Genomic DNA, 144179 nt, shown 5'->3' on the forward strand with positions numbered 1-144179 from the left:
TGAACTTAGATCAGGTGGTCTGTTGGCATGGGAAATGGGGTATGACCTGAGTGTTGTGAATTGTGGCATGTACAGTACATAGCAAAGTGTTCTGAAATGTGTTCAAGTACATGAGGCATATTGTGTACTTACCACTTCCAACATCTTGGGAGGGCAATCCTGGATGCTGGCTGGTGGTTGGAGGGTAGGTGGGTGGTGGGAGAAGGGATTGGCTGGGGGGAGGGTAGTTGGGTTGTGAAAGGGTAGGGGATTGGTAGAGGGTAGGGTATTGGGTAGGGAAATGGCCTGCTCTCTTTGGCCGTCCTCCTCCTCTGCGGTCTCTACCTCCTCTGGCTCCCACCGCTGTTGCTACCTTGATCTTGCACGTGCTGTGTTTTGAATTTTTGATTATATGTTGTAGGTGTGATCAAGGGAGAATGGGAGAAAAAAAAAAACATACATGATGACTGCTGTTTTTTTTTTATAAAAACAATTAACACACATAATCACACTCACACACACACACAACAGTGATTATGTGTTGGATGCTAAAATGCTCACAGCGTCTTATTCGGCCCCTCAGCTCTTCTAGGAAGTCCAGCTTGTGCCTCGGCAAGTCGGACCATTGACGCTCCAATTGGGCAATGGTCCAACGTATGCCCTTGCGGGCGTAGATGCGGCACCGGGCCCTCAAGATATGCCCGTTGCTTATCTCTGTTGAAGATATAAGGGCCTGCACACCCCAGCCTCCGCTCCATGACTCCCACAAGGGCCAGAAGCTCCCTGTGGGTAAAGGGTGCTGCCCTGTAGGAAGACATATTGGCAATGGCGCAGTAAACAAATGCAGGTACATATATTAATAATGGTGTCCTCTGAGGGTGTGGATCGTTTTATTGACCATAGTTAGGTCGACAGTCATTAGGTCCACACCATTGGGTCGACATGTGGGAAGGTCGATAGGTGTCTAGGTTGACATGGGACAAGGTCGACATGGGTTTAGGTCAACATATGGGTTCGGTCGACATGGGTTAGGTCGACAGGTCATTGGGTCAACATGGTTTTTTTCAAGTTTTTTTTTACCCGAATGTCGACACAGTCGGAAGTCAACCGCAGCCCCTCTCTTCGCTCACCATGCTTCAGGCATAGTACCTCGCTACGCTTGGCACACTGTTTTATTCCCCCACCACGCCCTAGTGTAAGGTAGGGCATGAAATACCGCCTATCGGCACATGTCGGCTCAAAAAACAGTGGAAAAAACCTATGTCGACCAAATGACCTGTCGACCTAACCTATGTTGATCTAATGCAGGTCGACCTTGTCCTATGTCGACCTAGACACCTGTTGACATAGAACCCTGTCGACCTAGACACCTGTTGACCTAGAACCATGTCGACCTTCACACATGTCGACCCAACGGTGTCGACCCAATGACTGTCGACCTAAATGCAGTCCACAATACAACCGTATGCCGTTCTCTTATTGGTTGTTAACATTCTTATTTGGTATTAACTATTGCTAATAGTTCAATTAACAGTATGTATGCGAAAAATTGCTTGCAACGGCGATCGGATCGAATCGCAGAACTTACTCTATGCAACATTGCCCCCAGTTACACCAGTGCTTGCAAAGATGTTACCGAAGCAGCATTTATGAAAACAAATGTGTCTGGAATACTGTATCCTAGCCACCATTGAAGAGGCAAAAGTGTGCACAAGTAACATGCAGTATTTTCCCAAACAATATATGTAAAAATGATGTTGGAATTGTGAGAAAACCACTTTAAAATACATACAGAAGCATGCTGTAAGAATTAGTAACTTTGAGACAGACGTCATATCCAAACTTACCTTGCTAATGAAGACACTGGAACACCACTACATACCTCCCAACTTTTGAAGTTGGGAGGTCGGGACGTTCGCCCGGCGAAGCCGCGTGCGCTCCCGAAAAGGGGGCATGGCCTCAAGAAAAGGGGGCGTGGCCTCATGGGGTGACGCGAACTCCGACCACGCCCCATTTTCGACGCTCGTCGGCGCTGAATAGACGCTGTGCGCATGCGCACAGCGTCTATTCTCGGCAAGCTGGGGGGGCTCCCAACTGTCCCCCCCACCGCGGGACAATGGCGGCCCCGGGCGGGACGCGGGAACGTCCCTGAATATCGGGACGTTCCCGCGGAAAGCGTGACAGTTGGGAGGTATGCATATATAAGCCCCTTACATCACATCAGGTAATTAGAGGTGCTCTGATGTTGGTTGTGTAAAATCTGGCATGGATTTTTTTATTGCAGTGTAATATTGCACCAACACGCACAAATACATATACAGAAACACAAAGTAAGATCTGCCACTTCAACAAATAACTCCATTTAGTACATTTCAAATTGTCCTGTGTAATTATTTCATTGCACGCGTGCGTTATTTTCGCCGGGCTTTACGCCGGAATCCCGGCCAATTCCCGCCTAGATTTCCGGCATGTTTTTCACTACGTGAACTCTGAATGTTCTCCGTGTGATTATAAAATGTTGCGTGGGAGGGTGGGGGTGACAGTTGTTTCAGGGGTATTTATAGAGGGACAAGCACAAGGTCCCTTTGCTGCTAACATGTCTGGTTTAGAGGCTGCCATTTCAGACCCAGAGTTACTCCTTGCACAAATGGAGTCCATGACCTCCAATGTGCCCCAGCATAGGTGCAGATTTATTTATTTGCTGGTGGGTGCTCAAGCTAAAAAATATAGGGGAGTGACTTTATGGGAAAGGGGTGTGGCCACAAAATAATACTGCTTTATATTATGCAGCACAGTTGTCTCCAATATTCAAATTATGGCAACAGTGCCAAACACATAAATGCCCACGCAGTGCTGGTACAACCCCCCCCCCCCCCACAGTGCCAAATACATAAATGCCCACGCAGTGCTGGTACAAAAATCCCCCCCACAGTGCCAAATACATAAATGCCCACGCAGTGCTGGTACAAAAATCCCCCCCACAGTGCCAAATACATAAATGCCCACACAGTGCCAAATACATAAATGCCCCACAGTGCAGGTACATAAATGCCCCCACAGTACCAAATACATATATGCACCCACAGTGCCAAATACATAAATGCCTCCACAGTGCAGGTACATAAATGCCCCCACAGTACCAAATACATAAATGCCCCCACAGTGCCAAATACATAAATGCCCCCACAGTGCCAAATTAATAAATGCCCATACAGTGCAGGTACATAAATGCCCACACAGTACCTGTGCCAGCGACGAGGGAGGGGGAGTGCAGTGGGACACGGGTGGGCTGCTGCTGAGCGGGTGGGTGCTCATCTATTTCCTTGGGTGTTTGGGCCCTCATGCACCCACAGAATCGGCACCTTTGTGCACCGGTTGGTCAATCGGAGGAATGAGGACCAAGCCAGCACCTCACAGGCAGGACAACCTACGGCATCTGCAGAATCACCACTATCACAGCAGGTGCCTTCCAAAGAGAGAAGCCAGGCCAGCACTGCCAGTGTATCAGAAACTAATCCTGGCAGTCAGAGTTCAACAGAAGCAAAGAAGTAAAAAAATAAAGCATTTCAAGAGGAAGAACTTGCAATATTGGTACCCCGAGCACGGGAGTGGATAGAGGTGACAAACAAGAGGTTGACACCCACAATGAAGGTCAAAATCTGGGAACAAATAATGGAGGAGATCAATAAGGTGGCACCACAACGTTGTGATGTGGATTGTGTGAAGCGAAGGCAAGTGTGTGTTCGTACTCATGTATTTGTTTGTGTAAAAAGTCTAAACAGTTGTATGTCAAGTGTACCAGGCAAATGTGTATCTGGTGCTATAGACTAGGTAAACGTTGACTTGTGTGCAACACTGAAAATAGGGGTGTGATGGTGCACATTCACGCTGCTACAGTACTGAGCATTGTAGTGTCCATTGCAACATTCTGGATAAGGGATGTTTATTAAGCTATACAGGATAAATAAAGTAAAGTTTAATTTTACTTAACACCCACAAATAGGTTTGTCAATGATGGTTATATGTGTCTGACCTGTCACTGGGTGATATACAGTAGTATCTGGGTAATCTGCAATGCATCCATCACTTTAAACTGTCTTGCATAGTCATACCAATTATGTAAGCATCTCCATTGTAATCTCCATTGTTCATGTCTTCTAAATAGAAGACATGCACAATGGCATAATTTTCTTACTCAATACATCCAAACACAAATATCCCGGACGAGCCCCCAACTGTTGAATCCCTAATTTAGGTCATTGATGACCTTGATGCAAAGAAATGATCAGGAATCCAATTCTTAAAGAAGTTATATTTATTTAATAAAGCTTAACACATCACCCACATCAGAGAGCAACAAGATGTTATCTGAACCTATGTCAAAATACAATACACTGAGTCTGGTCCCCTCCATTTGATTATATAATGCACCCATTTTCATTATCACCCTCCCCATAAAATAAAACAATGCTTTCTTATTAATATTTCATCTTGCGGATAAGATTCAGTGGTCATTTAGCACAGTGTGGATGAGAAAAATAGCATGTACTCCTAATTGGCAATATCTTATTGCCACGTCCTTGCTGATTCTAAGAAACATAATAGAATGTGTAGGGGTGATAGCTTAATAGGAGCCAGTTCCTGGTCTGAAGACCCTTCTGGAAGGTCTGGGATTTATTCAGAGAATTGCCAGACAAAGGAATATCAGTAAACATGGTGTTGAACACTCTGCTTATGCAACTCAGGTCACATCTGTGCTAAAAGCACTTCCATTGTTAATATAGTTAGCTGATATAGATAGTTAGAGAATAGGGCCCTTATTCAGATCTGATCGCAGTACAAAGTACAAAGAGAGAGTTAGATTTGTGTGAGTTATTTTGTTTCTGTGCAGGGTAAATACTGGCTGCATTATTTTTAGACTTCAATTTAGATTTTAGTTTCAACACACTCTACCCAAATTTAACTCTCTCTGCACATGTTACATCTGCCCCACCTGCAATACACATTACAATACACACGTTTTGCCCATTTTGAGAACAAATTTGTACTGTGATCAGATCTGAATAAGGGCCTAAATGTATATAAGGTATTGAGTAAATCTTGGAACATATTTTAATATATCAAATACAAAACAACCAGTATTATACATTTGAAAATATATATATTTTTCTAATCTCTTAAATTTCTCTTTTCTTGGACATTTTCGCTATATATATGGTGTGTCTGACCGGAGTGCAGAGAAAAGAAAGCAGAGGTCAGGGACATAAGAGATCTGGCAATGTGTAATCAGATAAGCCGTGTACACACGGCAGCGATAGGGGCTGATATCGCTGGGAATATGGTCGCTGGCGGCCATATTGCAAGTGATGGGAGTGTGTTCCGGCTATAAATCACTGGGTGCCCGCTCCCGTTTTCCGCCCCATTCTAATCGCTGATTTACCACTGCAGCACCGCCGACAGACGTTTCTTTTCATCAGCGACAACCTCTGGTCGCCGATGAAAAGGGTGCATTGAGCGATATATCGCCCGGCAATATATTGCCGGGCAATATATCGCCCCGTGTGTACACACCTATAGACTAGCGACAGATGAAATTCTGAAAGTCATTGATTAGCTGCCCAGGTGTGGGGCTCAGGGAAACAGTGGCTGTGTAGCGGTAACAAAGGTGATGGCCCCTGGACATCATTGGAGCACATCAACTTCTCCCAAAACTAGCACATTATTATACAGTATGACTTAATATATCTAATATAGTTACTGCTTTTCTATGTGTGCACATTTTACTATAATTGTATTTTACATGTACATTCATTTTGATTATTTATATACTGGATTATAGTATGTTTGATATATTGGGGATCAGTCTACTTAGACATGATGATCTCAAGGATGCGAGTAATCATGGCAGTTGCTGCACTTTACAGTAGCCGAGAGCCATAGGGTTCTGAACACTTTTGTGCAAACACACACTGATTTCAGCTGCGAAGGGTGCGAGTGTGTGGGTTATTGCTGGTATTACGACGCCACTGCAATTGCACATTGCACCCTTTGCGCGCAATAGGACTGACCCCATTCTATGTTATGCATGAATACATATTGTAAAGTATACATACTTGATTGGGAACATAGGAAAAAAAAAACATTATTCTCTGTGTATGATACAGTATTAGCTGATATGATCACGTTCGTTTCTAATTCATGGCTAAAATGATTTAAGAGCCCATTCATCAAAAATGTTTTCACTAACAAAGACATTCATCATCGACACAGGACACAGCAGGAGATATCACTGATGCTTCTTGTGCACAGCGCAGTCTGGTTGCGATGCGCTGTCCCCATACACTAGTATGGGGATGTAAATTTAGTGAGGGTAGCAAGCAACGCCATCTGCAGGTGTCATTAGCACACTGTGCCCCTCTGCTGGATGGCCATCTGAAATGCAAGGAGTGATTCTATATAGACTTTGGTAGATTAGCGATGAAATAGTGCATGACAGGGATCACAAGCTTTACAGGCAAGCAAGCCATCATAACAACAGAGCAATATAGAATTCCTCCGCTTTGTTCTGTGTCACTGCATAATAGATATCTAAATATTATTAATGAATAGGCCTCTTACTCATCTCTATAGACGATGAAGAAGACAGCACCACCTAGAGGTTGTAGGTGGATGTTGCACACAAGAAAACTAATTCACAAGTCTGAAAGTTATGACTTTTAAATGTGATATTTAAAATAATTTGCAGATATTTCTGACCATTTATTGCTTATTGTCCAAACCCAACACCCTATAGATCTCTACGACCAAATGTAATGCAGCCCAAGTTTTCCGGCGGTGCGGGATGCCTTGGAAGTGATTGCTCCCAGCATCCTGCACTGCCCCTGCCGGCATCCCATTTGGCTCCTAGCGCCTAAACACAATATTTGTAGATATTTTAAGAGGAATAGCCATCAGCTTTCTCCAGCTTTTTGATGAGCGGCCCATTGGTTTTCTTTAGAATGTTGTAAAACTTGCTCTTATCACCATCACCCCAAGACTTAATACAGCTGTAGAGAGCTCTCATCTTCTCCTGGGGGGTGTCTCTGCTGCGCACGGAGTCATACTGCTCTTGTATTAGAAGTTTCTCACTTATGAGTCCATCCAGGACTGCACCTATCGAATGCACCTCACGGATCAGATCTTCTCGATGTTTATCCAGAAAGTGTGCCACAGCATCACCTGTAATCATATAAACACAAATACACACATTATATATAATGTGACAAACCACAAACCTCCACATTTCACACAATACCTACCCCCCCACACACACACTGAGACTGACCACAGACCCCAAACCTCCATCAAGCAGATAAATAACTTATTACCGTAATTCCACAAATATCCCCTCCCCTCTTCAGTGCAGCCTAGAATCACCCATGCGGTGGCGTAGCTACGTTTGGGCGCCCCCCCCCCCCCCGCCGTCGCCCCGCCGAGCACCCCTACCCCGCTGCCCCGCCGAGCACCCCTACCCCGCCGCCCCGCCGCCCATGAAAACCCCCCCTCAATCCCCCGCAGACTTACCAATAGCGCTGGTCCCGGCGGCTCCGTTCTTCTGCTGAGGACCACCAGAAAATGGCCGCCCCCATACAGCAGACAGTTTCATAGAACTGTGTGCTATATGGGGGCGGCCATTTTCTGGTGGTCCTCAGCAGACCAGCCGGGACCAGCGCTATAGGTAAGTCTGCGGGGGATTGAGGGGGGGTTTAACTATAGCACCGCAGCCCCCGGCACCCCCACATGCACAGCGCCCCCCCCCCGTGGTGGCGGGGGCTGCGGTGCTATAGTTACGCCGCTGCCCATGAGTTTGTTGCACCTCCAGATAGTCCCCCACTCCTTTCCCTGTAACAATGGATATAGATGGGCACCCAATCGGGGACTCTGCTCTGTGACCGGTCAAAGGCTGTTTGTGTGGGAGAAAGGAGGGGGGCTGGGACACTACTCTGGGCAGGGCAAGATCATAAAAGTAAGTGACTGGCTGATAAGTGGCCTCACGGGCTTGTCAGCCTAGCGGGAAACTTCCTAATAAGGTCTGTGGGCAATCCGCCCCTGGAAACCGGTACACAGTGTGATAGCGTAAACTATCACTCTACATTCACCTATTTGTTAAGAAGGGTTCAAAGTAGAGTTTATCTCCTGGCTAGAGATACATCAAAAATTTCACAACACATTTGTTGGCAAGCTGCTCAATCAGATTGTGATGTCACTCAGGTGCCAAAAGGGAGGGGTAATTCTGGTTAAGAAAAACATTTTGTATCCCAATTGCACACTGAGTGAGAAATATACATATAATAATCAGATAATACAGAGATCTTGGATGCATATATCTGCAGATATAGGGCTAAGCCCCCAGGCCTTATCAAGGCGTCTCTGTGTCACTGGGGGTCCCTAATACTGGGTATGGGTCTGGGGTGTGGTCCCCCAACATGCTGGCACAGGCCGACCACTCCAGGGCAGCACAAAAATGAAAATATTTAGGGGTTAATAAGAAGCACATAAGTGCTATGTAAGGAAGTGAAGGTGTGATTAAAATAATACCAAATTTATACAATGTAATAAGGAAAACTTAAGTGTTAATAGAGTGCTGACCTGGAGCAGCCCAGCCATACCAACACAGGGGGCACCACACTCCCAAACCCATCCCATAAACAGTAACATATGTCTGGGTCTAATAGCCCACTTATGGGGGGGGGGGGGATCTTAGAATGCACACCCGATTTACATGAGGTGCTATCATGCTGTGACTTGTTGTAGTTCTGCAAAGAAAAACACGTGGTGCAGACGCACACGCCATATTATTAATCAATAATAGAGGTTCTTGGTATATTCATTGGCCAAGAAATATTTGCCCACCAACCAGCTTCACGGCGACCTCATTTCTGGTGGGTCCCTAATACTAAGTTTGAATCTGGGGCGCGGAACCCCAAAAAGGTTGGCATAGGCCAGTCACCCCAGGGCAGCACACAAGTGAAAAACTAAGCTACAGTATAAAAGTGTATTAATAAGAAAGAAGCAGAAGCTAGAGGTTAAAAAGTGAAGTGCTAGAAAGTATAATATATTAGTGGAAATAAATAGTGCTAAATAAATGTTAGGGTGTGCCACCCAGAAAGCAACTCAGCCACACCAACCCAAGGGGAGCCACGCCCCAAATCCATCTCCATCTTGTCTTCAGAAAGTTTCCAGTTTCCGTGGTTACGAAACGCTTTGACAACTTCCGCATCTGACGTGACATCCGGAATCTCCGGCGACTATGCCCTAACCTCCCACCCACCTAACAGCCCTGTCTGCCGGAAATACTTTTGCCGCAAGTGAGTACCAGACCACCGGCTCTCTGGCGGACCGCCTCCACACAAAGTGGCTGAGTTCTCCATCCCCCGCCAGTATGTGGCTTTTACGCTTACCACAGCTGCACGACTTTCAGCAAGCCTTCTGACTGGGGCACTGCCTAGGTGACTATCCGGCTCTTTAATTTAGAAGGTCACTTGGCAATTATTGTGCTACCAGTAGCTATCTCAGGGTTGCCTACCCTCCCGGAATGGCCAGGAGGATCCCAAAAATCGAGTCCTCCTCCGGGCCTCCCGGAAAGGTGGGCAACCCTCCCGGATTTTGGGGGACCCCCACGCCACCCACCGATTGGCGTGTCTTCCCCCATACCTCTGGATTTAAATGCCGTAATCCACGGGTCTCAGAGGAGGGGGCAGAACTAAAATGTTTACAATCGCGTCATTATAGCCCTGCTGGGGTTTTTTACAACCTGGGGGCGGGGCTTAATGATGTAACGCTCAAGCCCCGCCCCCCGAACTGCAGCTGGAAGTCTCCTCTCCGGTTTTCTCCGGTAAAGGAGACAGACAAAGTCGACAACCCTAAGCTATCTGCACACACTGCTACACTATTTGGGGGACAGCTTCTACAACCCTTATTTACCTCTGGCACAACCAGTGCGTGGATAACAAGCATTGGGTGAGATAATACAACATCTGCTATTCTTGCATATTGACCCCTCATTTACTGCTGCTTGAACTGTGCTCTGCGTGTTTGCTTACATGCTAATTAAGCAGCAAATTGATCAGTGTGCCCGGACCGGTATCTTTCTGCACAGCATTTATCACTCTTTGATATTATTTATAAAAGCAGCGCAAGGAGTCCCCCCCCCCCCAATTTTTTTGTTTGCCTACCTTTCTTTAAGTAAGGGTTACTCACGATCATGTTGCTGCAGCTAATAGTTATTACCCCAATGAAAAAAAAATCTACATTTTTTCTTAATTTTTCTTTTTTTTCATTAAATAATTAAAGCGCCAGGTATTAGATTGAGGAGTTCTCTTGGCCTCCACCATAAGTTCCCCAAATCTTCAAATCCTTCCAGCCCACCTGTGCCTGAGCACTGTCTGTGACATGGCTCCACCCAGTCATGGTGTAGCACTGCCTACAGAATTCGGCCGGGGACACCACAGGAGACAGGACTGAATTATGAAGTATTCTGCCCTGTCTCCTGCAGTGTCCCCAGCTGTAATATTTGGAAATTGCTACACCCACGACTGCATGGAGCCATGTGCAACTTTCGGTCTCATGTTCGGCCAGCCTCCCGGGAAACTGTCCAGTAACTTTAATGGCATATCCACCACTGCACACACATATGTATATATTTCTAATCTGGTCATCACTGGAGCACCTGAGCTTCTCCCAAGTCTAGGGCATCTATAAAACATGTAGTGATCCCCTGGTTATCACTGGAGCACCTGAGCTTCTCCCAAGTCTAGGACTTCTATAAAACACGTAGCGATCCCCTGGTCATCACTGGAGCACCTGAGCGTCTCCCAAGTCTAGGACTTCTATAAAACATGTAGATATCCCCTGGTCATCACTGGAGCACCTGAGCGTCTCCCAAGTCTAGGACATCTATAAAACATGTACAGATCCCCTGGTCATCACTGGAGCACCTGAGCGTCTCCCAAGTCTAGGACATCTATAAAACATGTACAGATCCCCTGGTCATCACTGGAGCACCTGAGTGTCTCCCAAGTCTAGGACTTCTATAAAACATGTAGAGATCCCATGGTCATCACTGGAGCACCTGAGCTTCTCACAAGTCTAGGACATCTATAAAACATATACAGGTCCCATGGTCATCACTGAAGCATCTGAGCTTCTCACAAGTCTAGAACTTTTTTTAAAACAGGTAGAGATCACCTGGTTATCATTGGCGCACATGAGCTTTCCCAAGCCTAGAGCATCTATAAAATGTGTAATGATCCCCTGGTCATCACTGGAGCACCTGAGCTTCTCACAAGTCTAGGACTTCTATAAAACATGTAGAGATCCCCTGGTCATCACTGGAGCACCTGAGCTTCTCACAAGTCTAGGACTTCTATAAAACATGTAGAGATCCCCTGGTCATCACTGGAGCACCTGAGCTTCTCCCAAGTCTAGGACATCTATAAAACATGTACAAATCCCTTGGTCATCACTGGAGCACCTGAGCTTCTCACAAGTCTAGGACTTCTATAAAACATGTAGAGATCCCCTGGTCATCACTGGAGCACCTGAGCTTCTCACAAGTCTAGGACTTCTATAAAACATGTACAAATCCCTTGGTCATCACTGGAGCACCTGAGCTTCTCACAAGTCTAGGACTTTTATAAAACACGTAGAGATCCCCAGGTTATCATTGGCGCACATGAGCTTTCCCAAGCCTAGAGCATCTATAAAATGTGTAATGATCCCCTGGTCATCACTGGAGCACCTGAGCGTCTCACAGGTCTAGGACTTCTATAACACATGTAGAAATCCCATGGTCATCACTGGAGCACCTGAGCTTCTCACAAGTCTAGGACTTCTATAAAACATGCAGAGATCCCCTGGTCATCACTGGAGCACCTGAGGTTCTCACAAGCCAAGAGCAACTATAATATACATGGAACAACAGCACCTAAGGGAATGTGATACTGAAATAAATGGGAATCCAGTCTTTGAGGTGACGAACATGAAAAGCATCAAGCTCCTATCTAATAGGACACTGCATAAGGAGCAATGTTATAACACATAACTTACCTTTCATTTGGTTTAATCGCTGTTTTAATTCATGTAAATCTCCTAGAAAGTGAAATATTTGGTATTAGTGAATAATACAGGAGGAATCCTACAGAATATTTCCACAAATGATTATTGTGGCGATACGGTGTTGCAGATCACTCAGGAATGGTGGTAACTGAAAATCCATTGATCTAGAAAACACACAGTCTTAGTATCTCCTTGGTATAAGTAAACAATAGGAATCTCTAATGCCAATAGGAATAAAGCACAGTAACATAACACCAGTGGTGGGTATTACCAATGGGCTGCAGCCCCCCAGGTAAAATCTGCCACTGTCTCTGCCTAAAGTGGAGCCAAATGAGACTGCTCTGGCTTCAATGTGACTGGCAATGACTTCCTATTGGAACCAACCTGGAGTCCAACCTGCCAGTCACTCAAGGCAGTCCCATTGGGAGGTGTTCCCTTCCTCTCTGCACAAATGCGCGGCAGCCCTCAAAGCAGGTTCTGTGCAGTACCACAGATGATACTGCACACGCGCCATACCCGGGAACCAGATTAAGCCTTCGTGGGCTGCTGCAAATCTGTAACTGGCACTACTGGGGACATGATATGTAACTGGCACTACTGGGGACACGATATGTAACTGGCACTACTGGGGACATGATATGTACCTGCCACTACTTGGGACATGATATATAACTGGCATTACTGGGTACACAATATGTAACTGGCACTACAAGGGACATGATATATAACTGGCATTACTGGGTACACAATATGTAACTGGCACTACTGGGGACATGATATGTAACTGGCACTACTGGGGACATGATATGTAACTGGCACTACTGAGGACATGATATGTAACTGGCACTACTGAGGACACGATATGTAACTGGCACTACTGGGGACATGATATGTAACTGCCACTACTTGGGACATGATATATAACTGGCATTACTGGGTACACAATATGTAACTGGCACTACTGGGGACATGATATATAACTGTCACTACTGGGGACATGATATGTAACTGGCACTACTGAGGACATGATATGTAACTGGCACTACTGGGGACATGATATGTAGCTGGCACTACTGGGGACACGATATGTAGCTGGCACTACTGGGGACATGATATATAACTGGCACTACTGGGGACATGATATATAACTGGCATTACTCGGGACATGATATGTACAGTAACTGTTGCTACTGAGGACACGATATGTAACTGCCACTACTTTGGACATGATATATAACTGGCACTACTGGGGACATGATATGTAACTGTCACTACTGAGGACATGATATGTAACTGTCACTACTGGGGACATGATATGTAGCTGGCACTCCTGGGGACACGATATGTAACTGGCACTACTGGGGACATGATATATAACTGGCACTACTGGGGACATGATATATAACTGGCACTACTGGGGACACAATATGTAACTGGCACTACTGAGGACACGATATGTAACTGGCACTACTGGGGACACAATATGTAACTGGCACTACTAAGAACATAATATGTAACTGGCACTACTTGGGACATGATATATAACTGGCACTACTGGGTACACAATATGTAACTGGCACTACTGGGGACATGATATGTAACTGCCACTACTTGGGACATGATATATAACTGGCACTACTGGGTACACAATATGTAACTGGCACTACTGGGGACATGATATGTAACTGTCACTACTGAGGACATGATATGTAACTGGCACTACTGGGGACATGATATGTAGCTGGCACTCGTGGGGACACGATATGTAACTGGCACTACTGGGGACATGATATGTAACTGGCACTACAGGGGACACAATATGTAACTGGCACTACTGAGAACATAATATGTAACTGGCACTACTTGGGACATGATATATAACTGGCACTACTGGGTACACAATATGTAACTGGCACTACTGAGGACATGATATGTAACTGGCACTACTGGGGACATGATATATAACTGGCACTACTGGGGACACGATATGTAACTGGCACTACTGAGGACATGATATGTAACTGGCACTACTGGGGACATGATATATAACTGGCACTACTGGGGACACAATATGTAACTGGCACTACTGAGGACATGATATGTAACTGGCACTCCTGGGAACACGATATGTAACTGGCACTACTGAGGACATGAAATGTAACTGGCACTACTGGGTACACAATATGTAACTGGAACTACTGAGGACATGATATGTAACTGGCACTACTGGGGACATGATATATAACTGGCACTACTGGGGACACAATATGTAACTGGCACTACTGAGGACATGATATGTAACTGGCACTACTGGGGACACAATATGTAACTGGCACTACTGAGAACATAATATGTAACTGGCACTACTTGGGACATGATATATAACTGGCACTACTTGGGACATGATATATAACTGGCACTACTGGGTACACAATATGTAACTGGCACTACTGGGGACACAATATGTAACTGGCATTACTGGGGACATGATATGTAACTGGCACTACTTGGGACATGATATATAACTGGCACTACTGGGTACACAATATGTAACTGGCACTACTGGGGACATGATATGTAACTGGCACTCCTGGGGGCACGATATGTAACTGGCACTACTGAGGACATGATATGTAACTGGCACTACTGGGTACACAACATGTAACTGGAACTACTGAGGACATGATATGTAACTGGCACTCCTGGGGACACGATATGTAACTGGCACTACTGAGGACATGATATGTAACTGGCACTACTGGGGACATGATATATAACTGGCACTACTGGGGACACAATATGTAACTGGCACTACTGAGGACATGATATGTAACTGGCACTCCTGGGGACACGATATGTAACTGGCACTACTGAGGACATGAAATGTAACTGGAACTACTGAGGACATGATATGTAACTGGCACTCCTGGGGACACGATATGTAACTGGCACTACTGAGGACATGATATGTAACTGGCACTACTTGGGATATGATATATAACTGGCACTACTGGGGACACAATATGTAACTGGCACTACTGAGGACATGATATGTAACTGGCACTACTGGGTACACAATATGTAACTGGAACTACTGAGGACATGATATGTAACTGGCACTCCTGGGGACACGATATGTAACTGGCACTACTGAGGACATGATATGTAACTGGCACTACAGGGGACATGATATATAACTGGCACTACTGGGGACACAATATGTAACTGGCACTACTGAGGACATGATATGTAACTGGCACTCCTGGGGACACGATATGTAACTGGCACTACTGAGGACATGAAATGTAACTGGAACTACTGAGGACATGATATGTAACTGGCACTACTGGGGACATGATATATAACTGGCACTACTGGGGACACAATATGTAACTGGCACTACTGAGGACATGATATGTAACTGGCACTACTGGGGACACAATATGTAACTGGCACTACTGAGAACATAATATGTAACTGGCATTACTTGGGACATGATATATAACTGGCACTACTGGGTACACAATATGTAACTGGCACTACTGGGGACATGATATGTAACTGCCACTACTTGGGACATGATATATAACTGGCACTACTGGGTACACAATATGTAACTGGCACTACTGAGGACATGATATGTAACTGGCACTACTGGGGACATGATATGTAGCTGGCACTCCTGGGGACACGATATGTAACTGGCACTACTGGGGACACGATATGTAACTGGCACTACTGGGGACATAATATGTAACTGGCACTACAGGGGACACAATATGTAACTGGCACTACTGAGAACATAATATGTAACCGGCACTACTTGGGATATGATATATAACTGGCACTACTGGGTACACAATATGTAACTGGCACTACTGGGGACACAATATGTAACTGGCATTACTGGGGACATGATATATAACTGGCACTACTGGGTACACAATATGTAACTGGCACTACTGGGGACATGATATGTAACTGGCACTCCTGGGGACTCGATATGTAACTGGCACTACTGAGCACATGATATGTAACTGGCACTACTGGGTACACAATATGTAACTGGAACTACTGAGGACATGATATGTAACTGGCACTCCTGGGGACACGATATGTAACTGGCACTACTGGGGACATGATATGTAACTGGCACTACTGGGGACATGATATGTAACTGGAACTACTGGGGACATGATATGTAACTGGCACTACTGAGGACATGATATGTAACTGGCACTACTGGGGACATGATATGTAACTGGCACTACTGGGGACATGATATGTAACTGGAACTACTGGGGACATGATATGTAGCTGGCACTCTTGGGGACACGATATGTAGCTGGCACTCATGGGGACACGATATGTAACTGGCACTACTGGGGACATGATATGTAACTGGCACTCCTGGGGACATGATATGTAACTGGCACTACTGGGGACATTATATGTAACTGGCACTACTGGGGACATGATATGTAACTGGCACTACTGAGGACATGATATGTAACTGGCAGTACTGGGGACATGATATGTAACTGGCACTACTGAGGACATGATATGTAACTGGCACTACTGAGGACATGATATGTAACTGGCACTACTGGGTACATGATATGTAACTGGCACTACTGGGGACATGATATGTAACTGGCACTACTGGGGACATGATATGTAACTGGCACTACTGGGGACATTATATGTAACTGGCACTACTGGGGACATGATATGTAACTGGCACTACTGGGGACATGATAACTGGCAGTACTGGGGACTTGATATGTAACTGGCACTACTGGGTACATGATATGTAACTGGCACTACTGGGGACATGATATGTAACTGGCACTACTGGGGACATGATATGTAACTGGCACTACTGGGGACATTATATGTAACTGGCACTACTGGGGACATGATATGTAACTGGCACTACTGGGGACATGATAACTGGCAGTACTGGGGACATGATATGTAACTGGCACTACTGAGGACATGATATGTAACTGGCACTACTGGGGACTTGATATGTAACTGGCACTACTGGGTACATGATATGTAACTGGCACTACTGGGTACATGATATGTAACTGGCACTACTGGGGACATGATATGTAACTGGCACTACTGGGGACATGATAACTGGCAGTACTGGGGACATGATATGTAACTGGCACTACTGAGGACATGATATGTAACTAGCACTACTGGGGACTTGATATGTAACTGGCACTACTGGGTACATGATATGTAACTGGCACTACTGAGGACATGATATGTAACTGGCACTACTGGGGACATGATATGTAACTGGCACTACTGGGGACATGATAACTGGCAGTACTGGGACATGATATGTAACTGGCACTACTGAGGACATGATATGTAACTGGCACTACTGAGGACATGATATGTAACTGGCAATACTGGGGACATGATATGTAACTGGCACTACTGGGTACATGATATGTAACTGGCACTACTGGGGACATGATATGTAACTGGCACTACTGGGGACATGATATGTAACTGGCACTACTGGGGACATTATATGTAACTGGCACTACTGGGGACATGATATGTAACTGGCACTACTGGGGACATGATAACTGGCAGTACTGGGGACATGATATGTAACTGGCACTACTGAGGACATGATATGTAACTGGCAATACTGGGGACATGATATGTAACTGGCACTACTGGGTACATGATATGTAACTGGCACTACTGGGGACATGATATGTAACTGGCACTACTGGGGACTTGATATGTAACTGGCACTACTGGGGACATGATATGTAACTGGCACTACTGGGGACATTATATGTAACTGGCACTACTGGGGACATGATATGTAACTGGCACTACTGGGGACATGATATGTAACTGGCACTACTGGGGACTTGATATGTAACTGGCACTACTGGGGACTTGATATGTAACTGGCACTACTGGGTACATGATATGTAACTGGCACTACTGAGGACATGATATGTAACTGGCACTAAATATGATTGCTTGGCATTTAACGTCAGTACCTGAGATAGTACATACATTTTGTTTCATGTTTTGAAACCTTGTTTTATGCACAAATGAAATATATCTGTGTGTATTTCATGTGTTTGATGTGTTTGTACAACATAAATGAAAGGTACCTCAAGATACATCATTGAAATATAAAAATATTCTGAAATATGAAATAATCTGCTATACAAAAATCCTCAGGTCCCAAGCATTTTGGATAAGGGATACTCAACCTGTATTTGATATTTCTTTTGGCATACATATATATAATTTTTTATACTGATATATTAAAAGTTACGTTTCAATAACATGAATTTACACAATCTTTCTCAAGCGTGCCCCCACTAAGCACCCACTATTGCATACATGGTATGGGGGTGAGCGGGGACATGTTATGGGGAATACTGAATGCAGATAGTTATATAGGGGAAGATGGGGCTAAATGCAAGGGGACGTGTACAAGAACACATCTCGCATGCAGCCGAAAGGGAGAGGAATCATTCGATAATCGCTGACCATGGAATTATTTCTCTCCCCTTCGGAAAGATGTCTGTCTAAACTAACTTTTATTTCTGTCGGTGTCCACTGAAGATGGAGCGGGCGCTGACGTCATGTGACATTAGCCACCCGCCCCTGGCAGGCATCGGTCCATCCACCTTCCCAGGGGAATGCCCAGTGTTTTCACACAAAATGCTGGGCGTTCCCCTTATGCCCCCCCCCCTGCATGCCCCCTCCCTCCTCTACCCGCCCCCTCCCTCCCCTCCCTCCCCTACCCGCCCCCTCCCTCCCCTACCCGTCCCCTCCCTCCCCTAACAGGCGAGTGTGATACTCACCGAAGGAGGATACACACAGGGAGGCTGCACATGTGGGAGCCGGATGACTGACCAGCAGTTAGGATTCCGACAGTCATTACACCGACGTCAGAATCCTGACTGGTAAAACCCCGACAGATGGGCATCAGCTATTCTCCCTCATGAGGGTCCACGAGCCCCATAGAGGGAGAATAGAATAGGTGGTGAGCGCAGCGAGCCCTCAGGGGGCTTCTTTGCACTCGTCCCACTGTCTAAACCCCGGCAGTTGGGATTCCGATGTCAGGCTAATGACTGTCGGAGTCCACACCCGCACATGCGCATAGTAGCACACGCACAGTCTCCAAAACATCGGATTAGAGCCAAATTCGCTTCTTTGTGAATGAAGCTGAATCAGACAGACGCAGGTTCAAGATACATCACCCTACAGCATTTTTCTATACTGACCGACAACAGAATAAAAGTGTTTCTGCATCCTAAATGCAATCCCTAATCTACACTACTCTCACGTGGTTTTTATGTGTTACCAGTGATTAGAGTGGGTTATATGAGTTGCAAACTGTAAATTATCCTCATAGACTATACAGTAACCTTCTCATAGAGGGCATTATACAGATAGAGAGAGAGAGAGAGAGAGAGAGAGAGAGAGAGAGAGAGAGAGAGAGAGAGAGAGCTATGTTACCTTTAGTGAGTTTTCCTTTCCAAACCTCTTCCTTCCCCACCGGTAGCACAGCCAATGAAATCTCCGTGGCATTCCCTTTCACATTAATCTCTAGGAAGGGACAGTTCTCTAGTTCTTCGTGGATTTTCAGCTGTAGGATCTAGAAATAGAATGACAGAACACTATAGTGTCATCTGTATGCATTCCCTGGGTCGGCAACTGTCTAGATCGACAGTCATTAGGTCAACACGACATGCAATGGGTCGGCATTGACAGAATGTCGACACAAGCTTAAGGTTGACCTGTACATGGTCGACACCCACGAGTATGGGTTGTTAGATCAACAGTCAAAAGGTTGACCTGAGTTTTCACATTTTTTGACCCAAATGTAGATAAAGACGACATGGGCACCGTCTAAGTGCGCCGCGTCCCCCCCTGAAAAAAACATGAAAAAATCATGTCGACCTTTTGACTGTCAACCTTCCCATTGTCGACCTAATGCATGTGCTGACCTCCAGACCCTGACAACCTAAGCCATGTCTGAGTGGTCAACCTAATTTATGTTGACCTTCATTTGGTCGACCTAACGACTGTATCCAGACACCCACACGGTTGACACAAGTTCTTTAAAGTTTTTTTGGTGTCGACTGACTTGGTTGATACCAAGTGGATAGTAAGCGAGCGAGTAAGCCAAGTGCAGCGAGGCACCGTGTCTGAAGCATGGCAAGCCATGCAAGGGGACTCAGCACACAGATACGGTGTCCATGTCGACATATGTCGACACAGACAACAAAAACCTGTGGAAACTTACGTCGACATTGTGGGCATCGACCATGTCCATGTTGACCTTAAGCATGTGTCTGCATTATGGCAATGTTGACCCTTAGTATGTCGACCATTTGCAGGTGTCGACCTATAAATCATCGACACACTATATACAGTAACCAGTGTCATCATTCATGTGAGAGTACACCCACTACATAATTACCCACTATTGGGGCGATTACTGTCCGATTATCGGATATTGGAGAAGACATCAGAAATTCTGTTTTGTGAACAGACACTGACTTCTGACTCTGTAACACCAGGTACACTTATAAATGTTACTGCACATAATTGTTATCTACTAATTATATTTACTAATATATTTTCTCCTTTGCTCATCCCAAGCAACATATTGCTAGATTGCTCCATCTCGGACCCCCTCCCTGCTCCCATACTTACCCTGGTGGCTGATCCTCCTCTCAGAAAGCTGTCCCGTCTTCCTCACAGTGGGAGCTGTTGTGGCTCGTGCAGCGATGAGATAGGACAGCCTGACACAATTATTATGTAGATCAGGCATGTCCAAACTGTGGCCCTTCAGGTGCTGCGAAACTACACATCCGGGAATGCCTTGCCATAGTTTTCGCATTTCTTAATAGCACAACTGTGCAAGGCATGATGGGGCCATAGTTTGGACGTGCCTGATGTAGATAGTATAATAATAGTATCTGGCAGAAAAGACTCATGTGGTACAATTAGTGTGCCCATTGCAGTACCTATTTTTATATTCTGTTGTTTGTATGTTTGTTTCTTTTTTGTAATCTCTATGAGAGCCTTATACATCCCCTATACATTAACTGTCTCTTTCATTATATAAATCGCCACCAACTCTGCTTCTACAGCCATGGCCAAACATTTGGAGAATATATATTTTCACAAAGTTTGCTGCTTCAGTGTTTTTTTAGGCCTTTTTGTCAAATGCTACTATGGTGCTTAAGTAATATTACAGCATTTCATGGCTGTCAAATGCTTGTATGGACAATTACATTAAGTTTATAACATCTGAGATATACAGGAGATGCACAGGAGGACAAAGAACACTTCATCCTCCATCTGAAACCTTTGGACTTTCTCAATGGACCTCCACCCCCCCACTCATAATCTCGGACACTCCCTTGACCTAGTCTTCACCCACCATTGTAATCTCTCTGATTTCTCTAATTCTTCCTTCTCACTCTCTGACCACAATCTGCTCTCATTCACCCTCTCATCCTCCCCTCTCCCCTCATTGCCCAGACCCACAGTCACCAGACGTAACCTCAGGTCTCTTGACCCTACTGTCCTGTCTTCCCTGGAGACTTTCCTCTCTCTCCTCTTTCAACCAGGACTTGCCCCAACCAGGCTGCCTCTTTCCATTACTCTTCTCTCACCTCTGCTCTCGACTCCGACGCTCTAAACCCAAACCCTTGCACAACAAAATAACACGATTCTTGCAAAAATGTGCACGCTCTGCTGAACGCCTCTGGAGGAAATCTCACTCTCTGGCAGACTTCCTCCATTTCAAATTTATTCTCTCCTCCTACAGCGCTGCTCTCTCCTCTGCCAAACAATCTTTCTTCAAATCTCTCATCTCTTCTCATTCCTCCAATCCCCGCCGTCTCTTTGAAACTTTCAACACTCTACTTCGCCCTGCACCACCCCTCCTCCCTTCATCCCTCACTGCCACTGACTTTGCCTCCTTCTTCCTCTCTAAAATTGAGATAATCCGACATGATATCTCCTTCCATACCCCCTCTGCTGCCCACCCACCCCAATCATCCTCCCCTCCCAACTACCCCACTCTGTCATCCTTCTGCCCTACTGCAGCTGAGGAAGTCCGCTCCCTCATCTCATCCTCTCCCCCTCTACCTGTCCCTTGGACCCTCTCCCCTCCCGTCTCCTCAGTTCCCTCTCCCCCACTGGCTGCTCCCACCTTGCTCACCTCTTTAACCTATCTCTTTCTACTGGCATCTTTCCCTCACCCTTCAAACATGCTCTGGTCTCGCCTATTCTTAAAAAACCAAACCTGGACCCTTTGTCTCCCACAAGCTACCCCCCTATCTCTCTTCTCCCATTTGCCTCTAAAATACTAGAACGGCTGGTTTACAGGTGTCTCACCAGCTACCTGTCTGACCACGCCATCCTTGATCCCCTTCAATCTGGCTTTCGCCCACTTCATTCCACTGAGACTGCCCTGGTGAAAGTCACCAATGACCTGCTGTCAGCCAAATCCAAGGGTCACTTCTCCCTGCTTATCCTTTTGGACCTATCTGCTGCCTTTGACACTGTGTATCACCCTCTCCTCCTCCACACACTCCAAAACATTGGCCTCTCTGGCACGGTCATCAACTGGTTTTCCTCTCACTTCTTCAACCGTTCCTTCTCAGTCTCTGCCACTGGCTCCACCTCACCACCTTCCATCCTTCCTGTCGGTGTCCCTCAGGGTTCCGTCCTTGGCCCCCTTCTGTTCTCCCTGTACACCTCCTCTCTGGGTGCACTCATTAACTCCTTTGGCTTCCGATATCACCTCTATGCAGATGACACCCAAATCTACCTCTCCTCTCCTGATCTGTCCCCCACTGTTTTCTCTCAAGTTTCCAACTGCCTCTCTACCATCTCCACCTGGATGTCTGAGCAATTTCTGAAGCTGAATACGGACAAAACTGAACTTATTATCTTTCCCCCACCCAGAGCTATGCCCCCTACTAATATCTCTATCACTGTTAACAACACCATCATCTCCCCCGTTCCCAAACTCCGCTGCCTGAGTGTCACTCTTGACTCCTCCCTCTCCTTTGCACCCCACATCCAAGCCCTGGCCCATTCTTGCCGGTTCCAGTTACGCAACATTGCTCGCATCAGGCCCTTTCTCTCACAGAGTGCAACTAAGCTGATTATCCACTCATTGGTCATCTCACGGCTTGACTACTGTAATGCTCTCCTCACCGGCCTCGCTCGATCCCAACTGGCTCCTCTCCAATCTGTCCTCAATGCTGCAGCCAGGCTTATCTTCCTCTCCTGCAGCTCTAATTCTGCCACTCCCCTTCAACAAAATCTGCACTGGCTCCCATTCCCCTTCAGAATCCTCTTCAAACACCTCACATTCACATACAGGGCCATCTCTAATTCCATTGCTCCATATATCTCTAACCTCCTCTCCATTCATACACCCTCCCACCCTCTACGGTCGGCTGACGACTGTCGTCTCTCCTCCACCCTGATCACTGCTTCCCATGCTAGAGTACAGGACTTTGCCCGTGCTGCACCCCTTCAGTGGAACGCACTCCCTCGCTCCATTAGACTCTCCCCAACCTTGCAAAGCTTCAAACGGGCACTGAAAACTCACCTATTCATCAAAGCATACCCTTCCACTGCATAAACCAGCTGGTTCACCGACCCCTTGCCTGTTTACATCCTGCTATCTAACCACCACCCACTTGCTTGCACCTCTTGTAATCTGTCTGTCTCCCCTTCCTACTAGATTGTAAGCTCCTCCGAGCAGGGCCCTCTTCCCTCCTGTTGTCAAAGCCCACTTCTCTTCACATTTCACTCACAGCTCTCCTTTTCTCCAACATTCAGTGACCATCTTCGTCTGCATACTCATCTCCATCATTGGCCTCAAGCCTCTAGTTGTATGCTGATTGAGTCCTCACTACTTACATTTAAGCTGTAATGTGTATTGATCTGTGGCGCTCTTTATTTGTACTGTGTTTTTGTTATTTATTCAATGTTATGCCAAGTTTTGTCTCCCTGTATTGTTCCTTTGTACGGCGCTGCGAAACACTTGTGGCGCCTTATAAATAAAATTATTATAATAATAAGTTTATGCAAAGAGTCAATATTTGCAGTATTGACACTTCTTTTTCAAGACCTCAATTCGCTACATACTGACTGATGACCACCCATTCAATGCTTGGAGATTGTCAGAATTTGTGGGTTTTTGTTTGTCCACCTGCATCTTGAGGATTGACCACAAGTTCTCAATGGGCATATGTCCGTGGAGATTTCCTGCCCATGGCCGCAAAATTTTGATGTTTTAACGTCGAACCACTTAGTTATTACTTTTGGCAAGGTGCTCTATCATGCTGGAAAAGGCAAAAGGCAATGTTCCTTACCAAACTGTTCTTAGATGGTTGGGAGAAGTTGCTCTTGGAGGACATTTTGGTTCCATTCTGTATTCATGGTGGTATTCTTAGGCAAAAATGTGAGTGAGCCCACTGCCTTGCCTGAGAAGCAACATCAAACATGAATGGTCTCAGGATGCTTTACTGTTGGCATGACATAGGACATCTTTCCTAAATGTGGATTCATCAGAGAAAAATGTCTTTACCCCAGTCCTCAGCAGTCCAATCCATGTACCTTTTGCAGAATATCAGTCTGTCCCTGATGTTTTTCCTGGAGAGAAATGGCTTCTTTTCTGCTCTTCTTGACACCAGTCCATACTCCAAAAGTCTTCACCTCACTGTGTGTGCAGATGCACTCACAACTGTGTGCTGCCATTCCTGAGCAAGCTCTGTACTAGTCGTGCCACAATACTGCAGTTGATTCAACTTTAGGAGACAGGTCCTAGCACTTGCTGGACATTCTTGGGCATCCCGAAGCCTTCTTCTACTATACCCCTCTCCTTGACTTTCTGATAAATGGTTGATCGAGGTGCAATCTTACTAGCAGCATTGCTTGCCTGGGAAGCCCTTTTTGTGCAAAGCAATGATGACTACACGTGTTTCCTTACAGGTAACAATGAGGAAAAACAATAATTTCAAGCACCACCCTCCTTTTAAAGCTTACAGTCTGTTATTCGAACTGAATCAGCATGATAGAGTGATCGCTGGGCTGATATGCAGTTGAAATGTAGCATTTGAGATTAAGTTCAGTGTCATGGCAAAAAACTGAGGCAGCACCCTTTGTGAAAATTTATATTTGTGTATTTTTCAAAACTTTTGGCCATGGCTGTATACAGAAATGGTTCATTGTTTGTGCTCAAGGTAAGGCAATATAACATTTTCTTTCTATGGTATTAATACTCCTTATTATAAGAACAATTTTACTTAAACAAATAAATTAAACAAAATTCGATCTTGGAATATGTATTGATTGATCATAGCGGCGAATGTTACCATACAGTATATGTCATTTTACCTCATCGGACAATTCCAGCTCTGGTGTTCCTTGCACCGTATATTTTGTTTTAGTATTAATTGATTTCCTGGTGTGGTGAGGTTTATCAATCCAAGTAAAGTCTTTTTTCAGTTCAGCAAGTTTCTTCTGGGAGAGGTGGAAACAATAACAGGGATGATGTATAAAGCAACGATTACAACTTCTGCAATACACAAGGCTTAACTAGGGGGCAGAATGTAAGCGCCTGAAATGTTGTAAAATCTGGCGCCTAGCAAGCAGGTCAGCACTGCCTGCCGCCACAACAAATGTTCGCCCGCTCTGCCACCCGCTTCCCCTCGGTAACATGTGAGGGGATGTCTCTGAGAACACATCTCCTCGCATGCAGCTGAAGAGTAGAAAAATCGGTACTTATGTAGTATCTGGGCTGCCGACTTTGAAATCGGGTCCATCGCATGCGATGGACCCGATTTTTAAATCGGCAGCCCAGTTACTACATAAGTACCGAAAAATCATTCAATGGTCAGCGATCATCGAATGATTTCTCATTCGATGGTCGCTAACCATCTAATGGTCAATTTGTGTGCATCCAGCGCTGGACAAATTAGCAGCCTGTCTTTTGTAAAGGGTTAACGCCCTAACCCCAAATAGATACACAAAGTTTACAAAAGAATATAACAAAAGACTAGCGCTGAAATAAGTAACAAATGAATGTTATCTTCAATCTGGGATCTTAATTCTTGGTGATGAATCCCTCCTGTTATCATAAGGAATTGAACTTACAATATGGTTCAATCAGGTGTGCCCGTAGCAGGTTCTTTAAACACTTTGAAATAGCGGGGGATAACAGCATGGATTAGACTTATACCCCTTTTACACCGCCGAAAAATCCGGGTCAGCGGCGGGTCAGACCCGGATCTTCGGCGGTGTAAATCCCTAACGCCGTGTCCCTTTACACGGGACTTCTACCCAGGTCCTGACCTGGGTAGAACACGGCTAGGACCTGGGTAGAGGGCGGTGTAAATGGGAACGCCGGGTCGGATGACCCGGCTCCCATTTACATGAATGGGGAACGTCCAACCTGCCGGACCGCAGCGTCCACAGGTTGGACGGGTTGTCAGCCTGACACTGACAGCCGGCGCTGCTGTCTGCTATACTCTGCAGACAGCAGCGGCGGTGGGGGAGGGAGGTGAACGGATGCCTGTGTGCGGCATCCATTCACCTCCTGTGGGACGGCGGGGGGGGGGGGGGGTGCGCGCGGTGACTGGGGGCAGCCCAGCAGCTTACCTTAGTGCTGGGCTGCCCCAGCAGTGTTCCGGTCCAGCGGCGGCGGTGATTGGCGCTTGGAGATGACATCATCCTGTCATCTCCAAGCACCGGGAGGGGAGGGGGGGGGGGTGCGGGCCGGGCTGTCCGCCCGGTGTAAATTTCACTAAACGCCGGGTCGCACCCGGCTTGAACCTGGGTCTAAAAAAGCCGGGTGCGACCCAGCGTTTTGGTGTAAAAGGGGAATTACATGAGATTTCTGTCCCGAGTTCACATAAAAGATTTCTTTGCCGGAGGATAAATGTAGGCACCAGATGACAGGTACAACGAATTTATTACAGCAATCCAAGAATTCAAATGGTAAGTAAAATATAATTAAAAGAGTCCAAACGCAATCGGAGCAGAGGTGGATATTCAGCAGCTTGTTCCCCAATAGATTAAATGTGGACTATGAGTATAAGTGGCTCATATAACAATCAGGGGGGTAGTATGGTAACATATACGTACCACTAACTATGTTCTTTATATCTCCTTTTTCTCCCCATTCAAATGTCCGGCTTCTTATAAGTTATTACCAGTCAGCCATTATCCTATTGTTACATTGCCCTTTCACCTGAGTATTTTGTATTCTTGTATTTTTATATTCATTGTATTCTTAAATTGTTTTAAATTAATGTCAGTTTTTACTAATGCTGTACAGTTTTTAATAACTTCAGTACTGTATTACAATGTATTTGAATGTTTTAAAATATTTATAACATACATATGCACTTTAAATATATCAGCTAGATTTTTATAGTCGCAGTGTAGAAGCCGGACACAGGTCATTTATGATTGGTCAATTGAACACCATGTGATAGAACAACACGGCTTTAAAAGCACCGACTATAACTATGGCGGCACATCTTGAAAAAGGATAAACCCATTATCCGAAACGCGTTGACCGGGCCGCTTCCAGCACGCAGCTTCAGGACGCAGATTGGGACGGATTAGAACAGCGCTACACAGACTTCCTTCCCCCGGCGCTTGTCTGCAGCACGCCGCAGTGAGGAACAAGCTGCTGAATATCCACCTCTGCTCCGATTGCGTTTGGACTCTTTTAATTATATTTTACTTACCATTTGGATTCTTGGATTGCTGTAATAAATTTGTTGTACCTGTCATCTGGTGCCTGCATTTATCCTCCGGCAAAGAAACCTTTTATGTGAACTCGGGACAGAAATCTCATGTAAGTCTAATCCATGCTGTTATCCCCCGCTATTTCAAAGTGTTTAAAGAACCTGCTACGGGCACACCTGATTGAACCATATTGTAAGTTCAATTCCTTATGATAACAGGAGGGATTCATCACCAAGAATTAAGATCCCAGATTGAAGATAACATTCATTTGTTACTTATTTCAGCGCTAGTCTTTTGTTATATTCTTTTGTAAACTTTGGCTAACCATCTAATGATTTTTCTACTCTTCGGAAATAAAAGTCAGTGAAGATAGAGATGGTCAGCCGGAGATTCAGGGTAGTGCAGCGAGTATAGTACTACCAAGAAAGTCCCGGATTCCGGGAACGCCTGCGAGCATGTAAGCCCTTGTCATGAGCATGTAACCCTTGGCAGAGCCGGCCCTAGTCAATTTGATGCCCAAAATTTTGACTGGCGCCCCCTAGCATTGCCACTAGTTCCACATCTGATCCAGAACCACTCTCCCAGCAAAGCATCCATAACCCAGCAGCAAAGATCCCAGCAGCAGCCAGCAACACACACGTCCACTGGTGTATATATTATAGGTGCAAGGTATGCAATGCACAAAGGCCCTTGGGTCCTGGGTGCCTCCATGCACTGTACACCCTGCACCCATTTCATTTAACTCACCTCTCCGTCGGTCTAGCAACACAGCGGTAATGATGCCTGGAAAAATGGTCGCTGCTGCCATTTTCTGGTGATTCACGCATGCGCAATAGAGGTGTGCTCAGCACGGCATGGGTGCCAAGTTCCTGGAGCCAGGAACTCCAGGTACATGTAATGTAAATGCGACAGCACGTAGTGATCCATATTCACATTACACAGCCCACGGTGACCCATAGTCACATTACACAGCACACGGTGACCCATAGTCACATGACACAGCGCATAGTGACCCATAGTCACATTGCACAGCGCGTAGTGACCCATAGTCACATTACACAGCACGTAGTGACCCATAGTCACGGTACATAGCAGGTAGTGACCCATAGTCACATTACACAGCACGTAGTGACCCATAGTCACATTACACAGCAAGTAGTGACCCATATTCACATTACACAGCTCATAGTAACCCACAGTCACATTTCACAGCGCGTAGTGACCCATAGTCATATTACACAGCACGTAGTGACCCATAGTCACATTACACAGCATGTAGTGACCCATAGTCACATTACACAGCATGTAGTGACCCATAGTCACGGTACACAGCAGGTAGTGACCCATAGTCACATTAGACAGTGCGTAGTGACCCATAGTCACATTACACAGCGCATAGTGACCTATAGTCACATTACACAGCACGTAGTGACCCATATTCACATTACACAGCACATAATGACCCATAGTCACATTACACAGCACGTAGTGACCCATAGTCACATTACACAGCACATAGGCCCTTATTCTGATTGACGCGTACTTTACCGCATACTTTCGGATCGCGTCTTTACGGCGTCTGCGCATGCGTGGAGAACGCAACGCGCATGTGCCACGCCTTGACTCCGTACCTGTTCGGCCAAATCCCGTCCAAAACTGTTCCCCGCAATCAGTCGGGAAATATGGGCGTATTATGGGCGTCATGCGGAATGACACATGGGCGTAGTTTCAAAGTGGGCAAAACGGGGCGTAAACATGGGCGGACACGGGGGAGTACACTTATGTTGGGGGGCGTACATTCGGATACCACTCCGAATGCACGCGATCAAAAAGGGAAGAAATGTGCGGTGTCCACAAGTGTACTATTGCTTTGCGGACACCACTCGTTCATGCGGTAGGCGAACGTACGCCTAATGACTACAAGCATTAACACCTGAACCCAATAGAATCGACTCCTTTACTCATTACTCACTAATAGGACGCTTGTCAGTGCTTTAATTGAAACCATTGCTGCTTCAAGGAAACCGTACTAATCCCCCACATATGCTGTACTTGTCACACACTTTAAAACTGCTAACAATGGACATGACTGAATATTAATACTAGCAATACACATGTGTATTCGACATGTACTCATGAAACCACACATTTTTGGTAAAGTAAACAAATTTATTTCTATACATGTCACAGTCAATGCCACTGTGATGCAATGACCAAAAAATAAAAAATCCCAAACAAAAACAACATGGCAGGAATGTACAAAAATAAATAAGAATACAAAACAAATATAATTGCACACAGATGGACTCCAGCACCTCCTATGTGCCACTGCACATGCAGCCAGTGGGAAATGAGGAGGCTGCTGGCCCTTCGACAGCAGGCCAACCTGCACCTGACCATTCTACAGCAGGGCAACCTACACCTGGCCCTTCTGCAGCAGGCCAACCTGCAGCTGGCTCATATGCACCATCAGCAGAATCATTTGGAACACAACCGGGGACTTCACAAGATAGTACCATGGCCATCACTTCAAGTACAGCTGACAGTAATGGCAGGCAAAAGAGGGCAACAGGGGCACCAAAAAGGACATATGAAGCAAGGGCTCATCTGGTTACCCTCAGCACGTGATTGGACACAAGAAGCTGACACACACAGCACAATGGAAGATTTGGGACCACATAACGGTGGAGATTAATGCAGCCACAAGTTCATTTGCGACCACGTTTGGCCTTGGGAGGCTCCTTGGCCTGTGCAGCAGCTCTTCTGGCACGGGCAGATGCTGGGGCAGGTGGAGCAGATGATGTAGAGGGGTTGGCTGGTCTACCCCTCCTGCCAGCAGGGAGTGTTGCCGGTGGTAATGCACCAGAAACGGATGACATTAGGACCCTGTTGCTGGTAACCAGCTCCACCATAAGCTCATTATGGTGGAGGAGGAGATCATTTTGGCGGGTGGCTTGCTCGGCCAGCACCTGAGCACTTGCAGCCATGGCCTGATGTGACTCAGCCATGGCCTGCATGCTCGCAGCGATGGCCTGCTGGGTGCTGACCAAGCTCGCCAGGATCTCCTCGGTCCTATGCATCCGTTCTGATGCCAACTCTCCCTGCTGGTTGATGTCCCCAAGCATGTTGGCCAAGGCGGCCAAATCGGCTTGGTCCGATGGCTGCTGCTGCACAGGCCTACCCCTGGGGCCAGGTGGCACGGACTCCTCCACCTCCTGAGCAGAGTCGTCACCAAGCGGTGGGTTGTCTGTGGAAAAAGATAAACAAAATTAGGACACATTCTAAGATAATTACTTGCACAAGTTTATGGCATGACCAATATTTACCTTCAATAAAAGACGCAAACACTTCAGCTGGGGCCTCGCTATCCATCGTGCTCACCCCCCTGATCTCCTCAACTGATATACAGCTCTCGGCCATCAACTCCAGGGGGGTGAGCTCTAGCCCTGATGGCATGGGCCCGGCCCCAGATGTCTGGCTGTGTTCCCACCGCTTGGTCATCTTCCTCTTCAGGTTGGTTTTGAAGTCCTGCCACCTGCAATGTAAGTTGACATATTAATACATGTCACTCCAGATGTTAGCTGTTGCAGCCATTGCTCTGTGCTACATATTACGACATGTGATTAATGTCCAATAGATAATATTACATGCAACTATGATATCAACCGTTACAATACACATTCACAATCACCCTACTCTAACTCTCAACGAAATAACATGTCAATAATGTCTGTGTATCGTAACAACCTCACGGGCCATTTGCAAAATCCATCTAAGCATCAATTAAATCATTACTTGGCTATTACTGGGCACATGTATCACAAAACAACTTGCCTCTTCTTCACATGGTCCGTCTCACGAACTTGTGGTGCTACTTCATTAATCTCTGCCGTTATCTGTTCCCAAATCTTCCATCTGCGTGTGTGTGTCAGCTTCTCCGATGGACACTCAATCCAATCACGTGCTCGGGGAACCAGGATGGCAAGCTCCTGTGCTTCATATGCCTTATTTTTTTTTTGGTGCTTCCTCTGTTGCCCTGGCTCTCCCCTTGCCACGTCCATGGCCACGCCCCCTGTCACGTGTCGCTGCACTTGAAGTGCTGGCCATGGTACTACCTTGTGAAGTCCCCGGTTGTGTTCCAAACAATTCTGCTGATGGTGCATATGAGCCAGCTGCAGGTTGGCCTGCTGCAGAAGGGCCAGGTGCAGGTTGCCCTGCTGTAGAATGGTCAGGTGCAGGTTGCCCTGCTGTAGAAGGGCCAGCAGCCTCCTCATTACCCACTGGCCGCATGTGCAGTGGCACATAGGTGGTGCTGGAGTCCATCTGGTCAAATAGTTGCTGCAGGTCTGGGTCCACCTCTGGTTGTGATCCAGACATGTTAGCAACAACATTGTCACCTTCTAATACACCTTTATATACTGTTTGTGTATCCTGTTTGGCGGACATCAGCGGCAGCTGCGTTCCGTGCGTGAGCGTACGTCGCTGTTTTTTCGCGCCGCATACGGTGGCGGAAATTCCATTGTGTAAAACCTGGCGAAAGTTCGACATGAAATACTGGTCACCAATGCTAACATTGCATAGAATCTTCTGATACACCTGTGACTATTGCACAATACACATGCTATTTGCTAGCATGACATGACATTTGATTCATGACTACTGTGGTATTGTGGAGTTTGTTTGCAAGCTAAAAGTAGCCCAATCCCTTAGATAATCCAGGCCACAAGTCATGCAATACTCATCTCTACTGTTATAGACCACACATGTGAGAGGCCTATAAATAGTGACTGGCTGCTAGAATCATTTGTCTCCAGATCTGGACTTGTCAGGGTCTAAGGTAAGCTCTTCCATGCTCCTTGTAGATATGATATCCATTAACAATGTAAGTGTATGAATGTATGCACCATTGCCTCACTGACTACAGATTGTTGGGCCAGCAAAGTGCGTGTCGCATTATTGCAACATGTCACATGTTCACTATTTCACTCACAGGTCTTAAACCTGTGTGGGTTCATCTATTGCAGGACAACATGTCCCAGCAATAGATGAAATGTCTCATAGTACATGATGTCGGCAAAAAATGCTGACACCTTTATCTGTGTGTTTAGGACGGTGTGTATTGAGTTCATATTATTGTTACATCATTATAGAGTCAAATGGATCTGCGGGATTTCACGGGGCGGCCATCTATTGTACGTATTGAAGCATACAAATCTATTTGTAGTCGGATATGGCCATTATGTGCATAGGTGCATCAGTATTTATGTTCATTTCTTTATAGGTTGCTGAAGCAATGATGCGCTACATGGAGAGGAGGCTAAGGGCACTTGCGGCTCTCCCCACTCGTCGCCCAAGGAGGCCAGGACGTGCTAGAATCTATCGCACACGGGTGACTCTGTTTGCTATGCCCGATGATGAGGTACTTACTAGGTACCGGTTACCGCCACATGTAATTCTGGATCTGCTCTCGTTAATTGAGAGTGATCTGGAACCTCTACACGGGATCACGACAGCAATTCCGCCTCACACACAGCTGCTGGCGGTGTTGCATTTCTGCGCCTCAGGATCATTCCAACAAGTAGTGGCAGTACTTGCTGGAATATCTCAGCCGGCCTTCTGCCGAATCCTGAGGCGTGTGACGTCGGCCATGTTCAGGCGCAAGGGGCACTTCATGGCCATGACATTTGCCACCGAGACCCTGCGCAGAAGCCAGCAGGCCTTCCATCAAATTGCTGGCTTCCCTAATGTGATAGGGGCTGTGGATGGCACCCATGTACCATTTGTGCCTCCATCTCGAAGTGAGAAGATATATAGGAACCGCAAATTGTTCCACTCACTGAACGTGATGGTGGTATGTGGCCCATCCATGGAGATTCTCGCCTTCAACTCGAAGTTTCCCGGAAGTGCCCATGACTCTCATGTCATCCGACAAACCGGGATATGGCAAAGACTACAAGAGCTGGAAGGCCGTGATGCGTGGGTTCTGGGTGACTCCGGTTACCCATGTACGCCCTGGCTACTTACGCCGTACAGCTACCCAGCACCGGGCCCACAGGAGGCATTCAATCGGGCGCATGTTGCCACCAGGCAAGTGGTGGAGCGCTCAATTGGCCTTTTAAAGGGTCGATTTAGAGTGCTCCACCGCACTGGTGGTGACTTACAATATGCGCCTCAAATGGTGTCGAGGATCGTGGGCCTGTGTATATTTTTCCACAACATTGCTGTGCGGCGTGAGATACCCTTTGATGAGTGGGAGGTACCATCTGAGCCGCAAGATCCGCCCATGCGCCCATCCCGCGCCCCTGAATGCCGGAGGGGATACCAGCTGCGGGACTCTGTGGCGCAAAGATACTTCAGGTACATGTTATCGAGTTGACAGAACACACCAATTTTAGTAAAAATCACCCCTTCAAATAAGTACAGTGTGTTAGTTGTCAGTGTTACAAAACGAAAATTAGCCAGCCTGCCCTCCTAATGGCAAAGAAATAGGAGATATTTATCATATGTGCTTAGTTTTGGGGGAAGTTCAATATAGGTGCTCATTATTATACCTTGTACAAGGGATCTTATGTGTTTGTTATATCTTCATTATTGTAGTTGATACTATCCCTGATGACTGGTGAGTACATTGATTTATTCTCTAATGTGTTGGGGATTTTTTCCTGTGTTGATGTATGATTTGTTTGCAGATATATATATATATATATATATATATCTATATATATGATATTTGAATTTATTAACATGTTTCAACATTTCAAGGAGCAGGCAGCCAGGCAGCCAGGCAGCCAGGCACCCAGGCAGGCAGGCAGGCAGGCAGGCAGGCAGGGCTGGTGTATAATGCTGGTCTCAGGATACCTGCAAGTATGTGTATGTGTCTTTTAAACATAAATGTACGCATACACATAGATGCATAGAGTAAGTAATGCTAACTACAGCTATGCGTTGCTAAGCTATAGCACGCGTTGCTTGGCGGAGCGAGGCGTCATTGGATTTGCTAAGTGCATACACACTGTGTTTTATATATATCAGATTTGTTCATTGCCATACATCAGCACTACTGTTTTGAAGGCATGCGAATTTGTCACCATTTGTGTTGGCGCAGAGACGCTGTTCATGTAAAGATGAACAATAAAGTTATGAACACAAATAACTGTGATAAACCAATGCCACCACCTGATTGGTTGATAGATGCCATTGTTAACATGGCGGAGACACGAAGGGCAGACCCCTTTTCACCTGCGGAGCTGAGGGTTCTGGTCTCCGTCATGGAGACAAGGCTGGGCCGTGCGGGGCCCTTTATCAGTAACCGCCATAAGTGGAGGGCCTATGCTGCGGCAGGGCGCCGTATTTACGCCCGCACTCGGGTGCGGAGGTCCATCGGGCAGCTCGAGAGGCGGTGGTCGGACCTCCGCAGGCGCCAGCCCCAGCTGCTACAGCAAATCAGGGGCGAAATTGCTGATTGTGAGTATTTTAGCTATGAAATTTCGCACTTACAACATAGCATATATAAACAATAAAATGTGTCTCATGATAAGTGGGTGTCCATGGGTTTAAAAGTCCATAGACTGTTATGTGTGCTTCTTCCTGGTTAACATGCAGTCATGTGGCTTTTATATGTAATGACATAGCATTGAGGATTCTGATGCATACAATGTGCCAGATCTAATATGTGTTACACATTGATAAATGCCAGGGTTGTAATGTTTGAACAAATTACTAACAATCACATAATAATTTAAATGTCACATTTTGGAGCCCATTAACAGTAAGGAGCTACTTTCCTGCATCGTTTGCCATCATTATCACCCTTCCATGTATGTCTTGTTATGGATTAATACATGTGCCCCAATGACCCGACATTGACCATGATTTTTTTTTCTACCACACAGCACGAGCCCGAGCCCGACAGGCACGTGAAGAGGCCGAGGCAGCCCTGGCCCAGGAGGAGGCCCAAGACCCTGAGGAGGAGGTGGCGGCAAGGGTGGAGGAGGAGGAAGTGGAGGAGGAGGAAATGTTGGAGGAGCAAGTGGAGGAGATGGTGGAGGAGATGGTGGAGGAGGTGGTGGAGGAGGAGGAGGTGCCTGAGGAGGTGGTGGTGGAGGAGGTGGAAGAGGAGTTGGTGGCAGAGGAGGAGGTGTTGGTGGCGGAGGAGGAGGTGGAGGAGGAGGTGGTGGTGGTGGAGGAGGAGGTGGAGGAGGAGGTGGTGGTGGTGGAGGAGGTGGTTGTGGCGGAGGAGGTGGACGAGGTCATGGTGGCGGAGGAGCTGGCGGAGGAGGGGGCTTAAGAGGCCACGGTTGCCCCAGAGGATTCCGAATCCGAGGGGGAGGAGGCGTGCCAGGCCCCGGAGTCCCATCAGATCGGTATGTTTACATAATGCATCATTCATGAAGTAGTTGTACTGGTATTTGTTATGTAGCACTGTTGATTAAAAATTTTGTTCCAATACTATTCATATAGACCCCAAAGTGGGTAGCTACAGATACAGGTACGGGTTAGATGGGGTGTCCAAGGCATCCCTTTCATCCAGGACACCTCTCAATTACACAGGTTTGTGGGATGGGTTGGAGCTCCATTTTGACTGCCACATAACCGTTGTAGTTAAACAGGATCCTGGAGTAAAGGGATGAGTGGATCATTTGTGGATTAAATTCACCTGCTGCACGCGTAGATTATGACCCATCAAATAGTGGAATCTATATTGTTGGTGAATGTTATTTATAAACTCTAGGATGTATGCTATAAATGGAGTATGGCCCGGCCTACCTTGGAATGGAGTCACAAGTTGCCAGTGTCCCAGGAGCCTCCTCTACCTAAACACCCCCTGTAGTTCCGATTGTTTTTTTGCCGTCACAGAATTGTAGGTTGGTTTAGACAGAATTATGATTTTGAGGATGTGTACTGTGCATTCCTGACATTTGCATAACTCCCATGCCACGAACCATCACTGAACTTAGACTGAGCAGATTGTGACAAGTTCTTATTGACGGAGGCCATGACATGCTTGTCATTGGTTAGTCATGGGTGGGTTGTGACTGAGAAGAAACACTATGAGTGTTATGTCTTCTGCAGAGTAAAGGGTAGAGGGAAAAAAAGACAGTATGTAGTAAATAAGTTTGCATGTATGTATATATGTATGTGTCATATCTATTTATCTATGTGTGTCTCTATCTCTCTACATAGATATATATATATATATATATATATATATATATATATATATATACACACACATGTCACCTAGCATTTGTGCAATTTATGTCGCAGTATGTGAAATGTATGCATGAATAACATGACTAATTTTTGCCCCTTTGACATGCCCACAGATGACACCACACCGGCAGATGAGGGGGTTCGTGGGGCCCTCCTGCGGGAGGAGCACCATTTGAGGCTATTACTAGCCGATCTGCAGGACCTCAGAGATCTCCTGATCTAATTTATTATTTTATATTTTTTTATTTAAATGTTAATTTTGTATTATAATAAATGGTTTATGCAAGTTCACAGTTGTTGGTTTTGTTTGCACATTAAACAGTATATGTGTAGATTGTTTATAATCTTTTACACAGGGTCTAATACAAACCATTGCACTTAAATTGCTGTAAGGGTTAATGTGTGCAATGCATGTGTTAGGCATGCTTGTAAGGATATATTGGCATCTAATTGATTCCAATTCAAAATAAGCAGTTTTTTATGAGGATAGGTAATTGAATAAGTGGGTCATGTGATGTATTGCAGAAGATACATAATAGTGGGTTGTTTGGCGTAAATACTCCGCTTACGGGCGGTAGCACCGCTTGGCTCCCGTTCGGATGCGGTATTTCCGAGCATACTCTGTAATACTCTGTAATACCGTGCAGAATCGGAGTGTTTCTCCCGCACACGCATGGTTTGTATGTCGTCCGTAAACACGCCCTGTTCTTAAAGAGTGAGTCCGTCCGAATGCGGAGGACCCGTGGGCGTTTCTACGGACGATGGCCGCACGCGGCAAAACACCGTGGCGTGCGGACCGCTCCGTAAGAATGCGGGAATATCCGCACCATTCAGAATAAGGGCCATAGTGACCCATAGCCACATTACACAGCGCCTAGTGACCCATAGTCACATTACACAGCACGTAGTGACCCATAGTCACATTACACAGCACGTAGTGACCCATAGCCACATTACACAGCGCCCAGTGACCCATAGTCACATTACACAGCACGTAGTGACCCATAGTCACATTACACAGCACGTAGTGACCCATATTCACATTACACAGCACATAATGACCCATAGTCACATTACACAGCACGTAGTGACCCATAGTCACATTACACAGCACGTAGTGACCCATATTCACATTACACAGCACATAATGACCCATAGTCACATTACACAGCACGTAGTGACCCATAGTCACAAATAGAGTGCAACTGGAAAGAACAATCACAGGGTAATTGGATTATGTCCTGATCACCCCCTGTGGAGATTGCCTTTTGGTTAGATGCTAGTCTTTCCACCTGGATACTTCCTGTGTGACCATATAAGGGTCACAGCATATATTATACAGGGTAATGTTATATGAATAAAGTCCTTGGAATACACACACAGACACACACACACACACACACACACACACACACACACATGGGGAATAGTGACACGCATGATGGACACAGGGGTACAGACGGTCTAAAAAGTACATTAATCACTACACATAATAAGATACCATAATTACAGTATTACTATAAGCCTGATAACCTGACAATATGTACAGTATATTGTGACAGTGAATATATGTACAGTATATTGTTACAGTGAATATGTGTACAGTATATTGTGACAGTGAATATATGTACAGTATATGGTTACAGTGAATATGTGTACAGTACATTGTGACAGTGAATATATGTACAGTACATTGTGACAGTGAATATATGTACAGTATATTGTGACAGTGAATATATGTACAGTATATTGTTACAGTGAATATGTGTACAGTATATTGTGACAGTGAATATGTGTACAGTATATTGTTACAGTGAATATGTGTACAGTATATTGTGACAGTGAATATGTGTACAGTATATTGTGACAGTGAATATATGTACAGTATATTGTGAAAGTGAATATATGTACAGTATATTGTGACAGTGAATATTTGTACAGTATATTGTGACAGTGAATATATGTACAGTATATTGTGACAGTGAATATATTGTCAATGCCTAATTTTCCCCAGCATATAATTTCCATAATTAGGATTTTAACCATGCCCATAACATTAATATAGTCTGAGATAAATATTATTTTTATCTCATAAACCAGGAAAATATTGCATATCAAGTTACATATTTTAGCTCACATGCCATGTTTGGTCTCTAAATGATTGGAATCATTATAGCTATCAGATGACAGTTATTAGAATTTCATATCATGTTGCACTCACATCTTTTACAAGTTATAAGTTTGCACTATAGATTCAAAATTCAGTAACAAGGGGCGTGTCTGCAGGCTATTGATAGAATGTGATGAATGGTCCCTGGAAAGACAAAAGGACCCACCTGAACCATTCACAGGATACCGTAAACAAAGGGGTGTGCCAGTGATGAAGGGAGTCCCCCAAGAGAGTTTTCTTGGGAAGTAAAATATATAGATACTCTTACTTGCTATTGGAACGTTGACCAGATAAGATGGAATGCAGCACTCCTGGATAAGATGGGCACATGGCGTTGAGTAATGTATACTTGTAGGACTGATTGAATTGTGTACTAAGACCCACGGTTATGGAACATGGATTATGTTAGAAAGTTTAGGAGCAGTTAACTTCCAATCTTTGTTATCTTTGGATATTAACATGTGCTTAGGCCCAGAGTATATTTACATACAGTTACACAAAGAAAGCTTGTGTCTGTGTTTGAGAGTGACCTGTGTGAATAATGTTTAGCTAGGATCATAGAGATAAGGCATTGTAATAATATATCATACATTAGATCTGATGGTTGAAACGTGCTGTGTTATTAGCCTGTAATTATGAATCGTGAGTGGAGTATATGTGGATCAGCAGGATCTTGGTGTGATGTCTCTTGACCCTGGACATATGGAGGTTTATTGTGTTGGAAGTGTGGTGTTTTGATCTGTTAAGAGAGGATATGTTTGGCTTGTTAGATTGAGATACTATCCTGTATCATACCAGAGGGTTAGGCAGAATGAGGCCTGGAATTTCTTTGGTAAACATGTGCTCACGCTTCGGCCTACAGATTATCTGCTTTGTGTAGATAGACGATTCCAGCAATGGTTCCTGATAAGCACAGGAACAGTGTGCATTGCAATAAGTTAACATCCGTAGTTACGGCCCTGTGTGTTTGAACATTGATAATTGTGCTGTGAGTGTAGTCCACTATTGTCTGGATTCTTTGTATCAAGAGTGTGTGTCTATGTCCCAGAATGGATTAGCTCTGAACTGTTTCTACCTAAGTGTGTGAATGCTTTGTGTAATATCCAGTGAGAATATCTAGATAAACTGGCGGATAAAACCTATATGAATGTAATAAGTGTCGCTTGCATGTGTTCGGATGGTGAGTGTAATGCCATGTGATGTGATTATGGTATAGCTAGGCCTTGGATTATATAGTGCCATTTAGGTGCTCTGTTCAGAGAAGTACATTGTAGCTTAATGATATTCAAATTGTGTATGCTGCAGGTTTAGTGTGTTTGCTGAATGTGCAAGTTATATTCCGGATTGTGAGTGTTGTTTGATGCAGGGTGGTGTTCATCATTGTCTACCATAAAATGGCAGAATGCCATGCGGCATCTTGAGGCCCAGTGTTTTGTGTTACCTTTGTGGTACATAAGGCTTAGGATAAGATGTCCGACGCCATGCTGGATACCAACATGTGTCGGTCAAGATGGCCGACAATCAGGTTCTTTCATGCTACTGTATAGCCACGCCTCCCACACTGTATTCACATTCACATATATAACACTGAGGTTAACTGTATTTAAGGATGCTGGTGTAATAATCGTATTAATTATAATATCTGTATTATTATATTGTACAATCTGTACTACAGTTTCATCTGCTTACATTCATAAATAATATTCATTGATTATAATTCTGGACATTCGCTTATTGGTTGCGTGCGACATGAATAATTTAGATATACTTTGCATATATAAATAAATGGATATTCATAGATGGGGGCTCGTCCGGGATATTATATACTTAAAGATATGCAATATTATGCAGATTTGGGCCAATCAGCAAGGGAGGTATCACATATAGAATAGAAATAATTATTTTAAATTTTTCAGTTTTATTTTGGGTTTTTCTAAGGCTGATGGTCCGGGCCTGCATATGTATAATCTGTAAGATACTAATTTGAACTTTGGGACAACAGGAAAAACATTTATTTATATTTAAATACCAAGATGCGATTCTATAAGTATATATGTTATAATAATTTGTCTTCCCTCATGCGATTTTATCTCCTTTTGATGGTTATCTTTTGAATAACAGTCAGACATGATTGGCAAGGGCTGATTCAGGTTGAATTGTTTTAGTAAAATTTGAATTGTTTTGTAAGCAGTGCAAATTTTAAATAAAATGCACATTTTTATAATTGCAGCAGAAGCGGATTATAAAGTATATATGCATAGTCATAAACTGCAAGTATTTTGCAGCCAGTTATTCAACCTGAAGGAGCCATTGATAATTGTGTAAACTGTTTGTTTGTATTTCAAAGATTTCTGGGTTAAATGCTTGTTCTAGGAAAGGAATTTTTTTTAGGGTGTCTTTTCCAGCATACAATAATGGCATACTAAGCACAGTGGGAAGTACTGTGAATACTAAAGTGAGCAATGTATAGATTGTTTAATGGTAAACTATCTTTCCCATAATTGGTAGGATAGAACCAGAGGTATTTTAAATACAACATTTTTCTTTTTTTTATTCCAGGCTAAAAGACAGATTTCCCCTAAACATGTAACAACACAGCAAAGAAAGATTTCTTAACTTTAAAAGTGCCAGCCAGAGGGCATTTAGATGTAAATTAAGGTGTTGAGACAATAGATTTATGACCATAGCCAAAGGTAGAATTTGAATAGGATTGTTTACTCTCCCAGCAGAGACTGTAGTTTCAATAGTTCACAATAGAGACAAATTTTTTTTTTTCTGTTGTGATCTTTTATCCCAAATGCATAAGTGCATGAAAACTGGTAAGAGGTATTGTATTGTGTGGAGTTTGTACCTGTTAAGAGTAACATTGCATTTGTTTTTCCCCTGTGAATGTGAGATATTTACAGTATTGTAAGAGGTGTTAAATTCATAGTGCCATATCCTTGCTAAACCACAAATGTTATAGAAAGAGTGTACCGCTTGGATTTCTTGAATAGTTAAGTTACTGTGGGATAGAGACCATGCCAAATGGCATTGGGTGGGCCCATATAAGTAGAAGTGAAGTGCCTATATAAAGATAGAAAAAAAATGTTGCGAAGTATGCAAAAGAAGGCGGGATTCGGACACATGGGTGTCAACGTCTGCCACTCATTGAGACACTGTTGGCGTGATGGACACATGTTCTGGCGCGTGTGATTGCCTACGTACGCTGTACAGGTAAATGCCCAACGATGAGTAGTGATAATTAATTGTGTGGTATACAATTAAGATAAAATGAGTAAGACTCCTGTTGAGTTACAAACAGGATTCTTTTATTATTGTTCAAAATTCAAGAAATTCAAATAGTATTGATTAAATTCCCATTGATAGTCAAGGGAACACTCGTGTGACATCCAGTAGAAGAGCTACCAACCTGGGAAGATTTTTCTGTACAGAAATATTTCAAGTTTAAGCATAAGACCAAGGTGTAACCAGCACCCAGTGTGAAACAAAACTGAGGTGAACGGGTGTGTGACGACACGACTCAGCGCAGTCCAGGGTAGGACAGGAATCGCAGTCCAGTGTAGGACAGTCTCCGAGACGAGAGAAGTCAAATGTAAGGTGGAGTCAAACAGCCAGAGAGGATGCTGTTTTTCCCAAGTGGTAAGAGACGGTACGGTTGATGCCAAATTGACACAGCTGGAGAAGTAGGTATACTGGTTTCACACTGACTCAGGTAATAAGTATTCAGGTAACAAGATAAATTGAGAATGCCAAATTGTATTTGAAGTTAATTACATCCCCAGGTTAATAACTGCTGTAGGTATAGAGAAGCAGCGATATCACACAAATCACACAAATGAAGAACGATAGCTAACAAGACTCCTAAACTTTCTTTCTCCCCTCTTAACAAGTAGATTAAAGATTTAAGCGTAGAACATAAGATTACAGTGAACACATGAAGGTTTAGACTATGGTAGGAAATAAAGGTATAGTACACGAGGAAAGATAGAGAACAAGATAACATGTTCTATTCAAAGGAGTACTGCATACGATCCGCCCTCGGTACCAGGGACGACGTATTGGGAAATTTGTTTTTGAAACATGCTTGCTCATTACATGACATATAGTTCCCATGACACATATGTATGTAAACACATAGATATAGGGAAGTGGTTAAAAGTTAATAGCCACCTAGTGGTGACTTGTATGTAATTGTCAGTTCAGGTTCTTAGGAATCAAGTAAGGAGAAATGGAAGGTATTCTTTATGTTCTCTCTCTTTTGTTTGTTTGATTGTTATTGTTTGTTTTGATGGTTCTCAGAATCAGACATGTGTCATGTAAGGTGTCTAAAGATTTGTTTTTCCTTTTGTTGTTTAGTAAGCCGGAAAGAGCTGTGTTTGGACCCGGTCAAATGTGACGCATTGGATTTGGAAACCCCTGTTGCTCCTAATTGTATGGAGAGCGTATGGACCTAACATTGAAAAAGTTTCATCCCCTAGACAACGAGATATATTCCAGTGTTTTTAATGAGATTTAAAAGTCTCAAGATATTGATAGTGTTAGGTCCAGATGTCAAGTAACTGATAGTCCCTAGTGATTGGACAGAGAAGAGGAAAATGAGAAATTGAATATCGAAACGGAAGCTGAATATCTCAGACTTCCTCTAGTCACATTTTTCCTAAGAAGAACACAGATTATTTGGCTCAGACAACTGTATTTGTAATATATGGAGTGGTATAAAGGTTAAATTGAAAGAGGTTTGGTAGTACAGGGTAGAATATACCCTTAAATAAATTAGAGCGCCACCTAGTGTCAAGAGACAGTAAGGCGAGGGTTAAACTGTAGCACTCTAGAGTGTAGAAGCTTCACAGATGTGGGAGGCGGGATACTTTTAATGCTTGGGAGAGTCTTTCTGTTTATGTCTCTGCAGGAAAACAAGTCGACCACAGAACTATCGGAAGTCTACAAGTGGATCGGATGGAATACAAGATGCCAAGAATGGTAGGGAAAAAAGGTGGAAATCCAAAAATATTGATACTTCTTTTTCCTACAGATGCAATGGAGAAGGAGAGACAAGCCCAGCTGTAGACAGATGATGGTCCTCGAGATGACGACTTAGATACCGACAGATGACTGGACAGGAACCCAGCTAGAAAGCCCCAAGAGCCGACGAAAGACACAAGACGACCAAGAGAATGATGACCCCTAGACGACCCCACGTCGTGATGCGCAGAAGACCCACTAGAGACTCTTTAGACCTTAGTTTTAATGACAAGAGACATTAGGAATGACCCAAAAGTGCTTAGACGGTTTTTGTCCTGGGAATTCTATCCAGGTTTTTAATCCACTAACTGCACAAGGAGAAATGACTGTTCTCCACTCTTTCAGGAAATCTTTATAATACTCTGTTAAATTGTTTGTTATGTTGTTCATCAATGTTTTCCCAGCATCCTTTGTAGGACATATGAAGGTTGTTCACCCCTGTACATCCTGCGGTAGGTAACACAACACCTATGCAGGAACACTACACCCACATAGACATCTACACATACACTCCCCAAATGTATCATTCAGTCGTGTGTGTCTGGACTGTGGCCCTGCAACTATTGTGAGGTCATGGTCTGGACATGCCGGCGTTAAGTAAATGCACTCCCCCATTTATTATTAATCTAGGATTAGCCATTGCGCAAAAATGATACATCCCCTTCTTTTTACACATACACATATGTTCCACACTTCAAAAAGTTTTTTTTATCAATGAAAAATATTTTTATGAAAAAAAAATATTGAAATTTTATGAATTATGGAAATTAATGCGGAAATTATGCATTATTAATTTTAATGTGACAGTTTTATGGACTGTCAAAGGGACGACTGTCAATGCCTAATTTTCCCCAGAATATAATTTCCATAATTAGGATTTTAACCATGCCCATAACATTAATATAGTCTGAGATAAATATTATTTTTATCTCATAAACCAGGAAAATATTGCATATCAAGTTACATATTTTAGCTCACATGCCATGTTTGGTCTCTAAATGATTGGAATCATTATAGCTATCAGATGACAGTTATTAGAATTTCATATCATGTTGCACTCACATCTTTTACAAGTTATAAGTTTGCACTATAGATTCAAAATACAGTAACAAGGGGCGTGTCTGCAGGCTATTGATAGAATGTGATGACTGGTCCCTGGAAAGACAAAAGGACCCACCTGAACCATTCACAGGATACCGTAAACAAAGGGGTGTGCCAGTGATGAAGGGAGTCCCCCAAGAGAGTTTTCTTGGGAAGTAAAATATATAGATACTCTTACTTGCTATTGGAACGTTGACCAGATAAGATGGAGTGCAGCACTCCTGGATAAGATGGTCACATGGCATTGAGTAATGTATACTTGTAGGACTGATTGAGTTGTGTACTTAGACCCACGGTTATGGAACATGGATTATGTTAGAAAGTTTAGGAGCAGTTAACTTCCAATCTTTGTTATCTTTGGATATTAACATGTGCTTAGGCCCAGAATATATTTACATACAGTTACACAAAGAAAGCTTGTGTCTGTGTTTGAGAGTGACCTGTGTGAATAATGTTTAGCTAGGATCATAGAGATAAGGCATTGTAATAATATATCATACATTAGATCTGATGGTTGAAACGTGCTGTGTTATTAGCCTGTAATTATGAATCGTGAGTGGAGTATATGTGGATCAGCAGGATCTTGGTGTGATGTCTCTTGACCCTGGACATATGGAGGTTTATTGTGTTGGAAGTGTGGTGTTTTGATCTGTTAAGAGAGGATATGTTTGGCTTGTTAGATTGAGATACTATCCTGTATCATACCAGAGGGTTAGGCAGAATGAGGCCTGGAATTTCTTTGGTAAACATGTGCTCACGCTTCGGCCTACAGATTATCTGCTTTGTGTAGATAGACGATTCCAGCAACGGTTCCTGATAAGCACAGGAACAGTGTGCATTGCAATAAGTTAACATCCGTAGTTACGGCCCTGTGTGTTTGAACATTGATAATTGTGCTGTGAGTGTAGTCCACTATTGTCTGGATTCTTTGTATCAAGAGTGTGTGTCTATGTCCCAGAATGGATTAGCTCTGAACTGTTTCTACCTAAGTGTGTGAATGCTTTGTGTAATATCCAGTGAGAATATCTAGATAAACTGGCGGATAAAACCTATATGAATGTAATAAGTGTCGCTTGCATGTGTTCGGATGGTGAGTGTAATGCCATGTGATGTGATTATGGTATAGCTAGGCCTTGGATTGTATAGTGCCATTTAGGTGCTCTGTTCAGAGAAGTACATTGTAGCTTAATGATATTCAAATTGTGTATGCTGCAGGTTTAGTGTGTTTGCTGAATGTGCAAGTTATATTCCGGATTGTGAGTGTTGTTTGATGCAGGGTGGTGTTCATCATTGTCTACCATAAAATGGCGGAATGCCATGCGGCATCTTGAGGCCCAGTGTTTTGTGTTACCTTTGTGGTACATAAGGCTTAGGATAAGATGGCCGACGCCATGCTGGATACCAACATGTGTCGGCCAAGATGGCCGACAATCAGGTTCTTTCATGCTACTGTATAGCCACGCCTCCCGCACTGTATTCACATACACATATATAACACTGAGGTTAACTGTATTTAAGGATGCTGGTGTAATAATCGTATTAATTATAATATCTGTATTGTTATATTGTACAATCCGTACTACAGTTTCATCTGCTTACATTCATAAATAATATTCATTGATTATAATTCTGGACATTCGCTTATTGGTTGCGTGCGACATGAATAATTTAGATATACTTTGCATATATAAATAAATGGATATTCATAATATGTACAGTATATTGTTACAGTGAATATATGTACAGTATATTGTGACAGTGAATATATGTACAGTATATTGTTACAGTGAATATGTGTACAGTATATTGTGACAGTGAATATGTGTACAGTACAGTAGGAGCAAGTTTCATCTTTGCTCCTTTGGTCATGGCTAGCCATGGCTATTCTATTGTTCTCAGCTGCAATACAATACGTATTGCAGCTGAGAACAATAGAATAGCCATGGCTAGCCATGGCTAGCCATGGCCAAAGGAGCAAAGATGAAACTTGCTCCTACTGTATATTGTTACAGTGAATATGTGTACAGTATATTGTGACAGTGAATATGTGTACAGTATATTGTGACAGTGAATATATGTACAGTATATTGTGACAGTGAATATATGTACAGTATATTGTTACAGTGAATATGTGTACAGTACATTGTGACAGTGAATATATGTACAGTATATTGTGACAGTGAATATGTGTACAGTATATTGTGACAGTGAATATATGTACAGTATATTGTTACAGTGAATATATGTACAGTATATTGTGACAGTGAATATGTGTACAGTATATTGTGACAGTGAATATATGTACAGTATATTGTGACAGTGAATATATGTACAGTATATTGTTACAGTGAATATATGTACAGTATATTGTGACAGTGAATATATGTACAGTATATTGTTACAGTGAATATGTGTACAGTATATTGTGACAGTGAATATGTGTACAGTATATTGTGACAGTGAATATGTGTACAGTATATTGTGACAGTGAATATATGTACAGTATATTGTGACAGTGAATATATGTACAGTATATTGTGACAGTGAATATGTGTACAGTATATTGTGACAGTGAATATGTGTACAGTACATTGTGACAGTGAATATGTGTACAGTATATTGTGACAGTGAATATATGTACAGTATATTGTGACAGTGAATATATGTACAGTATATTGTTACAGTGAATATGTGTACAGTATATTGTGACAGTGAATATATGTACAGTACATTGTGACAGTGAATATGTGTACAGTATATTGTGACAGTGAATATATGTACAGTATATTGTGACAGTGAATATATGTACAGTATATTGTTACAGTGAATATGTGTACAGTATATTGTGACAGTGAATATGTGTACAGTACATTGTGACAGTGAATATATGTACAGTATATTGTGACAGTGAATATGTGTACAGTATATTGTGACAGTGAATATATGTACAGTATATTGTGACAGTGAATATATGTACAGTATATTGTTACAGTGAATATATGTACAGTATATTGTGACAGTGAATATATGTACAGTATATTGTTACAGTGAATATGTGTACAGTATATTGTGACAGTGAATATGTGTACAGTACATTGTGACAGTGAATATGTGTACAGTATATTGTGACAGTGAATATATGTACAGTATATTGTGATAGTGAATATATGTACAGTATATTGTGACAGTGAATATGTGTACAGTATATTGTGACAGTGAATATATGTACAGTACATTGTGACAGTGAATATATGTACAGTATATTGTTACAGTGAATATATGTACAGTATATTGTGACAGTGAATATGTGTACAGTATATTGTGACAGTGAATATATGTACAGTACATTGTGACAGTGAATATATGTACAGTATATTGTTACAGTGAATATATGTACAGTATATTGTGATAGTGAATATATGTACAGTATATTGTGACAGTGAATATGTGTACAGTATATTGTGACAGTGAATATATGTACAGTATATTGTGACAGTGAATATATGTACAGTACATTGTGACAGTGAATATATGTACAGTATATTGTGACAGTGAATATGTGTACAGTATATTGTGACAGTGAATATATGTACAGTATATTGTGACAGTGAATATATGTACAGTATATTGTGAGAGTGAATATATGTACAGTATATTGTGACAGTGAATATGTGTACAGTATATTGTGACAGTGAATATATGTACAGTATATTGTGACAGTGAATATATGTACAGTATATTGTGACAGTGAATATATGTACAGTATATTGTGACAGTGAATATATGTACAGTATATTGTGAATGTGAATATATGTACAGTACATTGTGACAGTGAATATATGTACAGTATATTGTGACAGTGAATATATGTACAGTATATTGTGACAGTGAATATATGTACAGTACATTGTGACTGTGAATATATGTACAGTATATTGTGACAGAAGCTACAGCGAAACAGTCCGTCTGCCTAGAGTGATCACACTCCAAACACTCCTGCCGATTATGGCAGCAATTTGCACAACTGAAGAGTGACTTCACTCTTATATCCCCGCCGATTACGGCAGATATCTATACAGGTTGAGTATCCCTTATGCAAAATGCTCGGTACCAGGAGAATTTTGGATAACGGATTATTCCGTATTTCGGAATATTTTGATATTTCAATGATGTATTTTGTAGTATCTTGCATTTATGCTGTATAAACACGTAAATAAACACAAATATATTTTATTACCATATAAAATACACACAAATATATTTTATTTGTTCAAAAAACAAGGTTTCAAAACATGAAACAAAGTTTGTGTACTATCTCAGGTATTGAATGTGAATACCAAACAATCATTGCCTTGCACATATATAGTGCCAGTTACATATCATGTCCCCAGTAGTGCCAGTTACATATCATGTCCTCAGTAGTGCCAGTTACATATCATGTCCTCAGTTGTGCTGTTACAGACGTCCCCAGTGAGTTTTTAGCAAAAAATATATATTTTTTTACTTTCTGGAATGGATGGTTTTCAGAATAATTCGGATAACGGATATTCGGATACGGGATACTCAACCTGTATCAGTCACCTTTCTGAACTATTTGTACCCCTATTATCCCCGAAGCAGCCAACATCGGGCAGAAGCACTTTGCTTACAGCCCCCCGTACAGGCACGTCCTGTGATTTACAGCGGCTTTCTCTAGAAGAGAAAAACTCAAAGCGGCAACAGCGGGATTCGGGCAATTATCTTTGTTACAACAACGCCGGGCAACAATTGTGCTGCATAGTGCACCAGACATTTACAAGGTGCACCCCTGCCGAAGCCGTGATCCTTCTCCCGGGACCTCCAAAGCTACAAGAGAGGTAACTGTGGTGACCCAATACTGCATGGGTCCTCAAACTGCGGCCCTCCAGATGTTGTGAAACTACAAATCCCAGCATGCCTTGCCACAGTTTTGCTATAAGGGAGTGTTAAAACTGTGGCAAGGCATGCTGGGATTTGTAGTTTCACAACATCTGGAGGGCCGCAGTTTGAGGACCCATGCCATACTGTATGTACACACTTTTTTCTATTCTGTTTTCTCACTAAGGGCCGCATTTATCAAGCAATATTTGCGGTTAAATCCCCAAAAACATCCGTTTTCGGGGGTTCACCGCAAATATTTAGTATCCCCAAATGTATTAAAGGGGAACCGCAGCAGGAATCTCCGATCCCTGCTGCGATCCTCCCTGCAGCGCCGCCGGCCGCATCCCCCATAGGTTTCTATGGGGGATGCGAAGCTGCCCGATGTATCAACATCGGGCAGCCCGGCATCGCACCCATGGGCTATCGCCATTGTAATGTGGTGATAGCCCATTGTAGCCTATGGCGGTAAGAGGGGTCGGCGGGGGTCAGCGCATTACCGCGCATGCGCTGATCACCCGGCTTCCGGGTTAGGGCTTCGCAGGGACGGGCTCCTGTCGGAGCCCTGTCCCTGCGCCCTTAAAAATGATACATCCCCCCGATATGATCGCATTTTACAATGCGATCCTAGGCGGTAATATTCCGCCCAGATCGCATTGTAAATGTGATCATGATAAATGCGCCCCTTTATCATTCAGGCCTTTCCATCACTCTTCCTTCTGGTATCTGACACCCACACAGGGGCCGCTCATTCCTCCACCTCTGCTCGTAGGCAAGTGGGGGAAAGCAGCGCCTACAGTTGTGGGGGCCATTATCACCTTATCTTATCTAATATAACTATTTTCGGGACAGTCATCCTGGCTTATTATTGACAGTTCCTTGCACTGGCCATATGTCCAACAGGGTCCTGTTATAAATGAACCAGGACAGCAGATAGCCCCTTACTCCGCATAGGCGACAATAACTGCGAACACTCGCTCACTTGCCCATAGGTAATCGGTGCTCGGCAAGAAGAAGCGACCTGGCTTGGTCCCTTTTACACCGCCTCCCCCCCCCCCCCGGTTCCTGATCCGCCGCTTGGAGATGACATCATCTCCAAGCGCCGATCGCCGCCGCCGGGACCCGGACCGCTGCGCTGGGGGCAAGGCCAGCACTAAAGTAATCTGCTGGGCTGCCCCCAGCCCCCGTGCACCCCCAGCCCTTGTCCGGGAGGTGAATGGATGCCGCACACAGGCATCCATTCACCTCCTCCGCTGCTGTCTGCAGTGTATAGCAGACAGCAGCGCAGGCTGTCTGTGCCACCCTGTCCAACCTGCAGACACTGCGGTCTGCAGGTTGTACTTCCCTCATTGATGTAAATGGGAGCCAGGTCGGATGACCCGGCGAACCCATTTACACCACCCTCTACCCAGGTCCTAGCCGTGTTCAACCCAGGTCAGGACCTGGGTAGAAGTCCCGTGTAAAGGGACACGACGTGTCCCATTTACGCCGCCTCTGACCCGGAGTTTTGCGGCGGTGTAAAATGGGTATAATATTTATTGATTCCATGTTTTCAAAGTACACCTCTGATTAAGATTGACTGACATACTGTAATAGAGATGACAAATTGATTAAACGTGATTAAACGTACTATTGCATATCAGGTCTCTCCTTAACAGTGAATTGTTGGCAATAATTATAACCAAGAGAATGTATTACATTCATTTTACTTTCATATTTACTGTATAACAGCAGTAACTGAATACTCCCCTCTGACTTCCCATGAAGAGGGAAGGAGTATGTATAATCACTTACATTGTTAGCCCAACTATACTTATCTGGTATCTTGTTATATTTCCGCGTGCTTACGGCATATTTCTATTTATGTGACCTATTATAAAATCACTGTCACAATATACATATATTTTTCTACTAAAATTTGTATGTTTATGTGTTCTGTGTTTTGGTTAACTATATGATATTAAATTAATATATAATAAAAGTTAAGTTTTAAAAAAAACTGAGAAAAGGGTGCCCCCAAAAAAGAGAGAGTACTTTCTTTCTCCTTGTGTTCGCTTGTAAATTTATACTCTCTGGGGAGCACCTCCAGCTATTTAATACATGCATATCAAGTACAGAATAAACAGTAAGGTGGACATTTATACAATACCGATATATACGTTACACAACGTTTGAGCTACCTGTTCAGCAGTACTACTCCACCTTCCATTTTTCCCTTTGTATTACCTATTAAAATTCACCCATACAGGGAAATTTAATAAGAAGACCAATGTGATTTTGCAGTGTAAATGATTGCCCCTTTAAAAAAACTGGAGATTACTTGTCAAATCTCTCACTTTCTGAATCTCTCACCCTATTACATTTCACCCTGTGCAGGGTAAATACTGGCTGCTTTATTTTTACACTGCACTACAGATATCCGTTTGAAGTACACACCCCACCCAAATCTAACTCTCTCTGTACATGTTACATCTGCAACACCTGCAGTGCAGCATGGTTTTGGCCATTAGAAATCACCCACTTAATCTGTACTAAAGCATTCCTGGTGCAAACCATTCAACTATGATACGCTAACGCAGAGTTTAAGAAATGGGCCAGGGACATAATGCACAGACCCTGCAATCAACCTACTGTAATTTGAGATTTATTAAATAGCGATGACAGATCACAAATGAATTACAATCATGAATTACGTTCCAAAGCTCGCTTACCTCTAATGGCACAATCTTACCTGTAGTGGCTGGTCTCTGGGGATCAGATAGAGATGAATTCTGTACTGCATACAGTCAATGTCATCTGGAGCCACAACACGGAAGAATAACAGAACCTTCCCGTTAAACGGGGTGTATGTCTTCCGTAACTTCCAGAAGGGGGAGCGGCTCACTACGGCGGCTACGCGGGAGAAGGTGGGGTCTTTCAGCATAATGTAAGAAGGCTCAATTTTATCTGGAACTTTTAAGTTCATTTTACCATCTTTGAAATGACCCCATTTTATAAGGGATTTGTCTCCACCCATATCTGCAAAATGAAAATAGCAATATATATATATATATATATCTATATCTATATATATATATATATATATATATATATATATATATAGATATAGATATATATATATATATATATATATATATATATACAGTATATTCTGTATGATGACAATGAAGCAGTCTTAGCAATATACAGTAGATCCCAACAATGATACCAGGATGATACATGTAACCTGTGCTTGCCTTACCAAACGTGACAATGTGACATAACACCCAGGAGATGCCGAGTGTCATGGTGTAGCCACTAAGCTGCACCCTGGCCCCTGCGCCCTGGTCCCTGCGCCCTGGCCCCTACTGTAGTTACATTCCTGAAGCCCACAATAGTACTCAGCATCAATATACCGCACAAAGAGAGAGATAGTGATAGACTGATTCCATTTCATCTGAGCAATTTATCAATGAGGGCCTGATTCAGAGATATACGCTGCCACCTCCACTGTAGCGCCCTTTGGCAGAAAAGTGAGTGTCAGAATATACAAATGCTATTATCAGCCTTTCCCATGTGCACTAGCATTCACCTGATTGTGCAAGCCCTGAGATGCGCATTTTCTGCACCCCCTCATGCAGTAGCAATGCCGGTGGTTCAAGACAGTCCTTCATGGGTGCACTAAAATATTCACCATTGCTGTACTAACACATCCACCATCAGTGCACCAACACATCCACCATCAGTATATCAACACATCTGCCATCAGTACACCGACACATCCACCATCAGTGCACCAACACATCCACCATCAGTACATCAACACATCCGCCATCAGTGCACCAACACATCCGCCATCAGTACATCAACACATCTGCCATCAGTACACCAACACATCCACCATCAGTACATCAACACATCTGCCATCAGTACACTAACGCTTCCACCATCAGTGAACTAACGCTTCCACCATCAGTACACTAACGCTTCCACCATCAGTGCACCAACACATCCACCATCAGTGCACCAACACATCTGCCATCATGACATCAACAAATCTGCCATCAGTACACCAACACATCTGCCATCAGTACATCAACACATCTGCCATCAGTGCACCAACACATCCGCCATCAGTACATCAACACATCTCCCATCAGTACACCAACACATCCACCATCAGTACATCAACACATCTGCCATCAGTATACCAACACATCCGCCATCAGTGCACTAACGCTTCCACCATCAGTGCACTAACGCTTCCACCATCAGTACACTAACGCTTCCACCATCAGTGCACCAACACATCCACCATCAGTGCACCAACACATCCCCCATCAGTACACCAACACATCTGCCATCAGTACACCAACACATCTGCCATCAGTACACCGACACATCTGCCATCAGTACACCAACACATCTGCCATCAGTACACCGACACATCCCCCATCAGTGCACCAACACATCCGCCATCAGTGCACCAACACATCCGCCATCAGTACACCAACACATACACCATCAGTGCACTAATGCTTCCACCATCAGTGCACCAACACATCCACCATCAGTACATCAACACATCCACCATCAGTACACCAACACATCCACCATCGGTGCACCAACACATCCACCATCAGTACACCAACACATCCACCATCAGTACACCAACACATCCGCCATCAGTACACCAACACATCCGCCATCAGTACACCAACACATCCACCATCAGTACACCAACCCATCCGCCATCAGTACACCAACACATCCGCCATCAGTACACCAACACATCCGCCATCAGTGCACCAACACATACACCATCAGTACATCAACACATCCGCCATCAGTACACCAACCCATCCGCCATCAGTACATCAACACATCTGCCATCAGTACACCAACACATCCGCCATCAGTGCACCAACACATCCGCCATCAGTACATCAACACATCTGCCATCAGTGCACTAACGCTTCCACCATCAGTACATCAACACATCTGCCATCAGTGCACCAACATATCTGCCATCAGTACACCAACACATACACCATCAGTGCACTGATGCTTCCACCATCAGTGCACCAACACATCCACCATCAGTACATCAACACATCCACCATCAGTACACCAACACATCCACCATCGGTGCACCAACACATCCACCATCAGTACACCAACACATCCACCATCAGTACACCAACACATCCGCCATCAGTACACCAACACATCCGCCATCAGTACACCAACACATCCGCCATCAGTAAACCAACCCATCCGCCATCAGTACACCAACACATCCACCATCAGTGCACCAACACATCCGCCATCAGTACATCAACACATCTGCCATCAGTACACCAACACATCCGCCATCAGTGCACCAACACATCCGCCATCAGTACATCAACACATCTGCCATCAGTACACCAACACATCTGCCATCAGTGCACTAACGCTTCCACCATCAGTACATCAACACATCCACCATCAGTACACCAACACATCCACCATCGGTGCACCAACACATCCACCATCAGTACACCAACACATCCACCATCAGTACACCAACACATCCACCATCAGTACACCAACACATCCGCCATCAGTACACCAACACATCTGCCATCAGTACACCAACCCATCCGCCATCAGTACACCAACACATCCGCCATCAGTGCACCAACACATCCGCCATCAGTACACCAACACATCTGCCATCAGTACACCAACACATCCGCCATCAGTGCACCAACACATCCGCCATCAGTACATCAACACATCTGCCATCAGTACACCAACACATCTGCCATCAGCACACCAACACATCCGCCATCAGTACATCAACACATCTGCCATCAGTACATCAACACATCTGCCATCAGTGCACTAACGCTTCCACCATCAGTACACTAACGCTTCCACCATCAGTGCACCAACACATCCACCATCAGTGCACCAACACATCTGCCATCAGTGCACCAACACATCTGCCATCAGTACACCAACACATCTGCCATCAGTACACCAACACATCTGCCATCAGTACACCAACACATCTGCCATCAGTGCACCAAAACATCCCCCATCAGTGCACCAACACATCCGCCATCAGTGCACCAACACATCCGCCATCAGTGCACCAACACATCCGCCATCAGTACACCAACACATCCGCCATCAGTACACCAACACATCCGCCATCAGTACACCAACACATCCGCCATCAGTACACCAACACATCCGCCATCAGTACACCAACCCATCCGCCATCAGTACATCAACACATCTGCCATCAGTGCACCAACACATCCGCCATCAGTACACCGACACATCCCCCATCAGTGCACCAACACATCCGCCATCAGTGCACCAACACATCCGCCATCAGTGCACCAACACATCCACCATCGGTACACCAACACATCCGCCATCGGTACACCAACACATTCACCATCGGTACACCAACACATCAGTAGCGCACGCAGGGGGGGTTTCCAAATACCCAGGAACCCCCCCAGGAGTCTAAGGGCCCTGGGCTGAAAGCTGAGGGTCCCCTCTTTCCATAGGTACAAGAATTTTAAAAATCGGCCCTTGGGAACCGGAGATATCTGACTTCAAAGCAGTGGTCCCCATCCAAGCCTGTTAATTGCTCTTCCCAGACAGATATTTCAGGTTCTGTCTGATGGCGGATGGGTTGGTTTACTGATGGCGGATGTGTTGGTGTACTGATGGCGGATGTGTTGGTGTACTGATGGCGGATGTGTTGGTGTACTGATGGTGGATGTGTTGGTGTACTGATGGTGGATGTGTTGGTGCACCGATGGTGGATGTGTTGGTGTACTGATGGTGGATGTGTTGATGTACTGATGGTGGATGTGTTGGTGCACTGATGGTGGAAGCATTAGTGCACTGATGGTGTATGTGTTGGTGTACTGATGGCAGACATGTCGGACATTTTTACAGCAATTTCTTTACCAGCAGCAATGTGTGGAGTCTGAGCACTAGAGCACTCCATTGCACATGCGCAGATCTCCAGAAAAAAGGTAAGGCAGCCATTTGTCCAGAGATTTCTGAAACAAGCAGCAGTGTGGAGTCTGAGCACGAGAGCTCTCAGACTCCATTGGGCATGCGCATATGGCGCCATAGCCAACGATTTCTGCTGCACTGCTGCCTCTATTGCTGGACTTCGGAGGTATCAGAGGCTGATTGGCCTGCCGGGAAACCGGGCCAATTCCCGCTGGGCCAACCCCAAAAATCCTTAAAAACGGGCCGGCCGCGCTCCGGGCTGGGCCGCAGAACTTTGCTCACAAGCAAAATGGCCGCGGGAGGGCTGCGCATGCGCGACAGCGCACAGCTCCTCCCATGGGCCTTTAAGTGCGGCGGCCTCCCTGCTCCCGATCGCCCATCTGGAGCCGAGCCAGCTGAGCAGACACAGCAGGAGGTGAGCCCCCCCTCCCCCCCACCACCGCCACACCCCTCCCGCATTACATACGCCGCCGGCAGCCACTGCCCCCCTCCCGCACCACATCCGCGGCCTAACCTCCCCCCGCCTCGGCTGTTGCACAATTTCCAGGCACAGCAGGAGGTGAGCCCCCCCCCCGCATTACATACGCTGCCGGCAGCCATCGCCATCCCCCCTCATTACATACGCCGACAAACCCGGCACCGCCCCCCCCCCCCCCGCTGCTGCACATCGGGCCGGATTGATTTCCCAATCTGCCCCTGGGAAGTATTTAAAAAATGGGTGCAGTTTGGGCCACCCATTATAGATATGCTAATGGTTGGGACTGTCAGATGCTGGGTGTCACCAGGGTTCAGCCCGAGCAGTTTTGATTGTAAATTAGGCCTTAATATAATTAAGCCCTAATTTATTCCATGCTTTGCTAGCTATCACTCGTCCCGATATACTGTGGGGGGTAAACCAAGCAGTTAGCGTAGTCAGTCAGCGTTACGCAGTTAGCGTAGTCAGTCAGCGTTACGCAGTTAGCATAGTCAGTCAGCATTATGTAGTCAGCGTAGTCAGCCAGCGTTACACAGTCAGCGTAGTCAGTCAGTGTTACGCAGTTAGTGTAGTCAGTCAGCGTTACGCAGTTAGCATAGTCAGTCAGCATTATGTAGTCAGCGTAGTCAGCCAGCGTTACACAGTCAGCGTAGTCAGTCAGTGTTACGCAGTTAGCGTAGTCAGTCAGCATTACGCAGTTAGCGTAGTCAGTCAGCATTATGTAGTCAGCGTAGTCAGCCAGCGTTACACAGTCAGCGTAGTCAGTCAGCGTTACTCAGTTAGTGTAGTCAGTCAGCGTTACGCAGTTAGCGTAGTCAGTCAGCATTATGTAGTCAGCGTAGTCAGCCAGCGTTACACAGTCAGCGTAGTCAGTCAGTGTTACGCAGTTAGCATGGTCAGTCAGCGTTACACAGTTAGCGTAGTCAGTCAGCGTTACGCAGTTAGCGTAGTCAGTCAGCATTACGCAGTTAGCGTAGTCAGTCAGCATTATGTAGTCAGCGTAGTCAGCCAGCGTTACACAGTCAGTGTAGTCAGTCAGCGTTACGCAGTTAGCGTAGTCAGTCAGCATTACGCAGTTAGCGTAGTCAGTCAGCATTATGTAGTCAGCGTAGTCAGCCAGCGTTACACAGTCAGCGTAGTCAGTCAGCGTTACTCAGTTAGTGTAGTCAGTCAGCGTTACGCAGTTAGCGTAGTCAGTCAGCATTATGTAGTCAGCGTAGTCAGCCAGCGTTACACAGTCAGCGTAGTCAGTCAGTGTTACGCAGTTAGCATGGTCAGTCAGCGTTACACAGTTAGCGTAGTCAGTCAGCGTTACGCAGTTAGCGTAGTCAGTCAGCATTACGCAGTTAGCGTAGTCAGTCAGCATTATGTAGTCAGCGTAGTCAGCCAGCGTTACACAGTCAGCGTAGTCAGTCAGTGTTACGCAGTTAGCGCAGTCAGCGTTACGCAGTTAGCGTAGTCAGTCATCGTTACGCAGTTAGCGTAGTCAGTCAGCGTTATGTAGTTAGCGTAGTCAGTCAGCGTTACGCAGTTAGCGTAGTCAGTCAGTGTTACGTAGTTAGCGTAGTCAGTCAGCGTTACGCAGTTAGCATAGTCAGTCAGCGTAGCAAAGCCGGGCGCCATGAAACTACACAAGTACCGAAAGTGTAGTTCGTATATATGAACCCACATCCACACCCTTATTGTTTCTCTTGAACCCACATCCAGATAAGATAAATCTGCAGCCAACAGATGGACAAAAGTGGCTATCGGGCAGGGCTTAAAGTGGTCCTGGAAAGGTGGTGGAACTCATTTCCCCTAACACTGCGCCCCCCCCCCCCCCCCCACAAAAAAAAAAGGGCAGAGCCCAGACCAGTGCCAGGGAAAAGGATAATGGTCCCACAACGAGGGGGTGCAATAGTAACTCCAATTAAAATGACAACACATGTGGTGCCCCTGATTCATATTACACCATAATGTCCACAGTAGTGCTGCTTATATACAGAGCCAAATTTCCCATTAGGCACGTGAGGCACCGGCCTAGGGGCAGCACATGTTTGGGGGCGGCACTTGGATGCCTGTGGTAGTACTGTCAGCCCAAAATATACCAATAACTGCAAAATATCCACTGTACTGTACTATATTCCATCTTAAATAGAGTGTAAATGGATAGGACATGCAGATACTGCCAATATAAACTGTCCTACTTAGTAAATATGTATTCATATCAAAAGAATGTCACAGTGACTTTTTTTTATAAATCCATTACAGTATATTGGCTATTATCAAATGAGGACTTATAAGTAATCAATAAAAATAATACAATTAGGCAGGGGAGGGGTGCAAACATCATTGTTGTGCCTAGGGGCGCCCTCATCCCTAAATCCGCCCCTGCTTATATACATATGTTGCTGTTACTCCAGCAGATCACTGTCCATTTCCCTCAGCAGTTACATGCCCAGTGTCTCTCCAGCAGCTTCCCTTCCTCTGAGTTCCTCCAGCTCCCTCTCATCCTGTTTTCAGCAAGCACAGAGGCTGCTCCTCTTAGTGGCTCTTCTTCACTTCAGTGGTGGTGATGACATGACATCACATACACTGTGTCCAGAAGAAGAAGCTGCTGGGACAGGCTTTTCTGTTGGAATTACTGTTCAGGCCTGTGGAAGAGGTGGAACCCAGTTCCCCCAACCATTAGATGTTGTGGAACTCAGTTCCACCCAGTTCCCCCTCACTTTAACCCCTGCTATCGGGGATAAAAGCTACATGATTTAGAAGATACTTTTGACTTGAGAGTGAGCAATTAGACCTTAATGTAGCTAATCCCCACTTTACACAGAGCAAATACACTGTATACTCATGCAAATAGTGATACCAAGAAAGGTGTAAAATGAAGAGATAGCGCAAAAAAGTAACAAATTGTGATATATAATACAATGGAATCAGTGGCAAACGCAGGATTTTCAGAAGGGGGTTTCCAGAGGGGCGGAGCAAAGTACGGAGATGGACACTTAGGTGACCCAGTATATGCCGAGTCAGTTAAAGTATTATAGATAGACCAAATGTATATAAATAATAATAATAATAAAATATATATAAATATATATATATATATATATATATATATATACATACATACATACAGGGGCGTCAACAGCAGTGTAGACCCTTGGGCATAGCAATGTATTGGGGCACCTACTGATCCTCCAGCGGTAGGGGTGGGGGAAGCTTTGATGTCCCCCGGGTGGTAGGGAGTATTATATCAACTGCTCAGCATGTAGGGCCTGGATGAGTAATTTCCACTTATTACACCTTTACTGCACAGATGGTGGGAGATGGGGTGGGAGAATGGGGCATTGGGCTGAATGAAGGGGCCCCTATACATAACTTCCAGGGTGGTAGAGGATGTTTAATATGCAGAGGAGGGGTGTATAGTAGAGTGGGCTTATAATTCATAATTTTCTGGTGAAAGGACCACTTGCTTGACTGCAGATATCTCCAGTTCCCAGAAATAGATTTCTTAGATTTTAATGGTATTGGGGACTAGGGGATCAGATTTCAGGGGGCAGAGCAATCTGCCAATGAGTATATAAAACTACATACCAGGTGTGTGGAGCTGGAGCAGTAACCAGCTGCTGGAAGGCTGATATCTCTGGTTCTGGGAACAGTAGAGACAAGCTACTAGTGTCCCTCAAAGGGAAGGGGGAGAATCCCAGCTTTTGGAATATACCCTCAGAAAAACTCTACGTCAGACAGAACCTGAAATATCTGACTGGGAAGAGCAATAAACAGGCTTGAATGGGGACCACTGCTTTGAAGTCAGATATCTCTGGTTCCCAAGGGCCGATTTTTAAAATTCTTGTACCCATGGAAAGAGGGGACCCTCAGCTTTCAAGGCCCTTAGACTCCTTGGGGGGGTTTCTGGGTACTCGGAAACCCCCCCTGCGTGCGCTACTGAATGGAATAAAATATGTTGTTTCCACAATTCCAGCAATCTGAAGACTTCAAAAATCCCACAAAATCCAGCAGGTGGCAGCGATTAGACCAGAGGTTCCCAAACTGTGTGCCGTGGCTCCCTGGGGTGCCTCGGGACACATGCAGGGGTGCCTTGGGTTGGGGGTCCAGGACTAACTCAAATTATTAATGGTTAGTTATTTATGAGCAAAACCAGTGCTGGTGCCTGCCAATCATAAAATGTGTACAAACAGAAGCAAATCCTGCTCTTTACCACATAAATCACCCTAAGAATCGAATATATATACCCAATCTAATTAAATTTTGTTTGGCCTAGGGGTGCTGTGATTCAAAAAAGATTGGGAACCCCTGGATTAGACAATAGCAGCAATCTTATGTCCAGCAAGTAGGTTACTTCTCCCCTAGTGTAGATAATAAGGGGAGAGAATAGACACACACATAGTGCAGGTCAAATGGATTACAATGAATTTTAATAATACATTGCACTTACAATTAAGTGACTTATAAAACAATGGGTTCCCAGGCAAACAGCAGGCGAAAGGATGTTATCAGAATCCGCAATCAGAAGTCCCCTGGTCCGGACAGAAGCTCCAGAGTGAAGGTCCCAGCCAAAGCAATGTCCCAACAGGCAGTCCCAGGGTCCAGTACATGCTTAACTTGTTTCGGTAAAAGTACCTTTGTCAGACACACGCTGATATAATCAGAGGCAACTGTAGCGCTATTGGAAAAACCTTGTCACGACCACCATCTCAGCTACCATGGCTCCCTGTGCTGTCCCGGTCCTACAGACCTCTGATATGCTTCCCTCTGCCCTGGCGCTCACCTCCGCTGCTGATATCCTTGCTGGCTGTCTGCGTTCCGTCACTCTGTCACCATCAGGTGGCAGCTGTGGTGTGCAGTCTCCTGCTGTGCAGGCTCTGGGTGGCATGAGGCATGGGCCGCCATGATGGTATCCGTGTCATGTTAGGCCTCTGGCTGGGAAGTGCCAGCTGCAGCGCCTCCGCGTAGATTCTCCGCCGGCTGGTTTCTGTCGCCGCATCTGGCGGCGGCCATCTTCTTGGTTGCTACAGCCTATGCTATGCGGCTCCAAAGGGTGAGGTCACACGCGCAGCCAATCACCGCTCAGCTCTACCCTTAAAGTCTGACTAGCCGAGGCCAGACCGGCAGTCAGTACAATGATGTCTACCCGCTAACATCATTGGTCACTCCTGGCTATCCCTGTAGTATCCACTACAGCTCTCCTTCGCATCCTGGTGAAAGTCTTCGCTGATCTCCCTGCTGATTGTCCACTGCTCCACCATATCATCACGGAACCCTCGCCGCCTATTAGGATAGGACAAGGTTAACCCCCCAAAGGGTGTCATCTTCTTCCTTTATTCCTGAAGGTAATTATCCGTGGTCGCATCCCTGGTTCTGCAGCTACGATCTCACTCAGCACAGATTCAACTGGACTTCATCTTCTTCTCTTTCATCCAATCATCCAATCCTTCATCCAATCATCCAATCCTTCATCTAATCATCCAATCCTTCATCCAATCATCCAACCATCCAATCCATCATCCAATCATCCAATCTGTCTTTCAATCATCCAATCCTGCAATCATCCAATCATTCAACTTCCCAATCATCTTCAAGCTTTCCAATAAGTATTGTTTATTATTGCCTTCTTTCAGTGTATCAATATCTACAGTTATTCTTTATGCCATCATTCATATCCTGTACCGCAGTATCTTTATTAAAAAAGGTTTAATTTTATCCAATTGCTTCACTCCAATCTGTCGTTCATGCAACAGCCCTACATTAAAGCACCCAGCCTCCGTTACACTCCAGCTGGTGCTTCACGAAACATGACAAACGTGACAAACGAGTCATGGGAGAACCTGAGATGATTGTGATTAGCGCTTTTGGAGGTAAAGTAATGTATTCATTTTAAGTCAACCCCCGCCTCCCTGGGGGAGGGGAGGCGTAAGTTGACTTGAGCTGAATACAGTACATTACTCCCTGGAAGATACTGTAATGCAAATGCATGAGGCTGATTCAGTTCATCTGGGCCACCATGTGCAAAATGCGTAAAAGACAGTAGGAATGGAACCAAAAAGGTTTTATGAAAACAGTATGTCTAGTTTTATTATATATCACTTTCCAATATTTTCGAATAAAAAAAAAAAGAAGAAAATTGGACACTGTAGTCGAAGCATGCAGCAAGCGTCCAGCACGCAGAGCGGCGCATCTATCCACTACACTATGCTAACCGGTGATGTATAGAGTCTGTAGAGTGCTCCTAATCAGTGGCAACCATAGCGCTGTTGGAGAAACCGGAGTCGCGGGAGCGTCTGAGATGATTGTGATTAGCGCTGTTGGAGGTAAAGTACTGTAATGTACAGTATTCAGCTCAAGTCAACCCCCGCCTCCCCGGTTGTTCTTTTCTTTACTACACTAATGTCCCAATGTTCTACTGTACACTGCTTTAATGCCCCAATGTTCTACTGTACACTGCTTTAATGCCCCAATGTTCTACTGTACACTGCTTTAATGCCCCAATGTTTAAAATATTCCGCATCGGCTACGTGAACGTGAAGGGAAATATCTGCCTATAGGATTGTGACACTACACAGCCCATTTGCTCGCAGCGATGTTCACGGGCGTCTCATTGCACACGAGCATCTCATACTACAGTACAGTATACTGTATTGTAAGCGCGCTCCGCTCGGCGAATGGCGGGGTTCCATCAGTACAGTATATCACTCCGATGCTAGATTGATGGAGCATTAGCCACCCAGCGGTGGCGGTTTGTATTGCATGCTGTGCACCCACACCCCTAGTGGATGGGAGCGCAAGAAGATAAGTGGAACGCCAAAACCTTTGCCACGGCGAGCTGGCGGCAATAATGAGAAGAGCTACATGTATATATATCACAAGGTGTTACTTTGTCCCTTTTTTGCGCTCTCTCTTTAGTTTACACCTTACTCGGTATCGATAGAAGATACTTGCAAAACAACATAGGGATACTAACTAATCTGCCATAAGATAGAAAGGCTTTGGGGGTTGCAGGACGCTTCCAGGTGTCACCATGTGGGTGACACCAAAATGCCCACTCCTCCGCAGTGACAGGAGTTAGATGCTGCAGTGTGACATTCACATGCAATATGTGTCTCTTGTCACTAAGAAGGAGCCGGCGGTAAAGTAAGAGTCTCTGGGGAAAGCACATTACATCATGAAAATCAACCCGACTTCGTATAAAATTGCTTTGAGCCCTAAAGGACAGTGAGCACCTTTGTGCAAATTCGGGTCACTGTATTGTGCGGCCGCTGCTGCGATGACTTGCACCTGTGGGATCATTGCGTATAGTAGAATTAACCCCATGTGTATAGCATGGGAAGCTGTACTGGAGGGACAGTAGGTGGCGCTGTGTCTTAAGCTGTCACCATGTAGTCTCTCTTGGTTGTTAGAGAATACTAACACATTGTTATATTATAAAATGTTACGTACAACGTTCTCAGTAAAGTGTATAAAATATTCGCTGCTTGTTGATGGCTGACCAAAGATGCATATTATTATTACCTTAGCACAGACGCTGGACTCCGCCTTTGCACCCTCCAGCTGAACACGGCTCATCTTGGCTGAAATGATGTCACTGCTTGTCTCTGTAAATGCGTCTCTCATATCTACAGAACATTGCAATACACAGAATTCAAACAAAAGGATTATAACTTAAATAGGTGCAGCATTTCCAGGTGCTCTGAGGTGAATAATGCCATGTGATCACTTAATTATCCCACAGTGGGGTCCCACTATATCAGACATTCCCAACCTCGGTCCCCAAGGCACACTAATACCCCTTTAAGAGAGAAAACTAAATTATCGAATGAAGAATTTCTACCCGGTAATTTCGGGTATAATACAGGTCCTTTTTCTGTGTGAAAGGGCACACCCGGGTCATAAATCCTGTGTCTCCGAAGCTGGAATTGACCAGGGTCGAGGACACGGGATTTAGGACCCGGGTTGACCCTTTCACACAGAAGAAATACCCGTGTAACTCAGTAAATTACCGGGTAGAAATTTTCAACCCGGTAATTTGTCTTCTGTGTGAAGGGGGTCAGGCTGCCCGGCATTTGACCCGGCATTTGAAATGCTGTGTATTTGCCGGGATTTTCAGACTTTTCTTTTAGTGATATCCAGGCTTGAGCACAGGTGTCTTAATTAGTACCTGAGTTATTTTGATACAACCATCTAAAAATGTATGAGATTTGATTATTTGTAACAGTGATGAAATCCTTGATCTGTATAATGTCTCTCTCTAATCCGAGAGCCCGTGTAATCTGTTAATACAGCGGTTCCCAACCTGTCGTTAGTACTTGAAAATAATATTGGTAATGGTGGAAGAAGTAGAAATCTCCCACTGGTAGACAATGGGGACATTCTTAGTAACATAACTAAATTTTAACTAAGATAATTATATTGGAGCAACTAGGTCATTAACTTTCAGAAAAGCAAACTTTGGTAAGTTTGAGGAATCCTTAAAGGGTTATAAACTGAAAGGAATTATTTATGGATACTATTAAAAGCTGGCAAACTTTTACAAAAGTGCTGCAGGAGGGCACTGATAAATATATTCCTAGGGTAAATAAAAGAACAAATGTCAGAAGGACACCTACAGTATGTGGCTTAACAGCAAAGTCAAATTTGAAATAGCTAAAAAAAAGGAGGGCATTCAAAACGTTTAAACAAGATGGGACACCCGAATCGCCACGCTTCGGGCACGGTGGCTCGCTGCGCTCGCCATACTATATAAAATCAACTCCACGACGATGTGGATAGTGGGGGTATGAAAAGGTCAAAAGGACACGTCGGGGTGGCGTGGATAGTGGGGGGGGGGTGGGTGCCTAAAACGTCATTGCATGTCATACAAGTGTAAAGTAAATTTAATGGCATTGCAGCCTATAAAATTGCATGCGATCGCATGCGATTTTGCGTGAGGTGTGACGCGATGCAACGGGGCCAAGAGAGCAGTGAATAAATAAATAGGAAAATCGCTTCGCACGAAACTAAAAACAGCCCCTGCGATGCAATGTGATTTCCCTACGCTACCGTACATATGCTAATTGGGCACCCTGCTAATACACAAGTACCAAAGAATGTAATAAGAAATGTCAAAAATACAATCAAGATGGCTAAATTAGAGACTGAATGTAAAATAGTCGCAGATAGCAAATCTAATCCCCCAAAATTCTACAGTTGTATAAACGGGAAACGGTTAAGGAAGGAAAATATTGTCTCACTAAAAAATAAGCAGGGTCCCCTGGTAATAGAAGGAAAATGGAATGCGGAATTATTCAATGAATGTTTTGCTTCAGTATTTACAAGGGAAGAATCGGTACTCTTTACCTAGAAGGGCGCCCATCGCGGGCATCATAATGGCATGCAATGCGACCGATGCGATGCCCGCGATTTCACATAGAAATACATGTTAAAATGTAAATCGCGTCGGTTGCATCGCATGCGACCGACGCGATTACCGCAATTTCACATAGGGAACAATGTTAAATGGCCCAATTGACCCGATTTTACATAGGTAACAATGTTAAATGGCCCACAGACGCCAAATAGGCATCCTCAAGTGTGAAATGGCCCCCCCAATTGTTAACGCCACCCCACGATCAACGTCAACCCGAAGCGTGGCGAGCGCAGCGAGCCCGCAAGGGGCGGCGGTACGCATCCTACAACCTTTTCATACCCCCACTATCCACGTCGGCGTGGAGTTGAGAATAGAAAGTGTGGCGATCGCAGCGAGCCACCGAGCCCGAAGCGTGGCGAGCGTAGCGAGACCCGTGAGGGGACGCGGATAGCTGTAAAGCTCGCGAGGGGACGCGGATACCTGGGAAAGTATCCGCGTCCCCTCGCGGGGCTTGCTGCGCTTGCCACGCTTCGGGCTCGGTGGCTCGCTGCGCTCGCCACACTTTCTGTTCTCAACTCCACGCCGACGTGGATAGTGGGGGTATGAAAAGGTCGTAGGACGCGTACCGCCGCCCTCGCGGGCTTGCTGCGCTCGCCACGCTTCAGGTTGACGTTGATCATGGGGTGGCGTTAACAATTGGGGGGGCCATTTCACACTTGAGGGTGCCTTTTTGGCCTCTGTGGGCCATTTAACATTGTTCCCTATGTAAAATCGGGTCAATTGGGCCATTTAACATTGTTCCCTATGTGAAATCGCGTCGGTCGCATCGCATGCAATTTTTTTGGTCGCATGTGATGTGACTGACGCGATTTTTTACCTTGCAATGCCCAAGATCAAAATCGTGGGCGCCGTTCTAGGTAAAGAGTACCGAAGAATCTTTAGAAGATCTCCCACAGATTAAATGCTCGGCTCTTGATTGCTCCCAAACTGTATGTTTGAGTGAGGAAATAGTCAAACATAGATCACAGAACCTAAATAGTAACAAATCGGTACTTACATGTTAGTTGGGCGCCCACTTAGCTATTTGCTTAGTTTTCCGCGTATGCTCGCCATACTATATAAAATCATCTCCACGCGGACATGAGCGTGCTAACTATAGTGTGCGCAAAACTAACATATAAGTACCAACAAATCTCATGGCCTGGACTAAATACACCCTAGGATACTAAAAGAATTGAGTTCTGTCATAGCACTACCATTATATCTGATATTCAAGGAATCAATAGACTCAGGGACGGTACCAAGGGACTGGCGCATAGCTAACGTAGTACCAATATGGAAGAAAGGTAGTAAAACTGACCCTGAAAATTATAGACTGGTCAGCCTTACATCCATTGTGGGGGAAATATTAGAAGGAATAATAAAATATAGTATCCAAAATTTCTTAGAACAGGGGAAGGTGATAAGTAAGGCTCAGCATAGGTTCCTCCAAAATAGATCATGTCAGACTAATTTAATTAGCTTCTATGAGGAAGTAAGTAGAGGGGTGGACTTATGTAGGGTACACACCAGGACGACCCGCTCACGATGCACATCGTGAGCGGGTCGTCAGTGTCTCGTCCGACCCGCTCACGGTGACGCGGGGGGGCACGACCCGCTCACGATGTGCACCGTGAGCGGGTCCGATCCGATGACGACCCGCACCCGGCTGTATGGTCGTCATTCAGATCCTACCTGCAGCAGGTAGGATCTCAATAACGACCGACCGACCCGCGGGACCGCGCATCGGATCGGTATCGGTCCACACCAGGACAGAAAAGGGCCCAATCAGCACACAATCTACATCCAATTGATCGGAATTGGATCGAGATTGTGGGGATCGGGCCCTAATCGTCCTGGTGTGTACCCAGCATAAGACTTAGGGAAATCTGTTGATGTAATACTGCTTGATTTCACTAAAGCTTTTGACACAGTGGGGGAAATTTACTAAGAATACAAATACAAAAAAATCGTATTCGTATTCTTAATACAAATGAATACGAATGAATACGACTGGTGTAGTCGTATTTTCATTAGTATTACGGAGGATAATTTACCAATCAGTAGTATTTGACTGATTCGTATTATCCGATGGCGTATTGATTCGTATTTTTTCTGATACGAATTCATATTTTAAATACAAATTCGTATAGGTTTTAGCCTGCATGGATCAGTCAGATCCGTGCAGGCTGCAGTGTAAAACATTTTTTAAAATAAATAAATAATTTAAAAAGTGTGTATGTGTGCTTAGTGGCCTTTTATGTCACACATTTGTGATTTTGATCAGCTGCGGGTCATTTTCTAATTTTTTTCCTCATGTGTAAAATTCTAAGATGTGAAATACACTTCCAAATCAAGGTGTATTTTTTTGGCGTATTTTTTTACAATTCGTATGCGTTTTCGATTCGTATTTGTATTTTTTACTAATACGAATTGTTAGTAAGGGGGAAATTTACCAATATGGATTCGTAAAAAATAGGTGTATTAGTAGGCAGAAATACACCTATTTTTTACACATTTGTATTTTCGGGATTTACACTCCCGAAAATACAACAATTCGTATTCCTAAAGATGGGACATTCGTATTTGTATTTACAAATACGAATGTCTACACCATCGATAGGATACGACAGTAATCACCATTCAAAAGAATGGTGGTTCCTGATGTACTAAGCAGCCGTATTGATAATACGGCTGCTAATTAGTGTAAAACAGGCACCAAAATACGACAGGAAAATACACCTTGATGTTCCTAATTAGTGTAAAACAGGCACCAAAATACGACAGGAAAATACACCTTGATGTTCCTGTCGTATTTGCTTTAAGCCTGCAAAAAAAAAAACAGCGTGCCCCCCCCCCCCCCCCCCCCCCCCCCACAGCCGTAACCAGCACCAGGCTGAAAGAGCCGGGGCGGTAATTAAAAATCAGGGATTCCGACAAATAGGGGTTCCCCGATTTTTAACAACCAGCCCCAGGCTCCAGGTCCGGGGCTGGTTCCCAAAATACGGGGGGGACAAAATGACTAGGGGGTCCCCGTATTTTAAGAACCAGCCCCAGGCACAACCAGCCAGCAGGGTAATGTCACAGCCGGGGGACACTTATTATATAAGGTCCCGTGGCCAAAACATTAACCCCCTGACCGGTCAGCCTGGCCAGGGGCTCTGGGGGAGTGGGGACCCCCCCAATAAAGGGGTCCCCCCCCTCAAGGACTTACCTGACCAGGCTGAAGCCTGTTGCTGTCCCCGGTGACCCTGGGCTGTGGTCACCGGGCTGATAGTGGTGTAAAAAAAATAGATGAAAAAACTATTGTTTAAAACTGTGGAACTATGAGTCCCAGCAAGCCTCCCCCACAAGCTGGGACTTGGAGAACCACAAGTCCCAGCCTGCGGGACATTAAAGGGCCCACTGGGTCTTGTAGTTCCACAGTTAAAAAAATAGTACAATAAACACACACTCACACAATGAAAATAAAAGTTTAATACATACATTACACACATACTGATACTTACCTATCTTGATCCCGTAGGTAGCCCTCTGTCCTGGTGTCCGGTGTCCTGTGTCGTCCTCCAGGTCCATGTCGGCGGTCCGTGTCGTCCTCCAGGTCCATGGCGGTGTCCGGGTCCGAAGAAATCCATGTTGGAGCTGTGGAAGGAAATCCTACTCACCTGGTCCTGTGCTGAAGATGTCTTGTCTTGGTCCGACGTAGTCCAGGTAATCTTCATGCTGTCGCCGGTCCCCGCACTGTCCGCATCGCACTGAGGAGAGATGCAGAGATATTTCATACTCGGCGCCTCTCCTCAGAATGATTTCTATTGGCTGCCTAGCGGCCAATCAGGAGCCGACTTTCTTGGGGGGGTCCCCACTCCCCCAGGGCCACTCTCCAGGCTGACCGGTCAGGGGGTTAATGTTTTGGCCGCAGGACCTTATATAATAAGTGTCCCCCGGCTGTGACATTACCCTGCTGGCTGGTTGTGCCTTGGGCTGGTTCTTAAAATACGGGGACCCCTACTCATTTTTTCCCCCGTATTTTTGGGAACCAGCCCCGGACCTGGAGCCTTGGGCTGGTTGTTAAAAATCAAGGAACCCCTATTTGTCGGGTTCCCTGATTTTTAATTACCTACCCCGGCTCTTTCAGCCTGGTGCTGGTTACAGCTGTGGGGGAGGGGGACCCCACGCTGTTTTTTTTTTTACATTTATTTATTTTTCTAATTTTTTTTTCCACTCTGCAGCCTGCACGGATCTGACTGATCCGTGCAGACTGCCTGTACGAATTCGTATTAGCGGCTGTATATATGGCCAGCTAATACGAATGGTTACACCATCGGAGGGTTACAAAGCAGTCGTACATGACTGCTTTGTAGATTCCCCTCCGGAACACGACTTTGCATACGACTGAAACAGTCGTATGCAGTCATAGGGGAAATACTAATACGAAAAACTAGGTTTTTCATATTAGTAAATTTCCCCCACAGTGTCTATTTCGTCAGACTGGGGGGCGGGACCGTCCCCCCAAAAAACAGGACAATCCTGCGAAAAATTGGTCAGTTGGGAGGTATGGGTTACCCAATGTCTGTATGGGGCTGGAAACAGCATGTCCTGGGACTACATGTCCTAGCAGATGTAGGGAGAGCGAGAGGCTACTCACACATAATAATGGTGACACAATAACAATCCCCACATAGGCCCTTATTCTATTTGACTCGGATGGATGCGCATTTCGGACGGCCACCGAGCGTTCTTAGCCCCACCTACCCAGGGCCGGTGTAAGGCTTCTCAGCACTCTAGGCAAAACTTCAACCTACTCCCTCCTCTCATACTGCCACTAATACCCACGTTTTGAGCCCTTAAGCCATACTTGCCTAACATTCTGGAATGGCAGGCAGGCTCCCAAAAATCGGGTGGTCCTCCCAGTTCCTTGCTTTCCCTGGAGGTCTCCTTTTGCCATCAACAACAGAGTACAAGGAGGAGGGGGCAGCATGGAAGTATGACTCAAGGTAAAGTATGGAGGTGAGGTCTTACAAGTTCTACAGCAGCCACCTGTATTAACTACAACAAGGATCCTCATAGACATCCTTGATTTTTTGACTTGGTGGTGCCCCCCCCCCCCCCCTTCAGATCCAGGCGCCCTAGGCAGCTGCCTAAATCTGCCTAATGGTAGAGCCGGCCCTGCGCCTACCGTACGGATCGCTCACACCGTCCAAATGCGGTAAGACGCCGAGCGAATGGACCGCGAGTGGATGTTTCATGCGAACACCTCCCCCATCTGTGGGAACCTCCCCCATTCTCTGATGGTCGCCGACCATCGAATGATGGACCAAGTGGTCCGGCAGCACCGAGTGCTCCAGACCACTCTGACATTTCTCCATGCAAAAGCAGGGATCTGGGCGGGCAGCTGGCATCCGGCTATGTCAGCTGTCCCCCCCCCCCACACGTGCGTCACGGCCGGATAACCATACGTACGCCCAGTGTTTTCATGGGAGCGCCCATGAAACGCGGGGCGTACGCATTTGGTAATGAGCCCAAACAGCCCTTCACGCCCCTCTCCACCCCCTGCTCGGATGGTTCCGTACAATCCTTTCTGAATGGAATTCACGCCGTGTTCGGACGTGCGAGGTGTTCACATGCGCAAACACCAAACATTGGCCATCCGACCGAACACGCATCCGTCCGACTGAATCAGAATAAGGGCCATAGTGACATCACAGAAACCACAGAAGCCAAACCAGGAGGAAATATAAAATAATTAATCATTAACATCATTCCAAATAATCAAAAACAAAGCCCAGAAGCTAAAGTTTAGTGTCCCTGCATGTGAGTGTACACTGTCAGAGTATAGCGGGAGTGTAGAGTGAGTTGTGAGTGTGACATTATACTGAGTGTAGAGTGTAGAGTGTGAGTATAGAGTGTAGACTCGGAGTGTACAGTGTAAGTATAGACTGAGTGAAGAGTGTGAGTAGAGTGTAGACTTTGAATGTAGAGTAAGTTGTGAGTATAGGCTGAGTGTAGAGTATAGAGTGTAGACTGGGAGTGTAGAGTGTGAGTATAGGCTGAGTGTAGAGTATAGCGTGTAGACTGGGAGTGTAGAGTGTGAGTATATGCTGAGTGTAGAGTATAGAGTGTAGACTGGGAGTGTAGAGTGTGAGTATAAGCTGAGTGTAGAGTATAGAGTGTAGACAGGGAGTGTAGAGTGTGAGTATACGCTGAGTGTAGAGTATAGAGTGTAGACTGGGAGTGTAGAGTGTGAGTATAGTCTGAGTGTGAGTATAGAGTGTAGACTGGGGGTGTAGAGTGTGAGTATAGGCTGAGTGTAGAGTATAGAGTGTAGACTGGGAGTATAGGCTGAGTGTAGAGTACAGAGTGTAGACTGGGAGTGTAGAGTGTGAGTATAGTCTGAGTGTAGAGTGTGTGTATAGGCTGAGTGTAGAGTATAGAGTGTAGACTGGGAGTGTAGACTGGGAGTATAGGCTGAGTGTAGAGTACAGAGTGTAGACTGGGAGTGTAGAGTGTGAGTATAGTCTGAGTGTAGAGTGTGTGCATAGGCTGAGTGTAGAGTACAGAGTGTAGACTGGGAGTGTAGAGTGTGAGTATAGTCTGAGTGTAGAGTGTGAGTATAGGCTGAGTATAGAGTATAGAGTGTAGACTGGGAGTGTAGACTCTGAGTATAGTCTGAGTGTAGAGTGTGAGTATAGGCTGAGTGTAGAGTGTGAGTATAGTCTGAGTGTAGAGTGTGAGTATAGAGTGTAGACCTGGAGTATATAATGGGTTGTGAGTGTGATATATTAGAGTGTGTAGAGTGTGAGTATAGACTGTGTGTAGAGTGTGAAGGGTGACTGTGACTTTAGAGGGGGAGTAGAGACCAGGAGTTGGCAACAAGCGTCCTGCCAGCTCCCAGCATTGGGTATAGACTGTGAGTATGAGATTACAGTGTGACTACAGAGAGTGTGATTATAGAGTGTAAGCACACATGTACTGTAGGTATAGTAATATTCTGCATGTATGTATGTATGTATGTATATATATATATATATATATATATATATATATATATATATAGTACTGTATGTGTTGTGCATATATAAAGAGAGTGTGATTATATAGTGTGTGTATATAGGACAAGCACACATGTACTGTAGGTATAGTAATATGCTGCATGTATGTATATATATATATATATATATATATATATATATATAGTACTGTATGTGTTGTGCATATATAAAGAGAGTGTGATTATATAGTGTGTGTATATAGGACAAGCACACATGTACTGTAGGTATAGTAATATGCTGCATGTATGTATGGATATATATATATATATATATATATATATATATATATATATAGTACTGTATGTGTTGTGCATATATAAAGAGAGTGTGATTATATAGTGTGTGTATATAGGACAAGCACACATGTACTGTAGGTATAGTAATATGCTGCATGTATGTATATATATATATATATATATATATATATATATATATATATATATATATATATACACAGTAGTACTGTATGTGTACTGCATATATACAGAGAGTGTGATTATAGAGTGTGTACTGTATATAGTGCAATCACACATGCACTGTATGTGTAGTAATAGGCTCTATGTATGTACAGTATAGAACTGCATGTGTAGTAATAGGCTCTATGTATGTACAGTATAGCACTGCATGTGTAGTAATAGGCTCTATGTATGTACAGTATAGCACTGCATGTGTAGTAATAGGCTCTATGTATGTACAGTATAGCACTGCATGTGTAGTAATAGGCTCTATGTATACACCGTATAGCACTGTATGTGTAGTAATAGGCTCTATGTATATACAGTATAGCACTGTATGTGTAGTAATAGGCTCTATGTATGTACAGTATAGCACTGTATGTGTAGTAATAGGCTCTATGTATATACAGTATAGCACTGCATGTGTAGTAATAGGCTCTATGTATGTACAGTATAGCACTGCATGTGTAGTAATAGGCTCTATGTATATACAGTATAGCACTGCATGTGTAGTAATAGGCTCTATGTATGTACAGTATAGCACTGCATGTGTAGTTGTACAGTATAGCACTGCATGTGTAGTAATAGGCTCTATGTATGTACAGTAATGCACTGTATGTGTAGTAATAGGCTCTATGTATGTACAGTATAGCACTGCATGTGTAGTAATAGGCTCTATGTATGTACAGTATAGCACTGCATGTGTAGTAATAGGCTCTATGTATGTACAGTATAGCACTGCATGTGTAGTTGTACAGTATAGCACTGCATGTGTAGTAATAGGCTCTATGTATATACAGTATAGCACTGCATGTGTAGTAATAGGCTCTATGTATGTACAGTATAGCACTGCATGTGTAATAATAGGCTCTATATATGTACAGTATAGCACTGCATGTGTAGTAATAGGCTCTATGTATGTACAGTATAGCACTGTATGTGTAGTAATAGGCTCTATGTATATACAGTATAGCACTGTATGTGTAGTAATAGGCTCTATGTATGTACAGTATAGCACTGCATGTGTAGTGATAGGCTCTATGTATATACCGTATAGCACAGCATGTGTAGTAATAGGCTCTATGTATGTACAGTATAGCACTGCATGTGTAGTAATAGGCTCTATGTATGTACAGTATAGCACTGCATGTGTAGTTGTACAGTATAGCACTGCATGTGTAGTAATAGGCAGAGCCGGATTAACAATGGGCCTGATGGAGCTATAGCTCCAGGCCCACTCTCCAAATAGGCCCATTTTGTAGCTGAGGGTCAGGGCTTTCCAACGAGACCAGCCCCGCGTCGCTATCCGATCGGGATCCGGAGATACCGCCAGGCAAACCTGGAACGTTTTCCCCATAAGATAACATGGGACCCGCTAATTCCGACCTCCACCCGGTTCCAACGGCTGCCAGTTCCCCCTACAGCATCACAGAAACTTGAGGTTGATCTCAGTCGAACCCAAATCGCTGGGCCTTCAATCTGATACCTGGTCCATATGGGTTCATTGGTTCTAGAGATATTGCAGGTAAAACAATTTTTTTTTTTTTCATTTTTGGAATGTAATTTCATGGCTGTTCATGTTGTTTGAGGGCAGATTTCTCTGGAACCAAACGGCCCAGTTTCACGGGACCAAAATCATTCGAAGGCTACATGTAAATGGGTCAGTTGGTTCCGAAGATATAGCTGGTTGTTTAAAGGGGGGCTGGGGTGGTTTTCTCTCCCCCTCACACCAGAAAATGCAGGGACTAGGCTGGTGTAAAAGGGGCCAGACCGAGAATGTCCCTGCATGATCCTGGGACCATATTCGCTGCATTTTCTTGTATGAAAGGGGTATTATTTAACCCCTTCCTGACGCAGCATGTTTTTGCCTTCCTGACAGAGACCTTTTTTTCAAATCTGACATGTATCACTTAAGTGGGGATAACTTTTTTTTGCTTTTACTTATCCCAGTGATTTTGATATTGTTTTCTCGTGACACATTGTACTTCAAGTTAGTGGTAAATTTGGGTCGATACAGTCTGTGTTTTTTTTGTGAAAAATACCAAAATGTCGTAAAAAAATGGAAAATTTAGCAATTTGCAAAATGTTAAATTTTCTGCTTGTGAGACAAATAATCATACCACTCAAAATAGTTAATAACTAACATAGACCATATGTCTACTTTATGTTTCCATCATTATTTCAGCCTCCTTTTAATTTTTTTAGACACTAGGAGGCTTAAAATATGAATAGCAAATTCTCAAATTTTCAAGAAAATTTCAAACACTGAATTTTTTAGGGACCAGTTCAGTTCTGATGTGACTTTGAGGGACTTGTATGTGAGACACCCCCATAAATGATGCCATTTCAAAAACTGCACCCCTCACAGTATTCAAAACAGCATTTTGGAAGTTTGTTTACCCTTTAGGTGTTTCACAGGAATTAAAACAAAGTGTAGGTGAAATTTCAAAATTTCATTTTTTTTGCAGATTTGCAATTTTAATACATTTTTCTAAGGAACACAGTAGATTTTACTAGAGAAATGTGACTAAAAATTGATTCCCCCAATTCTTTTGTTTTCATAAATATCCTATATGTGGCCCTAGTGTGCACGTTGACCAAACCACAGGCTTCATAATAGAAGGAGCACCTACTTGATTTTGGAGCCTCCTTTTTATGAGATTATTTTTTAGGCACCATGTAGGTTTCTAGGCACCATAAGATGCTAAAAGTTAGGAACCCCCCCACAAGTGACCCCATTTTGCAAACTACACCCCTCAGGGAATTCATCTAGGGGTATAGTGTACATTTCAAACCCCCAGGGGTTTCACCAATTTTGATACAACTGGGCTGTGCAAATGAAAAATTACATTTTTTACACAAAAATGCAGTTCTGGCTCAACATTTTTCATTTTCACAAGGAATGAAGGAGACAAAGCACCCCAAAATCTGTGCCCCAATTTCTCCCGAGTACGGCAATGCCTCACATGTGACCAAAAAATACCATTTGGGTGCATGGCAGGACTCAGAAGGGAAGGAGTGATTTTTGGATTTTGCAGCTTAGATTCTGGTGGAATGTTGGTGGGTGCAATGTCGCATTAGCAAGACCCCCGAAGCACCAATACAGTGGAACCCCCCCACAAGTGACCCCATTTTGCAAACTACACCCCTCAGGGAATTCATCTAGGGGTATAGTGTACATTTCAAACCCCCAGGGGTTTCACCAATTTTGATACAACTGGGCTGTGCAAATGAAAAATTACATTTTTTACACAAAAATGCAGTTCTGGCTCAAAATTTTTCATTTTCACAAGGAATGAAGGAGACAAAGCACCCCAAAATCTGTGCCCCAATTTCTCCTGAGTACGGCAATGCCTCACATGTGACCAAAAAATACCATTTGGGTGCATGGCAGGACTCAGAAGGGAAGGAGTGATTTTGGGATTTTGCAGCTCAGATTCTGGTGGAATGTTGGTGGGTGCTATGTCGCATTAGCAAGACCCCCAAAGCACCAATACAGTGGAACCCCCCCACAAGTGACCCCATTTTGCAAACTACACCCCTCAGGGAATTCATCTAGGGGTATAGTGTACATTTCAAACCCCCAGGGGTTTCACCAATTTTGATACAACTGGGCTGTGCAAATGAAAAATTACATTTTTTACACAAAAATGCAGTTCTGGCTCAAAATTTTTCATTTTCACAAGGAATGAAGGAGACAAAGCACCCCAAAATCTGTGCCCCAATTTCTCCCGAGTACGGCAATGCCTCACATGTGACCAAAAAATACCATTTGGGTGCATGGCAGGACTCAGAAGGGAAGGAGTGATTTTTGGATTTTGCAGCTCAGATTCTGGTGGAATGTTGATGGGTGCTATATCGCATTCGCAAAACCCCCGAAGCACCAATACAGTGGAACCCCCCCACAAGTGACCCCATTTTGCAAACTACACCCCTCAGGGAATTCATCTAGGGGTATAGTGTACATTTCAAACCCCCAGGGGTTTCACCAATTTTGATACAACTGGGCTGTGCAAATGAAAAATTACATTTTTTACACAAAAATGCAGTTCTGGCTCAAAATTTTTCATTTTCACAAGGAATGAAGGAGACAAAGCACCCCAAAATCTGTGCCCCAATTTCTCCTGAGTACGGCAATGCCTCACATGTGACCAAAAAATACCATTTGGGTGCATGGCAGGACTCAGAAGGGAAGGAGTGATTTTTGGATTTTGCAGCTCAGATTCTGGTGGAATGTTGGTGGGTGCTATGTCGCATTAGCAAGACCCCCGAAGCACCAATACAGTGGAACCCCCCACAAGTGACCCCATTTTGCAAACTACACCCCTCAGGGAATTCATCTAGGGGTATAGTGTACATTTCAAACCCCCAGGGGTTTCACCAATTTTGATACAACTGGGCTGTGCAAATGAAAAATTACATTTTTTACACAAAAATGCAGTTCTGGCTCAAAATTTTTCATTTTCACAAGGAATGAAGGAGACAAAGCACCCCAAAATCTGTGCCCCAATTTCTCCCGAGTACGGCAATGCCTCACATGTGACCAAAAAATACCATTTGGGTGCATGGCAGGACTCAGAAGGGAAGGAGTGATTTTTGGATTTTGCAGCTCAGATTCTGGTGGAATGTTGGTGGGTGCTATGTCGCATTAGCAAGACCCCCGAAGCACCAATACAGTGGAACCCCCCCACAAGTGACCCCATTTTGCAAACTACACCCCTCAGGGAATTCATCTAGGGGTATAGTGTACATTTCAAACCCCCAGGGGTTTCACCAATTTTGGTACAACTGGGCTGTGCAAATGAAAAATTAAATTTTTTACACAAAAATGCAGTTCTGGCTCAAAATTTTTCATTTTCACAAGGAATGAAGGAAACAAAGCACCCCAAAATCTGTGCCCCAATTTCTCCCGAGTACGGCAATGCCTCACATGTGACCAAAAAATACCATTTGGGTGCATGGCAGGACTCAGAAGGGAAGGAGTGATTTTTGGATTTTGCAGCTCAGATTCTGGTGGAATGTTGGTGGGTGCTATGTCGCATTAGCAAGACCCCCGAAGCACCAATACAGTGGAACCCCCCCACAAGTGACCCCATTTTGCAAACTACACCCCTCAGGGAATTCATCTAGGGGTATAGTGTACATTTCAAACCCCCAGGGGTTTCACCAATTTTGATACAACTGGGCTGTGCAAATGAAAAATTACATTTTTTACACAAAAATGCAGTTTTGGCTCAACATTTTTCATTTTCACAAGGAATGAAGGAGACAAAGCACCCCAAAATCTGTGCCCCAATTTCTCCCGAGTACGGCAATGCCTCACATGTGACCAAAAAATACCATTTGGGTGCATGGCAGGACTCAGAAGGGAAGGAGTGATTTTTGGATTTTGCAGCTCAGATTCTGGTGGAATGTTGGTGGGTGCTATGTCGCATTAGCAAGACCCCCGAAGCACCAATACAGTGGAACCTCCCCACAAGTGACCCCATTTTGCAAACTACACCCCTCAGGGAATTCATCTAGGGGTATAGTGTACATTTCAAACCCCCAGGGGTTTCACCAATTTTGGTACAACTGGGCTGTGCAAATGAAAAATTAAATTTTTTACACAAAAATGCAGTTCTGGCTCAAAATTTTTCATTTTCACAAGGAATGAAGGAAACAAAGCACCCCAAAATCTGTGCCCCAATTTCTCCCGAGTACGGCAATGCCTCACATGTGACCAAAAAATACCATTTGGGTGCATGGCAGGACTCAGAAGGGAAGGAGTGATTTTTGGATTTTGCAGCTCAGATTCTGGTGGAATGTTGGTGGGTGCTATGTCGCATTAGCAAGACCCCCGAAGCACCAATACAGTGGAACCCCCCCACAAGTGACCCCATTTTGCAAACTACACCCCTCAGGGAATTCATCTAGGGGTATAGTGTACATTTCAAACCCCCAGGGGTTTCACCAATTTTGATACAACTGGGCTGTGCAAATGAAAAATTACATTTTTTACACAAAAATGCAGTTTTGGCTCAACATTTTTCATTTTCACAAGGAATGAAGGAGACAAAGCACCCCAAAATCTGTGCCCCAATTTCTCCCGAGTACGGCAATGCCTCACATGTGACCAAAAAATACCATTTGGGTGCATGGCAGGACTCAGAAGGGAAGGAGTGATTTTTGGATTTTGCAGCTCAGATTCTGGTGGAATGTTGGTGGGTGCTATGTCGCATTAGCAAGACCCCCGAAGCACCAATACAGTGGAACCCCCCCACAAGTGACCCCATTTTGCAAACTACACCCCTCAGGGAATTCATCTAGGGGTATAGTGTACATTTCAAACCCCCAGGGGTTTCACCAATTTTGATACAACTGGGCTGTGCAAATGAAAAATTACATTTTTTACACAAAAATGCAGTTCTGGCTCAAAATTTTTCATTTTCACAAGGAATGAAGGAGACAAAGTACCCCAAAATCTGTGCCCCAATTTCTCCTGAGTACGGCAATGCCTCACATGTGACCAAAAAATACCATTTGGGTGCATGGCAGGACTCAGAAGGGAAGGAGTGATTTTTGGATTTTGCAGCTCAGATTCTGGTGGAATGTTGGTGGGTGCAATGTCGCATTAGCAAGACCCCCGAAGCACCAATACAGTGGAACCCCCCCACAAGTGACCCCATTTTGCAAACTACACCCCTCAGGGAATTCATCTAGGGGTATAGTGTACATTTCAAACCCCCAGGGGTTTCACCAATTTTGATACAACTGGTCTGTGCAAATGAAAAATTACATTTTTTACACAAAAATGCAGTTCTGGCTCAAAATTTTTCATTTTCACAAGGAATGAAGGAAACAAAGCACCCCAAAATCTGTGCCCCAATTTCTCCCGAGTACGGAAATGCCTCACATGTGACCAAAAAATACCATTTGGGTGCATGGCAGGACTCAGAAGGGAAGGAGTGATTTTTGGATTTTGCAGCTCAGATTCTGGTGGAATGTTGGTGGGTGCTATGTCGCATTAGCAAGACCCCCGAAGCACCAATACAGTGGAACCCCCCCACAAGTGACCCCATTTTGCAAACTACACCCCTCAGGGAATTCATCTAGGGGTATAGTGTACATTTCAAAACCCCAGGGGTTTCACCAATTTTGATACAACTGGGCTGTGCAAATGAAAAATTACATTTTTTACACAAAAATGCAGTTTTGGCTCAACATTTTTCATTTTCACAAGGAATGAAGGAGACAAAGCACCCCAAAATCTGTGCCCCAATTTCTCCCGAGTACGGCAATGCCTCACATGTGACCAAAAAATACCATTTGGGTGCATGGCAGGACTCAGAAGGGAAGGAGTGATTTTTGGATTTTGCAGCTCAGATTCTGGTGGAATGTTGGTGGGTGCTATGTCGCATTAGCAAGACCCCCGAAGCACCAATACAGTGGAACCCCCCCACAAATGAGCCCATTTTGCAAACTACACCCCTCAGGGAATTCACCTAGGGGTATAGTGTACATTTCAAACCCCCAGGGGTTTCACCAATTTTGATACAACTGGGCTGTGCAAATGAAAAATTACATTTTTTACACAAAAATGCAGTTCTGGCTCCAAATTTTTCATTTTCACAAGGAATGAAGGAGACAATGCACCCCAAAATCTGTGCCCCAATTTCTCCCGAGTACGGCAATGCCTCACATGTGACCAAAAAATACCATTTGGGTGCATGGCAGGACTCAGAAGGGAAGGAGTGATTTTTGGATTTTGCAGCTCAGATTCTGGTGGAATGTTGGTGGGTGCTATGTCGCATTAGCAAGACCCCCGAAGCACCAATACAGTGGAACCCCCCCACAAGTGACCCCATTTTGCAAACTACACCCCTCAGGGAATTCATCTAGGGGTATAGTGTACATTTCAAACCCCCAGGGGTTTCACCAATTTTGATACAACTGGGCTGTGCAAATGAAAAATTACATTTTTTACACAAAAATGCAGTTCTGGCTCAAAATTTTTCATTTTCACAAGGAATGAAGGAGACAAAGTACCCCAAAATCTGTGCCCCAATTTCTCCTGAGTACGGCAATGCCTCACATGTGACCAAAAAATACCATTTGGGTGCATGGCAGGACTCAGAAGGGAAGGAGTGATTTTTGGATTTTGCAGCTCAGATTCTGGTGGAATGTTGGTGGGTGCAATGTCGCATTAGCAAGACCCCCGAAGCACCAATACAGTGGAACCCCCCCACAAGTGACCCCATTTTGCAAACTACACCCCTCAGGGAATTCATCTAGGGGTATAGTGTACATTTCAAACCCCCAGGGGTTTCACCAATTTTGATACAACTGGTCTGTGCAAATGAAAAATTACATTTTTTACACAAAAATGCAGTTCTGGCTCAAAATTTTTCATTTTCACAAGGAATGAAGGAAACAAAGCACCCCAAAATCTGTGCCCCAATTTCTCCCGAGTACGGAAATGCCTCACATGTGACCAAAAAATACCATTTGGGTGCATGGCAGGACTCAGAAGGGAAGGAGTGATTTTTGGATTTTGCAGCTCAGATTCTGGTGGAATGTTGGTGGGTGCTATGTCGCATTAGCAAGACCCCCGAAGCACCAATACAGTGGAACCCCCCCACAAGTGACCCCATTTTGCAAACTACACCCCTCAGGGAATTCATCTAGGGGTATAGTGTACATTTCAAAACCCCAGGGGTTTCACCAATTTTGATACAACTGGGCTGTGCAAATGAAAAATTACATTTTTTACACAAAAATGCAGTTTTGGCTCAACATTTTTCATTTTCACAAGGAATGAAGGAGACAAAGCACCCCAAAATCTGTGCCCCAATTTCTCCCGAGTACGGCAATGCCTCACATGTGACCAAAAAATACCATTTGGGTGCATGGCAGGACTCAGAAGGGAAGGAGTGATTTTTGGATTTTGCAGCTCAGATTCTGGTGGAATGTTGGTGGGTGCTATGTCGCATTAGCAAGACCCCCGAAGCACCAATACAGTGGAACCCCCCCACAAATGAGCCCATTTTGCAAACTACACCCCTCAGGGAATTCACCTAGGGGTATAGTGTACATTTCAAACCCCCAGGGGTTTCACCAATTTTGATACAACTGGGCTGTGCAAATGAAAAATTACATTTTTTACACAAAAATGCAGTTCTGGCTCCAAATTTTTCATTTTCACAAGGAATGAAGGAGACAATGCACCCCAAAATCTGTGCCCCAATTTCTCCCGAGTACGGCAATGCCTCACATGTGACCAAAAAATACCATTTGGGTGCATGGCAGGACTCAGAAGGGAAGGAGTGATTTTTGGATTTTGCAGCTCAGATTCTGGTGGAATGTTGGTGGGTGCTATGTCGCATTAGCAAGACCCCCGAAGCACCAATACAGTGGAACCCCCCCACAAGTGACCCCATTTTGCAAACTACACCCCTCAGGGAATTCATCTAGGGGTATAGTGTACATTTCAAACCCCCAGGGGTTTCACCAATTTTGATACAACTGGGCTGTGCAAATGAAAAATTACATTTTTTACACAAAAATGCAGTTTTGGCTCAACATTTTTCATTTTCCCAAGGAATGAAGGAGACAAAGCACCCCAAAATCTGTGCCCCAATTTCTCCCGAGTACGGCAATGCTCACATGTGACCAAAAAATACCATTTGGGTGCATGGCAGGACTCAGAAGGGAAGGAGTGATTTTTGGATTTTGCAGCTCAGATTCTGGTGGAATGTTGGTGGGTGCTATGTCGCATTAGCAAGACCCCCGAAGCACCAATACAGTGGAACCCCCCCACAAGTGACCCCATTTTGCAAACTACACCCCTCAGGGAATTCATCTAGGGGTATAGTGTACATTTCAAACCCCCAGGGGTTTCACCAATTTTGATACAACTGGGCTGTGCAAATGAAAAATTACATTTTTTACACAAAAATGCAGTTCTGGCTCAAAATTTTTCATTTTCACAAGGAATGAAGGAGACAAAGCACCCCAAAATATGTGCCCCAATTTCTCCTGAGTACGGCAATGCCTCACATGTGACCAAAAAATACCATTTGGGTGCATGGCAGGACTCAGAAGGGAAGGAGTGATTTTTGGATTTTGCAGCTCAGATTCTGGTGGAATGTTGGTGGGTGCAATGTCGCATTAGCAAGACCCCCGAAGCACCAATACAGTGGAACCCCCCCACAAGTGACCCCATTTTGCAAACTACACCCCTCAGGGAATTCATCTAGGGGTATAGTGTACATTTCAAACCCCCAGGGGTTTCACCAATTTTGATACAACTGGGCTGTGCAAATGAAAAATTACATTTTTAACACAAAAATGCAGTTTTGGCTCAACATTTTTCATTTACACAAGGAATGAAGGAGACAAAGCACCCCAAAATCTGTGCCCCAATTTCTCCCGAGTACGGCAATGCCTCACATGTGACCAAAAAATACCATTTGGGTGCATGGCAGGACTCAGAAGGGAAGGAGTGATTTTTGGATTTTGCAGCTCAGATTCTGGTGGAATGTTGGTGGGTGCTATGTCGCATTAGCAAGACCCCCGAAGCACCAATACAGTGGAACCCCCCCACAAGTGACCCCATTTTGCAAACTACACCCCTCAGGGAATTCATCTAGGGGTATAGTGTACATTTCAAACCCCCAGGGGTTTCACCAATTTTGATACAACTGGGCTGTGCAAATGAAAAATTACATTTTTTACACAAAAATGCAGTTTTGGCTCAACATTTTTCATTTTCCCAAGGAATGAAGGAGACAAAGCACCCCAAAATCTGTGCCCCAATTTCTCCCGAGTACGGCAATGCCTCACATGTGACCAAAAAATACCATTTGGGTGCATGGCAGGACTCAGAAGGGAAGGAGTGATTTTTGGATTTTGCAGCTCAGATTCTGGTGGAATGTTGGTGGGTGCTATGTCGCATTAGCAAGACCCCCGAAGCACCAATACAGTGGAACCCCCCCACAAGTGACCCCATTTTGCAAACTACACCCCTCAGGGAATTCATCTAGGGGTATAGTGTACATTTCAAACCCCCAGGGGTTTCACCAATTTTGATACAACTGGGCTGTGCAAATGAAAAATTACATTTTTTACACAAAAATGCAGTTCTGGCTCAAAATTTTTCATTTTCACAAGGAATGAAGGAGACAAAGCACCCCAAAATCTGTGCCCCAATTTCTCCTGAGTACGGCAATGCCTCACATGTGACCAAAAAATACCATTTGGGTGCATGGCAGGACTCAGAAGGGAAGGAGTGATTTTTGGATTTTGCAGCTCAGATTCTGGTGGAATGTTGGTGGGTGCAATGTCGCATTAGCAAGACCCCCGAAGCACCAATACAGTGGAACCCCCCCACAAGTGACCCCATTTTGCAAACTACACCCCTCAGGGAATTCATCTAGGGGTATAGTGTACATTTCAAACCCCCAGGGGTTTCACCAATTTTGATACAACTGGGCTGTGCAAATGAAAAATTACATTTTTTACACAAAAATGCAGTTTTGGCTCAACATTTTTCATTTTCACAAGGAATGAAGGAGACAAAGCACCCCAAAATCTGTGCCCCAATTTCTCCCGAGTACGGCAATGCCTCACATGTGACCAAAAAATACCATTTGGGTGCATGGCAGGACTCAGAAGGGAAGGAGTGATTTTTGGATTTTGCAGCTCAGATTCTGGTGGAATGTTGGTGGGTGCTATGTCGCATTAGCAAGACCCCCGAAGCACCAATACAGTGGAACCCCCCCACAAGTGACCCCATTTTGCAAACTACACCCCTCAGGGAATTCATCTAGGGGTATAGTGTACATTTCAAACCCCCAGGGGTTTCACCAATTTTGATACAACTGGGCTGTGCAAATGAAAAATTACATTTTTTACACAAAAATGCAGTTCTGGCTCAAAATTTTTCATTTTCACAAGGAATGAAGGAGACAATGCACCCCAAAATCTGTGCCCCAATTTCTCCCAAGTACGGCAATGCCTCACATGTGACCAAAAAATACCATTTGGGTGCATGGCAGGACTCAGAAGGGAAGGAGTGATTTTTGGATTTTGCAGCTCAGATTCTGGTGGAATGTTGGTGGGTGCTATGTCGCATTAGCAAGACCCCCGAAGCACCAATACAGTGGAACCCCCCCACAAGTGACCCCATTTTGCAAACTACACCCCTCAGGGAATTCATCTAGGGGTATAGTGTACATTTCAAACCCCCAGGGGTTTCACCAATTTTAATACAACTGGGCTGTGCAAATGAAAAATTACATTTTTTACACAAAAATGCAGTTCTGGCTCAAAATTTTTCATTTTCACAAGGAACGAAGGAGACAAAGCACCCCAAAATCTGTGCCCCAATTTCTCCCGAGTACGGCAATGCCTCACATGTGACCAAAAAATACCATTTGGGTGCATGGCAGGACTCAGAAGGGAAGGAGTGATTTTTGGATTTTGCAGCTCAGATTCTGGTGGAATGTTGGTGGGTGCTATGTCGCATTCGCAAGACCCCCGAAGCACCAATACAGTGGAACCCCCCCACAAGTGACCCCATTTTGCAAACTACACCCCTCAGGGAATTCATCTAGGGGTATAGTGTACATTTCAAACCTCCAGGGGTTTCACCAATTGTGGTACAACTGGGCAGTGAAAATGAAAAATTACATTTTTTACACAAAAATGCAGTTCTGGCTCAAAATTTTTCATTTTCACAAGGAATGAAGGAGACAAAGCACCCCAAAATCTGTGCCCCAATTTCTCCCGAGTACGGCAATGCCTCATGTGTGACCAAAAAATGGCAGGACTCAGAAGGGAAGGAGTGATATTTGGATTTTGCAGCACAGATTCTGGTGGAATGTTGGTGGGTGCTATGTCGCATTAGCAAGACCCCCAAAGCACCAATACAGTGGAACCCCCCCACAAGTGACCCCATTTTGCAAACTACACCCCTCAGGGAATTTATCTAGGGGTATAGTGTACATTTCAAACCCCCAGGGGTTTCACCAATTTTGATACAACTGGGCTGTGCAAATGAAAAATTACATTTTTTACACAAAAATGCAGTTCTGGCTCAAAATTTTTCATTTTCACAAGGAATGAAGGAGACAAAGCACCCCATAATCTGTGCCCCAATTTCTCCCGAGTATGGCAATGCCTCATATGTGACCAAAAAATACCAGTTGGGTGCATGGCAGGACTCAGAAGGGAAGGAGTGATTTTTGGATTTTGCAGCTCAGATTCTGGTGGAATGAATGGTGGGTGCTATGTGGCATTAGCAAGACCCCCGAAGCATGGTGAAATGATGAACCTAATAATCCATAGATGTGTGGTATATTTTAAAACACTCCTTTATACATAGGCCGGGTTTGTCGGGGCAAGTTTCACAGTGGAAAATAGTATCCTTTCTTATTCCCTTTTTATAGCAAACTTTGCACCTTTTTTGTGTCCTGCCCTTTCTTGCAGTGGAGGGGATTTCATTAGGAAAATGCTGCCCTGGTACAATACGGGGGCCAGTACTAGAAGTACTGGGGCCCTCTGCCTGCTGGTTCCCAAATATTAGGCCCTTTATGACTTCCTCTTGAAAGTGCATAAATGTCCCCCTCTGGCTGGTAGAACGGAATAGCACGTAAGCGTTATACAGTGCCATCTGGATGATATACACGGCCAGCTTCTTGTACCAGATTTTTGTTTTCCGCAGGGGACTGTACGGCTTCAGTACCTGATCTGAAAGATCCACTCCGCCCATGTACTTATTGTAATCTAGGATACAATTAGGTTTTGAGGTGTGGGTACTGGTACCTCGTACAGGGATGGAGGTGGTACTGTCTCCATGAATTGTTGTCAGTATAAGGACATCCCTCTTGTCCTTATATTTGACCAACAACATATTTTCGGTGGATTGTGCCCTGCTTTCACCCCTTCTCAGTACTTGGGCAATGTGCGTTTTTGGGAGGCCTCTTTGGTTCTTGCGCACAGTACCGCAAGCTGATGTACCTCTTGAACCAAGGGCCTTAAACAGGGGGATGCTAGTGTAAAAGTTATCCACATAGAGGTGATAACCTTTATCCAGGAAGGGGTGCACTAAATCCCAGACAATTTTTCCAATAACACCTACGAGGGAGGGGGGGCATTCTGGCGGTTCAATTCTTGAATCCTTCCCTTCATATACCCTAAACCTGTGGGTGTACCCTGAGGTGCTTTCACACAGTTTATACATTTTTATGCCATACCTTGCCCTCTTACTGGGAAGGTACTGGCGGAATTTAACCCTTCCTTTAAAATGTATAAGGGACTCGTCGATACAAATACATTTTTCAGGGATGTACATCTCTGCAAATTTGGCACTGAAATGATCAATGACCGGCCTGACTTTGAATAGCCGGTCAAAGGTGGGATCATCTCTGGGTGGGCACTGTGCATTATCGGTGTAATGTAAAAATTTAAGGATTGTCTCAAAACGAGTCCGAGTCATGGCCATACGGTAAAATGGGGTGCTGTACAGAACTTCTGTACTCCAATATTGCCTAATTTCTGGCTTTTTTACTATGCCCATATGTAACACCAGACCCCAAAACGTCATCATCTCTACTGCATCTACAGGGGTCCACCTAGCAAATGATGACGTGGGGTTTTGAGCAATAAACTGCTGGGCATATAAATTACTTTGGTCCACCATTAAATTTATAAAATCATCAGAGAAAAATAATTTGAAAAAGTCAATTTCTCTGAGACCTGTTGAATCAAATTGGATTCCTGGGATGGCCAAAAACTCAGGAACCTGGGGCTCAAAATTGTCTGGTGGTGGGGTCCATACGGGATCAATCATTTGGGGGGGGGGTCTCAGCTGCTCTACGGGGTGCTCTTTGAGGGGGTCCCTCATCACTAGAGGAGGAAGAGGAGCTTAAGACGAATCCTTCAAATTCCCCGCTTGCATCACTGGCTGTGTCAGAGTCAGAGGCAAGCATGGCATATGCCTCCTCCGCTGAATACATTCTTCTGGGTGACTGGGATGACATTTGGGATGACATTTGGGATGACATTTGGGATGCCATTTTTATTTTTGTGTTTCTGTAAGTGTAATGTTTCAACACGTGTATAGTGTAGGGGGGGTACAAACTTTATTTCAACACGGGGGTATGTAGTGTGTAGTGTGTATGTAGTGCAGAAAAAAAAATACTTTATACAGGAATTTGATCCCAATAAAAATAAAAAAAATTGAAGGGGTTAAAAAAAAAAAAAAAAAAGGTCCTGCGCCAAAAATTGAGCACAGATGTTGGTCAGTAACGTCCGTCACTGAACAGCGCTCAAAGGCAACAGGACACCCACAAAAGCAACGTGGGTGTAAAAACAATTTAAAAAAAAAAAATACCACAGCACTCTCCAAAAAAAAAACAATTTAAAAAAACTGCAGCAAAAAAATTATATCAACCCTGTGCCAAAAATGCTGTTCAGTGATGTACGTCACTGATCAGCGGCCACAGGACACCCACAAAAGCAACGTGGGTGTAATAAACCACAGCACTCTCCAAAAAAAAAAAACAATTAAAAAAAACTGCAGAAAAAAAATTATATCAACCCTGTGCCAAAAATGCTGTTCAGTGATGTACGTCACTGATCAGCGGCCACAGGACACCCACAAAAGCAACGTGGGTGTAAAAACAAAACCCCACTGCACTCTCCAAAAAAAAAAAAAAAAAACTGCAGATCAGTGATGCAGTGATGCAACACTGATTAGCAGTGAGGGGCAGCAGGCACACAAATGTGACAGGGTATATATAAAAAAAAAAACCTGGACCCCCAAAAAGTTGCTGATCAGTTAATTAATTTAAACTGATCAGCACAAAAGGGGGGGCAGCAGGGGGGGCAGCAGTCAGTTGCACAAGCAGCACAACCTTTGGTGCAACTGACAGGTATATATATATATATATATATATATATATATATAAAAAAAAAAAAAAAAAAGTTGCTGATCAGCACAGATATACTGATCAGCACAAAAGGGGTGCAGCAGACACAAAATATAGCACTCTCTATCACTCTCTATCACTCTCTGTCACTCTCTGTCACTCTCTGTCACTCTCTGTCACTATCTGTCACTATCTCTCACGATCTGTGACTCTATGACACTGCAGCAGCAGCACACAGGAAGTCACAAGATCCAGGAAGCATCCAGCTGCTGGCAGCACGCTACCAGCGGTGATCAGCGGTGATCAGGTAAGTATCAGGCAAGGTTCAGGTATGTATAGCACGACAGAGTGGCCGGTGACCGCTCTGCACGCAATTCCAGACCGGAATGGCGTCTGCAGCGCACTCACCGCCTTGGCTGTGATTGGTCCGTCGGTCCGACGGACCAATCACAGCCTTGGGGGCAGGTGGGGTGAGGTGGGGTGAGGTGTGGTCATCACCGGTGACCCCCTCATGCCCCCTCACACCCGGCGGTGATTGACACCTGTGTTACCGAGCGTCTGATTCGCCGGTAACACAGGAAAACGCTGCGACTGGCTGTTCACATTGAACAGCCAATCACAGCGATCGCCGACGGGGGGGAGGCATCGCCACCCTCCCTGGGCATGCAGGGACATGTCTGCTGTCAGGGACAGCAGACATGTTTAAACTGTCACCGCGTCTATAGACGCGGGGACAGTTTAAAGTCATGACGTATATATACATCATGTGTCGGGAAGTACATCCCGGCCATGACGTATATATATGTCAAATGTCGGGAAGGGGTTAAAATAGCCGGGACATGCAGTGCTCTGAATACAGCCGGGCAGCCCCCTGCTCTCTGCCCGGCTGTTAATGGCTGTCATTTCTGCCCGGCGGCGACTGTCCCCCAGTTACCGCGAGCATGTAATCCCCCTTGGCAATGAGCATGTAATCCCACATGGCAATAAGCATGGAACTCCTGGCAATGAGCATGGAACCCCTGGCAATGAACATGGAACCCCTGGCAATGAACATGTAGGTAAGCAACACTTATGTAGCATCATTTTTAATAGGCATTATGGTGTTTGGCATAATACGTAATGGAGATTATGGTGTGAGGCTTAACATGAAATGAGCATTATGGTGTAAATTTTTAATGTGCGCCTTTGGCGCGCAATGCCCCTATTTATGAAGCATATTGTGCATTATTGCTCAATCTGTTTGGTATAGTGCAGGCATGTCCAAACTATGGCCCTCCAGCTGTGAAACTACAAATCCCATCATGCATTACAACAGTTTTGCAATTAGGGAATGCTAAAACTATGTCAAGGCATACTGGGACGTGTAGTTTCACAACAGCTGGAGGTCCACTGTTTGGACATGCCTGGCATAGTGTGTATTTTGGCTCAATCCATGTGGCAAAATGTGAATTTTGACTCAATCTGTGTGCCATAGTGTGAATTTTGGCTCAGTCGGTGTGAATTTTGACTCATTCCATGTGGCATAATGTGTAAGAAGCAAGTACACTATACGGGGTTACTATTGTGTTGCATGATTTGTATAAGGGGTATATGGTGTGGTAAACTTAGGTTACCACATAAAAGGTGCTGAAATGTTGTCTACCAAGTTTCGGTTTTCAGTATTTTTTTATGACTGGAGTGCCGCCTCACCCCGCAAGTATCTTAGGACATCGGCATCCTGTGGGTGCACCTTTGGAGGGCACCCGCCAATATATCTCCCTGCGTTTTTCTTATGCCAGCCCCCTGCATTTTCCAGGTATATATAATTAGTTGAAAGTATTTACACAAATAGAGACACACCCATGAGCAGACCACCCAACCAGAACACTGGACACGCCCCCCCACATTATTAGATGCTGGCCGCAACCCCTATTATTGCGCATAATAGGCCCTTGATAGTTTTCAGCTCCAGGCCCATTTAGACCTTAATCTGGCTCTGGTAATAGGCTCTATGTATGTACAGTATAGCACTGTATGTGTAGTAATAGGCTCTATGTATGTACAGTATAGCACTGTATGTGTAGTAATAGGCTCTATGTATGTACAGTATAGCACTGCATGTGTAGTAATAGGCTCTATGTATACACTGTATAGCACTGTATGTGTAGTAATAGGCTCTATGTATACACCGTATAGCACTGTATGTGTAGTAATAGGCTCTATGTATATACAGTATAGCACTGTATGTGTAGTAATAGGCTCTATGTATGTACAGTATAGCACTGCATGTGTAGTAATAGGCTCTATGTATATACAGTATAGCACTGCATGTGTAGTAATAGGCTCTATGTATACACTGTATAGCACTGCATGTGTAGTAATAGGCTCTATGTATACACCGTATAGCACTGTATGTGTAGTAATAGGCTTTATGTATGTACAGTATAGCACTGCATGTGTAGTAATAGGCTCTATGTATATACCGTATAGCACTGCATGTGTAGTAATAGGCTCTATGTATGTACAGTATAGCACTGTATGTGTAGTAATAGGCTCTATGTATATACCGTATAGCACTGTATGTGTAGTAATAGGCTCTATGTATATACAGTATAGCACAGTATGTGTAGTAATAGGCTCTATGTATATACCGTATAGCACTGCATGTGTAGTAATAGGCTCTATGTATGTACCGTATAGCACTATATGTGTAGTAATAGGCTCTATGTATATACCATATAGCACTGCATGTGTAGTAATAGGCTCTATGTATGTACCATATAGCACTGTATGTGTAGTAATAGGCTCTATGTATACACCGTATAGCACTGTATGTGTAGTAATAGGCTCAATGTATGTACGGTATAGCACTGCATGTGTAGTAATAGGCTCTATGTATATACCGTATAGCACTGCATGTGTAGTAATAGGCTCTATGTATATACCGTATAGCACAGTATGTGTAGTAATAGGCTCTATGTATGTACCGTATAGCACAGTATGTGTAGTAATAGGCTCTATGTATGTACAGTATAGCACTGTATGTGTAGTAATAGGCTCGGTACTTGTGAGTTATCTGGGCGTCCGATTTTTTGATTGTATGCCTTAAGTTAAGGCATACAATCAGATGCGATGCGATATCGCATCGCATCGCATCGCATCGCATGCGACCATCGGATGCGATGACCCGATTTTTCCATAGGAATCAATGTTAAAATGGACTGAGTCCATTTTAACATGGAATTCAATGGGAAAAAGGGGTCCTTTTCATACCCCTACTATCCAAGTGGGCATGGAGTTGGATATAAACCTGTGGCGAGCGTAGCGAGCCACCGAGCCCGAAGGGTGGCGAGCGAAGCGAGCCCCGCGAGGGGACGGTATTCCGTGTCCCCTCGCGGGGCTCGCTACGCTCGCCACGCTTCGGGCTCGGTGGCTCGCTACGCTCGCCACAGGTTTATATCCAACTCCATGCCCACTTGGATAGTAGGGGTATGAAAAGGACCCCTTTTTCCCATTGAATTCCATGTTAAAATGGACTCAGTCCATTTTAACATTGATTCCTATGGAAAAATCGGGTCATCGCATCGCATCCGATGGTCGCATGCGATGCGATGCGATGTCCCGATCCGACCCGATTTAAAAATCGGACGCCCGGATAACTCACAAGTACCATAGGCTCTATGTATATACCGTATAGCACTGTATGTGTAGTAATAGGCTCTTTGTATATACTGTATAGCACTGTATGTGTAGTAATAGGCTCTATGTATATACCGTATAGCACTGTATGTGTAGTAATAGGCTCTATGTATGTACCGTATAGCACAGTATGTGTAGTAATAGGCTCTATGTATATACCGTATAGCACTGTATGTGTAGTAATAGGCTCTATGTATGTACCGTATAGCACAGTATGTGTAGTAATAGGCTCTATGTATGTACCGTATAGCACAGTATGTGTAGTAATAGGCTCTATGTATATACCGTATAGCACTGTATGTGTAGTAATAGGCTCTACGTATATACCGTATAGCACTGTATGTGTAGTAATAGGCTCTATGTATGTACCGTATAGCACAGTATGTGTAGTAATAGGCTCTATGTACTGTATGTATCGTATAGCACAGTATGTGTAGTAATAGGCTCTATGTATATACAGTATAGCACTGTATGTGTAGTAATAGGCTCTATGTATGTACAGTATAGCACTGCATGTGTAGTAATAGGCTCTATATATATACCGTATAGGACTGTATGTGTAGTAATAGGCTCTATGTATGTACCGTATAGCACAGTATGTGTAGTAATAGGCTCTATGTACAGTATATACAGTATAGCACTGTATGTGTAGTAATAGGCTCTATGTATGTACAGTATAGCACTGCATGTGTAGTAATAGGCTCTATGTATACACCGTATAGCACTGTATGTGTAGTAATAGGCTCTATGTATACACCATATAGCACTGCATGTGTAGTAATAGGCTCTATGTACAGTATATACAGTATAGCACTGCATGTGTAGTAATAGGCTCTATGTATACACAGTATAGCACTGCAGGTGTAGTAATAGGCTCTATGTAAATACCGTATAGCACTGTATGTGTAGTAATAGGCTCTATGTATATACCGTATAGCACTGTATGTGTAGTAATAGGCTCTATGTACAGTATATACAGTATAGCACTGCATGTGTAGTAATAGGCTCTATGTATACACAGTATAGCACTGCAGGTGTAGTAATAGGCTCTATGTAAATACCGTATAGCACTGTATGTGTAGTAATAGGCTCTATGTAAATACCGTATAGCACTGCATGTGTAGTAATAGGCTCTATGTATATACAGTATAGCACTGCATGTGTAGTAATAGGCTCTATGTATGTACAGTATAGCACTCTATGTGTAGTAATAGGCTCTATGTATGTACCGTATAGCACAGTATGTGTAGTAATAGGCTCTATGTATGTACAGTATAGCACTGTATGTGTAGTAATAGGCTCTATGTATATACTGTATAGCACTGTATGTGTAGTAATAGGCTCTATGTATATACCGTATAGCACTGTATGTGTAGTAATAGGCTCTATGTATATACCGTATAGCACTGTATGTGTAGTAATAGGCTCTATGTATGTACCGTATAGCACAGTATGTGTATTAATAGGCTCTATGTATATACCGTATAGCACTGCAGGTGTAGTAATAGGCTCTATGTATGTACCGTATAGCACTGTATGTGTAGTAATAGGCTCTACGTATATAACGTATAGCACTGTATGTGTAGTAATAGGCTCTATGTATGTACCGTATAGCACAGTATGTGTAGTAATAGGCTCTATGTATGTATCGTATAGCACAGTATGTGTAGTAATAGGCTCTATGTATATACAGTATAGCACTGTATGTGTAGTAATAGGCTCTATGTATGTACAGTATAGCACTGTATGTGTAGTAATAGGCTCTATGTATATACAGTATAGCACTGTATGTGTAGTAATAGGCTCTATGTATATACCGTATAGCACTGCATGTGTAGTAATAGGCTCTATATATACACCGTATAGCACTGTATGTGTAGTAATAGGCTCTATGTATACACCGTATAGCACTGTATGTGTAGTAATAGGCTCTATGTATGTACAGTATAGCACTGCATGTGTAGTAATAGGCTCTATGTATATACCGTATAGCACTGTATGTGTAGTAATAGGCTCTATGTATATACCGTATAGCACTGTATGTGTAGTAATAGGCTCTATGTATGTACCGTATAGCACAGTATGTGTAGTAATAGGCTCTATGTACAGTATATACAGTATAGCACTGTATGTGTAGTAATAGGCTCTATGTATGTACAGTATAGCACTGCATGTGTAGTAATAGGCTCTATGTATACACCGTATAGCACTGTATGTGTAGTAATAGGCTCTATGGATACACCGTATAGCACTGCATGAGTAGTAATAGGCTCTATGTACAGTATATACAGTATAGCACTGCATGTGTAGTAATAGGCTCTATGTATGTACAGTATAGCACTGCATGTGTAGTAATAGGCTCTATGTATGTACAGTATAGCACTGCATGTGTAGTAATAGGCTCTATGTATGTACAGTATAGCACAGCATGTGTAGTAATAGGCTCTATGTATGTACAGTATAGCACAGCATGTGTAGTAATAGGCTCTATGTATGTACAGTATAGCACAGCATGTGTAGTAATAGGCTCTATGTATGTACAGTATAGCACTGTATGTGTAGTAATAGGCTCTATGTATGTACAGGATAGCACTGTATGTGTAGTAATAGGCTCTATGTATGTAAAGGAATAGGCTCTATGTATGTACAGTATAGCACTGTATGTGTAGTAATAGGCTCTATGTATATACAGCATAGCACTGTATGTGTAGTAATAGGCTCTATTTATATACAGCATAGCACAGTATGTGTAGTAATAGGCTCTATGTATGTACAGTATAGCACTGTATGTGTAGTTATAGGCCTCTATGTATGTACAATATAGCACTGCATGTGTAGTAATAGGCTCTATGTATGTACAGTATAGCACTGCATGTGTAGTAATAGGCTCTATGTATGTACAGTATAGCACTGCATGTGTAGTAATAGGCTCTATGTATGTACAGTATAGCACTGCATGTGTAGTAATAGGCTCTATGTATATACAGTATAGCACAGCATGTGTAGTAATAGGCTCTATGTATGTACAGTATAGCACTGTATGTGTAGTAATACGCTCTATGTATGTACAGTATAGCACAGCATGTGTAGTAATAGGCTCTATGTATGTACAGTATAGCACAGCATGTGTAGTAATACGCTCTATGTATGTACAGTATAGCACAGCATGTGTAGTAATAGGCTCTATGTATGTACAGTATAGCACTGCATGTGTAGTAATAGGCTCTATGTATATACAGTATAGCACTGCAGGTGTAGTAATAGGCTCTATGTATATACAGTATACAGTAGCACTGCAGGTGTAGCAATAGGCTCTATGTATATACAGTATAGCACTGCTTGTGTAGTAATAGGCTCTATGTATATACAGTATAGCACTGTAGGTGTAGTAATAGGCTCTATGTATATACAGTATAGCACTGCATGTGTAGTAATAGGCTCTATGTATATACAGTATAGCACTGCATGTGTACTAATAGGCTCTATGTATATACAGTATAGCACTGTAGGTGTAGTAATAGGCTCTATGTATATACAGTATAGCACTGCAGGTGTAGTAATAGGCTCTATGTATATACAGTATAGCACTGCAGGTGTAGTAATAGGCTCTATGTATATACAGTATAGCACTGCATGTGTAGTAATAGGCTCTATGTATATACAGTATAGCACTGCATGTGTAGTAATAGGCTCTATGTATGTACCGTATAGCACTGCATGTGTACTAATAGGCTCTATGTATATACAGTATAGCACAGCATGTTTAGTAATAGGCTTTATGTATATACAGTATAGCACAGCATGTGTAGTAATAGGCTCTATGTATATACAGTATAGCACAGCATGTGTAGTAATAGGCTCTATGTATATACCATTTAGCACTGTATGTGTAGTAATAAGCTCTATGTATGTACCGTATAGCACAGTATGTGTAGTAATAGGCTCTATGTACAGTATATACAGTATAGCACTGTATGTGTAGTAATAGGCTCTATGTTTGTACAGTATAGCACTGCATGTGTAGTAATAGGCTCTATGTATACACCGTATAGCACTGCATGTGTAGTAATAGGCTCTATGCACAGTATATACAGTATAGCACTGCATGTGTAGTAATAGGCTCTATGTATACATAGTATAGCACTGCAGGTGTAGTAATAGGCTCTATGTATATACCGTATAGCACTGTATGTGTAGTAATAGGCTCTATGTATATACAGTATAGCACTGCATGTGTACTAATAGGCTCTATGTATATACAGTATAGCACTGTAGGTGTAGTAATAGGCTCTATGTATATACAGTATAGCACTGCAGGTGTAGTAATAGGCTCTATGTATATACAGTATAGCACTGCATGTGTAGTAATAGGCTCTATGTATATACAGTATAGCACTGCATGTGTACTAATAGGCTCTATGTATATACAGTATAGCACAGCATGTTTAGTAATAGGCTTTATGTATATACAGTATAGCACAGCATGTGTATGACACAGCCTGGCTGACTATTGAAAGCTGACTATTGATATTTTGTCAGCTTTTAAAGTAGGAAGATTTTTTTTTTTTTTAATTAAGTCTTTATTTATATTTTCCATCATACGACAAATATACAAAAAGATTACATATATTTTCATTGGATTTTTCACATACATATTTATAACATTACAAAACACAACAATACATAACAAACACGTTCCTGCGTATACCCCCCCCGCCCCCCCACCCCCGCTCCGTCGCCCCACATTAGTAAAACTACCTGTTGCCCAAATGCTAGCACTCTTTCTGCACCCTATGCTTATATACAGAGATAAGCCTTTTATTTTATTTTAATGAATCGGAAGAGAGAATGAAGGGAGACCAAAAAAAGAGAAAAAGAGAAAGAAAAAAAAAAAAAATAAAAAATAAATAAAAAAAAAACAAACAAAAAAAAAAAACACTAAGCTAAGAGTGAGACATATATCGTCCCACATTTGTGTGCCATATCAATCTGTGCAGTATATCTCCACTTGTGTCATTATAATATATAGACCATATCACGTAACATTGTGGGCCCAACCCATTCCCCCCTCCCCCCAAAGAACCCCATCCCACCCTCTCCCCTCCAACCATTCCCACACACCCACTAAAAAAAAAAAAAAAAATACAAATAACCAAAGAGAATAAAAATCAATTTTTTCCCTTCCCCCTTTTTTTCCCTTATTTTTATTCTCCTACTATACCTTGCTCTTTAGTGAACTTCCAAACTGTATAGCTCCCATATTTTAAACACATGTAATACCTAAACAAATAATAATTCTATCCGCTTGATTGCTCCTTCAGTACATTATTACACACATCGTGATTCACACTATATTGTTATTTTATACATTTCTCCTTACTCTCTCCCTTCTGTCCCTCTCCACTCTGACGTATTCTGCCCCTAACTCCTATTTTTTTTTATTTTTTTATTTTTTTTTTTTTTGTTAATTGCCTTTTGTTACTTTATAGTGTATTGAACTTTGCCAGTGTCCCCATACTTTTTGAAATTTCTGACAAATCCCACGCGATGCATATATAAATTTTTCATGATCATGAGTGGAGTTTACCAAATTCACCCATTCAACCACCTCTGGACCGTTAACTGCCATCCAATGTCTGGCTACAATAACTTTAGCTAAGGCGGCTAAATTCCTGACCATTTGCGTCATATCTCGTGACATTGCGCCCTCCCTCCAGACCCCTAGGAGTAGGTTCACTTCATTAAGTTGGCTTCTAGGGATGCCTAACTGAACCATAATTTGAATTACCTTGTCCCAAAAGCTGGCGACCCTTTGACACCTCCATAGTAGGTGCCAGAAAGCCGCCTCACCCTCCCCACATTTGGGGCAGTTATCGGTTTTTGTCCCATTAAATCTTTTTAATTTCACAGGGGTAATATATATCCGATGGATTATGTTAAACTGTACCTGCCGTACCCTTATAGAATTAGTAGCTGATTTAATGGCAGAAAGAGCCCCTTTCCAACTTTGCTCCTCCAACCGTGGCATATCCCCAATCCATTTATCCCGTACCCCCTCCAATTCTTCCATTTGGGCAAATGAATGTAAAAACTTGTACAGTTTGGATAGTCGCTTACCGGGTCCTAGTAGTTTAATAAATTTTTTACCTGGCGACTCCGCAATATACACCCTTATGCCACTACTAAATTGGTTCAGGGCACTCCTAAGTTGTAAAAACCTAAAAAACATTTCTCTAGGGATCTCATATTCAGTTTGTAGCTGAGCAAAAGACTTCAAAGTTCCCTCAGAATAGAGCTGTCCCAAATTTTCTATCCCATATTCACTCCATACCCTTCTTCCTTGTTGTTCTTGTATGGCCTTAACTGTCTGTATAGATAACACTGGCGTGTCAGGATCAAATCCTTCCGCCTTACTTATTTTACCCACCCACTTCCAGACTTTAATGGCCTGTATAATTATTGGAGGAGTTTTGCGGGGAAGCCCCTTCACCATTAATCTCTGCAGGGGTGTGAAACCTGGGTCCACAGTTTCAATAAGGTGTAGCAATTCCTTTGAGGCTTCCGCATGTCGGATCCACGTGCAAAGATGGACCGTTTGTGCAGCCATATAATAGGTCTTAAAATCTGGCAGGGCAAGGCCCCCTTTATCCGCATCCCTGCAAAGGATCTCCAATCTGACTCTTGGCCTCTTATCCCGCCATATTAGTGATGACACCAAGTTATTTATTTTCCTGAAATATTCGTCCCTGATAAATACTGGTGATTGCTGAATTATATATGTATATTTAGGCAATATGACCATTTTTACTAGGTTCACTCGACCCATTTGGGAAATTCGAAGCCTAGCCCAACATCTACATTTAATCCTCAATTCTTCCATAAACGGCACAATATTATCCTGAATAAAATCCCATGGAGCCCTTGCTACCCAAATCCCCAAGTACTTAAACCTATCAACTATTTGCAGCCGAGTGTCAATCCGCGATTCACCTAGGTTATTATTGCTCAACTGCAGAAGATGGGATTTAGTCCAGTTCATTCTTAGTCCCGAGTATTCCCCGAACACACTTATTATCTCGGCAATAACCGGGAGTTTTTCCTGAGGGTTCGCCAACCCGACCAATAGGTCATCCGCGTACAATGATATCAAATTGTCACCTCTACCCCCCTCCGTCCCTTCTCCTTCCAAAGCATATCTCAGCATACACGCCAGGGGTTCCATCGCCACTGCAAACAGCAGAGGGGACAAAGGACACCCCTGCCGTGTACCCCTAGATAGAGGAAATGGGTCGGAAGTAAAACCATTAATCGTCATCCGAGCACTAGGATTTTGATACAACCGGGCGACAAAGTTAATAAACCCCTCTCCTATCCCAAATGCCCTCATTGCCCCCCATAAAAACTTCCACTCCACCGAATCAAACGCTTTATGCGCATCAAAGGAGGCAATGACAGCATCTATTTTCTTCTGCTCTATGCATTGAATGTATGTGAAGACCCTGCGCAGGTTAATCATGGTGGACTTGCCCTCCATGAAGCCCGTCTGATCCGGATGGATGATTTGACTGATCACATGATTAAGTCTAATTGCAAGGATCTTCGCATATATTTTGGCATCTGAGGTTATAAGTGAGATTGGTCTAAAGGAGTCAACCCTGGCCAAATCTTTACCGTCCTTTGGAATCATAATAATTGTGGCCTCTGCCATTGAGGAGGGAATTATACCTGTTGTTGATATATCTTGAAATACCTCCAGAATTTGGGGACCTAGAATTTTAATATATCTCTGGTACACTTCTCCCGGGATCCCATCAAGCCCTGGCGCTTTATTACCCTTGAGTGTTTTAATAGCTAAGTCCACTTCCTCCTGGGTTATTGGTGAATCCAAATATTCCCTGGCTTCCGGTGCCAATTGCGGCATATCTATTTTGCCCAGGTAATCCTTTATTTCTTCATCGCTACATCTTAACTTAGATTGATAAATATCTTTAAAGTATGACACAAATTCTGCTACGATTTTTGGGGTTTCTGTCAGCGTTACTCCTGCGTCATTTCTAATTAAAGGGATGATATTAGATGGGTTGTCCTGTTTAATTAAGTATGACATAAATTTCCCCGCCCGGTCTGCTTCCGAGTACCATCTATGGGCCCCAACTACCATCTTACGGCATGCTATTTCTTGCAAATACACCAGCCATTCATTCTGTGCCCTCAACCATTCAGACCTATCCTCTTCTGATTTGCTTATAAGGAAAACATTCTCCCGGGCTAACATCCTTCCTTCCAATTCTAACGTCCTGGCTCTGTGTGTTTTTTTTAAATAAGCGATTTTTTTTATAAAAACCCCTCGTAAGAAGGCCTTACATGCATCCCAAACAAACCCAGCTTTAGTTGACCCCTTGTTATCCTTCATGAAACCCTCTATAATTTTTCCTAGCTCCTCCTGTTCACCCAACTGGGGTAGCCAGAAGGGCTGAAGTTTCCAATATCGAAAGCCTACCTGAGTGTTCAGGTTTAGTTCAACAACGATGGGGGAATGATCTGAAATCCCACGTGGTTTATATTCTACATGGGTGATTTTATCAAAAAGCCCGTCCGACACTAGGACCATATCTATTCTAGAGAATACTTTATGTGTTGAGGAGTAACACGAAAATTGTTGAAGCTCTGGGTTTCTAAGCCGCCACGGATCCCTCCACCCCACTTCACTCATAAATTCTGCGAACCTAGTTCCCTCCCTGGAAATCTCATCCTCCGATTTATTCCACCTGTCCAGCCTAGGTGCCAAGACTTTATTAAAATCTCCCAAGCACAAAACCAAGTTATCCGGGCACTGTGCCGCAAACTCGACCGCCACTTTTAACACATCATATGAGAAAGGGGGGGGGATGTATACAGCGAGAAGACACATACGTACATGTTCTATACTACATTCCAAAAATATGTATCTTCCCCCTGCATCAATCTTCACCCTTCTACATTCAAATATCAAAGCTTTCCTAATCAGAATTATTACCCCTCTTGAATCTGGGGAAAAGGTAGCATGATATGATGAGCCAATCCATGGCCTCCTTAAGGATCCCGTCCTTTCTTTGATTAAATGGGTTTCTTGCAGGCATATAATATCTGCCTGCATTGTTTTACATTGTTTAAGTACAAGAGCTCTTTTCACTTTCTCATTCAGCCCCCTAACATTCCAGGTCAGAATCTTAACCATAGCACAATATTACGTGATATATAACATGATATCTATTCCTCCGCATGGATACATCTGATAACTGTTTACATTATTTTCTATTTTATAGGGATACACCAGGAATTTTTTAGGCAAATTACAAATCATATGACCCTTTGGGGGCCTTGGGCCGGGCCGGGAAACTCCAGGAACAAACATAAATTTACATATCCCCTTACCCCCCCCCCCTCCCCCACCCTGTATAACCTCTCCCCCTAGGCATACCTGTCCCCCACCCACCACCTTATCCCGTTATTGAGATACCAGAGGCAAACAACTAATGGCCACCACCGAGGCCCGTTCTTACCCCCCCGTGTCTACTTCTTTACTTACTCTTATTACATTTTACTTATTTTACCCCATCCCCCCCTCCCCCCGACTCAAGTACCACAGCCTGTCGTTAAGCATAATTTTGAACACGTATATCACACCCCATTGCCTCCCGTTAGCGGCCACTAGGCCAAAGTACATATAACTCCAACAGATAAATTATCAGGTCACATTAGCTAATATTTGTTTTCTGCCCGGATGTACACTATCCAGCCACTGTGCGACCTCCTCTGGGGAGAAGAAAAACTTGGTAGCACCATCTGAAATGACCCTTAATTTTGAAGGGTATAACATTGAGTACTTAAGGTCAAGTTCTCTTAAACGGGTCTTAATGTCTCTGAACTTGGCTCGATCCTTTTGTACTTCAATAGGGAAATCTGGGTAGGTCGACACCCTCTTGCCATTATACTCAAGGTCTTCTTTTTCTCTTGCCATCCTGAGAATTGAGTCCCGGTCTTTAAAGTGCAAAAATTTTGCTATTAGGGTGCGTGGGGGACCCCCTGGGGGATACGGCCGACCTGGGATACGATGTGCCCTTTCTATTGCAAATTGTGCCGAAAAGGCCTTATCCCCAAATTTTTGTTTCAGCCATCCCTCCAGAAATTTTTCTGGGGCATTCCCCTCTGCTTTTTCCTCAAAGCCAATAAAGCGCACATTGTTACGCCTGAGTCTGCCTTCGAAATCGGACATTTTGTGGAGCATGTCAGACATTTGTCCTGTAAGAACTTTAACTTGAGACATTAAGGGTGTAACAGTGTCTTCCAAAGCCCCTATCCTGGTTTCCGTCTCCGTGACTCTCTCACGAATTTTTTTGGCATCGTCCCTTAACAGCATAATGTCACTTTGCACTTTATTGATCTGTTCCAAGAGACGGGTCTCGCAATTATTTACTGCCTCCAGCACCTGTTGCAAAGTCACCTCCGGGGGCTGCTGGGATTTGCTCTCCTTTACAGGAGTGGTAAGCGGGGTGCTAGTTTGTGAACTACTGCCTGCCTGCTGCCTGGCATATTTCTCTAGCCGAGTGGCCACTGCACTTTGACCCGTTTTACCCATCTTCAGAAATAACAGTCACAGGCAAAAAGTAAATTATGAAAAAATGAGAAAAATCTTTTTCTTTCCCAGGCAGGCTCACTGCGCGTGCCCCACCAGAAATAGCACCAAACACCCCCGGACGAATCAAACTGTGCAGGGCACCGGTGCTTTACCTGGCACCCACACCACCTCTGGGGCCAAACTCAATCTCCGGCAAGCGCCTCCCCACAGTCCACCCTTCTGGGCACACAAGACCTTTTTCCTCCCTTGTATATATACAGTCAGAAGAGTTGAAAACAATTGTTAGGCTTTACCTTGACTCGCCGTCTCTCAGTTCCTTCCCCTCCAGCCAGTACTGCAGGTGTGGTAATAAAGAACTTTTAAGGCTTTACTTAGTTTGCCCACTCCTTGCCCGCTCTTACCCTACCAGCCCCGGCACACGTCTCACACCCGGGTCCGGGCACGCTGGTGGAGGCGGGGGGAGAAGGAGTATTCAGCTGCTGGGGTCTGTGCTGTATTGCGACGCTGTTTCCGACAGCCACGCGGCAGACGCTCTAGATGCCCCGTCTGTGTTGTATCCTCCGGCACGCGTCTCTCACCCGCGCCCGGTGTTTTGCCAGCGTGGTATCCGGGGACCTCACATCAAACGAACACGGCACTCCGTCTGTGATGTATCTCCCGGGCCGCGTCACTCACCCGCGCCCAGGGAAGCAGAGGGTGGAGGGACGGGCGGAGAGCACTTCGTCACTGCCGGGCTTTACGTCCATCGGCGCATCTGTCTTACCCCGGCGTTCCTGCATACAGCACCTCTATCAGCACACCTGTGCGGCTCTCATTTAATGTGACCTTCCACGGGACAGATGGGAGAGGTAAGGGGGAGATTCCCCAGGCCGGGTCACTCGAAGTCGGGGAAGCTCAACCAAGCATCGGGGAAGGCATCATACGCAGCAGCAGACACAGGGGAGCTCGATCACGTGCCCTCACTCACGTCCTGCCGTGGCCACGCCTCCTAATCCAAGTAGGAAGATTTTTAAGTAGGGAAAAAAAGTTACATAGATTAAAGATTGGACTTATTCTGGAACGACTGTGATGTAAAGCCTGTCTTCTTCTTATTCATCTCATTACAGGTATTTAACCTTACATGCCATTGCCAGTATTGAGTCACCATCACTCTGCCTGCATATTGCATTAATATAGGTATTTAACCTTACATGCCATTGCCAGTATTGAGTCACCATCACTCTGCCTGCATATTGCATTAATATAGGTATTTAACCTTACATGCCATTGCCAGTATTGAGTCACCATCACTCTGCCTGCATATTGCATTAATATAGGTATTTAACCTTACATGCCATTGCCAGTATTGAGTCCCCATCACTCTGCCTGCATATTGCATTCTTATAGGTATTTAACCTTACATGCCATTGCCAGTATTGAGTCACCATCACTCTGCCTGCATATTGCATTCTTATAGGTATTTAACCTTACATGCCATTGCCAGTATTGAGTCACCATCACTCTGCCTGCATATTGCATTAATATAGGTATTTAACCTTACATGCCATTGCCAGTATTGAGTCACCATCACTCTGCCTGCATATTGCATTAATATAGGTATTTAACCTTACATGCCATTGCCAGTATTGAGTCACCATCACTCTGCCTGCATATTGCATTAATATAGGTATTTAACCTTACATGCCATTGCCAGTATTGAGTCACCATCACTCTGCCTGCATATTGCATTAATATAGGTATTTAACCTTACATGCCATTGCCAGTATTGAGTCACCATCACTCTGCCTGCATATTGCATTAATATAGGTATTTAACCTTACATGCCATTGCCAGTATTGAGTCACCATCACTCTGCCTGCATATTGCATTAATATAGGTATTTAACCTTACATGCCATTGCCAGTATTGAGTCACCATCACTCTGCCTGCATATTGCATTAATATAGGTATTTAACCTTACATGCCATTGCCAGTATTGAGTCACCATCACTCTGCCTGCATATTGCATTAATATAGGTATTTAACCTTACATGCCATTGCCAGTATTGAGTCACCATCACTCTGCCTGCATATTGCATTATTATAGGTATATAACCTTACATGCCATTGCCAGTATTGAGTCACCATCACTCTGCCTGCATATTGCATTAATATAGGTATTTGTGCAATTGTATTAAGAATTAAAGTGAGTTTGAATGTAATAGTGGCTGGGATGGTATGTAACCTCTTACCATTTGTTTATCTTAGTTTTATTGCTAGTGGGAGAGGGGCTCTGGCTGGGTGGGGTCTTAATCAATTAACTTAGAAACAGCTTTTAGTATTTAGTGAGAATACTAGGCTGACACAGCCTGGCTGACTATTGAAAGCTGACTATTGATATTTTGTCAGCTTTTAAAGTAGGAAGATTTTTAAGTAGGGAAAAAAAGTTACATAGATTAAAGATTGGACTTATTCTGGAACGACTGTGATGTAAAGCCTGTCTTCTTCTTATTCATCTCATTACAGGTATTTAACCTTACATGCCATTGCCAGTATTGAGTCACCATCACTCTGCCTGCATATTGCATTAATATAGGTATTTAACCTTACATGCCATTGCCAGTATTGAGTCACCATCACTCTGCCTGCATATTGCATTAATATAGGTATTTAACCTTACATGCCATTGCCAGTATTGAGTCACCATCACTCTGCCTGCATATTGCATTAATATAGGTATTTAACCTTACATGCCATTGCCAGTATTGAGTCACCATCACTCTGCCTGCATATTGCATTAATATAGGTATTTAACCTTACATGCCATTGCCAGTATTGAGTCACCATCACTCTGCCTGCATATTGCATTAATATAGGTATTTAACCTTACATGCCATTGCCAGTATTGAGTCACCATCACTCTGCCTGCATATTGCATTAATATAGGTATTTAACCTTACATGCCATTGCCAGTATTGAGTCACCATCACTCTGCCTGCATATTGCATTAATGGGATGCAGTCAAAATCCCGACGGTCAAAATCCCGACGGTCAAAATACCGACAGCAATTGACAGACAGTCAAAATCCCGACATGGTCAAAATCCCGACATTTAAAATCCCGACATGGTCAAAATACCGACAAGGTCAAAATACCGACATTTAAAATCCCGACAAGTTCAAAATACCGACATATAGAATGTAGACAGGTGAAAAAGTCAACATGACATTCGGGCGACAGGTCGCGAGGTCGACATTGGTTTTTCACTGTTTCTTGACCCGACATGTGCCGACAGGCGGTATTTCATGCCCTACCATCCACTAGGGCGTGGTGGGAGAATAAAATAGTGTGCCGAGCGTAGCGAGGCACCGTGCCCGAAGCATTGCGAGCGCAGCGAGCTATGCGAGGGGCTGCGGTTGACTTCCAACTGTGTCCATGTCGACTGTGTCGACATTCAGGTAAAAAAACTGTGAAAAGCCCATATCGACCTCGCGAGCTGTCGCCCGAAAGTCATGTTGACTTTTTCACCTGTCTACATTCTATATGTCGGTATTTTGAACTTGTCGGGATTTTAAATGTCGGTATTTTGACCTTGTCGGTATTTTGACCATGTCGGGATTTTAAATGTCGGGATTTTGACCATGTCGGGATTTTGACTTTCTGTCAATTGCTGTCGGTATTATGACCGTCGGGATTTTGACCGTCGGGATTTCATACCGAATCCGCATTAATATAGGTATTTAACCTTACATGCCATTGCCAGTATTGAGTCACCATCACTCTGCCTGCATATTGCATTAATATAGGTATTTAACCTTACATGCCATTGCCAGTATTGAGTCACCATCACTCTGCCTGCATATTGCATTAATATAGGTATTTAACCTTACATGCCATTGCCAGTATTGAGTCACCATCACTCTGCCTGCATATTGCATTAATATAGGTATTTAACCTTACATGCCATTGCCAGTATTGAGTCACCATCACTCTGCCTGCATATTGCATTAATATAGGTATTTAACCTTACATGCCATTGCCAGTATTGAGTCACCATCACTCTGCCTGCATATTGCATTATTATAGGTATATAACCTTACATGCCATTGCCAGTATTGAGTCACCATCACTCTGCCTGCATATTGCATTAATATAGGTATTTGTGCAATTGTATTAAGAATTAAAGTGAGTTTGAATGTAATAGTGGCTGGGATGGTATGTAACCTCTTACCATTTGTTTATCTTAGTTTTATTGCTAGTGGGAGAGGGGCTCTGGCTGGGTGGGGTCTTAATCAATTAACTTAGAAACAGCTTTTAGTATTTAGTGAGAATACTAGGCTGACACAGCCTGGCTGACTATTGAAAGCTGACTATTGATATTTTGTCAGCTTTTAAAGTAGGAAGATTTTTAAGTAGGGAAAAAAAGTTACATAGATTAAAGATTGGACTTATTCTGGAACGACTGTGATGTAAAGCCTGTCTTCTTCTTATTCATCTCATTACAGGTATTTAACCTTACATGCCATTGCCAGTATTGAGTCACCATCACTCTGCCTGCATATTGCATTAATATAGGTATTTAACCTTACATGCCATTGCCAGTATTGAGTCACCATCACTCTGCCTGCATATTGCATTAATATAGGTATTTAACCTTACATGCCATTGCCAGTATTGAGTCACCATCACTCTGCCTGCATATTGCATTAATATAGGTATTTAACCTTACATGCCATTGCCAGTATTGAGTCACCATCACTCTGCCTGCATATTGCATTAATATAGGTATTTAACCTTACATGCCATTGCCAGTATTGAGTCACCATCACTCTGCCTGCATATTGCATTAATATAGGTATTTAACCTTACATGCCATTGCCAGTATTGAGTCACCATCACTCTGCCTGCATATTGCATTAATATAGGTATTTAACCTTACATGCCATTGCCAGTATTGAGTCACCATCACTCTGCCTGCATATTGCATTAATATAGGTATTTAACCTTACATGCCATTGCCAGTATTGAGTCACCATCACTCTGCCTGCATATTGCATTAATATAGGTATTTAACCTTACATGCCATTGCCAGTATTGAGTCACCATCACTCTGCCTGCATATTGCATTAATATAGGTATTTAACCTTACATGCCATTGCCAGTATTGAGTCACCATCACTCTGCCTGCATATTGCATTAATATAGGTATTTAACCTTACATGCCATTGCCAGTATTGAGTCACCATCACTCTGCCTGCATATTGCATTATTATAGGTATATAACCTTACATGCCATTGCCAGTATTGAGTCACCATCACTCTGCCTGCATATTGCATTAATATAGGTATTTGTGCAATTGTATTAAGAATTAAAGTGAGTTTGAATGTAATAGTGGCTGGGATGGTATGTAACCTCTTACCATTTGTTTATCTTAGTTTTATTGCTAGTGGGAGAGGGGCTCTGGCTGGGTGGGGTCTTAATCAATTAACTTAGAAACAGCTTTTAGTATTTAGTGAGAATACTAGGCTGACACAGCCTGGCTGACTATTGAAAGCTGACTATTGATATTTTGTCAGCTTTTAAAGTAGGAAGATTTTTAAGTAGGGAAAAAAGTTACATAGATTAAAGATTGGACTTATTCTGGAACGACTGTGATGTAAAGCCTGTCTTCTTCTTATTCATCTCATTACAGGTATTTAACCTTACATGCCATTGCCAGTATTGAGTCACCATCACTCTGCCTGCATATTGCATTAATATAGGTATTTAACCTTACATGCCATTGCCAGTATTGAGTCACCATCACTCTGCCTGCATATTGCATTAATATAGGTATTTAACCTTACATGCCATTGCCAGTATTGAGTCACCATCACTCTGCCTGCATATTGCATTAATATAGGTATTTAACCTTACATGCCATTGCCAGTATTGAGTCACCATCACTCTGCCTGCATATTGCATTAATATAGGTATTTAACCTTACATGCCATTGCCAGTATTGAGTCACCATCACTCTGCCTGCATATTGCATTAATATAGGTATTTAACCTTACATGCCATTGCCAGTATTGAGTCACCATCACTCTGCCTGCATATTGCATTAATATAGGTATTTAACCTTACATGCCATTGCCAGTATTGAGTCACCATCACTCTGCCTGCATATTGCATTAATATAGGTATTTAACCTTACATGCCATTGCCAGTATTGAGTCACCATCACTCTGCCTGCATATTGCATTAATATAGGTATTTAACCTTACATGCCATTGCCAGTATTGAGTCACCATCACTCTGCCTGCATATTGCATTAATATAGGTATTTAACCTTACATGCCATTGCCAGTATTGAGTCACCATCACTCTGCCTGCATATTGCATTAATATAGGTATTTAACCTTACATGCCATTGCCAGTATTGAGTCACCATCACTCTGCCTGCATATTGCATTAATATAGGTATTTAACCTTACATGCCATTGCCAGTATTGAGTCACCATCACTCTGCCTGCATATTGCATTAATATAGGTATTTAACCTTACATGCCATTGCCAGTATTGAGTCACCATCACTCTGCCTGCATATTGCATTAATATAGGTATTTAACCTTACATGCCATTGCCAGTATTGAGTCACCATCACTCTGCCTGCATATTGCATTATTATAGGTATATAACCTTACATGCCATTGCCAGTATTGAGTCACCATCACTCTGCCTGCATATTGCATTAATATAGGTATTTGTGCAATTGTATTAAGAATTAAAGTGAGTTTGAATGTAATAGTGGCTGGGATGGTATGTAACCTCTTACCATTTGTTTATCTTAGTTTTATTGCTAGTGGGAGAGGGGCTCTGGCTGGGTGGGGTCTTAATCAATTAACTTAGAAACAGCTTTTAGTATTTAGTGAGAATACTAGGCTGACACAGCCTGGCTGACTATTGAAAGCTGACTATTGATATTTTGTCAGCTTTTAAAGTAGGAAGATTTTTAAGTAGGGAAAAAAAGTTACATAGATTAAAGATTGGACTTATTCTGGAACGACTGTGATGTAAAGCCTGTCTTCTTCTTATTCATCTCATTACAGGTATTTAACCTTACATGCCATTGCCAGTATTGAGTCACCATCACTCTGCCTGCATATTGCATTAATATAGGTATTTAACCTTACATGCCATTGCCAGTATTGAGTCACCATCACTCTGCCTGCATATTGCATTAATATAGGTATTTAACCTTACATGCCATTGCCAGTATTGAGTCACCATCACTCTGCCTGCATATTGCATTAATATAGGTATTTAACCTTACATGCCATTGCCAGTATTGAGTCACCATCACTCTGCCTGCATATTGCATTAATATAGGTATTTAACCTTACATGCCATTGCCAGTATTGAGTCACCATCACTCTGCCTGCATATTGCATTAATATAGGTATTTAACCTTACATGCCATTGCCAGTATTGAGTCACCATCACTCTGCCTGCATATTGCATTAATATAGGTATTTAACCTTACATGCCATTGCCAGTATTGAGTCACCATCACTCTGCCTGCATATTGCATTAATATAGGTATTTAACCTTACATGCCATTGCCAGTATTGAGTCACCATCACTCTGCCTGCATATTGCATTAATATAGGTATTTAACCTTACATGCCATTGCCAGTATTGAGTCACCATCACTCTGCCTGCATATTGCATTAATATAGGTATTTAACCTTACATGCCATTGCCAGTATTGAGTCACCATCACTCTGCCTGCATATTGCATTAATATAGGTATTTAACCTTACATGCCATTGCCAGTATTGAGTCACCATCACTCTGCCTGCATATTGCATTAATATAGGTATTTAACCTTACATGCCATTGCCAGTATTGAGTCACCATCACTCTGCCTGCATATTGCATTATTATAGGTATATAACCTTACATGCCATTGCCAGTATTGAATCACCATCACTCTGCCTGCATATTGCATTAATATAGGTATTTGTGCAATTGTATTAAGAATTAAAGTGAGTTTGAATGTAATAGTGGCTGGGATGGTATGTAACCTCTTACCATTTGTTTATCTTAGTTTTATTGCTAGTGGGAGAGGGGCTCTGGCTGGGTGGGGTCTTAATCAATTAACTTAGAAACAGCTTTTAGTATTTAGTGAGAATACTAGGCTGACACAGCCTGGCTGACTATTGAAAGCTGACTATTGATATTTTGTCAGCTTTTAAAGTAGGAAGATTTTTAAGTAGGGAAAAAAAGTTACATAGATTAAAGATTGGACTTATTCTGGAACGACTGTGATGTAAAGCCTGTCTTCTTCTTATTCATCTCATTACAGGTATTTAACCTTACATGCCATTGCCAGTATTGAGTCACCATCACTCTGCCTGCATATTGCATTAATATAGGTATTTAACCTTACATGCCATTGCCAGTATTGAGTCACCATCACTCTGCCTGCATATTGCATTAATATAGGTATTTAACCTTACATGCCATTGCCAGTATTGAGTCACCATCACTCTGCCTGCATATTGCATTAATATAGGTATTTAACCTTACATGCCATTGCCAGTATTGAGTCACCATCACTCTGCCTGCATATTGCATTAATATAGGTATTTAACCTTACATGCCATTGCCAGTATTGAGTCACCATCACTCTGCCTGCATATTGCATTAATATAGGTATTTAACCTTACATGCCATTGCCAGTATTGAGTCACCATCACTCTGCCTGCATATTGCATTAATATAGGTATTTAACCTTACATGCCATTGCCAGTATTGAGTCACCATCACTCTGCCTGCATATTGCATTAATATAGGTATTTAACCTTACATGCCATTGCCAGTATTGAGTCACCATCACTCTGCCTGCATATTGCATTATTATAGGTATATAACCTTACATGCCATTGCCAGTATTGAGTCACCATCACTCTGCCTGCATATTGCATTAATATAGGTATTTGTGCAATTGTATTAAGAATTAAAGTGAGTTTGAATGTAATAGTGGCTGGGATGGTATGTAACCTCTTACCATTTGTTTATCTTAGTTTTATTGCTAGTGGGAGAGGGGCTCTGGCTGGGTGGGGTCTTAATCAATTAACTTAGAAACAGCTTTTAGTATTTAGTGAGAATACTAGGCTGACACAGCCTGGCTGACTATTGAAAGCTGACTATTGATATTTTGTCAGCTTTTAAAGTAGGAAGATTTTTAAGTAGGGAAAAAAGTTACATAGATTAAAGATTGGACTTATTCTGGAACGACTGTGATGTAAAGCCTGTCTTCTTCTTATTCATCTCATTACAGGTATTTAACCTAACATGCCATTGCCAGTATTGAGTCACCATCACTCTGCCTGCATATTGCATTAATATAGGTATTTAACCTTACATGCCATTGCCAGTATTGAGTCACCATCACTCTGCCTGCATATTGCATTAATATAGGTATTTAACCTTACATGCCATTGCCAGTATTGAGTCACCATCACTCTGCCTGCATATTGCATTAATATAGGTATTTAACCTTACATGCCATTGCCAGTATTGAGTCACCATCACTCTGCCTGCATATTGCATTAATATAGGTATTTAACCTTACATGCCATTGCCAGTATTGAGTCACCATCACTCTGCCTGCATATTGCATTAATATAGGTATTTAACCTTACATGCCATTGCCAGTATTGAGTCACCATCACTCTGCCTGCATATTGCATTAATATAGGTATTTAACCTTACATGCCATTGCCAGTATTGAGTCACCATCACTCTGCCTGCATATTGCATTAATATAGGTATTTAACCTTACATGCCATTGCCAGTATTGAGTCACCATCACTCTGCCTGCATATTGCATTAATATAGGTATTTAACCTTACATGCCATTGCCAGTATTGAGTCACCATCACTCTGCCTGCATATTGCATTAATATAGGTATTTAACCTTACATGCCATTGCCAGTATTGAGTCACCATCACTCTGCCTGCATATTGCATTAATATAGGTATTTAACCTTACATGCCATTGCCAGTATTGAGTCACCATCACTCTGCCTGCATATTGCATTAATATAGGTATTTAACCTTACATGCCATTGCCAGTATTGAGTCACCATCACTCTGCCTGCATATTGCATTAATATAGGTATTTAACCTTACATGCCATTGCCAGTATTGAGTCACCATCACTCTGCCTGCATATTGCATTATTATAGGTATATAACCTTACATGCCATTGCCAGTATTGAGTCACCATCACTCTGCCTGCATATTGCATTAATATAGGTATTTGTGCAATTGTATTAAGAATTAAAGTGAGTTTGAATGTAATAGTGGCTGGGATGGTATGTAACCTCTTACCATTTGTTTATCTTAGTTTTATTGCTAGTGGGAGAGGGGCTCTGGCTGGGTGGGGTCTTAATCAATTAACTTAGAAACAGCTTTTAGTATTTAGTGAGAATACTAGGCTGACACAGCCTGGCTGACTATTGAAAGCTGACTATTGATATTTTGTCAGCTTTTAAAGTAGGAAGATTTTTAAGTAGGGAAAAAAAGTTACATAGATTAAAGATTGGACTTATTCTGGAACGACTGTGATGTAAAGCCTGTCTTCTTCTTATTCATCTCATTACAGGTATTTAACCTTACATGCCATTGCCAGTATTGAGTCACCATCACTCTGCCTGCATATTGCATTAATATAGGTATTTAACCTTACATGCCATTGCCAGTATTGAGTCACCATCACTCTGCCTGCATATTGCATTAATATAGGTATTTAACCTTACATGCCATTGCCAGTATTGAGTCACCATCACTCTGCCTGCATATTGCATTAATATAGGTATTTAACCTTACATGCCATTGCCAGTATTGAGTCACCATCACTCTGCCTGCATATTGCATTAATATAGGTATTTAACCTTACATGCCATTGCCAGTATTGAGTCACCATCACTCTGCCTGCATATTGCATTAATATAGGTATTTAACCTTACATGCCATTGCCAGTATTGAGTCACCATCACTCTGCCTGCATATTGCATTAATATAGGTATTTAACCTTACATGCCATTGCCAGTATTGAGTCACCATCACTCTGCCTGCATATTGCATTAATATAGGTATTTAACCTTACATGCCATTGCCAGTATTGAGTCACCATCACTCTGCCTGCATATTGCATTAATATAGGTATTTAACCTTACATGCCATTGCCAGTATTGAGTCACCATCACTCTGCCTGCATATTGCATTAATATAGGTATTTAACCTTACATGCCATTGCCAGTATTGAGTCACCATCACTCTGCCTGCATATTGCATTAATATAGGTATTTAACCTTACATGCCATTGCCAGTATTGAGTCACCATCACTCTGCCTGCATATTGCATTATTATAGGTATATAACCTTACATGCCATTGCCAGTATTGAGTCACCATCACTCTGCCTGCATATTGCATTAATATAGGTATTTGTGCAATTGTATTAAGAATTAAAGTGAGTTTGAATGTAATAGTGGCTGGGATGGTATGTAACCTCTTACCATTTGTTTATCTTAGTTTTATTGCTAGTGGGAGAGGGGCTCTGGCTGGGTGGGGTCTTAATCAATTAACTTAGAAACAGCTTTTAGTATTTAGTGAGAATACTAGGCTGACACAGCCTGGCTGACTATTGAAAGCTGACTATTGATATTTTGTCAGCTTTTAAAGTAGGAAGATTTTTAAGTAGGGAAAAAAAGTTACATAGATTAAAGATTGGACTTATTCTGGAACGACTGTGATGTAAAGCCTGTCTTCTTCTTATTCATCTCATTACAGGTATTTAACCTTACATGCCATTGCCAGTATTGAGTCACCATCACTCTGCCTGCATATTGCATTAATATAGGTATTTAACCTTACATGCCATTGCCAGTATTGAGTCACCATCACTCTGCCTGCATATTGCATTAATATAGGTATTTAACCTTACATGCCATTGCCAGTATTGAGTCACCATCACTCTGCCTGCATATTGCATTAATATAGGTATTTAACCTTACATGCCATTGCCAGTATTGAGTCACCATCACTCTGCCTGCATATTGCATTAATATAGGTATTTAACCTTACATGCCATTGCCAGTATTGAGTCACCATCACTCTGCCTGCATATTGCATTAATATAGGTATTTAACCTTACATGCCATTGCCAGTATTGAGTCACCATCACTCTGCCTGCATATTGCATTAATATAGGTATTTAACCTTACATGCCATTGCCAGTATTGAGTCACCATCACTCTGCCTGCATATTGCATTAATATAGGTATTTAACCTTACATGCCATTGCCAGTATTGAGTCACCATCACTCTGCCTGCATATTGCATTAATATAGGTATTTAACCTTACATGCCATTGCCAGTATTGAGTCACCATCACTCTGCCTGCATATTGCATTAATATAGGTATTTAACCTTACATGCCATTGCCAGTATTGAGTCACCATCACTCTGCCTGCATATTGCATTAATATAGGTATTTAACCTTACATGCCATTGCCAGTATTGAGTCACCATCACTCTGCCTGCATATTGCATTATTATAGGTATATAACCTTACATGCCATTGCCAGTATTGAGTCACCATCACTCTGCCTGCATATTGCATTAATATAGGTATTTGTGCAATTGTATTAAGAATTAAAGTGAGTTTGAATGTAATAGTGGCTGGGATGGTATGTAACCTCTTACCATTTGTTTATCTTAGTTTTATTGCTAGTGGGAGAGGGGCTCTGGCTGGGTGGGGTCTTAATCAATTAACTTAGAAACAGCTTTTAGTATTTAGTGAGAATACTAGGCTGACACAGCCTGGCTGACTATTGAAAGCTGACTATTGATATTTTGTCAGCTTTTAAAGTAGGAAGATTTTTAAGTAGGGAAAAAAAGTTACATAGATTAAAGATTGGACTTATTCTGGAACGACTGTGATGTAAAGCCTGTCTTCTTCTTATTCATCTCATTACAGGTATTTAACCTTACATGCCATTGCCAGTATTGAGTCACCATCACTCTGCCTGCATATTGCATTAATATAGGTATTTAACCTTACATGCCATTGCCAGTATTGAGTCACCATCACTCTGCCTACATATTGCATTAATATAGGTATTTAACCTTACATGCCATTGCCAGTATTGAGTCACCATCACTCTGCCTGCATATTGCATTAATATAGGTATTTAACCTTACATGCCATTGCCAGTATTGAGTCACCATCACTCTGCCTGCATATTGCATTAATATAGGTATTTAACCTTACATGCCATTGCCAGTATTGAGTCACCATCACTCTGCCTGCATATTGCATTAATATAGGTATTTAACCTTACATGCCATTGCCAGTATTGAGTCACCATCACTCTGCCTGCATATTGCATTAATATAGGTATTTAACCTTACATGCCATTGCCAGTATTGAGTCACCATCACTCTGCCTGCATATTGCATTAATATAGGTATTTAACCTTACATGCCATTGCCAGTATTGAGTCACCATCACTCTGCCTGCATATTGCATTAATATAGGTATTTAACCTTACATGCCATTGCCAGTATTGAGTCACCATCACTCTGCCTGCATATTGCATTAATATAGGTATTTAACCTTACATGCCATTGCCAGTATTGAGTCACCATCACTCTGCCTGCATATTGCATTAATATAGGTATTTAACCTTACATGCCATTGCCAGTATTGAGTCACCATCACTCTGCCTGCATATTGCATTAATATAGGTATTTGTGCAATTGTATTAAGAATTAAAGTGAGTTTGAATGTAATAGTGGCTGGGATGGTATGTAACCTCTTACCATTTGTTTATCTTAGTTTTATTGCTAGTGGGAGAGGGGCTCTGGCTGGGTGGGGTCTTAATCAATTAACTTAGAAACAGCTTTTAGTATTTAGTGAGAATACTAGGCTGACACAGCCTGGCTGACTATTGAAAGCTGACTATTGATATTTTGTCAGCTTTTAAAGTAGGAAGATTTTTAAGTAGGGAAAAAAAGTTACATAGATTAAAGATTGGACTTATTCTGGAACGACTGTGATGTAAAGCCTGTCTTCTTCTTATTCATCTCATTACAGGTATTTAACCTTACATGCCATTGCCAGTATTGAGTCACCATCACTCTGCCTGCATATTGCATTAATATAGGTATTTAACCTTACATGCCATTGCCAGTATTGAGTCACCATCACTCTGCCTGCATATTGCATTAATATAGGTATATAACCTTACATGCCATTGCCAGTATTGAGTCACCATCACTCTGCCTGCATATTGCATTAATATAGGTATTTGTGCAATTGTATTAAGAATTAAAGTGAGTTTGAATGTAATAGTGGCTGGGATGGTATGTAACCTCTTACCATTTGTTTATCTTAGTTTTATTGCTAGTGGGAGAGGGGCTCTGGCTGGGTGGGGTCTTAATCAATTAACTTAGAAACAGCTTTTAGTATTTAGTGAGAATACTAGGCTGACACAGCCTGGCTGACTATTGAAAGCTGACTATTGATATTTTGTCAGCTTTTAAAGTAGGAAGATTTTTAAGTAGGGAAAAAAAGTTACATAGATTAAAGATTGGACTTATTCTGGAACGACTGTGATGTAAAGCCTGTCTTCTTCTTATTCATCTCATTACAGGTATTTAACCTTACATGCCATTGCCAGTATTGAGTCACCATCACTCTGCCTGCATATTGCATTAATATAGGTATTTAACCTTACATGCCATTGCCAGTATTGAGTCACCATCACTCTGCCTGCATATTGCATTAATATAGGTATATAACCTTACATGCCATTGCCAGTATTGAGTCACCATCACTCTGCCTGCATATTGCATTAATATAGGTATTTGTGCAATTGTATTAAGAATTAAAGTGAGTTTGAATGTAATAGTGGCTGGGATGGTATGTAACCTCTTACCATTTGTTTATCTTAGTTTTATTGCTAGTGGGAGAGGGGCTCTGGCTGGGTGGGGTCTTAATCAATTAACTTAGAAACAGCTTTTAGTATTTAGTGAGAATACTAGGCTGACACAGCCTGGCTGACTATTGAAAGCTGACTATTGATATTTTGTCAGCTTTTAAAGTAGGAAGATTTTTAAGTAGGGAAAAAAAGTTACATAGATTAAAGATTGGACTTATTCTGGAACGACTGTGATGTAAAGCCTGTCTTCTTCTTATTCATCTCATTACAGGTATTTAACCTTACATGCCATTGCCAGTATTGAGTCACCATCACTCTGCCTGCATATTGCATTAATATAGGTATTTAACCTTACATGCCATTGCCAGTATTGAGTCACCATCACTCTGCCTGCATATTGCATTAATATAGGTATTTAACCTTACATGCCATTGCCAGTATTGAGTCACCATCACTCTGCCTGCATATTGCATTAATATAGGTATTTAACCTTACATGCCATTGCCAGTATTGAGTCACCATCACTCTGCCTGCATATTGCATTAATATAGGTATTTAACCTTACATGCCATTGCCAGTATTGAGTCACCATCACTCTGCCTGCATATTGCATTAATATAGGTATTTAACCTTACATGCCATTGCCAGTATTGAGTCACCATCACTCTGCCTGCATATTGCATTAATATAGGTATTTGTGCAATTGTATTAAGAATTAAAGTGAGTTTGAATGTAATAGTGGCTGGGATGGTATGTAACCTCTTACCATTTGTTTATCTTAGTTTTATTGCTAGTGGGAGAGGGGCTCTGGCTGGGTGGGGTCTTAATCAATTAACTTAGAAACAGCTTTTAGTATTTAGTGAGAATACTAGGCTGACACAGCCTGGCTGACTATTGAAAGCTGACTATTGATATTTTGTCAGCTTTTAAAGTAGGAAGATTTTTAAGTAGGGAAAAAAAGTTACATAGATTAAAGATTGGACTTATTCTGGACTTAAACTGGACAGAAACTGCCAACCAACTTAACATCTTGATATCAAAGTGATTCAGAAAAACAGAAACTGCAGCAACTCAGAAAACCAATGGACTGCTTTGAGTGAGCTCACTTCATACTCACAACATACTACTCCTGGCTATCTGACTGTTCATCCAGCTTATCACCATTTCTGCAACTGCTAAAACTTTGAGTATCACTGTTAATGCTTGTATTTGCACTGTCTGTTTTGAAAATGCCCAGCTGTACCTCTAATGACTTCACCACTTCTGCTCTTCCATTGATAGTAGGTGTCCCCCATAATTTTATTCTTGGTCCTCTTCTTCTCTATCTCTATATGTCCTCTCTGGGTGAGCTTATTTGCTCACTTAACTTCCACTACCACCTCTATGCTGATAATACTAAAATCTACCGCTCCTTTCCTGATCTCTCTCCTTCCATCCTCACTCATATCTCCAACTGTCTCTCTGCTGTCTACTCCTGGATGACCCAGCTCTTTTTTAGACTTAAAATATCAAAGACTAAGCTGACCTCTTCCCACCCTCCAGCATAAAACCTGACCATCTCTCATCCTAACCTACTGTTTATGCCCACTTCTTTCCCCTTTGTGTCACCCCTGTCTGTCTATCCCTCCCCTTTTAGAATGTAAGCTCTCACGGGCAGGGCCCTCTCTCCTCTTGTGCCTTTCTTAGAATATATAAACCTCTGCCACCCTGATGATTGCTTCAGTGTCCTGTCCACTGATGCAACTATCCATATTAACCATGTACTTGTCCTAAACTGTATTTTACTGTAATTTGATATATGTTTTTGCTCCTAATTATGCTTTGTAAAGCGCTGCGGAATCTGTGTGCGCTATATAAGAAACTGTTAATAAATAATAAATAAATGTGTAGTAATAGGCTCTATGTATATACAGTATAGCACAGCATGTGTAGTAATAGGCTCTATGTATGTACAGTATAGCACAGTATGTGTAGTAATAGGCTCTATGTATATACAGTATAGCACAGCATGTGTAGTAATAGGCTCTATGTATATACAGTATAGCACAGCATGTGTAGTAATAGGTAGAGATGTGCGGCGGCCACTTTTTCGGGTTTTGGTTTTGGTTTTGGATCTGGATCTCCCTTCGTGTTTTGGATCTGGATTGGTTTTGGCAAAACCACCCTTGCGGGTTCTGGTTTTGGTTTTGGTTTTGGATCTGGATTTATTTGGAAAAATGTTAAAAATTGCTAAAATAATAGTTTTCGGGCCTGTTTTTGCCCTAAAGTGTTATTAAGCTCAATAACATTAGTTTCCACTCATTTCTAGACAATTTTGATCACTTCACAGCTCACAAAATCGTTTTTATATACTGTAGTAGGGCCATAAGGTTATCCCGAGGTAGCTGGATGACTAAGCTAAGCGACAGCAGTGGGCATCACATACATGTGGACCTTACACTTCCAACCTGGCACATGTCGGAAGCAGAGCAGCACTGCAGGGGCAGACAGGGTGGCAGTTTAATAACCCCCCCCCCGTCACACTGGACACTGGATATATGTCGTCACACTGGACAATGGATATATGTCGTCACAGTGGACACAGGATATATGTCGTCACACTGGACACAAGCTATATGTCGTCACACTGGACACAGGATATATGTCGTCACACTGGACACAGGATATATGTCGTCACACTGGACACAGGATATATGTCGTCACACTGGACACAGGATATATGTCGTCACACTGGACACAGGATATATGTCGTCACACTGGACACAGGATATATGTCGTCACACTGGACACAGGATATATGTCGTCACATTGGACACAGGATATATGTCGTCACACTGGTCACAGGATATATGTCATCACACTGGACACAGGATATATGTCGTCACACTGGAGACTGGATATATGTCGTCACACTGGACACTGGATATATGTCGTCACAGTGGACACAGGATATATGTCGTCACACTGGACAATGGATATATGTCACGCTGGACACAGGATATATGCCGGCACACATTACATGTCACACTGGACACAGGATATATGTTGTGACTTGTGACACTGGACACAGGATATATTGTCGTCACACTGGACACAGGATATATGTCGTCACACTGGACACAGGATATATGTCGTCACACTGGACACAGGATATATGTCGTCACACTGGACAATGGATATATGTCACGCTGGACACAGGATATATGTCGTCACACTGGACACAGGATATATGTCATCACACTGGACAATGGATATAGGTCACGCTGGACACAGGATATATGCCGGCACACATTACATGTCACACTGGACACAGGATATATGTTGTGACTTGTGACACTGGACACAGGATATATTGTCGTCACACTGGCCACTGGATATATGTCGTCACACTGGACACAGGATATATGTCGTCACACTGGACACAGGATATATGTCGTCACACTGGACACAGGATATATGTCGTCACACTGGACACAGGATATATGTCGTCACACTGGACACAGGATATATGTCGTCACACTGGATATAGGATATATGTCGTCACACTGGATATATGTCGTCACACTGGACAATGGATATATGTCACGCTGGACACAGGATATATGTCATCACACTGGACACAGGATATATGTCGTCACACTGGACACAGGATATATGTCGTTACACTGGACACAGGATATGTCGTCAGTCGTCACACAGGACAGGACACAGGATATATGTCGTGAGTGACTCGTGACACTGGACAATGGATAAGATATAGGCCGTCACACTGGACACAGCCCCTTAATGCTGCCCCTGTACACAGTGTACTACTCAGCAGCACTGCAGCCCCTGTGTGTGAGCACTGCAGCACTGAGTTAGTTAAATCACAAAAAAAACACAGGGTTCAGGGCTAAATAAAATAAATCACAACACAGGGCTTAGGGCTAAATAAATCACAACAGGGCATGGGCCACAGGACAGCCCCTGGACAGTTGACACTGCAGCCCCTGCGTGTGAGCACTGCAGCACCTAGTTAGTTAAATCACACTACAGGGCTCAGGCCACAAGTCTACAACACAGGGCAGTGAGGTCACAGGGTCACGGAGCACAGCACAGCACGGAGCACATGGCACAGAGCACAGCACAGGGCAGTGAGGGCAGGTCACGGAGCACAGCACGGAGCACATGGCACGGAGCACAGCACAGGGCAGTGAGGGCACAGGTCAGGTCACGCAGCACATGGTACAGAGCACAGCACGGAGCACACGGAGCTTCCCAACCACCCTCTCCAAGATTGGAGTGAAGATGGCGGGGCGCGCGTGCGTCTTTTATAAGATCCCGCTCCCGCAAGAATCCGACAGCGCGATGATGACGTTCGGCCTCGTTATTGGTCCGGAATTCAGGCGGGAACTCCCGAGCCGGCTCGGATCTGGCCCGGATCCCCGATATTCGGATCTGTCGGATCTCGGGAATCCGGACCCGCTCATCTCTAGAAATAGGCTCTATGTATGTACAGTATAGCACTGTATGTGTAGTAATAGGCTCTATGTATATACAGTATAGCACTGTATGTGTAGTAATAGGCTCTATGTATATACAGTATAGCACTGCATGTGTAGTAATAGGCTCTAACTATATACAGTATAGCACTGCATGTGTAGTAATAGGCTCTATGTATGTGTAGTAATAGGCTCTATGTATGTACAGTATAGCACTGCATGTGTAGTAATAGGCTCTATGTATATACAGTATAGCACTGTATGTGTAGTAATAGGCTCTATGTATATACAGTATAGCACTGCATGTGTAGTAAAAGGCTCTATGTATGTACAGTATAGCACTGCATGTGTAGTAATAGGCTCTATGTATGTACAGTATAGCACTGTATGTGTAGTAATAGGCTCTATGTATGTACAGTATAGCACTGCATGTGTAGTAATAGGCTCTATGTATGTACAGTATAGCACTGCATGTGTAGTAATAGGCTCTATGTATATACAGTATAGCACAGCATGTGTAGTAATAGGCTCTATGTATGTACAGTATAGCACTGTATGTGTAGTAATAGGCTCTATGTATGTACAGTATAGCACTGCATGTGTAGTAATAGGCTCTATGTATGTGTAGTAATAGGCTCTATGTATGTACAGTATAGCACTGCATGTGTAGTAATAGGCTCTATGTATGTACAGTATAGCACTGCATGTGTAGTAATAGGCTCTATGTATGTACAGTATAGCACTGCATGTGTAGTAATAGGCTCTATGTATACACTGTATAGCACTGTATGTGTAGTAATAGGCTCTATGTATGTACAGTATAGCACAGCATGTGTAGTAATAGGCTCTATGTATATACAGTATAGCACAGCATGTGTAGTAATAGGCTCTATGTATGTACAGTATAGCACAGCATGTGTAGTAATAGGCTCTATGTATATACCGTATAGCACTGCATGTGTAGCAATAGGCTCTATGTATATACCGTATAGCACTGTATGTGTAGTAATAGGCTCTATGTATATACAGTATAGCACTGCATGTGTAGTAATAGGCTCTATGTATGTACAGTATAGCACTGCATGTGTAGTAATAGGCTCTATGTATGTACAGTATAGCACTGCATGTGTAGTAATAGGCTCTATGTATATACAGTATAGCACAGTATGTGTAGTAATAGGCTCTATGTATGTACAGTATAGCACTGCATGTGTAGTAATAGGCTCTATGTATATACAGTATAGCACTGCATGTGTAGTAATAGGCTCTATGTATGTACAGTATAGCACTGCATGTGTACTAATAGGCTCTATGTATGTACAGTATAGCACTGCATGTGTAGTAATAGGCTCTATGTATGTACAGTATAGCACTGCATGTGTAGTAATAGGCTCTATGTATGTACAGTATAGCACTGCATGTGTAGTAATAGGCTCTATGTATGTACAGTATAGCACAGCATGTGTAGTAATAGGCTCTATGTATATACAGTATAGCACTGCATGTGTAGTAATAGGCTCTATGTATATACAGTATAGCACTGCATGTGTAGTAATAGGCTCTATGTATATACAGTATAGCACTGCATGTGTACTAATAGGCTCTATGTATGTACAGTATAGCACTGCATGTGTAGTAATAGGCTCTATGTATGTACAGTATAGCACTGCATGTGTAGTAATAGGCTCTATGTATGTACAGTATAGCACTGCATGTGTAGTAATAGGCTCTATGTATATACAGTATAGCACAGTATGTGTAGTAATAGGCTCTATTTATATACAGTATAGCACTGCATGTGTAGTAATAGGCTCTATGTATGTACAGTATAGCACAGCATTTGTAGTAATAGGCTCTATGTATATACAGTATAGCACTGCATGTGTAGTAATAGGCTCTATGTATATACAGTATAGCACAGTATGTGTAGTAATAGGCTCTATTTATATACAGTATAGCACTGTATGTGTAGTGCATATACACAGAGGAGAGGGGTGCAGTGGATGAAGCAGATCGGACCCACTTACTAGTTGGGGGAGTGCAGGTGAGCTGCTGGCGATCTGGTCCGGTACAGCAGAGGCCTCAGCCACAGCCCCACATCACAGTCTGCTGCTTTCACTTCTGTACACCTGGTTATAATGTGAGATAGGAGGCAGGTCTAACACCGCCTATGCCCCCCTCCTTATTCCTCTTATCTGCCCTCTGCAGATTCATTGACAACTGTCCTTCTCCTTCACACACCGATGCGAGGCCTGTTTCCCGCGTTTTCTACAAACCTGGCCAATAGGAAGACTCTGCTGGTCTACTATGGCTTTTAAAATGTTTTATGTGTTATTAAATGGTATACTTTGAATGTTCATTGGTGTAGTAGCGCTACTTCATTTCAGTGACAGGGCCTACAAAACTGTGACTGAAATGATTGGTTCATTTGGACCCCACAAAACAAGCTGGCAAAGATAAAAAAGAGGTGCAAGATGGAATTGTCCTTGGGGTCTCCCACCCACCCTTATGTTGCGGAAATAGGACATGCACACTTTAACAAACCAATCATTTCAACGACAGGGTCTGCCACAATGAAATGATTGGTTTGTTTGGGCCCCCACAAAAAAAAAAGAAGCAAATTATCTCTCCCTGTACAAACCGGCTCTACAGAGGCAAAATGTCGCCCTCATCCTCCGATTCCTCACTCCATTCAGTGTGCACCACTGGACTGGACTTATACGGCAGCACCACTGGACTGGACTGAAATGGCAGCACCACAGGACTAGACTTATGCAGCAGCACCACTGGACTGGACTTATATGGCTGTACTAATGGATTTATGGGTACTTATGTATTATCTGGACTCCCATGTTAAATGCACCCCATTTTTTCATACCCCTACTATCCAAATACGCATGGAGTTGATTTTATATAGTGTGGCGAGCGCAGCAAGCCCCGCGAGGGGATGCGGTCTTATACGAAAAACGGGAGCCCAGATATTACATAAGTACCGATTTATGCCAGCACAGGACACCAGCATTAGGCAGCATAGCAGTACAGGACTGGACTGGACTTATATGGCAGCACCACTGGACTGGACTTATATGGCAGCACCACTGGACTGGACTTATATGGCAGCACCACTGGACTGGACTTATATGGCAGCACCACTGGACTGAACTTATATGGCAGCACCACTGGACTGGACTTATATGGCAGCAGCACTGGACTGGACTTATATGGCAGCACCACTGGACTGGACTTATATGGCAGCACCACTGGACTGGACTTATATGTCAGCACCACTGGACTGGACTTATATGGCAGCACCACAGGACTGGACTTATATGGCAGCACCACTGGACTGGACTTATATGGCAGCACCACTGGACTGGACTTATATGGCAGCACCACTGGACTGGACTTATATGGCAGCACCACTGGTCTGGACTTATATGGCAGCACCACTGGACTGGACTTATATGGCTGTACTAATGGATTTATGGCAGCACAGGACACAAGCATTGGGCAGCATAGCAGTACAGGACTGGACTGATACAGCAGCTGCAGCACCACGACTTATGGAAGCACAGGACACCACCACTGAACAGGAGGGACCAGGTCGCCACCCCAAGCGCTTAACAGACAGTGACACCAGAGACTCTGGTGACCCTTCCTCCCACTACCCTCTCCAGTGCCGGAGTGAAGATGGCAGCGGGTAAGCGGGGACATATATTGAGTCCGGGTCTCGTGAGAATCCTACGGTGGGGTGATGACATTTTGCCTCGTTCTGAGATCCAAGTCTGGCGCAAATACCCGAAAAGTGCTGGGGTCTAAGTCTAACACACCCTCTGCCCCCCTCTGCCTTCCTCTTATCTGCACTCTGCAGACCCATTAATAACCGTCCTTCTCCTTCACACACCGGTGTGAGGCCTGTTTCCCGTGTTTTCTACAAACCTGGCCAATAGGAACTCAGCTGGTCTTATATGGCTTATATCGCTCACCCAGCACCAGAGCCGGATTAAGCCTTTGGGGGGCCTGGGGCACTTTAGAAAGGGGGGTCCCCTCCTACTTGTTATTACTGGCCGCAAACTGCACGGGAGAATATTGCACTGTCAAAACACAGAGTAAAGGCAGTATAAACTTGGTTGATGGTCAACTGCAGGCGGGGGGGGGGGGGGGGGGGTTAATATAAACATATATACACCGCATGAAAAGCCTGTGTTTGTTCCTCTGTACCTAATACTCTGTATGAGTTGCGACAGGCTCAGCACTGCCTCTGATTAAGAACCCTCCCATGTCAAGGCAGCTGCTGCTGCTATCCTTCATGGGCCTGAGAAACATATGATGAGCTCCACTAAGCAGAGCTCAGCACAAGCCTCTCAGCCTCTGACCTCTTGTGCAAAGTCTTATGGGACTTAAGGTGCCCACACACTAGAAAGATCTGCAATCATAAGATGTGCGCATAAATTAGCCTTCAAATCTTTTGCCTGTCCTGGACAAAAGATTTCAGGCAAGCGCACATCTTTACCAAAGATTTATCTTAAGATCCCGTGTTCGTTCCTATGGATCTTTTGTTAAATCTTCTGATCTTTCATGCAGCACGTAAGATCAGAAGATTTAGCAAAAGATCCACGGGAGCGCGCATCGGACCGAAATCGGACAATTTTCGACCGATTATCGGTAAACATCGGACTATATATCAGCCAATTTATCGGAAATCGGCCAATCGACCAAAATATCATTCTAGTGTGTGGGCACCTTTAGTCAATTCCCAGTAATGCACTGCACACTTGTGCAGTCAGTGTGCCTTGGCTCCCAATGCTCAGCACCATTAATTATTATATATATATATATATATAGTGGTAGAGATGTAACCCACTCGGGGTGAAGCATCACACGGCACTCCAAGGATTTTCAAGTGAATTCAAAATGGTATTTATTGCAACAGTTTCGAGGCTGCTTGGCCCCTTCGTCAGGCTTACATCAAGAATAGTGAAAACAGTGTTTAAGGTGCTTACCTTATAGTGTAGGAGAGGCCCCAGGTGATCCGGGATCAGCTGCATTAGCAGACGCCAGCATCAGAGGTGGCCGGAAGCCGGGCCGACGCCCGGAGACTCACTTCCTGTTGCTGGACTATCCCTGGTTGGCTGCAGCGTCAACGCATCCCGTTGCCATGCAAACAGGGGCGTGCCTGTCAGACAACCTGGGTGTCTGGTGCTGCTGATCACCCGGCTGGAGGCTACATAATAAATAAAGTGCAAGTGCTTGTGATACATGAAAGTGACAGGTACATACACTATTAAAAACGGTCAGCAGTACAGGCATGACATTATAGTTGTTAACTAGGCAATTTAAAGTAGCTGCATGATTTTTAAGGCTACAAAGCAAACTAACTGAATGGTCGACATTGCGGTGTCGACACTTTGCAAAAATGTCCTGAAAGACGCAAAAAGTTGGGCAAAAGGCTAAATGGATGATACAAGGGTCATATAAGTGTATTCCACATAATTCTTTCATTTAACCCTTTTGGGGATACAGTGTCCAACCGATGGATCCACCTTGCTTCAAGGCGGAGTAGAGCTTTCTGTCGGTCACCACCCCTGGGCATGGGGGGGACATGGTCAATGATGTAGTATTTTAGTGATGACAGAGGATGTTTCAAAAGCTTGAAGTGTACTGCCACCGGCTGTTCCATGGGCTTGTTTTCCAGCGCTGCCTTGATGGCAGATCTGTGTTGTGCCATTCTTTCTTTGAATTCCCTGGTAGACATGCCTACGTAATAGAGTCCACATGGACATACTATCACGTAGACAATGTACCTGGTGCTACACGTGAGGACATGTCTGATGGGATATATGATGTCCTCGTGGGGATGTTTAAATGAGGTGCACTGTATCAACATTTGGCAGGTTGTGCATTTTATGCACCTGTAGCATCCGTTGGCCTTAGTTTTATATTTTCCAGATCTGCTACTATCAAAGCCAGTGACATCTGTATGGACAAGCATGTCACGCAAGTTCCTGCCCCTTCTGTAACAGGTCATCGGGCGGATGTTGGAAAAACACGGTAAGCTTTTATCAGTGGCCAAAATTGGCCATAGTGCCTTGCTGGCAATGGGTATGAGACTGCTGTTTGTGTCAAACGTTGTGGTCCATGGGAACACTTGTTTTTTGGTGACTTGTGGTATCGAGGGGTTCAACAACTCCTCTCTGTTCAATCGTAGTACTTTCTCTTTGGCTGATTTTAGAGCCTGGAGTTTATAGCCACGTTGGCGAAATCTCTCAATGATGGTATCCAATTCAGTTGGTAGCTGCGACGTGTCACTGCAGATTCGAGCCGCCCGGAGCATCTGGGAGTACGCTAAACCCCTCTTCAATGGGGGGGGATGGTGGCTACTTGCTAGAAGGAGCGTATTCCTGTCCGTTTTCTTGTAGAAGATGTTGGTACTGATGGTGCCGTTGTTAAGAGTTAGAGAGACGTCCAGAAAGTCAATGTGTTCCTGATGCCAGGTGTAGGTAAATTTGATGGGTCCTGGCATGCTGTTAATTTGAGACATGAGGTTAATGAATTCCTCTGCTGTGCCCTGCCATAACATAAAGAGGTCATCTATATATCTGCATAGCAAAATGATGCTCCTATTCCTGATGTCCTCATTGAAGAATATTAGTTCCTGCTGTGCCATGTAGGTGTTGGCATATGACGGTGCCACCGCCGACCCCATGGCACAGCCCTCCAGTTGGAGGTATATCTGGCCGTCAAATCTGAAAAAATTACGTGTGAGGACTAATTCAAGGAGTTGGAGATATAGCAGTTTGTCAAAGGTGAAGTCATCCCCCAAAGATTCCAGGAACCTTTGCATGGCCAGCAGGCCCTGGTCGTGAGGGATGGACGTATATAGAGACGTCACGTCCATAGTACACATGATGGTGTTGGGGGGTAGCAGAGGTAGTCTTTTTAACCGGTTAAGAAATGCAGTGGTATCTAGCAAATGTGTTTCCTGTTTGACAACAAACGGTTGAATCAATGTATCAAGTAGTTGGCATATTGGCTGGAAAAGGCTGCCACGCGCCGAGATGATGGGACGGCCGGGTGGGACTGTGGCATGTTTGTGGATCTTTGGGACACTATACAGTATGGGTAGTATCGGGTGATCTGTGGTTAGGGAGTCCAACAGCCTTTTGTCAATTTTGTTGTCCTTATGTGCATTCTGCAAAAGTGACATCAATTCCTTTTTATACTTGTCAGTGGGGTCATTGTGTAATTTTTTATACACTTTGACATCGGCCAGTTGGCGGTCCAATTCTTTTTTATAAGCACTGAGGTCTTGTAGGACTATTGCCCCGCCTTTGTCAGCGGGGCGTATTGTTATACTTTTGTCCATCTGCAGTGTTTTAAGTGCATTACTCTCCCTGGTAGACAGGTTAGGATGGAATGGGGTGGTTGCCGCCTTGAATCTGTCCATAGATGCATTCATAAGTCGCGTATAGGACTTAATGGATGAATTCTGGGAAATGGGGTCGAAGGACGAATGTCGATGAGATTGTATAAATTGGGTGACGGGTGTCGGAGTCACAGGGTTGATGGTATGTTGGAAGTGCTCTCTGAGCCGTAGTTTGCGGCCCATTTTATGCATATCCAACTGCCAGTTAAAGGCATCGTGGCGATTTGATGGAATAAATGATAGTCCCTTATTGAGAACATTCTCTTCGTCCGCCGACAGGGTGCGACTTGATAAGTTGAAAACAGCTTTTACTTGCGGCCTGTGGGCTTTGTAGAGCCTCTCCCCTTGGCCGCCACGACGGGTTCTTTTGTGCCTCTTCCCCTTCTGGTAGTCACCCCTAAAGGGGGTCTTTGGCTGGAGCGGCTTTCGTCGGAATCATTGGGAACAAAGTCGCTGTCGGACTGTGAGGATGCTGCATTTCGGGAAGTGTCTGTTCTTTTATTGCGCCAATTGCTACGGGATGGAGGTCTGGCGTATCTGGGTTGTGGCTCGTTACCAGTGAGCCAACGGTAGACCTGGTTGGTCTCGTAGTCGTTTTCCACCGTGGCTAGTTTGGTTTTCTTGAATTTCTGTAGGTTTTTACGATATAGGTCACACTGCTGTTTCAATTTAGTGGACCAAGCCTCAAACTCAGAGGTAGCCAGAGTGTCCCGGTGTTCAATTTTGATATTGTCCATCTTTAATTTGGTCCTGGTTAACTCTTTGCCCGCCTCCTCCACCACCAGCAGCATCAAGTCCAGGCTGCACTTGTTGAGCACGGCCACCCAACGCCTACAAAACTCTGGACTTGACCTGCCAATGGTGGGGACATTGCGGACTCGGAACCCCCTGGGGATAAATTTCTTCCGGTAGTAATCGGAAAGTGACTGCCCATGCAATTGCATGGGCAGTCACTTTCCGATTACTACCGGAAGAAATTTAGGCGTTGGGTGGCCGTGCTCAACAAGTGCAGCCTGGACTTGATGCTGCTGGTGGTGGAGGAGGCGGGCAAAGAGTTAACCAGGACCAAATTAAAGATGGACAATATCAAAATTGAACACCGGGACACTCTGGCTACCTCTGAGTTTGAGGCTTGGTCCACTAAATTGAAACAGCAGTGTGACCTATATCGTAAAAACCTACAGAAATTCAAGAAAACCAAACTAGCCACGGTGGAAAACGACTACGAGACCAACCAGGTCTACCGTTGGCTCACTGGTAACGAGCCACAACCCAGATACGCCAGACCTCCATCCCGTAGCAATTGGCGCAATAAAAGAACAGACACTTCCCGAAATGCAGCATCCTCACAGTCCGACAGCGACTTTGTTCCCAATGATTCCGACGAAAGCCGCTCCAGCCAAAGACCCCCTTTAGGGGTGACTACCAGAAGGGGAAGAGGCACAAAAGAACCCGTCGTGGCGGCCAAGGGGAGAGGCTCTACAAAGCCCACAGGCCGCAAGTAAAAGCTGTTTTCAACTTATCAAGTCGCACCCTGTCGGCGGACGAAGAGAATGTTCTCAATAAGGGACTATCATTTATTCCATCAAATCGCCACGATGCCTTTAACTGGCAGTTGGATATGCATAAAATGGGCCGCAAACTACGGCTCAGAGAGCACTTCCAACATACCATCAACCCTGTGACTCCGACACCCGTCACCCAATTTATACAATCTCATCGACATTCGTCCTTCGACCCCATTTCCCAGAATTCATCCATTAAGTCCTATACGCGACTTATGAATGCATCTATGGACAGATTCAAGGCGGCAACCACCCCATTCCATCCTAACCTGTCTACCAGGGAGAGTAATGCACTTAAAACACTGCAGATGGACAAAAGTATAACAATACGCCCCGCTGACAAAGGCGGGGCAATAGTCCTACAAGACCTCAGTGCTTATAAAAAAGAATTGGACCGCCAACTGGCCGATGTCAAAGTGTATAAAAAATTACACAATGACCCCACTGACAAGTATAAAAAGGAATTGATGTCACTTTTGCAGAATGCACATAAGGACAACAAAATTGACAAAAGGCTGTTGGACTCCCTAACCACAGATCACCCGATACTACCCATACTGTATAGTGTCCCAAAGATCCACAAACATGCCACAGTCCCACCCGGCCGTCCCATCATCTCGGCGCGTGGCAGCCTTTTCCAGCCAATATCCCAACTACTTGATACATTGATTCAACCGTTTGTTGTCAAACAGGAAACACATTTGCTAGATACCACTGCATTTCTTAACCGGTTAAAAAGACTACCTCTGCTACCCCCCAACACCATCATGTGTACTATGGACGTGACGTCTCTATATACGTCCATCCCTCACGACCAGGGCCTGCTGGCCATGCAAAGGTTCCTGGAATCTTTGGGGGATGACTTCACCTTTGACAAACTGCTATATCTCCAACTCCTTGAATTAGTCCTCACACGTAATTTTTTCAGATTTGACGGCCAGATATACCTCCAACTGGAGGGCTGTGCCATGGGGTCGGCGGTGGCACCGTCATATGCCAACACCTACATGGCACAGCAGGAACTAATATTCTTCAATGAGGACATCAGGAATAGGAGCATCATTTTGCTATGCAGATATATAGATGACCTCTTTATGTTATGGCAGGGCACAGCAGAGGAATTCATTAACCTCATGTCTCAAATTAACAGCATGCCAGGACCCATCAAATTTACCTACACCTGGCATCAGGAACACATTGACTTTCTGGACGTCTCTCTAACTCTTAACAACGGCACCATCAGTACCAACATCTTCTACAAGAAAACGGACAGGAATACGCTCCTTCTAGCAAGTAGCCACCATCCCCCCCCATTGAAGAGGGGTTTAGCGTACTCCCAGATGCTCCGGGCGGCTCGAATCTGCAGTGACACGTCGCAGCTACCAACTGAATTGGATACCATCATTGAGAGATTTCGCCAACGTGGCTATAAACTCCAGGCTCTAAAATCAGCCAAAGAGAAAGTACTACGATTGAACAGAGAGGAGTTGTTGAACCCCTCGATACCACAAGTCACCAAAAAACAAGTGTTCCCATGGACCACAACGTTTGACACAAACAGCAGTCTCATACCCATTGCCAGCAAGGCACTATGGCCAATTTTGGCCACTGATAAAAGCTTACCGTGTTTTTCCAACATCCGCCCGATGACCTGTTACAGAAGGGGCAGGAACTTGCGTGACATGCTTGTCCATACAGATGTCACTGGCTTTGATAGTAGCAGATCTGGAAAATATAAAACTAAGGCCAACGGATGCTACAGGTGCATAAAATGCACAACCTGCCAAATGTTGATACAGTGCACCTCATTTAAACATCCCCACGAGGACATCATATATCCCATCAGACATGTCCTCACGTGTAGCACCAGGTACATTGTCTACGTGATAGTATGTCCATGTGGACTCTATTACGTAGGCATGTCTACCAGGGAATTCAAAGAAAGAATGGCACAACACAGATCTGCCATCAAGGCAGCGCTGGAAAACAAGCCCATGGAACAGCCGGTGGCAGTACACTTCAAGCTTTTGAAACATCCTCTGTCATCACTAAAATACTACATCATTGACCATGTCCCCCCCATGCCCAGGGGTGGTGACCGACAGAAAGCTCTACTCCGCCTTGAAGCAAGGTGGATCCATCGGTTGGACACTGTATCCCCAAAAGGGTTAAATGAAAGAATTATGTGGAATACACTTATATGACCCTTGTATCATCCATTTAGCCTTTTGCCCAACTTTTTGCGTCTTTCAGGACATTTTTGCAAAGTGTCGACACCGCAATGTCGACCATTCAGTTAGTTTGCTTTGTAGCCTTAAAAATCATGCAGCTACTTTAAATTGCCTAGTTAACAACTATAATGTCATGCCTGTACTGCTGACCGTTTTTAATAGTGTATGTACCTGTCACTTTCATGTATCACAAGCACTTGCACTTTATTTATTATGTAGCCTCCAGCCGGGTGATCAGCAGCACCAGACACCCAGGTTGTCTGACAGGCACGCCCCTGTTTGCATGGCAACGGGATGCGTTGACGCTGCAGCCAACCAGGGATAGTCCAGCAACAGGAAGTGAGTCTCCGGGCGTCGGCCCGGCTTCCGGCCACCTCTGATGCTGGCGTCTGCTAATGCAGCTGATCCCGGATCACCTGGGGCCTCTCCTACACTATAAGGTAAGCACCTTAAACACTGTTTTCACTATTCTTGATGTAAGCCTGACGAAGGGGCCAAGCAGCCTCGAAACTGTTGCAATAAATACCATTTTGAATTCACTTGAAAATCCTTGGAGTGCCGTGTGATGCTTCACCCCGAGTGGGTTACATCTCTACCACTATCTACTGCCTACAAAGGCACCCAGGTTTTTGATTCCAGGACAGCGGAGTGCCGGGTCGACACCACTTTATATATATATAAATATATATATATATATATATATATATATATATATATATATATATATATAATACATGCCAACAACAGGGGGCCCCTAGGTAGAGGGGGGCCCAGGGGTACTGACCCCCTGTGCCCCCATTATAACCCGGCCCTGCCCAGCACACCGAAGTCTCTGCTACGGCGGTGGATAAAACCTTTGCACTTCATTAATGTACTGTGTGGTCATTACTGGGAAGTGGCAAATGCAGGATTCCTAGAGGGGGGTTTCCAAGTGCCGTCCACAATCTCCTGCTCTGTGGCACATTAACTCAGAAAAAGGAATTATAGAACAGATTATGACTGTGCTCATATTATTTCCGTAGCCAAGACAGCTGGAGCTACAGCACTAGGGGACATGCACGAGAGGTGCTACTGGGCCACTAGCATCTGTCAGGGGAGCACATTGTATACAGAGCTATCTGTAAGTGCTGCATATGAGAAGTGTTGGCATACAGTGAATGCCTAATCCCTGGCAACGAGCATGTAACCCCCTAGAAACAAGCATGTAACTCACCTAGCATCCAGAATTTAACACGCTAGCAATGAGATGGCAACCTCCTAGCAACCAGTATATAACCTCCTAGCAACCAGTATATAACCTCCTAGCAATGAGCATGAACCACCTTAGGGTGACCAACTCATCCCTTTAATCTGGGACACATATTAATTACACAGGTTCTGTGGCTGACTTTCACCTGGTTTTAAACTGCTACACCTCAAGACTCCATTTCACCTGGTTTTACTGCCACAGAACCTGTGTAATTAATATGTGTCCCGGATTAAAGGGATGAGTTGGTCACCCTAAACCACCTGGCAATGAGCATGTAACCCCCCTGGGAATGAGCATGTAACCACCTGGCCATGAGCATGTAACTCCCTAGGAATGAACATGTAACCCCCTAGCAATGAGCATGTAACCCCCTAGCAACAAGCATGTAACCCCCTAGCAACAGCATATAACCCACTGGCAACGAGAATGAAACACCTGGAAATGAACATGTAACCTACTGGAAAGGAGCATGTAACCCCCTAACAATGAGCATGTAACCCCCCTAGCAACCAGCATATAACCCCCTAGCAATGAGAATGAAACACCTGGAAATTAACATGTAACCCCCTGGCAACGAGCATATAACCCCCTGACAATGAGCATGTAACTCCCTGGTAAAGAGAATGTAACCTCCTGGCAATGAGCACGTAACCCTCTAGCAACAAGCATGTAACCTCCTAGCAGCCAGCATAAAAACTGCTGACAATGAGAATGAAACACCTGGAAATTAACATGTAACCCCTGGCAACGAGCATGTAACCCTCTAGCAACCAGCATATAACCCCCTGACAATGAGCATGTAACTCCCTGGTAAAGAGCATGCAACCTCCTGGCAATGAGCATGTAACCCTCTAGCAACAAGCATGTAACCCCCTAGCAACCAGCATAAAAACTGCTGACAATGAGAATGAAACACCTGGAAATTAACATGTAACCCCTGGCAACGAGCATGTAACCCTCTAGCAACCAGCATATAAACCCCTGACAATGAGCATGTAACTCCCTGGTAAAGAGCATGTAACCTCCTGGCAATGAGCATGTAACCCTCTAGCACTGTGGTTCCCAAACTTTTTTGAATCACGGCACCCTAGAGCAGGCATGTCCAAAGTCAGGCCCGGAGGCCAATTGCGGCCCGTGCTGTCATTTCAAGCGGCCCGCAGCCTCCAGCTGGAAGCAGGCAGAGCATCAGATGTGGGAAGCACAGCACAGGACACTAAAGGTGGGGCCCCGGCGAGCGCACCTTTACCTTGCTGTCTGCTGCAGTGAGGAGGTGCCGGCCTCCACAGTCAGATGTGTTTGGTGTCCTACCCCTGCTGCTGCAATCGTGTATCACCTTACTCCACAATCACAGTGACAGCAGTGTTTGGGGAGGGCGGCAGCTTGCTCCCGTAACATGCAGAGTGGAGGAGGGCAGCAGCGGGAGCCCAAGCATCTCCTGTCCTTGCAGTGCCTGCTTTGCCTCTCCTTCCTCTGGCTCATACAAGGGGTGGGGAAACATACAGAGAAGGGAGGGGGCAGAGTGGGGGACATACAGTGAAGGCGGGTCAGGCTTGGGGACATACAAAGAATGGAGGCAGTGATGGCCATTCAGAGAAGGGGGAGCAGGGGCAGGCTGGGGGACATACAGTGAATGGGGGCAGAGTGGGGTACATAGTGAATGGGGGGTTATACAGTGAATGGGAGTCATACAGTGAAGGAGGGTCAGGCTTGGGGACATACAGTGAATGGAGGCACTGATGGACATTAAGAGAAGGGGGGCAGGCTGGGGGACAGAGTGAATGGGTGCAGAGTGGGGAACATACAGTGAATGGGGGACATACAGTGAAGGAGGGGCAGGGTGGGGGACATACAGTGAATGGGGGCAGGCTGGGGGAAATACAGTGATGGGGCAGGCTGGGGGACATAGAGTGAATGGGGGCAGAATGGGGGACCATTCTGATGTGATTAATGATTCAAAGAAGGTCAGGCTGAATGGTCGGCCCCCACACTGTATAAATATACCTCACCAAATCTGGCCCTCGTCGCAAAAAGTTTGGACACCCCTGCCCTGCAGCATCAAAACAAGCATTGTGTCAGTTATGTGGTGAGGGACAGGATTTGCTTCTGTTTGTGCACATATATTATGATTGGCAGCCACTAGCACTGGTTTTGCCTGTTACATTGACCATTCATAATATGAATTGATCCTGGTCCACCAACCCAAGGCACCCCTGCACCCAAGGCACCCCTAGGCACCCCAGTGTGCCTAGGCACACAGTTTGGGAACCACTGCTCTAGCAACAAGCTTGTAACCCCCTAGCAACCAGCATAAAAATTCCTGACAATGAGAATGAAAGGTACTTGTTTCCTAGAACGGCCACAATCGGGGGTAATCGTGTACCTTAACTTAAGGTACACGATTACCCCCGATGGACCCGATTTCTTTTGAAATCAGGTCCATTTTGCCGGCAAAGGCAAAATCGAGGCCAACTCGTCGGTCAGGTGCATTAACATGGCACGCAACGCGACTGACGCGATGCACCCGATTTTGCCATAGGGTTCAATGTTAAAATATTTTTAACATTGTAATCGGGAAAAAAATGGGAAATGGGCCAATATGGCCCATTTCTCATTGTATATGCCCCCCCCCCCATTGTGAACGTCACCCCACAATTGACGCCAACCAGAAGCATGGCAAGCGTAGCGAGCCCGCGAGGGGCGGCGGTACGCGTCCTCCGACCTTTTCATACCCCTACTATCCACGTCGGCGTGGAGTTGAGAACATAAAGTGTGGCGAGCGCAGCGAGCCACCGAGCCCGAAGCGTGGCGAGCGCAGCGAGCCCCGCGAGGGGACGCGTATACCTGTGAAGTTATACGCAGTGCTATTTTTCAGCAGGAACCAGCAGGAACTCAGTTCCTGAACCTCTAATTAAATATGACATCATCAGGAGCTAAAAATGTACTTTCCATAAGATAAGTTTTATTTTAAAGTCACCTGTGATTGCCTTTGTTTCTAAATACAATATATACATCTATCTCTCCCTCCCTCTCTTTATTATATATATTATTTTTTATTTAATTGATCCACCCCTAGACCTGGAGTTCCTGGACCTATTTTTCCAGAAAAATAGTACTGGTTATACGCGTCCCCTCGCGGGGCTCGCCACGCTTCGGGTTGGCGTCAATCGTGGGGTACCGTTGAGGGGGTTAAAATTGGGGTCTGGGGAGACTTTTACATTGAATCCAATGTAAAATAGGGTCCCAGGGACCCTATTCACATTTCAATCAATGTAAAAATCGGGACCATCGCGTCGGTCGCATCGCATGCGATTTGGTCGCATCCGATGCGATCGATGCGATGCGACCGACCCGATCAACATCGGTGTGGCCGTTCTAGGAAACAAGTACCGAATGAAACACCTGGAAGTTAACATGTAACCTCCTGGCAACGAGCATGTAACCCTCCAGCAAATAGCATGTAACCCCCTAGCAACCACCATAAAACCCCTGACAGTAAGAATGAAACACTAGGAAATTAACATGTAACCCCCTGGCAACGAGTATGTAACCCTCTAGCAAAAAGCATGTGTGATGATTGTATACATGTTGATGTGCTACATGCATACAATGCCATACTAGTTATTCTTAATATAAGATATATTGTGCTATAAACATATGCTATCCCCACAGGGGACATTGTCTGAGTGATGAACAATTCCCAGCAGCCTCTGCAACTGTTGAAGAGGTCAGGAGTTGGTCACATGACCAGTGTCAGAAAATGACAGTTGAGAGTGAGGAACAGTTGGGGAGTGCAGTCTGTGAGGAGAAGATGGAGAATCTCTGTGGAGAGGGGCAGTGAGTAGGAGTTGAGCCCGGCAGCAGTCCAAAAGTAGAGAGGGGTGCGGTGAGTGGTACTCGCAATTTAACACCTCCTCTGACCAGCCTCCCGCAAAATACATAGCACAGCCCCTACACAGGCAGCTTATGCATAGAGAGGGGAGTCACTGAGGGAGAGTGACAGACATTACAGCCCGCAGTCTTTATGAGAGAGAGAGGAGGATGATAAACGCTGGACAGTAATTATTTACTTAGCTGAAAAAGAGACTGTCAATTGTTTTTGTTAAAGAGTTAACATTGAAGTCAGTACAGACTAGCAGTATATACTACACAGCCTAGCAGTATATACTACACAGCCTAGCAGTATATACCACACAGCCTAGCAGTATATACCACACAGCCTAGCAGTATATACTACATAGCCTAGCAGTATATACCACACAGCCTAGCAGTATATACCACACAGCCTAGCAGTATATACTACACAGTTAAGGCACCTATTGAATTATTGTGATTAACCTTTTCTTTTAACTTAAACCTTGATTACCCTTAGAAGTAAATCACACGGACACATGACCTGAAATAACTCACAGGGACATGTGACCTGAAATAACGACACGGACAACCACTGCATAAGTTTAAAAGGTCAACGGTATTTATTGTGGTATGACCCCATTGAAAAGGGATGGCCTAGAGAGCGCTTGGAGACCAGCTAAGTCATAAAACGTTAACAATGGCGGCGACTACAACGCCCCAACTTGTAACCAGGGCGATGAACCACCCCCATTGGATTCAAAGCACAGCCTGCGCTGTGACTGTCTTGCCGCCCCTCCTAGTGCATGGTGAGGACAGTTCTAGTAAGTGTCCAACGTCCCCCCTCAGGGGCAGGACTCACCAGCATTCCTGGCAGAGGGTGGCAATACCCCACAGTGACTTCCTGTACTTCAAACTTGACCGCTGATCGAGAGCGCCCTCCCGCCACAGCTAGGTTCAAAAATTGCCACTTAAAGACAATTACTGCAGAACCCTAGCCCGCCAACCCTATCAATAAACTAAAGCTAACCAAGAGTAAAACAAACATAATCCCCTATCTGCAACAACTAAACAATTCCTGAAGGAGGACGGCCATGCCTGATTCTGACAAGTGGACTCCATCATTTCTGTAGAAAATGGGGACTCCAGTACTAAAGAGGGGTGCCTGACAGCTATGCCTCCCATGGAGGTGACCACCTTGGAGACCGCAAAGTTTACTTTGCGCCTGATCATTTCTAAAGACTTGGGGTTCCAGCAGCCTCTCCAATTAAAACGAGGCACTATGTCGGACCAAACGATCCGCAATCCGGGCCAACGGCCAACCAGAGTCTTGAGATCAGCCTTGATCCTCAAAATAAGGCCTATGCTGGTACCCTGACCCAAGTCGTTCCCTCCTAAGTGGAAAACCAACACATCCGGGCGACCCCACCGACGCTCTCCGTCGGACAATAATTCTAAAAGACCATTTCACCGGAGACCCAAACCAATGGACTGCCCTTGCCCTAGCTCTTCCCGGGCCCTGACAGCTAACTGATGCTTGGATGCCCAGAATATAAAGGAATGCCCGACGAACCAGACAGTGGCATGAGTCGTTGAAGGGGGGGTAGGGCTGAAAAGGAAAACCCTAACCTGTTAGCATTCAAACTTAAACTCTACGATGCACAACTTAGGGTTAAACAGATAATGCACAACATGAATTAGTAAAACTAGGACCCAAGTGAAGGGGAAAACCTTAAAAAACCTCCGGTGGACTTGAGGGGGGAAGCCAATTGTGATCAGCCCACTATCGGAGGAAAAAGTAAAAAATTCCCTTCACACCCTCGATTCTGGAACGCTGTCGTTCCAAAACCGAGTGTAAACAGCGTTTTTGGATCCTGCGCCACAGGCGCATGCTAAACCTTATCTAAACGTATATAAGATTTATAAGCGGAGGACTTCCAGCGGCCGAGCTCTTGTATGGCATTCACTGGAAGTTCCGCCGCTGCTGCGCTGGTGGTTGCACCAATACAGAACGAATGCGTCCAGCATTCGGCGACCTCCAAACCCAACGCAGCCACACAACGCTTAAACACCGCAGTGCACTGTAAGCGCGTCACGGCCATGCATCAGCATGCGCGAGGAAACTGGGCCGGAGCGGCAGGCCTCTAAGGCAGATACGCCGTGGCCAGCCGCACGGGGCAGATCTCCCCTTCCCACCGGGACTTAAGGGATACCCAGCGACCTCTACCCAACTGATCGGTCTTAGACCGGCGGAGCACACAAAGGACGACCCGTCCTGGAAGACCATGTCTTCGAACCGCACCTAAATCAGTGGCATTCTTGCTGGCCGCAACCAGCTCGCTGACCCTAAAGTCCCTAAAGAATGCAAAAGAGAACGCCACCCGAAAGAGTGACGTCTCTTCCGTGCTCTCCGCTACACCCTGAACACAGGCTACAATTCCCACCGCGTCTACAGCTCGATGGACTTGCGAGAATCCGCTGTCATTGTCTGCACTCTCGCCCACCAATCAAAGCCCTCGCTAGCGCAAAGGCTTTGGTGGGGTCCCGTTCTCCGCGTAACTTAGCACGGAATATATCACGGCTAATGCCGCAGCTATGGCAGATTGACAGGCCCGCGCCATAATGCCAACGCACGAAAACAGCAACGGTCACGACCGACTTCCGCTGTTCCCCGGGGAATCCTAAAAGGGCCGCCCAGTCCTGCAGAGTGGCTGCATATGCCCTACGGGTGGAGGGGGCCAGGGAATGGCAAGGTAATCCTCTCCTGTCTGCTCACGATCTGCCATACAGGACATGGACAAGTGAGCCCAAGGGGCGCAGCGCTCGGTACCAACTCACGAAACTTCGCAAAGTAGAACCGCGACAGAGCCTCAGCGATGCCGTTATCAACCCCTGTAACGTGCTGCGCCATGAAATGTATGTTGTTCTGCAAGCAGCGTAATACCAAATGTCTGCGCAAACGCAGTGTCAGGGGTGAAAAAAGGTGCCCTGGTTGTTGGCGGTGTGCACCCCTCCTAGGTTATATCACCATAACCTACCGTCTGGCTTGCCAATATATGAGCCCACCATCCCACCGCTATAACGATGGGCAAGAACTCTAATAGCAGCAAATTGGCAGTGAAACCCCTCCCAATCCATGATTGAGGCCATGGGGCTGCGCGCCATTCGCTCTGAAAAAATGCCCGAAACCCGTGGACCCCGGGGCCTGCGTAAATAACTGAAGCCTGGCCATAGGCGAAGGCTCTGCGGTCCAAAGTAGCTCCCCATTAAAGTCCACCAGAAATGGAGACCAGACGACCAGGTCGTAGCGCATCTCCCGGGACAGCCTAACCATGGATGGGGAACCTTAGTCCCCGCTGTAGCCCATTACCGCTTGTGGCAAAACCCCGCCCCTGGGGGAGGCCCAGCACTAACGTTAAGGGACCCCCAGTAATGACTGGACCTGCCCTAGATTGGCCTTCTTCTTGGCCCGGCAGCCCTGGATAAGGACCGCAAGTTGTGGACTCTGTCGGCCGGCAGGCTACAGCCGCCGGCTGC

The 144179-nt window shown here is 44.1% G+C and overlaps 1 protein-coding gene across 1 annotated transcript; it reads right to left on the reverse strand.

Moving 5' to 3' along the window:
* Positions 1-6056: 6056 nt before the first annotated feature.
* Positions 6057-53300, reverse strand: LOC146019806 (NACHT, LRR and PYD domains-containing protein 1b allele 2-like). Its single transcript, XM_083152374.1, has 5 exons — positions 53013-53300; positions 25516-25641; positions 19597-19735; positions 12067-12108; positions 6057-7197 (listed from the first exon to the last, which is right to left on the reverse strand). Exons 1-5 carry the CDS (start codon positions 53295-53297, stop codon positions 6914-6916), a joined length of 876 nt encoding a protein of 291 aa, XP_083008500.1. The 5' UTR covers positions 53298-53300; the 3' UTR covers positions 6057-6913.
* Between the last annotated feature and the right edge of the window lie 90879 nt (positions 53301-144179).

The sequence above is a fragment of the Crinia signifera genome, chromosome 7, assembly GCF_055691185.1.
Source record: "Crinia signifera chromosome 7, ASM5569118v1, whole genome shotgun sequence".
NCBI classification, from domain to species: Eukaryota; Metazoa; Chordata; class Amphibia; order Anura; family Myobatrachidae; genus Crinia; species Crinia signifera.

What these genes read in the sequence shown, in the direction of transcription:
- LOC146019806 (XM_083152374.1), bottom strand. Translation starts at nt 53,297, where the DNA reads ATGGGTGGAGACAAATCCCTTATAAAATGGGGTCATTTCAAAGATGGT. An exon ending in GAAAGGAAAACTCACTAAAG is followed by an intron (nt 12,109 to 19,596) that starts GTAACATAGCTC and finishes TTCACTTTCTAG; the next exon opens with GAGATTTACATGAATTAAAA. An exon ending in GCGATTAAACCAAATGAAAG is followed by an intron (nt 7,198 to 12,066) that starts GTAAGTTATGTG and finishes ATATGATTACAG; the next exon opens with GTGATGCTGTGGCACACTTT.